This window comes from Anser cygnoides, chromosome 33 (genome assembly GCF_040182565.1).
Source record: "Anser cygnoides isolate HZ-2024a breed goose chromosome 33, Taihu_goose_T2T_genome, whole genome shotgun sequence".
In the NCBI taxonomy this organism is placed as follows: Eukaryota; Metazoa; Chordata; class Aves; order Anseriformes; family Anatidae; genus Anser; species Anser cygnoides.
The window spans coordinates 1,585,796-1,722,412 of NC_089905.1; the positions used below are offsets into that span (position 1 = coordinate 1,585,796).

The 136,617-nt window shown below is 60.8% G+C and overlaps 1 protein-coding gene and 2 long non-coding RNA genes across 17 annotated transcripts; 2 read left to right on the forward strand and 1 right to left on the reverse strand.

Moving 5' to 3' along the window:
• The first annotated feature begins 11,913 nt into the window (after positions 1-11,913).
• MEF2D (myocyte enhancer factor 2D) lies at positions 11,914-80,580 on the forward strand. Of its 15 annotated transcripts, none has more exons than XM_066986215.1 (13): positions 16,469-16,603; positions 20,328-20,427; positions 38,461-38,530; positions 51,638-51,928; positions 55,705-55,908; positions 60,725-60,862; positions 64,034-64,244; positions 66,296-66,352; positions 69,000-69,196; positions 69,349-69,369; positions 71,677-71,806; positions 74,044-74,281; positions 75,036-80,580. In XM_066986215.1, exons 4-13 carry the CDS (start codon positions 51,875-51,877, stop codon positions 75,361-75,363), a joined length of 1,578 nt encoding a protein of 525 aa, XP_066842316.1. In that variant the 5' UTR covers positions 16,469-16,603; positions 20,328-20,427; positions 38,461-38,530; positions 51,638-51,874; the 3' UTR covers positions 75,364-80,580. The 15 variants fall into 15 exon arrangements, with proteins under 15 accessions (XP_047910244.2, XP_066842316.1, XP_066842317.1 ...); XM_066986214.1 differs by lacking the exon at positions 16,469-16,603 and adding an exon at positions 17,540-17,645; XM_048054287.2 differs by lacking the exons at positions 16,469-16,603; positions 20,328-20,427 and adding an exon at positions 11,914-11,992.
• A 230-nt stretch (positions 80,581-80,810) lies between these two features.
• LOC136788163 (uncharacterized) lies at positions 80,811-82,952 on the reverse strand. Its single transcript, XR_010827119.1, has 3 exons — positions 82,682-82,952; positions 81,804-81,890; positions 80,811-81,157 (listed from the first exon to the last, which is right to left on the reverse strand). It is a non-coding gene; the product is annotated as an uncharacterized lncRNA (long non-coding RNA).
• A 3,186-nt stretch (positions 82,953-86,138) lies between these two features.
• On the forward strand, positions 86,139-110,224 carry LOC125181020 (uncharacterized). Its single transcript, XR_010827118.1, has 3 exons — positions 86,139-86,432; positions 107,543-107,640; positions 108,012-110,224. It is a non-coding gene; the product is annotated as an uncharacterized lncRNA (long non-coding RNA).
• Positions 110,225-136,617: the final 26,393 nt, after the last annotated feature.

The window sequence follows — 136,617 nt, forward strand, 5'->3', positions numbered from 1 at the left end:
ATTACATCTCCTAAAGACTATGATTATATCTCTGAAGGAATGAATTGGGATCAAGCTGCAGCGCTCTTCCCGTTTTAAAATAGGACCGGGCTGCGTTAACCCCTTGGGTGCTGCTCCCCTGCTGGGGAAGGGCTGGGGCCAAGATTTTTGCGTTTTTTTCCCCCCCCTTTTTCCCTTTTTCTTCCTCTGATGGCGGAGCCGATGCCTTCGCGCTTGCCACGGGTGGAGCGGTTTTGGGGACGGAGCGGGGAGCGCGACGCGGAAACCTGCGCCTAAAAATTCCCGCAGCGCCCACCTCGGGGCGGGCTGGAGGGGGGGCTTTGCTGGGGCCGGGGGGGGGGCCCCGGGGAGGGGGTCTCGCCCGATGTCCCCGTGCTTGAGAGGGTCGCGAAGGGTCCCCTGGCCGCGGCTTCCCACGGTGGCTCCGCCAGGTGGCAGCGCGGCCGCGGGGAAGCGGCTGCAGGCGCTGCGCGGCGCCGAGGGGCTCGGGCACAGCCCGGGCTGGGGGCGCTGGGACCCCCCCCCCCCCGGGTCCCCCCCTCCTGGCTCCGGGTCCCCCCGAGGCTGGGGGAGCGCTCCCGGCTCGGGCTGTGGCCGGAGGGGCTGAGACACGCGTGGGTTTGGAGGCGCGTGGGGCGCGAGCCGGTGGGTGCCGCGCGGCGCCCGCATGCGCTGGGGTGGCCGACGCAGGGGGAAATCGTCCCCTGCCCCCCCCCCCCCCCAAATCCCTCCTGGAGGGTGCACGTTTGGGGATGGGGACAGAGGGAAACGCTCGGGCTCTGCAGGGCCCCGTTCCACGCAGCCCCCCTCCATCCCCTCGCCGCCCTCCCAGCCCTCGGGTGCCAGGTTCGTGCTCTTGCGCCTTGCCTCGCTCGTTAATTGCCTCCGTAATTGCCTCTGCAAGTGCCCTGAGAGCTGGGTGGGCTTTAGAAAAAGAGGAGAAAGGGCACGAGAAAGGGCTACCAGGGGTATGCACGTGTCCATACGTTTGTATATGGGCGTCTGAGAGCGAGAACGGGACGTGGGATGTGCGTTCGGCATCTCAGAGGTAACGGCTGCCTCCCTGGGCACCAGGGCTCAGCCCTGCAGCCCCTGGCACGCGTTTGCAGGAGCTTGGTGACAGCTGCTGCGCGCAATCAGTGGGCACGGGTGACACCAGCCCCTCCGTGGGGCTGCCAGGGGCAGGGCTTCCCCAGCTGCGCCTGGATTTGGGGAGGTTAAAAACCAGGGAGGCGCAGGGGCCGGCTTCTTGCTGGGGGCTTACAAGCCGAAAAAGCTGAGTTGTTGTTGAACGAGGCTTGGGAAGGTGCTGCCGAGAGCCCCGACCCCGCCAGAGCAGGGGTTGGGTGTTGGGCAGGTTGGTTTGAGGGCAGCGCTCCCGGAGAGCGCGGGCTCGCACCCGCGTCACGTGCCAGCAGCACTAATCCTGCTCGGAAAGCCCGCGCTGCGCCCTCTAATCCCCCTAACGCGGCCGCGGGGCTCGGGCTGTGGCTCTGCCCTGCGGAGCCCGGGCTCTTTGCGCACCTGGGGCCCCTCCGTGGGTTCGTCCTGCCGTGTCCCCGTCCTTCACCTCCAGCCTCGAGGATGCTCGCACGCTCCCCGCCCTATCCAAAAGGGGGCTGAGTCCTGGGTCCCCAAAACCCCGCTGCTGGCTCGAGGCTGCCGCAGCGCATCCCAGCCCCGAGGTCCGGACGTCCCAGGAGAACGCCGCGACTGCTCCTGAGCTCTGGACATCCCCGAAAAATTCTGCAGCTGCCCCGGAGGAGGGATTCAGCCCGGCGCAGCCCCGATTGCTCGGCACGCGAGGATCCTGCCCGGGAGGGAGGTGAGCAGCTCCTCGAGCCTGCCCGCGTTGGGCTCGGGGCTTTGCCGGGCTCCTCTCCAGGAGGCGCTGGGGCTTTGCAGCGCGGCTCCCGCTGGGATGGCGCGGGCTTCGTGCGCCGCAGAATCATCTTGTTGTTCCCTTCCGATGGCAGCAGCTTCCTCGTGGGAGAGGGGGAAAAAGCACAAACCGAACCGGGGAGAAAATAAGAGGGGAATGTTTGCCGACTGTCTGCTGCGCGTTGTTGCTGTTTGTTGTGTTTCTGCCGTTGCTTTGGCAACCCCGGGGAGACGTGCCAGGCTGGAGCATCGCGGGTACCAGCGCCCTGCCGCAGGGAGCCGGGCTTTCGTAGGGTGAAGCAGCCCCTGCTGGGGATGGGGGCTTTGGGATTGTTTTTTTGGGGGCTGTCCCACGTGTCCAGCTCAGCTGCTGCCCTCCTGAGACGGGTTCTTGCTCTTGGCCCCGGTTTTCTCTGAGAGGGAGCCAGCTCTGGCACAAACCAGGGGAAAGCAGCTCCTGGGCCTGCCTGGCTGTCCTCATCCCTGGGGAGAGGATGCTCCCCGGGCTGTATTTGGGCTCGTCCCCCTAAAAAAACAGGGAGCAAAGGCGCTGCATTGCAGGGGTGGATGGGTTGGGGCGCAGCGCTGCGCCCGGCAGGCCGGGGCTTGGGGCAGTGCCACGTGCGGGTGCGCCTGGACCCGCTCAGCTCCTAAACCAGCCCCCTGTGGCCAAACGCAGCCTGGCTGTGCCGTTTCCTTCCTCCGGCACCTTCCTCTCCCTCTGCCTTGCGGGTGAAGGTGGAGGCCACCCCCGGGGGCTGCAGTGACCCAGGAACGGGTGCAGGAGGGTGGCGGCGCTCCCGGCTGCCTCCGGAGCCGTGCCAGCGCTGACATCCGTCAGAGCCTGAGCAGCGGAGCCCTGCGGCATCCCCCGGGCAGAGCAATCAGGGGGTGGGTGAAGGCTTCGCCCCTGGGGGCCAGCAGCAGCTCCTGGAGAGGCTCCAGAGCCTGGAGGTGCGTGGTTGTTAACTCTTCTGGGGATGCGGGCGCAGTCCCCGAGCCGGGCGCTTTGCTGGGTGCTCCTGCAGGCGGTGGGCTGGGGGCAGGTCCGGGGGCTCTGTCGCTTTCGATTCGAGCTTTGCGCGGGAAGTGCGAGCGTGGAAAAGCTGCAGCCTGTCGCCGGCGAGAGGTGCCAGTTTAATTATCTGATTTAATTGCCGCCTCGCCAAACGGTGCCGGTCTGAACTGAAAGCAGAGCAGCAGCTCCGGCCCGAGGAGGAATCCTGCCCTGCGCTGGAAGCTGACTCATTCTCCTCCCGGCCCCGGGGTCAGCGCTGGATTGCAAATAAAGGCATGAAATTCCCATTGCTCCGCTCTGGGAACGTGATCCCGGCCCCGCAGAGGGCAGGGACCCAGGACGGGCCGGTACCCGTGTGCTGCACCATAGGGGCAGGGGGCTTCGGTGGTACCTGGGTGGGGATAACACAGCACCGGGATGGAGGGCTTGTGCTCTGCACCCCAAAACCTCCCCGCGTGGGGCTGAGCAGGGGCAGGAGCCACCTCGTGCCCCTGAGCCAGGGCAGCCTTGGGGCCGTCCCCACCAGCTGCGGGCAGGGGAGGCTTTGGGGTGAGGGGGCAAAGGACGAGCCCTGGGGCTGGGAATGCTGCAGGGTGGGGATGGGGAGCGGTGGGCACGAGGCTGGGGGTGCGAGGGGAGGGTTGGAGGGAGCGGGGGCACAATCTGGGCATCTCTCCTGGCTGGTGCACGGGGTGGGCTCGCTCTCCGTTTGTGAAACTCCCAGCAGGGGAATCTCCCCCTGCAGCCCCAGCCCCGGGCTCCTTCCAGGCTGATGCTCGTGGATGTTTTTCGGGGATGTCAACTTCTCTGGCCTGAGTCAGCGGACGTGACTCACCGGGAGGGAAGCGAGGGCCGCGGCGAGCTGCGCTCCCTCCACGGGCAGCGCCGGGTCCGAGGGTGGCACCGCCTGGCAGGGGGAGAGCCCAGGGCAAAAACCCACGGGTTTGTGCTCCGATCTGGTGCCCCAAGGCGGGCAGAAAAGCTTGGCGGGGAGGGAGGCTGATCCCTGCCGGCACTGGGTTAGGGGAGCAGCCGAGCACGGGTGCCAAATCTTGGCCGGATTAGTTAAAGAGATCAAGCAGCCCGGGGATTAGGGAGTCAAGAGAGCCAAGCCACCTGCGGGGGTAAAAAAAACCGATCCGAGAGGATATGCTGGAGCTCCGGAGAGGTGTACAAGGCCCGGGCTTTGGAGCGATTAGATAAGTGAATCAGGGCCTCAGAGCGATTAGGGAAAGAAATCAGGTTTTACACCAATTAGGTAAAGTCCCCTGGTGATTAGATACGGTGGTGTCTGCAGAGAAAGGTCTCCGGTGGCTCTTGGGACAGATAGGGCTGAGAATCGATTAAAGGAGCATCCGAGGCTGAGAGCGGTTTGATAAGAAAACAAAACAGTGGATCAATTAACCCGGGGGAGAGGACGAGGCTGGGCGATAGCGGGAGCCGAGCGGAGCTGCTGGGCCTGGCTGAGAGGCAGGGAAGGGGACAAGAGGGGAACGGCCCCGGCTGCGCCCTCGGGGGGCTGCAGGGACGTGGGACACGGGGCATCGGGGGGGCTGCGGCACCTGATGGCCTCTTCCAGGCTGATGCTGGGGTGGGTACATCGCAGCCTGGCCCCAAAAGGAGCTTGGCGATGGTTGCGTGAGCCCCGTGGATGGCTCAGTGAAACGTCTTGGGGCTGCTGCTCCTCTCGCCGTGTCCTGCAGTCGCCCTTCAGAGGCGTTTTTTCAGCCAGGCTCTGCTCTGGGCTCGCCACACCTGGAGCAGGTTCAGTCTCTGGGAACGGCCCCAGGTCCCGTCCCAGATGCTCTGGGAGCCTTCAGATACGGGCGCCAGAAGAGCAAGCAATTAAATAACTCAGCAGAGCCTTGAAATAATTAGACCAAGGAGCGCAGCTTCGGCAGATGAGTTTAGTGAAGAAATGGGAGTGTTGGAGAGATGGAGATGAGAAGGGTGATCAGGTCTCGGCACAATTATCTAGAGAAAGTCTGCTCCAGACTGATTAGAGGAAGGGAGAAGAGCTTTCCAGGCAATTAGGTGAGGGAAATCAACGCTGGGCAGGAAGAAAATAGATGCTGGAGGAGATTGGGGTTGGGAGAGAGCAAGTTCTCTGCCCTGGCTTTAGAGGAGGGAGCTTGGTGGGGGCTTTTGGACGGGGATGAGCGGGGTCGGGGTGGGCGCAGCCGTGCCTGGGGGGGACCCGAGGAGCTGGGAGGGTGGCTGTCCCTTTGTCCATCCCTTTCCCAGCAGGAGCAAGCCGGGCAGTGGGAGGAACAACGTGCTGGAGGAGCTGGGGCACCGGGGGAGAGGTGGCAACGGCTGCCCAAGGTGCCCGCGAGCCCAAGGTGGTGCCGTGGGTCAGCGGCAGCAGGTGCTGAATCCTCTGGGAACGGAGGCATTTGCTATTTAATCAGCCTCGACTGCTGCCGGGTGAGGTTTCGCCGTTCTTTTCCTCTCCAAAGCTGGCCTGGGCTTGGATTTACCGAGGCTGGCTTCCCCCCGAAGCCAGGCTCCTTGCGCTTTTTGTCCTTCCTCGCCTTTTTGTTCCTGCAGGCAAGGAAAGGAAAGCGGGGAAGGGGGCACAGCATCACCCGGGCACACGATGCTGCCGCTGAACGGGAAGCTGCGGCTTGGCTGCCGGGTCAAATTTGTCAAATTTTGGCCCCAGAGCCTGCTGCCTGCATCTCCCCACCAGGAGCTGCCCCGTCGTGGTGGGGGGCATGCTGGAAAATACCCCCAGCACCCTTGCAATCCCAAACAGGCTTCTATTTGTGGTGGTTTTCCCCTGATTTGCACTTGTGAGCCTCTGCCCGAGCTCCCAGCGAGTGATGGAGAGCAGAGCAAGGCTGGGGACGTCTGGTGGACACTCGTGTCCCCTCCCCAGGCGCCGCAGCCCCGCTTTTAGCAGCGGGAGGGGAGCTCTGCCGTATCTCCTTCACCCTTTGGCCTCGCTGCCGAGATTGCCGGGGCGAGCCTGCTTTCTGCGGGGTGACAGCGTTATCTGGGACGCGAGCAGAGCCAGGCTCCGCTCCGGCCCCTGGTTCAGCAGCTGGCCCAGCAGGCGGCCGGGCAAATCTCTCCCCTGGGGCCCGATGTGCTTCTCCTCCCATCAGCGGGATGGGAACGGGGCGGCGCAGCGCGCTGCAAGCCGGCAAACCCCGGGGGAAGCGCACGGCTCGGTCCCTTGGGGGTCCCTTGGGGGGTCCTGTCCTCCTCCCCGTTACAAGAGGCTGCTTTTGCTCGAGCCCAAATGCGGATTTCGGTCTTCTCCCCTCCCGGTTCTGATGAAAAATGTATTTGGGGGAAACAGAAGTATTTAGACGCCTCCCTGACAGGCGGTGATGCTGGAAGGGTTCTGAGAGCTCAGCCGCGCTCCGGCACCCGCGCACGTGTGCGCTTACGAAACCTCAGCACAAAGAGTCGGGCTCGGGGACGCGCGTGTCCTCGGCCGCCTCGCTGCGGTGCGGGCAGGGCGGGGGGGGGCCCGTCGGTGCCCCCCGGTGCGAGAGCCCTTCCCGCAGCGCAGGGAGATGACAAAACGGGGTTGAGCTGCTTTTGGAGAAGCTCCTGCAATCTATTTTTTTTTGGGGGGGGATATGCTTTGCATTGTGCCTCGTCAGGGCTGGAAAGGGAGTGGGTGTTCACAGCTCATCCCCGCCACCCGTTTTCCCTTCTGCAGGGCTCGCAGCGGGGCCTGGGCACGGACGAGTGGGGCCGGATCCCCCCCCTGAAAGAGTTGGGGGGGGAAAAAAACCCATTTGGGGCCCCGCACCGCTGCAGGGAGCTCGGGGACGACGCCGTGCTCCTGCCCGGGGGTAAGCCCACACCCCCCTGCAGGCCGAGGAATCCCCAGCCCCGAAACTCGCCTCCCCACCCCATTTTTCTCCCGCTCACACCCTCGGGTTTTGGTCTCGGGGAGACGTCAGCCCAAGGCTGTCGCCGCACCCTGCACCGGGGAGGGGACGCTGGGGGACGTCCTGGGCCCCAGCAGCTCAGGATTCACCCCGCTGCTCTGCGTGGTTGTGCCGGGGCAGAGCCCCTCTCTGTGCCCGCAGGGATTTGTCCTCCTGCTGCGGGGGGACCCGGACCCACCGCTGTCCCTGGGGGGCTTGGGTGGCGTCTGCACGCCTGGGGCTGCGAGCGGGGGGGCTCAGCGCCCTTTCCCTCTCGGACTTGGGAAGGGGACCTCGAAGCCCGTTGGCCTCGAGATCGTGCGGAGAGATTTTTCCTGCTCCCGATCGCAGCGATTTTGATCCTCGCGGGTGTTTTTTGCCCCTTCCCAGCGCGGTGCTGGGGGGGGGGGGGGGGGAAGGTGGCTGCGCACCCAAGGGGCTTCGTGGCTGCCTGGGCGCTGCGGTGTCTCCGCTGCCCCGAATCGCAGGCGGGGTGCAGGGCCACGAGGTGTGCCCCCGCTTGGTGCCAAGAGGCACGTGAGCCCTTGCCAGACCCGCAAACCCCCGGGGGGGCTGGAGCTGCAGCCTGGCAGCAGAGCAGCGTCCGTGCGGCCCCGGCCGCCCTTGGTCCTGCTCGCCCCCGCTCTGCTCCCCAGCTGGTGATGCCTCGGCCCCGCGGGGGGCACAAAAGGGATGAGCTGGGGCAGCAAAATGCCTGGCTCCTTGGCTGACCCTCCCCGTTGGCAGGATCAGGCTCACGGGGAGCACGCGCATCCTCGGGGCGCGCAGGCAGCGAGGGCACTGGGGCAGTTTTTGCTCCCCGGGGCCGGGGGGAGCGGGGCGATGCTGGGGTTTTTCCACCTGTTGGTGCTGGTTTTTGGGGCCGGGGGCTCGCTGCCCCTCGCTGCAACCCCCCCCCCCCCCCCCCCAAGCATCCAGGCTCCCTCGTTAGCCTGACCCCTGATTACACTCGGCAGGCTCTGCATCGCTGCCGTTGCTCCGGCAACGTGTCGTCGCCACGGCAACCGTGACAACCTTATGTTCATTAATTTAAAAAGGTTCACGGTGTAACAAATGAAAGAGTTAGAAGCTTGTCAGGGTGTTAAGGAGCAGGGGCTGACAACTCGCGGTGCCGCCGAGCCCCCCCCCCCCCTCCTCCTCCGGCCCCCCAGGGTGCCTGCGGGGTTCGGAGCATCCCGGTGGTGGCACCCGGTGGCCTCGTGCTGAGGTCGGGTTTGGTGCTCGATCGGAGGGCGCGGGGCCGGGGTCACCCCAGCGTCCTTCCCCAGGGGGATTGGCAGCATTTCTCATCGCCTGCAGGCATTCGCACGCCACCTGTAGCACCTCGGCGTCCGTGGCGGTGACGCCGCTGTCGTTGCACCCGGCAGGGCTGAGGGCGAGCAGACCGAATGCGGGACGATTTACTGCGATTGATTTCCCCTTTCCTTAGGGAAAAACCACGGGCGGCATCACCGACACCCACCGCGGCGCCCCGTGCCCTCGGCTGGTGGAGTTAACGCCAGCAGCTGGGGTAAATCGGGGCTTTCCTTGAAGCCCCCGCACCGGGTTCCTGGCCGGGTCTGCGGAGGTGCCGCTGAGCCGGGGCTACCAACCCGTGCCGGGGGTTGCCCGTCGCGTGCCTGCCTCTTACTTCATTAAGGGTTATTTTGGCCGAAATCTCCGCAGCCGTCCAGTTGACCACAGCACTTTCATCTCCAAGAAAGGCCGTCCTCTCTTTGGCTTTTTGTAAGCGGAAACATGAAAGGAACCGCTTTAAAAAAAAAAAATAATAAAATCTGCCGTTGAGATTGCATGGGGTGAGCTGAGAATAAGGTCACTTTTCAGCAAGGGAAGTGCCGTTTTGGTTAAAAATAAAAAGGGGGAGTTGCAGGGCTGCATCCGTAGCTGGTGGAAGCCAGCAGTGGGGTTGTGCTGCCTTTGGCTGGCTTGGCCCTGGGGCTTCCCAGTGCCGAAACGGGGAGCGAGAGGGTTTGGAGGGTTCGTGTTGTGCCCGGGGAGCCTTGCATGGGTCCCTGAGCAGGTGGGGACGCTGCGGGACAACGCAGGGGGTGCGTGGCGTGTGTCGGGCTCTGCTCTGAAGGTCGGCACCCCGTGTCCATCCATCGGGGCTGAGCAAACCCCATCGGCAGCAGTGGAAAGAAGAATTTGGTGAGCACCCGCGGGTGCTCGTCTCATCTTCGAGAGCTCCTTCAAACCCTTTCTCAATAATTAAACAAGCAAAGCCTAAAAATAGTGCTGAGCTCTACTATATGTGGCAGGATAATTTAAGGGGAGAGCAGGGAACAAAATGTCCTCGCTGTCCTAACCTCCCCCTGGCACCGGCCCCTCGTGGTGACTCGATGGGAGCGGGGACCGTGCCGGTGGGGAGCTGGATACCCCGTGGGGCACCGGGGCTTTGGGGAGTTTTCTTCTGCAGAAGAGGCTCCGGCAGCACTTCTGGCGTCGTGCTGGGGCTGGGAAGGGCACGGCTGGGGGTCCCACGCTGCCGCAAGGAAGGGGCGCGCGTTTGGGCACCCATCCCAGCTCCAAGGCTTCTCCACCTGGGCACCCACAGGTGGTCCCCAAAAGAGGCTGGTGGCCCGGCCACCCGGCCCACGGTCACGTCTGCCTGGGAGTAGCATCCCCCGGTGTGGCAGCCTGAGCCTTCAATCCCCGCTCTCCCGAGCCCTTGCTTATCTTCAAAGCTCTCCAGCAGGCGAGCAGGTCTGCGGCGGAGCAGATAAGCGCGTGGCTGGGAGGTGATGCTCTGCTCCAGCCTCTGCTCGCGGGGAGAGGGCTGGGGGGAGGCAGGGGGCTGGGGGCTCAGCTCCTTGGGGTGCCGCACTGTCCCTCCAGGGAGGGTTTATGCTCACCTATCCCCTTGCGAGGAGCAAACTGGGCCAGAAGGAGCAAACTGGGGCTCGGTTTCAGCCACTGGGTGGCTGAATCGGGGGTCCCTGCAGCCAGGGACGTGGCTGGGTCCCAAAAGACGGGGGCGAAGGACGAGAGGGAGCACCCGAGCAGGGGCAGGGCAGGGCGAGAGATGCAACATGGCCGTTCAGAGAGCAAAATTAATTCCTCGGGCAGAAGGAGCTGGGGGGCAGCGCCGCTGGGCCGGGCGCCCTGCGAGCCCTCGGTAAGCCCTTCGGGAACGGGGCGCTGGGATCCCTGGCGAGAGCGAGCGGGGAAAGGGAGCAGGAAGGGACGCAGCACCAGGGCAGGATGAGGGCTCCTGTGCGGGGTACCCCGGGACCGTGGCCTCGAGGATCTCCCCGGCATCCTGTGGCCGTGAGCGGCTTGGCGCCCCGTTGCATAACTGGGAGAAGCGCCGGGTGGCCGCCGGCCAGCCCTTGGCATTAGCGCGGAGCCCAGGGCACCGGGAGGCGAGTGCGGATTACACGGGGAGGAGGCGATGGGATCAAGTGAGCAGCGGCGAGGGCAGCTGGGCTGGGGGGGCTCGTGCTGATTCTGGCCTCTTGCCCCCCTCCGTTTGTGCGAAATGGGGGCAAAGCGGGGCGGTGCAGGGCCCCCGGGTCCCTCTGTGCCCCCCAGTGCGGCGCAGGAGCGGGGCCGGGAGGCTGCTTCGAGCTGCGGCTGATAAGGACCTCGCCCAGGAGAGCTCGCGCAGGTTGGACTGGCTGGGTGATGGGAAGGAGCCGGGCCCTGTCATTAGGGCCGGGCGTGCAGGCAGGAATTGCAGGCTCCGGGGAGGGTCTGGGTCTCGTTGTAGGGGGTGTGGAGACCGCCGCGTGCGGCGACGGTGTCCTGGGTGCGGAAAGCCAGAGGCCCGACTCTGAGCCCGGCTTTCTGCAGGCTGCAGAGCTGCTCTGCGTCTCCAACTCTGATTCAGCAAGACATTAACGCATGCAACTTTGGGGAGTTCCTTGAAATTGGGCTGCTCCTGATCAGCAGCTACTCCCACACACCAAGGCTGCGCGCTCGCTCGGGGAGCCTGCTGGGGCCGTACGCTGCCGGCTGCTTCCCTCGCTCCGTGCGCCAGAAAAGGGAGAGCAGAGCTGCGATTTCGTGCCTGGGAAGGGAAAGGAGAGATCCAGCTAACGTGAATTTGCAAAGACGCCCCGTGGTTTTGGTTCCGAGATAGCTGTTTTCGCAGCCGTGTTCAGCCGATAAGCTGCGTGCTGGGCTTAACCCTCGGGGGTGCTAAAAGAGGCCTCTTGCCAAGAAATCCCGCAGCAGCGGGCGCTGGATCTCGCTGCGCCTGCAGGATCTGCCCCCGGCACCGCTCTCGTCCTGGGTGGAAACCTCTGGAGCAGCCCCGCCGGGGCTGAGCTCGCCCCAGGGGGAGTTCGGTGTCTGCAGCAGCCCTCGGGTGCCGCAAACGGGGGGCTGGCGTGGGGAGCACCCCACGTGTGCCCTCTGCGTGCCCTGGAAGGGGGCCTGGGGACGTGGCTGGGGCCAGCCCTGGGACAGGGGTGGCCTCGCTTCTGTCCCCTCTGGAGGTGTCCCCTGGGGGCCACTTGTGGGCAGAGCGCTGGGGGCCCTGACTCAGCTCCTCTGCCGGCCGCAGACGGTCTGCGGGAGCGGGCAGGACGCTGAGGGTGGCTGCCTTCGGCAGCTCACTGGTTTTGTCGCTTTTTCTCTGCTGGTGGCTCCCGTTTGAGGGCTCGCCGCGGTGGTTCCCGCTCCCCCATCCATCTGCGCATGAAACCAAAGCACTGGGCAGCTCTGGCTGCAAGCTGGGGCTCGGGTCCTCGCGGGGGGCGATGCATTGGGGGTGAGTTTGTGCCCTGGGAAAGTGCCTGGGGAGGCAAAAGCAGCCGGAGCTGCGGGGAGGGCAGCGCACGGGGGCAGCTTTGCACCAAAAGCTGGGGCTGAGCCAAGGATCTCTGTCCCAACGCCGGTGGCACGCGGCCGCCGTGCCGGGAGAGGGCAGCTGGGCACGCAGCGCCCGCTCCAGCTCCCGTGGGCTGAGGAGCCGGGCGAATCCCGTTTGAAGGCAAAAGGTTACGGCTGGGAAGGAAGCAATCATAAAGCAAACACCGCGGCGTTCTCCAACCGCACGCGGATTTGGTGCAATAAATAGAAGGGAAGAGCCAAAAATAGACGCGGGGTTGTAGGGCTGACACGGAGAGGAAGCGGAGCTGGGACGGGCTGGGGGGCTGCTCTCCCACCCACCCCGAAGCCCTGAGTCACGGGTGAGCCGACGTCCTTCGGTGTAAGACAATATCCCGGGGCAGAAACGGTGAGTGGGCCTCGGGGCGAGCACACGAGACCTCGCAAAGCTTCTTGCAACCCGTGGCCGAGTCCCCGCACGGCACCCCGCGTCCCAGCCCTTGCAAAGCTCCCCGCTCGTGCCCCCCCCCCCCCCCCCAGCCCCAGTCCCCAGGGGTGCGCAACCCTTGGGACCCAGCCGAGCCGCACCTTGGGTTCAGCACATGCGAAGCGCAGATGTAAAGGCAAAAGGACTGGCCGGGGGCCAAGCGGGGAGGGGAAAAAAAAAAAAAAGAAAAAAAATGTAAAAAAAAAAAAAAACCACCATGAATCTGGCTCCGGGTTTTGGAGCCAGGGCTGCGAGCTTGCACTTCGAGCGCAAACCGGCCTCCTGCGCTCCTGGCCCCTGCTCGGGGCTCGGTTTGGAGAGCGGCGGGGAGGAGAGAGGATGCGGGCGCAGACCTGGAAGCAAAATGTTTACACGCTCCCATGCAAGCCTTGCTACGGGGGGGAGAGCAGCCTCCTCGCGCCCCGTCCCGTGCGCTTTGCCCTGGGGAACCCCCTCCCAGCAGGGCTGCGGGGTACTGGGAGGGGAGGGGGGAGATGTGGGGCGCAGAGGGGTTTTGGGGGGGTGGCCCCCCTGCGGGGCACCCCGCTGCCGGGGCGCGCAGCTGGAGCCGTGGCGTGGCCCTGCCGCTTTAAACCTGCCTCTCCCACGTGCTGTCTGGTTGTGCTGGAGACGGTGACGCAGGCAGGACGTCAATGGAGGCTGTGGGAGAATTTAGCCTGGGAGAGGAAAGGGGGGGGGGCAGGGAGGGAGGGAGCGGGGCGGGCTGGGGGCCTGGGCAGGAGGCCCCTGGCACCAGCCAAGCGGGGCCCCCCAGCTCCCCCGAGCATCCCTTTGTGCGCCATCCCCCCCTCCCCGGACCCCCCTCTCCGGCAAACGCGGCCGCCCTCGGCTGCGGGGGGCAAATAATCCGCTCGGGCGCACCCCTGCTGGGGGGGGGCACGTGAAGGTGAAGGTGACGCTTCCTCCCTGCCCGCACGTCCCCGACCCGTTGTCACCGCACGTGTGCCACCCTCACCCTGCCGATCTGCGGGGCGGGCGCTGGCCGGGCACCGGGAGAGAGGTCGCTGCAAGGAGCGGGGCTGGATGTGCCCCCCGGGGATGGCGTTTGTGCCCCCCGGGGATGGCGTTTGTGCCCCCCGGGGATGGCGTTTGTGTCCCCCAGGGATGGTGTTTGTGTCTCCAAAATGGGCTGCGCCACCTGCGCCTCTCCGTCCTGAGCTGTGGGGCTGGTGGGATGCCAGCATCCCCTTCCCTTCTTTTAGGGTCTGTAGCATCCCGAGGGCTCCGGTGTTAATGGGGTCGAGCTGGCGGTGGCACGTCTGCGCAGCCGCAGATTTGGGTTTCCCACCGCGTCCACCCGCTCTTTGTAACCGCCAAAGCAGTGTCCCCAAAACCGGCATGGGAGCTCTGCTCCTGCTTGGTCTAGAGGAGGCTGAAATGGAGGCAAGGAGATATCGAGAGCTGCAGCCAGGGGAGCAGAGATCCCACAGCTCCTCCAAGCACGGGACTGGTGGCGTTGGCCTCTTGGCCCACTGGGTGGGTGCTGGATTTGCCCCGGGCTGGTGTGGTCCTGGTGCAAGTGAACGTCCCCCATGCGCTGTGTCCCGGTGCCAGTGGGGTTTTGCCGGCCCCAAAACAGCACCGGTCCCACGGGGGACAAGGAGGATCCTGGTTTCCTCGTCTCCATCCCAGCAGCAACCCCTGGAGCGAGACCGGGGCAAGCGAGCGGGGTGCTGGGGGCAGGCACACAGGGCCGGGTCCCCTGTGCAGCCCTGGCGGAGCCACCCGCGGGTGCCAGCGCTGGGAAGCCGTGTGTCCGCTGGTCCCGCTGGCTTTCCGTGCCACGCAGCCACCAGCAGAAGCTGCGTGCGGTGCGTGAAAGGAGCAAATGTTTTTCACGCTTCAGGATTTTGGGGTGTTTTTTCTTTTTTTTTTTTAATAGCCTGACTTGCAGAGGGTGTAGGTGGCTGCGTATCTTTGCAGACCCAGGAGTCCTCCTCCCTCCTACCCGCTGGCATAGGGCAAGGGAAAGCAATTTCCACTGTCAAGAGGCTGCGTACCAGCTGTACGAAACGATCAGCCTGGTGTGGGAAGGGAGTTACTCAGCATTCGGTTCCCAAGAGAAAAAAAAACGCAGCCCGAACCGACTTTCCAAAATACTTTGAGGTTCATAGTACTGTTCTCGTCTTCGCCTCATAAATATCCTGGGCTGGATGCTTCCCGCGTTTCCACCAGCATCTCATGGAGTGGCACTGGAGCTCGGCTGGTGCACATTATTATGACTATTTTTATTTTTTATTCCTTTGGATACGCGATCTCAGTTGATTGGAAAACAAACCCCAGAGAATCCTTGAGGAAAGGCTGCAAACAGCTCTTGGTGGGATGACTAATCCCATCTCTATCTAATCCAACAGGGCGCTAAAAATAGCGCTATTTCTAACAATAAATATAATAAAATAACTCACTGACAACAAACAGCCCCAAAAAGCCAAACACAGAGAAAAGTCCACTGGAAATGTGTATGGCGATGTGGGAAGGAGCCAGCAGGGAACTGTGTCACTGAGCCGGATGGGTGGGGACGGCACGGGTGCTCGTACCCGTCACCTTGATGGAGATTTCTGAGTCTTTGATTAGTTTGTCCCAAATTAAGGCAGCGTAAAGCTTCTTGTTGGCCATGGGGATGGCACAGAGCAGGGCCCCGATGTGCTGCTCGGTGCCTGAGCAAAGATTAGAGGTCGGCAGCTTCCTCGGGCTATTAACTCGCTAATTAATGGCTGGGTTTGCCCGGTGTAGGGCCACGCGCTGGCACAGGGGGCACGCACTGGTGCCGGTCCCGTCCCGCTGCAGCCCTGCCACCAGCCTGGTGTGCCCGATATCCCCAAGGGCCCCCCAGCCTGAGCCCCTTTTCCTGGCCGCGTTCACCCCTCGGTTCCTCGTCAGCCTCTCTCCCTGCCCGCCAGCCTCCCCGAGCCGCTCTCGCCACGTGCGTTGTATAATTCAACGCCTACTCTCCATGCACCGGGAGCCTCCTCCCGTGCCCAGCGCGTTGCAAAACGTCCCCGCACCGCACGCTCGTCCCCCTTGTCTGAGTCACCGGGGGCCTTTCCCTGCCTGGAACGGGATGGGGTGCGAGGAAGAGCCGGCTGGCAGGTGCTGGTCAGTGGGTACAGGTGGGAGGCCAAGCGCACCCGTTTTTTGTGGTGTTCCAGCTGGGTGCAACCCGATGGGGCTGGGACGTCCCCGTCACTGGTCCCTCGTGCAGGGAGAGCAGCCTCGCAGACCCTTCACGGTGTGGGTGACGGAGACGCAGCCACCACTGCTTCTGCATCCCCGTCCTCGGGGGCTTTGGGCTCCCATGGGACCCGTGCCAGCTCCATGCCTCCCGTTACAGGCGGGTGGGCTGCGAGCCTGCTGGTCGGGGGGCCATAAAACATTTCCCGTGGCGCTGCCGACCCCCAGCGCAAGCCTGCTTCCTCTGGGCACTCGATGAGCGGAGAAAAGTCCCATGCCAGCTCGATTTATATTTTCACAGAATCCTAGAGTCATTAGGGTTGGAAAAGCCCTCCAACCACCCCCCCTACCACCAATGTCACCCACTAAACCATGTCCCCAAGCACCACGTCCAACCTTTCCTCGAACACCCCCAGGGACGGAGACTCCACCACCTCCCTGGGCAATGCCTGACCGGCTCTTTCTGAGAAATGTCTCCTCATTTCCAACCCGAACCTCCCCTGGATTTTTGCGCGATCTCCATTCAAATCCTTCCGCTTCCAACAGGCGTTTCATTTTTGGACCAATTCTGACGACATAACGCTTCAGCAATTTAAAAACGTGTTCAGAAATGTTCCTTGTCCTTTAGGGTAGGGATATTACGATGGGGCTGGGCGCTGAACCGAGGCCTTCTGAGGGGCCGTGGGTCGTGCTATGAGGGGTCTGGGCACTGAACCGAGCCCCTCCGAGCGACCACCCCAGTACATACGGGGCTGCGGGTCATGCCTACGACAGGTCTGGGCACCGAACCGAGCCCAAGTGGCCACCCCAGCCAACACGGGGCTGCGGGTGGTACCCACAGTGGGGCTGAGCACCAAACCTTGCCCCTCCGAGTGCCCACCCCAGCACACACACGGGGCCGTGGGTCATACCCACGACGGTGCCGGACCCCAAACCGAGCCCCTCCGAGTGCCCGCTCCCCCACCCCACATCCCCATTTTCGTGCAGCTTTAGCAACCCCCCCCCCCACAACCCTCCCCCCCCGGCAGCCACCCCATCCCCACAACCCCAAACACCCCGCTGGAAACCGGGCCGTGGGGCAACAGAAACCCCCGGGAAGGGCCCAGAACCGCCCCCCCCCCCCGGGAAGGGGCCGGGGCTGCGGCGGGGACCCCCCCCGTGAGGGGAGAAGCGGAGCCGGGCCCAGGCCGGGGCCTGCGGCTCCCTCCCGGCCGCGGCCATTTGCTCCCGCCCCGCCCCGCCGCCGGGGCTGGGCCGGGCCCGGCCATGGTCGCTCCCCGCCGGCAGCGCCGCAGCCCCGGGAGGCGGCTCCGCCAGGCCCCGCTCCGCTCGGCGCTCGAGGTAGGGTCCCGCCGCCGCTCCGTTTACTTTTCAGACGTGTTTTTTCTTTTTTTTTTTTTTTAGGCGTTTTGTACGTCTTTTTTTTTTTTTTTTTTTTGCAACGGCTCCGCCGGGTTTTGGCGTTACTTCCGAGAAAGGCGGCCCCGTGCCGAGCAGCTGGAGAGTGGGGGGGGAGTTGGCAGCACCCTCCCAGTCCCCCTAAAACCCCCCTATCCCCCTAAACCCCCCCCAATACCCCTAAACTCCCCCCATCCCCCTACTCCCCAGTCCCCCTACCCCCCCAGTCTCCCTAAACCCTCCCTAACCCCCCCAAATTTCCCTAATCCCCCCATCCCCCTAACACCCCCTCAACCCCCATAAACCCACCCCAACCCCCGTAACCCCCCCAGTCCCCCTAAAACCCCCCAAAGTCCCCTAAACCCCCCCACCCCGATAAAACCCCTCCAATCCCCTAGACCCCTACCAATTCCCCCTAACCCCCCCAGTCCCCCTAAACCCCCCCAATCTCCTTAACCCCCCCCAATCCCCTAGACCCCCCCAATCCCCTAGAACCCCCCAATTCCCCTTAACCCCCCCCAGTCCCCCTAACCCCCCCCAGTCCCCCTAACCCCCCCCAGTCCCCCTAACCCCCCCAGTCCCCCTAACCCCCCCCAGTCCCCCTAACCACCCCCCACCCCCCCGATCTCCCTAACCCCCCCCATCCCCCTAACTCCTCCCTCCCCCCAACCCCCGTTTCCCCCCCCAACCCCCCTATACCCCCCCCAAACCCCCCCAAATCCTCCCCCTTCCCCCCCCCCACCCCCCAGCCCCTCGGTGCCGCCCCGAGGCGGCGGCGATGGGCGGCGGAGCCGAGCCGAGCCGAGCCGTGCCGGCGGGGGCGGAGAAGCAGCACATCCTTCCCCCCCCCCCCTTCTCTCCCCCCCCCAACACGCCGCCCCGTTCCCCCCCCCGCCGCTTCAAAACAAACCAAAATGGTGCAGAGGTGAAGGAGGGAGCGAGAGGGAGGAAGGGGAAGAGGTGGCGCTGAGCGGCGGGGGGCCAGGTGAGAGGCGCCGGGGGGGGGCTCGCCCCGCTATTTAGGGGGGGGGGGGGGGGGCTGCATGGCTTGGGGGGGGGGGGGGGGCGAGCTGGCAGCCCCCCTCAAAACCCTACCGCGACCCTACAGCCGCCCCCCCCCCCCCCCGGTTCCTTATGCGGGGCCGCAACGTTTGGGGGTGCTTCGGGGTAGGGGGGGGATCGGGGAAACGGGGGCGATGCTGAGGGTGTTGGGGGGGGGGGGGTCCGGGGGGGGGCCCGCTGCGGGGCTGTGAGTGGCAAGGGCAGCTTTTCGGAGGAGCCGGCGGTAAATGGAGCCGCGGAGCTTCCATTGCCTTGGCCGCTTGCCGGCCCGGAGCTGACAGCTGGGATTGTTTGTTCCTGCGGGGGGCCCGGGGGGGGCTCAGCACCGCCGCCGCTGCCATTTGCGGGGCCGCGGCTGGGGGGGGGGCACGAAGACCCCCCCCCCCCCCCAACCCTCTCCGCTCGCCTCTCGCCGCTGCCGGCTCCGCGGGTCCGGGGGGGGGGCTGGCGATGGAGGACGGGGCCTCCATCGGCCCTTCGGCCTCCCCTCGCCCTCCGCCGGGCTCCTTCCCAGCAGCTTGACCCCCCCCCCAGCTTTGTCGTCGCCTTTTTTTAATTTTCATTTTTATATTTTTTAATATTTATTATTCCATCCCCCCCCCCCCCCCGGCACACACCCGCAGCCTCCTTCCCCGTCCCAGAGCCCCCGGCCACGAATTGGGGTGTCCCCTCCTGCCCCCCCCCCACCATGACACCCCAGCAGCCCCCCAGGCCGGGCTGCCGCAAATCCCCCGGGCGAGCCGCCTGCCCCCTTCTCCCCCCCCCGTTTCCCGGGGGGGGGCCTGATCCTGCCCCTCCGAAACCTCTGAGGTTTTAGGGCACCCACGTGGGGTTTTAGGGCCGGCGGTGCTCCGCCGAGCTGGACCCGGGGTCGCCAGCCCCAAACCTCGCTGGGGACGGGGCCGTGCCTGCGGGCTGGGACCCCCGCGTCCCCCCCCCCCCCACCCCCCAGGCGAGGAGCAGCGGTTTTTGGGTGCAGGTAAGGTCGATTCTCGCTATTTTCTTTCCTTCCCCGGGCCGGTTCGGTGCCGGCAGCCTCAGCCCGGGGAGCGCACGAGCTCCGGCGGCCCCGGGGCAGCGCCGGTTGAGGGCGGCGGGCGGTGGGGAGCGCTGCCGGCGGGCTCCTGAAGGTCACGGACCTCTGGAAGGGCCCTCGCGGCTTTTCCTTTTTCCTCCCTCCTCCCCGTGCCCTTCAAATTCTGCAGTTGTCATGGCTTTGCCAGGCTGAGGCATCCGCACTTGTGCCGGGCTGGGAGCAGGTGGTTGGCGGCCCCGCGGGGGCCGCTGCTCGGGGACGGCGCCGCGCTCGGCCCCGCCGGGGCAAAAGCGGGCAGGGGGCTGCGGGGTTCGGGTTTTGGTGGCACGGGGCGGGCGGGGGGGGTCCTGCCGGGGAGGGATAAGAAGGGGTTTAACGGGGTCGAGGTGAGAGGCCTGGCCGCGAGAGGCTTGGCACCGCCGGGTGCTGCCTTTCGGCACGAGCCGCCCCGGGGCCACCCGCGCGTCCCCCTCGCTGCCCGCCTGCTCGGTCCGGCCGGGGGGCTTGGGGGGACCTCGGGGGGAGCGCCGGCTTTGTCACGGGGTGACCTTGGGCAAGTCCCTCGGCTTCCCTGCGGGGCCGTGCTGGGCCAGGCCGGGGTGGAGGGGGGGGCCGGTGCCCCCTCCCTGCTCGCACGGCGCTGGCCGCGGCGCTCGGTGGCGGGGTGGGGACGCGGCCGGTGCCGGGGTGGATTTTTTTCCCCCGGCTGCGCCGAGCGAAACGAGTGGGGCCTGATTCTCATTTCCCCCCCGGCCCTTTTAGCGCGACTCCGGCGACGTAAAGGAGCCTAAATATGGTCATAAACCGCATCCACTCCGAGGTCCCTCCGTGCTTCCAGGGCCGTGTAAAAGCGTCTTTGTGCACGGGGGAACAAAGCCCGAAGTGTCGAACGCGCGACCCGGTGGCCCCGGCCGCCCGGGAGGCCAGGTAGAGGCTGCGGCTCCTCGGCACGGCGAGGCCGACGCTCCCGGTCCTCGCTTGGGGCCCGCCAGGGTTTTGGCCGAAGGGGACGGCTCGGTGCCGGCTCCGCCGCAGGCATCCCCGCCTGGCCCTTTGCGTTTAGACCCCGAAACGTGTCAGGGGCAGCAATTTTCAAGGTTTTTTTTTTTTTTTTTTTTCCCCAAGCAGCCTCCGCCGGGAGCCGTGCGGCCGTGGCCGAGTCGCCGTGGCTGCCCCCTGTTTTGGGAGAGGAGGGATGTGCGTCGCCGGCGTCGCCCCTGTCCCCCAAATCCCCGTCCCCCAAAATCCCACCGGTGCACGTAGGTGCTGCGCGGCGCGGCCGTGGCGCCCGGGGTTTGGGAATGGAGCTGGCAGCGCCCCGTTAAATCCCCGGTGGGAGCCCGGGGGGGTGCGCACCCAGCTCATCCCAGCAAGGGCAGGGGCGAGCGGCCGCGGGCAGCGGCGTGGGCTGCCGCGTGGATGCTGGCTGAGCCTCGCCGTGCCGGACTTCCCCATCTGCAACCAGAGCTAAAAATATCCCCGTGCCTCGCCCCGTAGCCGTCCCATCTGTTCGGAGGGCGAGCTCCTCGGGCCGGGGACTCTTTCTTATTTTTTTTCTGGCTATTTTAGCGCTTCCTAGAGGCTGAGCTGCCCCGGAGTTCGGAGGTGAGCGGATTGCAGATGACAGTCCTTCCCCCCAGGAAGGCCGCGGCTGTAGCGACGAGCCGGGGTGAGTCGGAGCAGGGGCAGGGAGGAGCGGGGAGGACGAGGCACAGGCACGATCCCGCGCCCTCGGCCGCGAGCCGGGCACCCCGAGCCGCTCGTCCCCCCCGCGGCAGCAGGGACGAGGAGCCGGATCAGTCCCTGGCGCCGCCGCTTTTCCATCTGATGCTCCTCTCAAGGGGTTTTATTTATTTATCCCCCCCTTCCTCCTCCATCTTTTTCTTTCTTTTTTTTTCCTCTAATTAGAGAAGCTTTCAATAAAGAGCCGAAATTTGTTAATCATTTTGTTTGATCAGAGCTTAGGCAGTGCCGGAAGACCTCTAGCTTTTCCCTCTGCCTTGTTTGAGCAGCAGTTTGCTTTTGCTTTCAAGATGGATCTAGCCGTCTGCCTGCCAGCAGCTCTACCTTCGCCGAGCTGTCGCTTTTCATCTCGCACTCCACTTCTGTTTGCTTGCTTTTTTTTCTTTAATTTCTCCTTTCTCCTGCCCTCGCTCCTGGTGTCTCCCTGCTGTAGCTCCCCACCACTTGAGGAAAAAAAAAGGACGAGGGCTTGCATCGCTTAACCAAAAAAAGTGCCTGCGTGGAGCGAGGGCTTGTTAAATGCAGGGGAGATAGGTTCGGAGGGATTTATTCTGGGGGAGGGCCGGAGCTTTGCTTTCTCTTCAAAAAGCGGGGAGTGTCGAGAGAGTTTTCTGGGCAGCCCCGTCCCGTTTTTGCGCCCTTCCCGAGGGGGATGCGTGGCGGGGAGAGGCGCGCGCGGTGCCGGCCGTGGTGCAGAGGCAGCGGCGAGGCTGCTCCTTAACGCAGGAGGCACAGGGTGGCCCCAGAGCAGGTGAGTGCCTGAGCCCTTCGCCACCTGGGATGATTTTTTTGCAAGGGGGGGCTGCGTCCTGGCCCCCGGAGCTTGCAGGAAAACGTGACCCCCCCCTCCAGCAAGGGGGTGTCCCCCGGCGCCTCCAGCTCTGCTCCGACAGAAACGCTGCGGCCGCATCCTGCCCCCGCGTGCCCCAGCCTCGTCCCCTGCCTACCAGCGGGGATCCAAGCCCTGCGGCACGGTCCTGGGGGTGCGAGAGGAGGGGTCCCGTCCCCAAAACGCCCTGCGGCACGAGAGGTGCCTCGGCGCGAGCCGGTCGGGCCGGCCGGTGCTGCGTGGGGATGCGTCAGGCGGCGGCCACCACCCCGCGGGCACCGGGGCGCTGCGCGGTGAACTCGTGGCGGCGTGACGAGGACGAGCAGGGCACGGATCCGTTTGCGCAACGCCCGCTGAAACGCCGCTTCCCCCCCTCCTTTTTCCTCCGGCTCCTCCGTGCCTGCGCTCGGAGCATCGCCGCTCCGCGGGCTCGGCCGGCGCCGTGCGCTGGGCACCTGCCTTCCCAGCCCTCCTCGGTTTAATTAAACGGGGCTAATTGAAAGCCAGAGGTCCTCGCCGGCTGTGCCCCCGTGCCAGGGGGGCCTGTGGGGGGCTCGGGGGGACCCCGACGCCGAGGAAAGCCTGGCAGCGTGCCCCGGGCTGCTCTTGGGCATTGTGTGGCGCGGAATTGCAGCGCTCCCACCTCGCGCCTTGAGTCAGCGTTGTTTTGGGTTTGGGAAGGCGGTAATTAAATGACCTATTTAGGAGCAGGGAGGAAGAGAAGAGTCGGTTCTCTTTCCAGAACTTCAGTCAGCTCCCAGCCGGCGTCCTGGGCAAGGATCCTTTCCAGCAGGAGCAGCTGCCCGGCTGCCCCCTTCCAACGGGGCTGCTCGGGGAGCAGGGCGAGGGACGGCGTCCCACGCGGTGCCGGTGCCACGTCGGCACCTTTTGGAGGCACACGTGGCAAAGCCGCAGCTCCCGAACCTCCCCGCGTGCCAGCAGCAGTTGGTTTTGACACGGGTTTGAACCCGAGGGCAGGGGGCTGCCTCGTTCCCCGCTGGATGTAACGGGGGCAAACGTACGGCAGGAAATAGGGTGACGGTATAACAAGCTCCCCATCCCCTTGTGGGATTTTTTATTTTTATTTTTATTTTTTTTTCCAGTGGTTTTTGCCATATCGGCTGCCCCTTCCTGAGCGGCACGGGGTCCCATGGCACGGTTTGGCACGGCACGGTGCCGGGGTTGTCGCGGGATCGTGGGGCATTACCTGCCCGGGGCACACGGTACGGCTCAAAAGTGCCGCCGCTGGGGATAAGCAGGGGTTATAAATAGCCCTGGTTGAAACTTTTCATCTTCCTTTTTAAACGCGAGTGCCTTTTGGAACAGCGTGCCTCTTCTCCATCCTTTTGGAAGGTGTCCATTTTTATTTTTTTATTTTTTTTTTATTTTTAAGATGAAACGTTTTCGAAAGCGAGTTTTTCCTTTCCAATTATTGGAAGGCTTCAGGGGAAAAATTGCTAGGCGCCGTAGAAACAAATGCCCAGGAACTCGTCCCGTGTCGTGCAGGTGGGGAAGGGGTCGGGGCTTAAATTTGTTTTGATCGGTTTTCCTCCCAGCAGGAATCGATAATGCCAAGTGTTCCCCGGTCACTGAGGGTATCCCACCAAAGCCGTCAAAATCTGGGAGGGTGAAAAAGCAGGGCTTGCCGCAAACCTGCTGCGCTGAACTTGAGAAACGATGAAAAACGGGATGAATGGCTTCTGTTTGGTTAAAAAAAAAAAAAAAAGAAACATTTCTGTGTTTCTCTCTGGAATTTTTCAGTTGTAAAACCTGAAATCCTCCCCCACCCTGAGCAGTAACCTTGAGACACGGGGCCGTGGCAGAAGTTTCCACTGACAGGGAGGGGAAAAAAAAAAAAAAAAAAAAAGAAAAAGAAAAATGTGGACGAGTTATTTTGACCAGCTTGACTTTTTCTTTTTACGCTGCAGCCACCGAGAACATCCTGTCCTGTAATGGCGCTGATCCGGTGGTCTGCACCGAGCGCGGCGTCTTGGGACGGGGGACGAAACAAAACCCATTTGGGGCTGGGGCGAGGGGCTGCGGCAACAAATAACGAGGACCCGAGTCTGGTGTTTGGGGGCCTGGAGCTCAGGACCGAACCCCGGGGCTCAGGACCACTGCTCCTAGCAAGGGTCCCAGCGCAGGGCTCCGATTGCTGCGCCGCGGCACGGAGCCGGGCACGGATCCTGCCCCGGGAGCGTTTTGCGGGGCAGAGGAGGAGCGTGTGTCTGCGTAACCCTGGGGGAATCGGCGATGTTCTGCCCGCTGCCGTGCGTCGTGCCCGTCCTGCCTGCTGGTGGCTGCGAACTTTTTGACACCCGGGGCACCCTTTGGGTCCGTGTCGCCGCGTGAGCCGTGATCCCGGTGCCGGACAGCGGGTTCGAGCGGCTGAAATGGGGCGGGTTGTTAAAAATCCATCACTTGCACCTTCTTCCTTCCCAGGAGCGCGCCGAGGGCTCCCCGGGGAAGGTCCCTGCCCTTGAGAAAAGTCCGTGCTGGAGGCGAGCGTGCGCAGGTAGCGAGGAGACAAAGGCGAGGCGGCAGAGCCCAGGCACCTCGCGCTCCGCTCCGGTGTGCCGGCGAGGGGCACGGCGCTGTGCCGGGCTCCCCTCCAGTCACCTCCAGCTCGCGGGGTGCTCCTCGCCGACCCCAACCTCTGCTTTTGGGCACCAGCTCAGCTAGCAGCGAGCTGGAGGAGCCCCAGCTCCTGGGTTCGAGGCACCGATCAATCACGGAGCGGTCCCCAACCTTCCCTGCCTCGGCGCGGCCGCCCTTCCCACGCGCCCGCGACACGCCGCGGGGAAAACTAGCACCTCTCCGCTCGCTCGCTCCAAAATATCCCCAGCCCCGCGCGGAGCCGCTGCCAAGATCGCTCGCGGAGCCGTCGCTGCCTCTTGGCTTCGCAGAAATCCGCCGCCTCCCTCGGCGGTGGGGAGGCTGGGAGACGCGGAGCGCCGAGCCCCTGCGCTTTTTAAAATAGAAGCAGAACAAATGGTTGGAGCAGGATGCCGGTGGCGAAGGCAGCCAAGCCTCTTCCCGCGGCAGCTGGTGGCTGGTATGCTGCTTCTTGCTCCCTTCATCAATCCTCTCGATATAGCTGGCATTTTACTGCAGGGGGGAGAGAGGCATCTGTCTTCTGGGGCGGTGCCGGTGCCTCGGGGGCTTGGCGCGCTCCCCGCACACTCGCCTTGCGCCCGGGTTTGCGCGGCCGGGTTTTCAGCGGACCGTGGGGACGGCGAGGTCCCCGCACCGCCAGGGAGAAGGGCGTTGGGAGCAGCACGTGCGGTGCGGGCTCGCCGAGGGACTTGGTCCCGAAACAGCGACGTGCTGGGGCCCGGCCGCCAGCCCGTGTGGCCGCGGGTGAGCGCTGGGACGGGCGGCACCGTCCTCATCCTCCTGCGGGAGCTGCCTTCGCCTCCACCGGCTCGCCCTCGTGCCTCGGAGAGGTGCTCGGGGCGAGCAGCCCCGCGCCGTGCCCTGCGGGGACCGGGTTTGGTGCCTCAAGGACGAGGCTGGCTCCGGGAGCAAGGAGGAGAGGCCGAAGGGGCGAGGAGCGTTGACAGCCTCTCTGGTCCTCGCCGTCCCCGAGGCCAGGAGCGGCTGTGTATTTATCGAGCAGCATTTTGTGCGTCGCTGGGCGGCAAAGAGCGCTGCTCCGGCTGCGCTTGTGACTGGGAAGGTCGGGAGAGGCTCCCCGCGAGGGAGGACGTTCTTGCCTCGTCCTTTCCAGCAGCGAGGAGCAGGCCCGGCGAGCTCGGCATCCGCTCGCGTGACCTTCAGCGCCTTCTGCTTGGCAAGGGAGGAAGGCTGCTTTGCATGCGTTCTCGAGGCGATGCTACACATGTACAGAGCAAACGGGGGTCTTTTTGTGATGCAAATGCAGATTTGTTTTTAGCCTGGCTGAGATGAATACCTCCGGGGCTAAATACGGAGCTCGGGTCACTGCTCAAAGCAACCCCGGTGGCTCAGGGGCTGCCGGGTCAGCCGCGAGGGCTGGCGGCTTTGGGGTTTGGTTCCCGTTTGGGGACTGGAACAAAATGGTTCCTCCCGGAGGCCGTACGCCCCTTTCGGGGGCTCTGCCCCCATCCTGAGGCTGCGCACCAAGAGCAGGGTTTTTGCAGAGCGTCCCGTCACTGCTGCGCGCCACCAGCTGCCCTGCGCCCTGGCCACATTTCGGCCCCAACAGGCCGTGATTTTTAATCCAGGAGTGATTTTTTATCAACGTGTGGGACCCCCGGGTCTCCGTGCCCAGGACCTCGAGCCCCTCGCTGGGCGGCACCCGGCCACCCCAGCTCTGGCACGGGACCGGGGCCGGCTCCTGGGTGCCAGCACGGTGCCGGGTGCTGCGCACCAGAGCAGGGCGCCTCGTCCTCGCCTCCCCGCGTGGGCGAGCGCGGCGTGGGGCGCGCGGGGCGCGGCGTCCCCGGGGCTTTCGGGCTTCCTCTGGGACCCGCGAGCCCTCGCAGCGCAGGCAGCCCGCGGGTCATGGGCCGTTGGGCGGCGTTCGCGCGGAGCTGTTTGTGTGTCACCGTATTTTTATTTGTGAGCCTTTTCGGAAAGTTTGCATCACCGCCGGTGCCGCTTCAGTGCCCGGCGGTGGGGTTGGAAGGGGCGCGGGAGGGGAGATGGAAACGTGGTTTAAATCGGTTTGATTTTCCCATCCCTGCGTGGCAGCGGGGGCTTCAGGCTCCTGGCGTTTGGGTGCTGAAGCCCCCCTGGCACCAGCTCGGTTCCCGGCTGGTCGCAGGTCACCTCCCACCCTACAGCTCGCCGGCACCTGCCCAAGGGGTTGTTTGGGGCCCAAATCCCCAAGCTTGGAGCCGAGAGCACCCAGAGGTGTCTCCCGACCCCATAGAAGTGGGGAGCAGCTGCTGGGTTTGCCCTTGGGCGAGCTGGCGTCTCGAGTCCTGATGGGGATGGGATGGGATGGGATGGGATGCGATGGGATGGGATGCGATGGGATGGGATGCCACCCGTGACCCTGCTGCAAGGAGGCGGTGGCAAACGGAACCAGAAAGGCCCGGCCTCTCTTCCTGGCAAAACCCGGCTGCTTTTGGCACCCACTGGGTGCTGCAGCGCTGGACGGAGCTGGGGCTGCCCCAAAACAGGGCGTTGGGGCCTCGGGACCCCGCAGCCTGCTCTGCTCTGGGGAGCCTCCACCACCCTCCTGAGCCCTACGGGGTCGGCAGCTCCCCCGCTGCTGCCCCAACGGCACCCAAGGGTGGGCACCCTCCCGCCTGCGCCTGGACCTCTCCGCCTGCCCCTGCGGCAGGCTGCTTGCTTTTTCCCCTAAAAGCGTCCCCGGCGCAGCTCGTCCATATTTCAGCCTTCTTCTCCCCGCCGTTCTCGCGCTGAAGTCTATAATGCTGAAATTATAGCATCACCGCCGTTTCCCTGGCAACTCTCAGGGATGTATTTAAAAAAAAAAAAAGGACCAGAAGCCCTCCGAGGATTATGACTTCACCGAGGGATCAGGCTGGAGGGGAATCTGGGTCAGGCTTTTCTGCCAGCCTGTCCCCGGTAATTCCCGCCGCCGCCGCGGGGCAGAGCCGCCCTCGGCACCTTTGGGTGCCCCCGAGCACCGCGGGGTGGCCGTGACCCGGTCGGGGTGCCCTTGGCCGAGCTCCGTGGCCGTGCCGGAGCTGGAAAAAGGGGGACGTGGCGGCGACCCCATAGGGGGGACCCTCACGGAGGGAGCACAAACCTTCCCGTCCCGAAGCGCGCCGCGGCTGCAGGAACAGAGCCGCGCTCCCCGCCTCCCCACGGCTTGCGCATTGCAAGTTTTCTCTCTCATCCCCCAAAATAAACAGGACTTTTTTTTTTTTTTTTTCCCCCGTTTTTTTTTTTTTTCCTCCCTTTTTCCACACCCCCAGAGCCGCTGTTGCTGGTGGCAGGAAGCCCAGACTCCGTAGGAACTCAGCAATGCTGCAGATCCAAGCCCCGGCTGCCCTCTCGGTTTCGCAATCCTGGGGAAGGGTGGGGGGTGGGGGGGGGAGGAATAAAATGGGAGGGGATTTTATTTTTTTTTTTCTTTCTTTCTTTCTTTTTTTTTTTTTTTCTTTATTAGAGATTTATAGACTTTCCCACCAGTAGGGACAAGCAGCCTGGTGGAGCTGGGCGCCCAATTTCCTCAGTAAGTTTCCAACGCCGGGTTCGGTTCTCCGGCCGCGCGGCGGGCGGCGGCTTTGGGGCATCCTCGGGGGGCCGGGGTGGGGCGGGGGCATCGGGGCAGGGGGCTGCCGGCTTCTCCCCACCCCTTGAACCCCGCCGAGGCCCGGAGGGGATCGGCTCGGGTCAGCCCGAGCTGTCAAAATCGCCAAAATCGGATTGCCGGGTGCCTTCCCGCAGCGCGGGTGCCGTCGCCGCGTGGTGCCGAAGCCGCGGCGGGTGGGTTGCTTTTGGGGAGCGGCGGCGTCCGAGCGCCTCCTCGCCCTCCGCGGTGGCCGGGCGCAGGAGGGGGGTGCTGGCGGGGGTGTTCGGAGCGCTGTCACCGTCCCCAGGCCCCGTTTCGCCCAAGCGGGGCTGGCACGGGCAGGGCGCGAGGGCTGCGGGGCCGGATCCGGCCCGCGGGCAGGGCTCCCGCTGGGGAAAAATCCTCCCTCTTACTCAGAGGGTGGGATTGGAGCCCCGGCCGCTCGGGGCCGAGCATCCAGCGTGTAATGGGAGCGCTGGTTTTAACCGGTGGTCGCCGTGCTGTTTTTTTTTTTTTTTTTTTACTGCGTTTCGCATCTGGTTTTCTCGAACCGTTTCGGGCAGGGAGGGGACGGGGCCGCGTCGCCGCGAGATGCGATTAGATAAGGGCGAGGAGCCTGCGAGCAGAATCCCGGCCGGCTAATTATTTATACCTCCGCCTGCGTCACCAGTAAACAGCTGGAGCCGCTCCAAACATCTTCGTTTGATTTGTTTTGGTAGGCCCCGACGGGGATGTTTGTCCGATCCCCTGCCGGCCCTCCCCAGATCCCTCCTGGGCGCCTCGGTTCGGCGGCTCGCCCGCAATTTCGGGCTGGCTTCGAGAGGTGGCCCCGGCTGCCGGGACGCGGCCCCCCTTTTTTTTTTTTTTTTTTTTTTTTATTTCCACCCTTTTCCATTTCGGGGCATCGCCGCCGTTCGGGCACGTGCCCCAAAGCCCCGGCTCCTGGCTTGGATGGCGCGCGCGCACGCACGAGGCCGTCGGGCGGCCGCTTCTTGGGAGCCGAAAGTTTCTGGTGTTTGTGGTCGTAGGAGAAATGCGCCGGGCAAAACAAACAAAGAGCAACCCCCAGCGCGCTGCTGCTTTCTATTTTGGAAGCGCGGTGCCTTGCTTTCGGACGAGGCGGACTCCTGACCTTTGCGAGCGCGCGGTGCTGGCAGTCGCGCCGAGCTCTTTGAGGCGAGGGCTGACTCCTCGCTCCGTTTGCGCAGAGCCAAGAAATTAATATTAATAACTTTCCCTGAATGAGGGCTGAGTACCTGCTTCCCTGGGGCTCCTTGGAAGGCTCGGGGCTCGGGCGGATAACATCAGCAGTCATTACGGCCGGGGCCGGAGCATCGCGGCGCGCAGCTGGGATGCAGATGGAAGGGCTGGGTGTGGGAGGGGAGAGATCAAGGGAGCCACCGGCTCCGTTTTAGGGCGCCTTGGGCAGGGCTTTGCGACGCCACTCGCGATTTCGGTGCGCCGCCGTCCTTCTGCAGCCCCCCGTCCCCCTCTCGCGAGCCTCAGCCCCTAAAAGCCACCCCGAATCCGCAGCCCCTGGTGGAGGCCGCCTTTTGCAGGGGCTGAAATTTGGGGCTCGGAAGAACCCTCACCCATAAAACCCCCCAGCCGTCTCGCTGCTGCGCCCAGCCTTAATCTCTTTAAACTGCCTTTTGCTAATCCTTCATTAGGCTCTCGTGTGGAGCTCGTTATCCAGTTAGGGCTTCGAGCTGCTCGGGGCGTTATTTGGTGGAGCCGGGGTGGCACGGCTGGGGCCGAAAGCGCCCCTCCGGGATTTGGTGGGGGGGCGAGGAGGGACGCGAGTGGCACGGGGGCACCCCCTGTCCCCGTGTTCTCGCTGCGGGGCGTCATCGTGGCCGTCTCAATTCTTTGTCACCCCCTCCATCGCTCCCCGTGCCGTCGCGGTGCCGTGATGTGAAACGCGCCTGGAGTTTGGTTTGGTCGAGGCTGGGTGCTCCCGGGGGGGTGTTTCTGGGGGGCTGCAGCGGACCTGGGCTCAAAGGGAGAGGTGTGAGCGAGCTCGCCAGCGGTGCCACGGACGGCTCGCTGCTTCGGATGTGCCCCCAAGCCCTGCCCCTTGCTCCGAGCCTTAAATAGGGCATCGGGCAAGCGTGTGCCACAGGGCGGATTCCTTCCCCAGGGGGAGCAGCCGCCTTCCCGCGGGGAGTCTGGGGCCGGTGCCTGCTGCTCCGTCCCTGCTCCGTCCCTCCTCCCCGTGTCCCGTCCCCGAAATGCTCCGAGCTGGGGTCCGGGAGCTGCGCCGGGAGGGAGAAGAGCAGAGGGAGAAGAGCAGAGGTCCGCAGGCAGAGGGGCGGAAAGCGCGCCCGGGCGGATGATGGAGCGGGGCTGAGGAAGCTGCGATCTGCAAGGCACCGGGAGATGGTCTGCAGAGCGATTGCAGAAAGCAAAACAAAAACCACACACCCACACATTCCCACATGCGCATGCAAACAAGGAAGCGAGCATAAAAGGGATAAGCGAGCAGTCAGAGTTTAGGCTCAGTTTTATCTGGTTGAAAATGAAAAACCATTGCGGCGAGGGAGAGGGCTCCTGGCTTAATTTATTTATTTTTTTATTTCCCCCCCCGCCCCCCAAAAAAAAAACAACAAACATTTGGTGGGATTTCTTTCTCTCCCTGCTTCTCGTTTTGTCCTGGAGGTTGAGGAACGTGGCCCTGGAGAGGAGCTTCGGTGGCTGAAACGTCGCCGCCTCTGCCACCGCCTTCCTGCCCGACCTCTGCTGCTGGTGGATCCCGAGGGCACCGTGTCCACGCGTCCTCGTCCCCACCAGCCAAGCCGAGGTCCCTTGTCTCACCTCGACGGAAAGCAAAAAGCCCTAAAAATCACGAGAATAAGCCGGTGGTTCGGGCACGACGCCCGCCGTGGCGTTCCTTCGCCCGTTTTGCAGCTCGTGCTTGCGGGGCGCCGCGGGAGCGGCGAGAGGGGTCCGGCACCGCCCGGCTTAACGGGGTCTCCGCGGGGAACCCCAAACGCTGAAATTCCCGGCGTGCGGGTGATGGGATGGGCTTCGTGCGCCCGTGTGGCCGCCCGTGCCGCTGCGGTGCCCCTCGCCAGCCGATTTCCGCGGGGTCCCACGAGCGCCTCGCTCCCCCTTTTCCTGCGCTCTGCGTCGCGCTGGCTCCCTGCCACCGCGTGCTGCACGGTCCTGGAAAGAGGTCGCGGCTTTTCGGCGGTTCTTGGGAACGGAGCTGCCTCTGCAGCTGGGAAAGCAGCGCGGTTTCCAGGCCTATAAAGAAATAGGGCAAATGCAACCCGGCTGGGATTCGCGGGCAGCTTCGCCCCACCGCCGTGCTGGGGGCAGCGGATGGATGCCTCCGGGCGTCCGGGGTGAGATGCTGCCGGGTCCGGGGCTGGAAAAAGAAGGCAAATCCCATTCCTGGGTGTTTCTGATCCTTCGCACTCCTAAAACTTTCCATTTTCGTGCAGTCCCCGGGTGTTTCTGGGCCTTTGCACTCCTAAAACTTTCCATTTTCCTGCAGTTCCTGGGAGCTGCCTTTGCGGCGCGGTTTGCAGCCGGGTTAGGAGCAGGATCGCGTTTTTCTCCCACGAAGGAGGGAGCGGAGAGGGATGGGGGGGGGGGGGGGGTTCCTCCTCCCTCTGAGCCTTCCCGTGCCGAGCGGGGAAAACTCAAAGCGAGAAGAGTATTTTTAAAGTACAAAACTCCCTTCTTCATAAAACGGAGAGGCGGCAAGAGAGCAAAATCCCCTGCTGAAAAGTTTCCAGCCGCCCTGGTGTTGTGCCTCTAGCCTCGCACAGTAATTCTGAGAAAAAACTCGGGATAAATGCGAGCAGAGAGGGCCGGAGGGGAAGAGCGAGGGCTCAAGCCACGGGCCTGGCCGGGGCGGCGCGGCGCGTGCTGCAGCAGACGAACCCGCCTGCCCGTTCCAACGGGGAGATTAGCTACAAAAAAAAAATAAAAACCCCGAGATTACAAAGCAAACCGCTTTCCACTTGTTTTAATTGGCTCCTGGGCCGGGGAGCTTTTTCTCTCCCTCCCTTTTAAATCGGAAAGCTGTGATTTTCGCTTTAAATTACAGGACTTCGGAGCTGGGGCTTTAAGGGGGGAGAAAAAGCACCGAGGGTGCCGTGCTGTGAAGCCGAGCTTTGTGCCAGAGACCTTCCAGCTGTGACCAGAGGCCACAGAGGACGATTTTTGGGTGCCCAGTGCTGCCGTGGCCGAGCTCCCGCGGCTCTGGGGGCTGTGTTTGGGTGCCTGGAGGGGCCGAGGGGGGCAGCCGAGCCCCGTTTCCTACGGATCCGTGCTGCTGGGTTGGCTGGTTAACCAAATTACCCAGCGAGATCTTCTCTTTGCTCCGTAGGTGCCCACAAAAATCCCCCTTCTGCTTTCCCCTCGCGGCGGCGCGTGGCGGGGGCGGTGTGGGAGCCGGCGACGACGGCGCCGAGCGCGCCAGCGTTGCGCCGCACCTCGACGGCGAGCGGCGTCGTGATCCTGCCTTCAAAGAGAGGATTTCCAGCCCGGGGAAGAAGCAGGTGGAGGCCGGGAGCTGCCGTTGGGGTGGGCGTGGGATGGAGGTGCTGAAACCCCGGTGGGAATTCGTCCTCACCCCGTAGAGCGGACGCGGAGGCTCGCCGGCCCCGCCGTGCCCTGGGGAACCCGAGAGCCATTTGGGGGTTTGGACCCGCGGCGCGGGTACCCCTGGGGCTGGTTTCCTTCTCCGCTTGGGGGCAGCTGCTTGGCCCCCAGTTTTTCCTGGCTGGTTTTTGGATGCTCCCGCTATGTTTTGGGGGGACGAACAGGGTCAGGAGCGCGAGCCAGCGTTAGGTGCGCCCCTCCGAGGCATCCCGCGCCCGACCGCAGGCTCAATGAAGAATTTTTCCCTCCCGTGTGCGAGCAGGTTTAAAAACCCCTCTCGACTCCCAGCGTGGAGCCGAGCTGGGATTTTCCAGCCCGGGGGAGCGTGCGGGGGGTCCCCGCGCACGGCTCGTGCCCACCCTGCCTCCGTCCTCCCCCCGGTTTGCGAGGTGTCGGGGGACCACCGCAGGCGTTGGCCCCCTCCCAGCTCCCCCGCTGCGGCCGGAGGGTGCCGTACGCCCTGCCGTGTTTGTCGGGGCTCGGGCGAGCGTGTTTGTTTGGTTTCCATAGGGAGAGCAGGGCTGAGCCGCCCGGGGAGGCTGCGGCCGTGCAAAACCTCCCGGGGGGGCCGGCGGCTGCTGCTGCTGACTCAGGCGACAGCCGAATGCGGGCGGCGAGGGGTCCGGGCTCCTAATTATCCTCCTTTTTTCCCCCATCCTCCCTCCCGCCGCCGTCTCCGGTACGTGCCGGCACGCCGCCCCGGCCGGCCGCTCGCCCTGCCTCACCCGGTGGCCCTGGAGTTTGGACCCGATGAGCCGGGGCCGTGCCGAGCGGTGCTGGCGGGCGCGGGGTCACCCGGGGCTCGGCCCGTGCGTGGGGAAGGGCTGAGAGCTGGAAGGAGCCCGGCCCCAGTAGCCTGTGCCCCGCGGGTGCGTGCCGCGGTGTGGGGATGGTGCCTGGTGCGGGGATCCATGACCCGGGGGTGCGTGCCGCGGTGCACGGATGGGGCCCGGTGCCTGGATCCATGCCCCGTGGATGCGTCCCCTGGTGCGTGGATGGTGCCCAGTGCACGGATGGGGCCCTGGTGCGTGGATCTGTGATCCCCGTGGATGGTGCCCGGTGCGTGGATCCATGCCCTGGTACGTGGATCCGTGCCCTGTGGATGGTGCCCGGTGCATGGATGGTGCCCGGTGCGTGAATCCGTGCCCCGTGGATGCGTCCCCCGGTGCGTGGATACGTTTCCTGGCACCCTGGCTCGCTTGGGGGCATTTTGGACAGGGTCCTTTGCGCTGCCACCCGCCCGTCCCCGCGGTGCTGGCGCGGGCGCAGGACCACGCGGCACCTCCAGCACCACCGCGGCTCGCGGTGCAGCGAGCTCCCGGCTGGCCGGCGCCGTGTGAGCGGTCCCGGCACCTCTTCCCCCTCCCTCCCTCCCTCTTCCCGCAGAAAAAAAGCTCGGAGGCGATCGGAGGCATTGGGTGCGGGGTTTTAGGCCGGCGGGGAGCGGTCGCAGAGGGGCTGCGCAGGGGCAGGATGGCCAAGGGTGCCCCCGCTGCTGGGGACGTGCCTCGGAGCCGCCCGCGGGAGCTGGAGCTGGAAATGCGGAGGGGGCAGAGCGGTGCCGGGACTTTGCTGAGCCCCGTGGGCTCCTCCGCCAGCCCGGGCTGCCGGTACCTGGGTGACAAAATCAGTTCAGTAAAAAAAAAAATCAGTAAAAAATCAAAAACTGAAGCAGTGGCTGCTGCGATGGGACCTGGGCACCTGGCGCCCTTTTGCCTGTGCCGGTGTCTGGTGGAGCAGGTGCTGAGCTGGGGGGGGGAGGGGGGGCAGCAGCTTTTGGGGGGAGCGGCGTGCTTTCAGCTGCCGAAATCTGGAGGCTCTGATTTGTGGGGAGCCTTTCCGAGGCTTTTCGCCGGTCTTGCGGGTTAAACCCTGCAGGTGGAAGCCGCGTTTCCCCGCATCCCTCCCTCGGGCAGCCGAGGTCCTGGCGTGGGAGATGGGAAAACCCCAATCCCGACCCCCGAAACCTCTGCGGGGCGGCCTTCCCGGGGAGCTGCTCGGTGCTTTGGGAGCGAAGGGTGCGGGAAGGGGAAGGTGCCGCCCGTGACGGGGTGCGTGGGTGCCCAGGGGCCCCCCGGGATGGTGCCAGCAGGTGGCATCGTGGCCCGAGGCGGCGCGGGGCGAGGGCAGAGGCTGAGCACGTGGGGTACGGGGCGCCCCCATTTGGGTTTGTGCGCAGGAGCCCCCTCTCCCCTCCTCACCCTGGATGTCCTGATGTGGTTCGGGGCTGTTTCAGGCACTGGGGTGATGCTGTGGGGTGGGACAAAGAGGCTGCGGGGGGGGGGGGAGGTCGCGTTTCCAGCCCTGCTGTTCGCCTGTGGCCCGCCCCGTGCCTCAGTTTCCCTGCTCTGGGAGGACCGATGCCCCAGGACCACCCCGTGCGGGTCCCTGCCTGCAGCCTCGGCGGGTGCCCGGGGATGCCCTGGGGCGGTGTCGCCACCAGGAGGGCTTTCGGGGAGGGCTGGGCTAACGGGGCCACCCCAGGTGCAGCCCCCCCCCCGGGTACCGAGGGGCGTTCCTGCCCCAGCCAGCTGTGCGGGGCGCAGCCCAGCTGTGCCGGGGGGAGCAGGAGCAGGGTGAGCGCAGCGAGCCGCCGGGGAGCCCACCTCTCGTCCCACGTGTGTCGTCCCCCCCCCCCCCCCCCGGCATCCCCGTCCCGGCCACGGCACCCCGGGGTGCTCCGGGACCCATGCCGCTGCCTCTCGCCCCGCCGCCCCCGCCCGCCCGCGTCCATCCAGCTGCAGGTTTCGCTTCTGCATCTCCGCCGCCCAAGGGGGAACTCAGCTGGCGAGAGCGAAACTCGGCGGCTGCAACGGTCGCACGGGCGCACCGCCCCCCCCCGCCACCACCACCACCCCCCCCGGGCACCCCCTCCGCGTCCCCCGGCCGTGCCACGCGCTCGGCGACCTCCCCGGGAGCCCGGAGACGGCTCCGGGGTTCAGTGATCGCTTCCCGGAGCTGGAAGCTGCCCTGCTCCGTCCCTGAGCTGGGGGAGCACCGGGGGGAGGGCGCCTTCGGCACCGCGTGGAGGTGTCCTGGGCGCACCTGGGCCGTGGTTTGTCCCCATGCTGTCCCCGTTCCCGTCCCACCCAGCTGACGTCCTCGTGGCCCCGCAGGCCGTGTCCCTCGCGCCTTCTCCCTGCCGCTCTCCCATCCCCGTTCCCCTGCGGGCTCCTCGGGTTTAATTTCTTTTTTAATTTTTTTTTTTTTTAATTTCTTTCTTGCTGCGGGCTGGAGGCAGGGCGACGGCGCCCGAGGGGCTGGAGCAGTTTCGCGGGCCTGGAGAAATGGCAGAAGGTTCGGGGACGGCTCCGCGAGCCCCCGATGTGGGGAGGGGGGGGACGGCGAGTGGGATCGGCCGGCAGCCCAGGGGGAAGTTTGGGTTTGGAGCCCAAATGTTTGCGGCCCCGGCCCGTTGCTAGAGGAAACGTGAAAAAAGGGAAGGAGAGATTGCGGTCGGGCCGCTCTTCCCCTCCGCAATCTGCGCCTCCGTCTTGGCCCCTTGGCATGGAGAAGCCCCAAGGGGGGGGGCAAAAATGCCCCACGCCCCCCCCCCCCCCTTCCCACTGCCCCCCTGCCTTTCCCCCCCCAGTTCTCTGCCATCCCCGCGGTGGCACCGGGTGGCCCCGGGGACGCGGGCGCCCTGCGAGGTGCCGGCCGTGGCGGGGCTTTCCTGCGGCAGCGTGCGGCAGCGGCAGCTTAATTAGCTCGGGATTGATCTAACGACGGGGCTGGGGCCTCGTTTGTGGGATTTAGCGCCTTCCAGCCCCCTCCCTGCGCCGGGCGAGGAAGGTTGTCCCGGCCACCCTCCTCCAGCAGGCCCTCGGGGATAAGAGCTACGGCGCGAGGCTGCCGGGGCAGCGAGGCTCGTTTTGCCCCATTTCGCCTCGTTTTGCCCCATTTCGCCTCGTTTCGCCCCATTTCGCCTCGTTTCGCCTCGGGCTGCCTTCCAGCGGCGGCGCGGGACCGATCCTGCTGGGAGGCCGGGGTGGCAGCGCCGTGCCGCAGCCCTGTGCTCCTGCTGCCCGCGCCACGCGGGGCGAAACCGAAGCTCGGGCTTCCGAACAGGAACGTGTTTTTTTTTGTTTTGTTTTGTTTTTTGCCCGGTCAGCACTTCTGTGTGGCCGCACCAAAAGATCGCCTTCCCTTTCCCCCTTTTCCTCCCCTCGTTTCACTTCGAAAAGGGAATTCGCTGCCCTGTGCTGCCTCCGTCGCTCCCGTATGTTTGTTTTTGTGTTTGTTTTTTTTTCCAGCTTGACACACAATTCGGAACACCCAATACCTTTTTCCCCCAGGGGGGAAAAAAAAACTTTTTGCCACCGTTTGGGGACAGTGGCCGAGCGCCGGTGCTGCCGCCTGTGCTAGTGACACAGGTGCTGGCACACGGGCACGGCTCCGGGCTCCGGTGGGCGCACGCGGGGTCCCCGCGGGGGCTCGATGCGCTCTCCTCCTCGGTTCTTTTTGCAGGCAGGGGCCGGCCGGCAGCCGAAAGCGGCAGCGCAGAGCCCGATCCCCGCGTTCGCACGTCCTCCACCCAGCTCGCCGCCCGGAGCACGGGGCTCTGCAAGGCGGCGGCGCCTCGAGCCTCGCCGGGGGGCCGGGGGAAGGAGAAAACCCCTGGGAAGGGGGGGCTCGGTGCGCACGCCCGGGGCGGGATGGGGACGGGGACGCCTCGCAGCCCGGTGTCGGGGCTTGGGCGCAGCCGCCAGGGCGAGGGTGGTGCCGTGGTCCCGCTGGTGCCCCCCACCCACACCCTCCCGGTCTGTGGGTGACGCCTGGCTCTGCTGCGGTGACACCCGGCCGGGCGGCGAGCTTCGAGGGCGGCAGCGGCCCCGGGGCCCCCCCCGGGGCCGGCAGCTGAAATGAGGCGGAAAGGAGACGCGCGGGTCGAAAGGGCAGGGCGAAGCTCCCGCTGGTCGTCTGTCTGTCCGTCCTGCCGCCCGGCGTGGCAGGACACGGCTCTTTTTGGTAACAGAAAGCGAGGGGTGGCCCCCGGGGGTCGTGCTCGGCCCCCAGGTTGGTCGGGCCGGTAGCTCTTTCGATACAGCAGGTGCAGCAGGGGGAGAGGCTGAACTCGGCACCCCCGTCCCCGGTGCTCTCCCGTTGCAGAGGTGAAGGATCCAGACTCGTCCGTCTGTCCTGCGGCTGGCAATCCTGCGGCCGATCTGTCCGCAGGGCCCCGTCCTGCGTGGCGTGGGGACAAAGACGTGGCCGGGAGCTGCTGCGGGGTCTCCCCAGGACCCCTCCGTCCACATCCCTCCGTCCACAGCTCCCCCTTTATTTCTGGGGGGGGGGGGGGCCGGGGCGGGCTCAGCCCCGGTGCGAGCCGCGCACTCCTGGGTCCCTCTTTGTTGGGGCTGAATTTTGTAATGCCAGGAAATGAGCTGGCTGTGGGAGGGGGGAGGCGGCCGGGGAGAGGAAGGCTGGTTTTGTGGTCGAAGCGGAGGACGCGGACGCCGGAAAGCCGAGCACAATTCCTTGCTTGGTTCGCAGGCGCCGGGGGGGAGAGGCTGCAGCTCGGCTTGGGAGCGCAGGCGCGCGCGCTGCGCCACCGCGGCCCCACGCGCGCGCTTCGCCGTGCCTCAGTTTCCCCTTGTGGCGCTACCCCTTGCCCGCCACGGGCGGAGCTGCCGTCACCTGGAGGACGGCGGCGGCCGCACCGGGAAGCGAGCTGGTAAATGAGTGACCAGCAGCGGGCTGCGAGCCCTTTTCTGCCCCGCGTGGGTCGGCTCCGCGGCCGGCCTCTGAGTCACGAGTGGGATGAGCTTCGCCGCCGCGCTTCCTCCCGGGCCGCTTCGTTCGGTTCCCCGCCGGGGCCGCCTTTGGCCCAGCTCGCGCGCTTGCGTTCCCCGGGGTGGGGGGGGAAGCGTCCCGGGGCTGCAGGTCGGTGCCGTTCCTCGGCGGGCGCGCACGAGGCTTTGCAGGGAAACGGGGAAGTCGGTGCCGGAGCCCCGGCGCCGTGCCGCAGCGCCCTGCTCGCGCGGAGCGGCCGCTTGCCCCTGCCCTGGGTTAATGATCACTTGGATTTTATGGTTGCTTTCATTCCCGGGCTCTTCTCAGTTTCTTTTTTCCCCCCGCTGTCCTTACACTCATCTCTCTCGCCTTGCTCATGTCCCCCTTTTCCTTCGCCCGTGCCCCTTCCCACCTCCCGGCACCGACGCCTCCTCGGCTCAGGGCTTTCGGCTGCTTCCCCGGGGCTCCGCGCGGGCTGCCCCCGGTCCGGCTGCGGGGTCACCGCGGGAGGGGACCCCCCAGCCGTGCCGTGCCCTGCTCGCTGCCTCCCTCCCCTCAGCCTCACGGCCGTTCCCTTTTTTCTCTTGCAGCTTGACTGACGAGCGGTGGCCGCAGCTCCTCGGCTGGCAGGAGCCGAAGATGCAGGAGTCCGCGTAGCAGGTACGGGGGAGGGCGAAAAAACCTTTTCCTCCCAGATTTGCTTTCCACGGGACGAGCATCTTCCCCCCCACCCCGGCCCCGCGTTCGCCGGGAGCTCACGTCCCAGTTTTTTGCAGCGGGCACCCGAGGGGCTGAGCGCCGTGGCCGCGCTCCTTGGAGCAGCCGCTTGGGCACGCGGCGGCGTGGGTCGGGGCTGGCAGCGCCTCCGGCCCCCAGTGGCAGGGAATTTTGTGGGCAAGGCTGTCCCAGGGCAGTCGGCTGGACGAGAGCTGCGGGCAGAAGCCGCTGTTATTTTGTCCCCTCGCCTTCCCCAGAAATAAGGGCGGAGGGAGGGCGTTGCGGTGCGGCTCAGAAAGGGCTCGGTGTCTGCGCGCTCTCCCTTCCTGACCTTCTTTGCCTCTTTATTGCTGTTACGGTAAATGTTTGCATCTCCGCTGGCTGTAACGAGCTTGTGGCAGAGCCGAAGCCGCGTCCCTCGCTTGTGCGGAATCTTTGGTTTCGTGTAATGCATGTTCCCTATCTGCTCTTCCAATCAATAAAAGGAAAGATTTTAAAAATAATCTGAGCCCAGCTCCTGGAAGGAGGGGACTCTCTTCCCTCTGCTTAGCAAGCACTTTTGCTGGCTTGAGATGGCTTTTTAGCGCCGGAGGGGGGGCAGGTGAGCTGTTTGGAGGCTTGGGGCTGGGAGATGGGAAGAGCTTTGGCCATTTCCCTGCAAGGTCGGGGCCAAGGACTTCTCTCCTGCTGCCGTAAATCCGCGGGGTGAAGCGGTGGACGGGCCCCGCCGTATGGGGGCAGGCGAAGCGTCGGGCGATGCCCCCCCCCGTCCTGCCGCGTGTGACAGCGACGTGGCGAGCCTGGGGACACGGCGCGGGGCTGGGTGAGGACAGGGCTGGCTCCTGAGCACCGCGGTCCTGAGGCACCCCCTGCCCCGCTCAGGATGCCGGCGGGCAGCAGCGGGTTCTCCCTCTAAAAGCCTTCATTCGTCCCCAAATGCTGCTGGAGGCAGCGCACGCGGCTGGGCCGGTGTCTCTGCATGTTTTACGCCAGCACAAGCGCTCGGTTTGGGGGCCGGAGGTGCCGCCGGTGGTGCAGGCGCTGAGTTTGGAGCCGGGGAGGAGCAGCTCAGCAATCCCCGCGCCTCCACGGCCGGCGGCACGTCGAGCTCGCCTCTTGGCGAGGTGGCTTCCGAAAACACCTTTCGGGGGGCTGCTTTGAAACTCGTCCCCCCCCCGGCTCGCCGAGCGACAGGAGCAGAGCAATGGCACAGGCGCTATCGACCCAGCCTCGGAAGCGTGCGGCGACCAGCGCCGGGCGATTTTATCCCCTCGAAGCCACGTCCTCGCGTCCCGTGGCGCTCGGTGCCCGCGGTCGATAGGCATTATGTGTGCCTGGCTCCGGCCCCATTTGCGGCGCACCAGGAAAGCCTCGCTCTGCCCGAGCACGGCTGATGCAGGAGCTCTTCTAGGGACCGTGACCTTAAAGGAATCGACTCCTCCGTGTCCTGAAGACAGTTGTATCGCCGCTCAGGAAATCACGTGCCCGGTACCGCGTGCACGAGCTGCAGGGGCCGTGCCAGCCTGCCTCTCTCTCTCTCTCGATGGGATTTTGCAGCGAAAGGCTGATTTCCCTCTGACGGGGAAGAGACCTGAGGTTGCCGGGTCCGGCTCGGGCGTCGCGCCGCGTTCTTTTTATGAATTTCGGAGGTTTAGTTTTTGGTAGACGCCTGGGCTTGCGTCCGCTGGGATCCCACCGTGCCATAGCCACGAGCGGCCCCTCGCCCGGCGCGCTTGGCACGGGGCAGGGGGGCGCTGGGAAAGCCGTAGGGTCTCGCCACAATCCCCCCGGGTGCCCTTCTCGTCCCGCAGGAGAGGTGGAATTGGCAGGGCGATGCCTCCAGCCCCCCAGCCTGAGGTCTCCTTTCAGCTCCGGGGGCGCCGAGCGACGCCTCTCCGGGTGCCAGAACCCGCGGGCGTCCTGACGCCGGGGGGAAGGGGGGTGAAAAACATTTTTTGGGGGGGGAAATCCTCGTCTTTGGGGGCAGAGCCAGCCCTGCCGCACAAAACCACTGCCCTGGCCGCGTGGCTCCGGCCGGGGGCTGCGTCCCCTGCCCCGGCCCCCCCTGCCCCGCGCCCCGGCCCGCGCTTCCTCCCGGCCGCCAGCGCCCCGCGGACGTGGAAGGGCCGCAGCCAGGCTGTCTCCTGTAAGTACCGCTCACTCTTTCCACTGGAGAGTTAAAATTAGCAGCTGCTTTTTTTAAAACAGGCGTCGCTTTAAAAACCCTGCCAGCCCAACTGGGTTTCCTTTTATTGCCCCCCCCACCTCCTCCCCGAGCTCCTTTTTCTCTGGAGTTCTGTTGTTGTTGTCGTGGAGCGTGTGCTGCACTTTCCTCCTTTTTTTTTTTCTTTCCCTCCTCGCTTTTTTATTTTATTTTTTTTTTTTTTTCCCCTTTTTGTCCCTCTCCGTTAAGCGCGGGCGCAGGGTTTGGAGCCAAACAAACAGCTCGGGGCCCCCCCACCCCGATCACCTTACGGGATTTACAGCCCTTATCTCTCGTCAGCCTCCCCGCTGTGCCGGGGGGGGGGGGCTGCTTCCCCTACACCCCCGTTTGCTCTGGCACACAGCTGCAGCGTCCCGTTAGCCCCACGTAGCCACGACTTGGGGTGCATGGGGCTGTGGGGGGGTCCCATGTCGGAGAGATCAGCTGCACGGGGAGGGGGAAACTGAGGCACGGGGGGAGGACGCGGCTCGCTTATGGGATTGGGACGGGAGAGCCGGGAGTTCCCCAACAACTGCAGGAAAACGCGCTCAGAGCCCGGCTGCTTGGTTAACACGGGTAAAAACCCAGCCTGGGGGGGGCCACTTTTGCCCCCCACCCATCGTCACAGCGCCCCGGGGGGACGCTGAGCGATGGCACAGGACGGATCCGTCCTTGTCCCCTCTCCACGGGGCTCGGGCAGGAGGTGCCGGGGGGGGGGGGACCCCACTCACCCCAGGGGCTCGCAGGCGCCGTGGGGACCCCGGGGCCGGTGCTCGGCGGTGGCCGTGGCAGCCCGGATCTGCGAAAGCAAACAGGAAGCCGAGCGGGGAGCAGCCCACCCTATTTACTCGCCCGCGGCGCGCTTGTTTACCGGGGGTTCCCCCTGAGGTCGGTGCTGGGGTTTTTTAACACCTTCCTGCTCGGCGCTGCCCTGGGTCGGGGCCCCCCGGGGCGGGGAGGGGGCCTTTTTTTTGGGGGGGGACCCAAAATTTCCTTTCCTTCCAGCGGAGGCGGAGGCGCTGGGGGTAGGGGCTTGGCCCTGCGGGATGCAGGGATGCTTGAGGCCAGCTGGCGTGGCTTCTCCAGGGTTGTTTTTTGGGGGGGGGGGGGGCAGAAGGGAGGTGAAATGGGGTCCAAAAGGGGCCGGTGCTGGCGGTGCTGCGCCCAAATTTCCCCAGCTGCTGGGCGTGCAGGAGGAGTGGGGTGGTTTCGCCAGGGGTTTCGGCTGATGGTGCCGTCCGAGGGGGCTGAGGGTGACCAGCGGAGGTGGAGGGGTCTCAGCTGTGGGCTTGCCCCCCCCCAAAATAAGAAGTCTCGGAGGCGTCCGAGCCTGGGGATTTCCCGTGACCATCTCCTGGTGTGGGGACGCAGGGACCCCAGGGGTTTGGGGACGGACGCCTCTGCCCCTGCGCTTCTTCGGGGTTCCTCACGGCTTTGGGGCCGGGACTGCTCTGATCCTGGGTGGGCCTGGGTTAGAGCGAATCACCCCAGTAATACTTCTGCCAATACCAGTAGGAATTTTAAGATCCATTTCCGTGAAAATTTAGGTGCACAGCCTGTAGGAGGGAGGATTTTTTTAGGACAAGTTTTAGTTGTTTAGTTCTTTGAGTTCTTTAGCGCGCCGCCCTTGGAAGAGGATCTGGGGAAGGACCAAAACCAGCTCAGAGGCTTCTCTGTGGCCACTGAGAGCTTGGTGGCGACAGCCGTGGGGTGGGTGAGAAACGCCACGATTTGGGCTAAAACCCAACGTTTAGCCCGTGCTGGGGGGGCTCTGCGGGGTCTTCGCTCTGGGTTTGGCACCGTTTGGGGACGGGGTTTGTGGCCGCGGGTCCCATCCCTGATCTTCTCCTCTGGAAACCAAACCTGGGTCCCGCTACCTGCTCCAGGCCTGCTGGGAGAGTGCTTTCCTCCTCCTGCTCTACCCCTTTTTTTAATTTTTTTTTTTTAATTTTATTTTTAAATCCCCTTTCCTAAGCCAAAATTTTGGCTGAAATGCTTTAACTTCAACCCGCCAACTTGTTCCTCCTGAAAACCACGCGTTTTCTCCCCCCCCCCCCCCCCCATAATTTGGAAGCCTGCAGAGAAAAAAAAAAACGCCTTGTGGCCGCATTTTCTTTTTTTTTTTTCCCCTATTTTCCCTTTTCCGAGGACTTTCCCCCACTGGGACTGTCCTTCACCCACAACACTTGTGCAACCCCGAGGGCTCCCGGCTGCCTTCGGGTCCCGCGGGTGCCCCCGCCGGGTGCGGGAGCATCTCCGCGGCTTCCCCGCGTTTGGGGGACTTCGGGGGCGAGCTGGGCACGGGCACGGGGCCGGGCGGTGACTCAGGCTCCTGCTTTCTATTCCTGGCAGGGCCAGGAAACGCGTCGGGAGCGCGGGCGGCGTCGGGCTCACGGGGCCGTGACTGCGGCCCGCGTCCCCAGCGCCGCCGGGCCGGGCATCTCCTCGCGCTCGCCCCCGCGGCTCGCTGGGGTGGCCGAAACTGCAGGCCCCGCGGCGTGCTGAGGCTTTTCGTAGCCCGGCCGCCCATCCCTCGCGGAGTTTTGGGGTTATTTGCATTGTTTTGGGGGTTATTTGCATTTCCCGAACGCCCTCGGGGAGAGGCGTGATGTGACGTGGGCGTGCGCGTGAGCAAGTCACGGGGACACCCCAGCGAGGGATGGGGACGGGCGTTTTCGGGGCGCAAGCAGCCATGTAAACGTGCCAAAAACAAACCCAAAAGCTTTTCAAAACCCAAGGATTAGCTCCAGGGCCGTGGGACGCGGATGGGGTTAAAGCAGCTCCACGTTTGCCTTCCCCACTAATAGGAAACACACCGCAGCGGGGCTGGCTGGCGCAGCCGGCGGCTGCCCTCAGCGCGGGGACCCTGCAAGGCTCGGTTTGGTTTTGGCTTTCCAGTTTGGCCCGGCTCGGCCCCGGTCACCGCCTGCAGCAGGGCCAGCTGCGTGGGGCGGGGAGGACAGGTTCTGCGTCGGGAACGGGAACAGGAATGGGAATGGGAACGGGGCACTTGAGAGCGAGCGGCAGCAGCTGACGGCCAGCTGTCTCTGCGAGCTGGGGCCGGATCCTCACCCCCAGTGCCGCCGTCTTCGCCCTGAGGGGCGAGGGCCGCGCGTGGACCTTTTTTCCCTTTACTCCCCAAATAGCTCTGTCTGGTGGAAGGCTTCCACCGAGGGGCTGGGGAGCAGAGTTTGGGGCTGGAACCGGTCGGGGAGGCGAGCGGACGTGCCTCGGGCTGACTTGTGCCGTGAGAATGGGGTCTGGTGGCTGGGATGGAGGCGCAAACCCGGCCCTGGATGTTCCCAGTGCTGCTGCCCGAGTTCCCCCATCCCTTTTGGGGATGCTCCGGCGCGCTCTGCCCCACGGGCATCCAGCGCGGCAGCAAGCTCTGCGTTCCCATTGCGTTCCTGGATGGCACGGCGCAGCAACAGTAGCCGGGCCTCGTGGAGTTTCCCCTGGGTAAAACCCACCCTGGGGAGAGATTTGTCCTCGCTGCCGCGGGGGGAAAACCCGGCCCCACTCCTGGAGAGCCCCAGACTTTCCTTCTGGGCAGGTTTCGCCCTCCTCCCCCTGCAGAATCGCGGTGCGGAGCCGCGCTCCCGTGTCCTGGTCGAGGCGGGGGTCCGGAGGCAGGGGTGGTGCCCATCAGGCGTGTTGTATTTTGGGATTTTCGAGCCATCAGCATCCTTCCGACGGCCGTCGGAGCTCGCTGGGCTGCACCCAGGGGTGCACCCTCAGGAGCAGAGGTTTGGGTCCCTGCTGCACCCTTCTCGCGGCGGATGCCCGGCGCTTACCGTAACAGGCGCTGGCGCCGCGCGGCGCTGCTCCGCCTCAGCTCCCCCACCCCTCGTTTGTGCGGCACTGCACCGTTTCCCATTCGAGAGAGAAAACCTCAAAGCGAAACACCGAAGCGTCGCCACCGCCGGGTGCAGGGCCTGAGCTGCCCTGGGGGGAGCAGGGCTGGGTGACCCCAAAACTGCAGCCGCTTCATCCCCATCCATCCCCTTTCCTCCCCATCCATTCCTCCCCTTTCCTCCCCATTCCTCCCCTTTCCTCCGCATCCATTCCTTGCCTTTCCTCCCCACCCATCCCCTTTCCTCCCCATTCCTCCCCACGTCCTCAACCCAAACTCCCCACTCTTGCTCTGCTTTGGGATCCAGCCCTGCTTTTGCTCCCCCCCCCGGCACGGGGACGATTTGACAGCCTCCCGCTTTCCATCCGGGCTCGGAGCGCAGGATCCATCCCCTAACTCAGCTCCCTCTCCTTCTCTGCCTTTTTTTAATGAGTCAACCTCTCATCTGTCATATTAAACCTCCTCATTACCAGGTATCTAAATTTTGCTCTGACAATAGTGACAGGGGAAGCTGCGATATCATTGCCGCGGCGCATGGCTACGGGGAGCTGGCAGGTGGTTATTTCGTGCCCTGCAGGGAGCCGTGGGGGTGGGCGACGGAGCCGGATAATGGGCTCTCGCTTCCCTTCATTTAGAAAACTGTACTTAGTGCCGAGGGAAAATTACCCCGCTCCCCAGCGCCGGAGCTGGTGACGGATGGAGGACAGGAGGGAGGCGAAGCGGCCTCGCGATGGGACTCCGGCATCGCAGGTGACGGCGGGCGCGCGGGGTGGGCGCGGGACCCTCCCCGGCACCATCCGCGGCCCCGACAGCGCCCGGGAGGGCTGGGTGCCACCTCCGGGGGTGCCATCGTGTGGGTGCCACCGCGGGGATGCCACCACCGCAGGGATGCCACCGCCAAGGTCGTGCCGCTCAAGGTGACGGCTGTGGCGGCGGTGAAACCCGTCCCGTGCCCAAGGGCGCTTCGGAGGTCGCTTGGCAAAGCTCTGCCTGGCGCAACGCCTCCGCCCCGTGGTCCCCTGCCCTGTCCCCGTGGGGTGGCTCCTCGGGGGGCGTCCCGGTCCCGCGGGTGCTTCCTCCCAGCGGCTGCCTTCTCGCCTTTGCACAGCGCGAGCGTCCCTGGGTGGCTTCTGGCTTTTGGCCAGCGCTGAGCAGGACCGCGGGCGTACCGCTGACCTTGTCCGGGGGGCCCCCTCCCCGCTTCCTTCCCCCGTGTCCTTTCCATTTAAGCGGCGTGGGCAGCCGCGAGCCTCCGTCGGCTCCGGCCGTGCTGGTGGCATGGGGAGGGTGAGAAGGGGACCCCGGGGACGTGGTCGGCCGCGGGCCGTGAGGGCACCCCCAGCTCGCCGCGGCCCCTTCGCCTCGCGCCCGGTGTGACGCTGGCGCAGACGAGCGCAGGAGCTGCAGGGGAAGAGAAAGCGTGCCCCTGGTTAATGCTCTCCCCAAATCCTCTAAAGCCGCTCCCCCCGTGAACGCTGCTTCTCCAGCCTCGTTTAAGGGCTGTGCTTTTTTTTCCCCGGGCTCGGCCGCTGTTGGCACGGCCCGCGGTTTTGTTACAGCTCGGCGGAGCCGGCGGCGCGGTTGGCATCTGCTTTTCTCCAGAGAACGCCTGAATCTGGGTCAGGAATATATGTATCTTTTCAAATTCCTCGGGGGCCTGATTGAATCCAGCCTCGATTCCGCTCTCTGGAGCCTCCCGAGGTCTGTACCTGCAGCTGGTGGGACGGATCCTGCACCGGCAGCGGGGCCGTTTTTTGCCGAGCACCCCCCCCCCCCGGGAACCCGCCCGAGCTGGGCGCTCGCTGCTCCGGCTGCGCGCACCGGGCGCCGGGTGCGCGGGGGGGACCTGCCCGCCCGCCCGCTGCCAGGCTCCTTCACCGCATCGCGTCGGCTCTGCACCTGCTCCAAGAGCAGGATTTGGCCCCTGGGAGGGCTCGGGCGAGCCCTGCAGCTGTGCTTCCGAGCCAGGTTTGCTCCGGAGCCGCGTTTCGGCCGCCTTCCTCTCCCCTCCCCCTGCCTGCATCTGGAGGCTCGGCACAGGAACCCAGATAGCATCATCCTGAAACCAGAATAGAAGCTTTGGAGGAGACTCGAGCGTGTTTGTGTGGTTTTGATCTCGGTTTGGAGATAAAGAGGTGCTAAACAATGCTGAGCTGGTGAGTTAGCCCTTCGCATGGCGCGCGGCGGGGCTGGGGGCGCGCAGACACGCGGTGCCCGACGGAGCTGTGGCCGTGTCCTGCCCGGTGCCACCGTCCTGGGCGAACCCGCGCGGGGCGATGGCTCGCCGGGGAGGTGATGGCGAGCATGAAGCGGCGACGTTGCAGGAGGAGGAGGAGGAGGAGGAGGAGGAGCGGTGCCAGCTGAGCGCCAGCGCCGTGCGTTAGCGCTGGGGGCTTCTCGTCCCCCCTTCCCCGCGGGAGAAGGAAGCGGGGTCCCGCGGATCCCGAAGCCGGCAAGGAGGAAATGAAAAGTCCTTGGTGTCAGCGTAGAGGATATGTAAAAAACAACAATTAAGGCACAAAAGGCCGGCCCAGCCGTCAGCGAGAAAAGGAAACAGGAAGGCAAGAACTGCAGCTAAACAGTCAGGTTCAAGAGGTGACCTGAGCGCAATCCGTAGCCTTGGGAGGTGGAAGTGCAGCCCCGCGCCGCCGCCGCCGGTTCGTGCCGTGGTGAGACCGAGACGTGCGATGCTGGAGGCTTGGACACCTCGGTTGCGCTTTGCTGCTTCGTTTGCAGGTGCTTTTAGGGCTCTTTTGCCACGGGAGAGAGCCCGGGGGGGTGCCGCCAGGCTGCTCTCAGGGCACTGCGTCGCGTCTCCCGGACTTTTCCCGGGGGAAGCTGCGGGTTTGGCACCGGGGGGCCCCGCGCTGGTCCCCGCACAGCGCCGGCGCCTCCCTGCCCTGACCGGGGACGGATGCCCCGGCTCGAAGGATGCCAAGCAGGGATAAGCCCATCTTGGGGATAATTCCCCCAAATCCTCGTTAAAGGGTGGTTTTGTGCTGCGGGAGCGGGTGGTGCTGGAGTGGAAAAGGCGCTGGCTTTTGGCCGTTGTGGTTTTATTTCGGGGCGTGCTTCCCCGTGCCTGGCCCCTGCCACCGGCCGCGGCCGCTGGTGCCTCTACGTTGCGGCTTGCAGCGACTCTCCTTTCCTCGTGCCTCGCAGGAGGTGGGAAACAGCCTTTCTCCCTTTAATTTGGGATTCAATTTTGGATTTAATTTGGGGATTTTCTGCACCGCTGGCAGGCGTTCTCCCTCCCGTTCACCTCCTCCGCCAGCTGAGCAGTGCAGGGCCCTCCAGCCTCTTCCCAGGGGGGCGTTTTTCTTCTTTTCCTTCCTCTCCAAATTTCCTTCCAGATTTTGCTGTCACTTTTCACCCTGCTTCCACCACGGATTTCTGCCCTGGCGCCCCAGGGAGCGTGGATCTGTGAGCGCGCCGGGAAGGGCAAGGCCACGTAGAAGTACAGAGCGGGCAGCACTTGAAAGGAAAATAAGTTGTTGGTTTTTTTTTTTTTGGAAAGGATACGATTATTTGCCTTTGCCTTCCTATTCCGAGGGCTTTGGGGTTCGCTGTTTTGATCTTGCCTTTACAGCTGCACGGCCGGCGCTTGGTTTATTGGAGCTGACGTTGTGCTGAGCTCACAGTGCGGCTGACTTCGGCGAGGAGGCAACGAAAAGGGGATGCGATAAAAGCGCATCAAAAATAGCAAAACGGCCCCAAAAAGTGGGTGTGAGACCCTGAGCGCCCCCGCTCGCTCCTAGGGAAACGCGGGGCTCTTTGGTGGGGATGGAAAGGGGACGGCGCGAAGGACCCCGCTGCTCGTGCAGCGCCAAGGGAAAATCATTTAAAAATCGGTAAAATAGGCTGTAAATATGTATACAGGGTCAGGACTGCAGGAATAAAGACTCGGGGGAGATGGCAGCTCTCGCGCCTCCCCGGCTCCTGGGCTCAGCACCCCCAAACTCCTTGTTTTGTGCAAACACCTCCCAGCTGGGAGGCTTCTGCTCCTCTCCTTTCTTCCCCCATTTGCAAAATGCTAACTCTGCTCCCTCGCCCGTCTCTCCAATTTGAAGCAATTTGCTTGGAGCCGGGTATGAATTACTCAGCACAGAGTTAACCAGCACCTGCTCGCAGTTAATTGGCATGTGTGTTAATTGCCGTGACAGTCATGCTGGTGCGAGCGCGCGAGGGGGTGCCGGGTGGGAGGGATGCGGCCCCGTCCCAGCGCGGCTCGTGGGGGCAACGCCAAATTTCCCCCCGGGGTTTTGGGTCCCTCCGATCCTCGCAGCAATTCCCGGGTGCCCGTGATTTGCCGGGCTGAATTTTAGGGCTGTGGGGATTCTCCGGTGTCTTTTAAAGGCTGGGCTTTCCGCCCGGAGTGCCGTGGCTTGGGGACGGCAACGTCCCCTGGGCTTGGTGGGCACACGGGGTCGGTGCCTCCTCGTCCCGCGATGGAGCGAGCCTCGTTTCCTTAGAAAACCAGGCTGAGGAGCGAGGAGCTGCTGTCTCAGAAGGCCAAAAAGATGGTAGGGTCATCGGGGATATTACTCGGAATTAAAACGCCCGAGGCCCTGCGCGTTACAAGTTATCGAGGAGTTTGAAGTCTCTTTAAAAGTCCCGAGCCCTGGGTGCTCGGGAACGTGTGTCCCGGTGTTTGAGCCCCCCCTGAGCGTGCCGGAGGGTGGTGGGAGACCCCGGTGCTTTGGGGTGGCCGACTGGGGGCTGAAAGGATTTGCAGGGAAGGAGGGGGACCCGCCGGCGAGGTGTGCGGTGGGTGGGACCCGGCGCTCGCTCCGCGTTCCTTGTGCCTGCAGATGCTGCTCAGAAAGCGGAGCCTGTGGTCGGGCTTTCTGAAACAGCCACCTGGCCAGGAAGCTTGAAAGAATACCTGGGTTTAAAAATACCTCGGGGGGAAAAAGAAACCCCGCAACGCCCTAAAACCCCACCAGGAACATGGAGAGAAAAGGGGTGAGTTTAAAAACCTCCCCATGGGTGAGCTTGGAGAGCAGCAAGCGCCGCTGTGCTGCTCTCAATCCCTTCCCTTCGCCCATCGGAGCCCCGAATTTGGCGTTTTCCTCCTCGGTGCTGGCTCCGGATCCTCTCCCCTGGGGACGAGCAGGAGGAGCAGCGTCCTCGGGGCGGCGTGGGCGAGCACAGGGCCGGGACGCGCCGTCCCCATCCGGCCGGGGCAGGCTCCAAGGAATGCGGTCTGGTGGTTGAGAAAGGTGATTTGCGTCGGGACACCTGGGTTTTATTTGCGGCTCGGGGAGGGGAGCGTGGTTTTGGTGAGAGAAGCACGAGCAAGGCTCGGGGCAGGGCTGGGCTTCGCTCCTCTCGGCCCCGGCTTCGTGAGCGCCGCGGAGCTCTTGGCTGCGACAGCATCCTGTGAAGGAGTCCCGCAGACGAGTAACGTTAAAATATGTTTCCTTTCACTCGCTTTAAATTTACGGCCCGTTGTTCTGCAGTGTTTATTGTTGCTGCTGGAGAGTTCCTCTCTGGTTTGGATAGCAAACCCGCCGTCGTTTTGGAGGGTTTCTCCGTCCAAGCGCTGCGGCAGAAGGAAAGAATTAGCGGCCTGCCCCGGGTCCGGATGCGGAGCTGTTGCTGCTTCGTCCTGCCGCTGGCGGTGCCGAGGCTGGGGAAGGTGCCTGTTCTCAGCCAGCTGAAGGAAACGGCTCCGAAGGGAGAAGCTGCAAAGAAAACTTTGCAGAAAGCTCCTCCTGCTCTTCCCCAGGTCCTCGCGCCGGCCCCTCGCCTCCCCACGGTGCTGGGTGCGCGGTGCGCAGCCCGGGTACCGCGCGCGCGCTCGGAGAGGCGATGGCACCCCTGACACCGGGCCTTTCTCAGCCTCTGGCGTCCAGAGAAACCGGTGCCCGAAGTGGGAAGGATTCAAGCAGCAAACGGGCGATTTGTCCTCGTCCCGTTGGGGTTTGGAGGAAAAGGGGCTTTGGTCGTCCTCTGCCTCCCCGAGCAGTCGGGCTCCTGAGCGCTCGCCTGCTCCAGGCAGCGAACGGTGGGGAAAATCTTCTCCCTCCCCTGCCTGGTGCTCAGATCCGTGCCGACACCGCTCAGCGCGAGGCACGATGAATAATTGCACCAAAAAAAAAAAAAAGGCGAGTGACTCACAGGCCTCCACGAACCCCGAAAAACAAGCGCGGGAGCGTCGGGGCTGCTTTGGGGTCGCGGCAGTGCCCGGCGAGGAGGCAAAGGATGGGGCAAAAATCCCCGTGGGGCCCGGGGCGGGGGCCGCGGGGTGGGACGGGGGCAGGGAGGAGGCTTTGGGATCGTGCCTCCCGGAGCCAAACCGAGAGCGTTTGGGGCTGCCAAGCGGAGGCAGATACGGGGCTATTTTGGGACTGGCTTTTCCCTCCGTCCGGGCCTTGGCACGGGGCATCGTGGCGTCAAAGCGCGACGTTAGCGCTGCCCCTTGGCTTTGCCAAGTCCACCCGTGCCGCCCCTCCGCGTCCCGGTGTTTCACCAAAGGGGTCGGGCTCGGGGCCGCCTCGGCTCCCCCCCCTCCACCTTCCTTCCCCCCTGCCCCCGGGAAGGAGGTTCCCGTGCCCCGGTTACGCGTTATTTTGTTTAAAGTAATCGAATAAAAACAGCTGAAAATGCCAAATTGAAGCTTAACGCGGGAATCGGAGCCGTATGGAAATGGCCCGAGCTAATCACCCGCCGCTCCGCCGCTTACGGCTTTATTAAGAGGGAAAAAAAAGATCCCAGAGGATCGCAGAGGGACGGCGCTGTGCCCCCCCAGTGCCTCCGTGCCCCCCCCGGTTCCCTGCCCTCTCTCGGTGCTCCGGCTCCGTCCCTGGGGGTTTCCAAGACCAGATGGGACAAACGCGACGTCCCCGACCCCGTGCGATGGATCGGAGACCTGCCAAGGTCCCTCGTCCCCAAACTGGGCCCTGGTGCTTGGGGGGGGGGGGTCCTGGGGGGCCACAGCCTGGGCGCGGACGGGTTTGGGTCTCACTCCCTTCTCTCTCCCTCCCCGCAGGTTTCTGACGGCTCAGCCCCGCCGGACCCGGCCGCGCAGGAGGGTGCCATGAACTGAGAGCGCAGCGCCCCGCGGCTCGTCGCTCTTTGATTCGAGTTGATTTCTTTTTTCCCGTCCGTTTTTCATCGCCTCCCCCACCCCCCCCAACGCTTTTTCATGAAAGCCTTTTAAAAAGGGGGCTCCTCTTCGCCTCCCCTGAGCCGAGTCGCCCCGCTGCGGTGAGGATTTCCCGAGAAGATGGGGAGAAAAAAGATCCAGATCCAGCGGATCACGGACGAGCGCAACCGGCAGGTGGGTGCCCCCCTCCCCAAAACCCTTTTTTCACATATTTCCAGGGTCCCATTTCTAGAATCCCCATTTCCACCCCCTTGGGGCCAACCTGTGCTTTTTTCTCCTAACCCATAAGGTAAAGAGACGGGCGGAGCTCGGCACCTGGGGCTGGATTCAGGCCGTTTGCAACAGTTGCCCAAAAACGGGGCAGATAGCCCCATTTTCTTGGGCCGGCCGCAGCCGCGTCCTGGAGCCGCTCGTGCCATTTCCATCTAAGTGCTTTTCCAGAAAAGCGTCTTCTCCGCTTAGCTGCTGCTTTTCTATTTTTTTTTTCTCCTTGCAGAAAATATATTTCGTTTGACATTTTCCATGAGGTTTTTCCAACAAAAAACAGCCACAACAAGTCTCCATTTTTCTGAACGCTAACAACCCAAACAATTTTTATTTTTATTTTTTTTTCGCTTGAAAACTTCTAGCTGCCCGGGGATCTTTTTTTTTTTTTTCTTGTCGTGCCAGACTTGTGCTGGGCTGAAGCCAAGCCGCTGCCACGCGTCCTTGCGTGTGCATGCGTGAAAAACACGGGCGTGTATCTCAGAGTGAAAAAAACCCACAGTTTTTCCCTCGTTTTTTCTCTTTGCTGAGCCTGACGGGTGGAGTGGCAGCGCTTTCCTGGAGCAGCTTTGCCCTGGGATGGATCCATCGGTGTTTTTCCCCGTAGCTGTGAGACTTCCAGCTGCAGGTGCCGCAGCGTGTCCCGCTCCGCTTCTTTCCTGCTGCTTTTTATTTTTTTTTTCGAAGGAAAACCCCAAAATCGTGGGCCCGGTGTGCGTTCCTAGCGCGTGAAAGGTGGCAAGCGGCAAAATCCGCGGAGCCGTTTTGTTGCTCCGCAGCTAAACGAGAGAAAACCGCGGGGTCGCTTTACGTGGTGGTGCTGGGGGGGCAGGACAGGGCTGAAATGGTTTCGGTAAGGTCCCAAACGCTCGCGGCGCTGCTCGGTTCCGCACCGCGCAGGGGCGCGAGGGGCTGCTGCAGGGATGCGCCGGCGCTGCCCGGCGTTGGGTGCGCGCAGCCGCTTACCGGCGCCCCGTGGGAGGCCGAAACGAAGGGCGAACGTTTGGTCACCCCGGGGCTTGGTGGCACAGCCCGGCACTGCTGTAGAAGCCGTCGGGAAGGGGAAGAGGCGGCTCTGTGCCAGCAGCCGAGGCGGTGGCGGGCGTTTGCGGGGCGGCGCGGAGCCTCCGGCGGTGCCGCGGCATTGGCCCCGCGGGGAAGCGGCTTCGCGGGCTCAGGTCGCCGGGCTCACCAACGCCCCCGTCTCGCCTCATCTCGTTTGTTCCCCTCCTTCTCCTGCTGCTGCAGGTGGGGGATGTCTGTGCCGGCGCTTTGTGCGCGGCTGCTCGGCGAAGCCGGCTTAAAACCAGGGTGAGGGCAGGCACGGGGAAGGGCTCGCTCTCGGTGCTGCGCTCCGGGGTTCGCGGAGCCCGAGGCTGCTGGATTACGCATGGGGTTTCGTGCTGCTGCCCTGCAGCCAGCTCAAATGGAGGCCCCGTGGTCACAGCCTGCATCGCCCGGCCGGATCCTGCAGCCTGGCAAGGAGAGGGCTGCAGAGGGGGAATATTGCGGCGGCACCCGCGTCCCCGCCGGGGCTGCTGCTGCCTCGGGTCTATCAGCAGCCATCCACGAGCCCGTGCGGAGGAGACCGGGATTACAGCAGAAGCCAAAGCCCAGGGAGGAAAGCGAGTAAGAGTCACTAATGTCATTAGGGGAATTACTGGAGAGGATTTGCCACGACAGATCAGACCATCAGCCCTTCAGGGCCGGGCTGCTGACTCTGGCAGCGGCCAATATGGTTTGCACCAGGGGAAAGGCAAAAAGCCGCTGGTGGCGCGGGGCTGTGCGGGGCAGTAATTCCTTCCTGACCCCTTCGGTGATCGGCTTACGCCCCGAAGCATGAGATTTGATTACCCTCTTAGCCTTAGAAGGTTAATTCTTGGAGATGAGGCTTGCACCCGTGTGCGCCCCGGCCCCCGGCTCGGCTCGGCCGGGTTTGGGGTTTCTCTCCCCGGTCCCTGGTGGATGTGCGGGGCGGTGGTGCCGGGGACGGTGGCGCGATGGGGCTGGTTAAAGGGCAAATCTGAGCTTTCCTCTGCGGGGCACCGAGACGGGGGGGTGCTCCTGAGCCCTGTCCCCCACCTGTAGGGGAAACATCCCCTCGTCTGCAGAGCCACGGGGGTTTATTCGGTGCTTTGGGTCCTGCTGGTGGCTGCTCATTATGCGGGTTCATTCTGACCCCCAGAGCAGGAGGGGGGTTCCCCACGGGTGTTCGGAGCCCCTTGGCCCTTGAGCGTCTCGCCGCGCGGCGAGGCCGGGCTCGCACGGACGCCGGCCACGTGAGCGCACGCTCGGAGCCACTGGAGCACCGGGGCGAGCGGGCGCACGTGGCGGGGAGCAGCGGGTGAGGCGATTAGAGCTGAATCTCGTTAATGCTTAATCATCCCCGGGAGATGGCAGGGGGGTGGTGGGCAGCTCCCCGCGCCGGGGCTCCCCGGGCTGTGCCATCGCCGGCTGGGCGAGACGCGCTCCATCCATTTGCGCCGGGGTGGACGGGGAAGCTCGGGCGGCCTCGGGCTCAGCTCTTTTACTCCCCCAAGCAGAGGCTGGTGGAAGCAAAATCCTCATCCACGCTCGTCCCGCTGTGCTTCGAGCTGAAGCTGTTGGGCTCTGAGGCCGTAATGGGGTCGAGCCCTCCCGTGCCCGCGGGCGGCGATCCCCGGCCGTGCCCCGGCTGCTGCCTCACCCGCAAGGGCAGCGCTCGGAGCGGCGCGGGAGCCTCCCTGCCTCTTTGTTCCTTTTTGTTCCTGCTTTCTTCTTCTTGCTCAGGGAGCTTTGGCCAAGCATCGCGCCTTTCTCCAGCAGTTTGTCGCTGGAGGGTTCACAGGGGGGGTGTTCAGCGTTTGCTTGAGGGCACCCGGAGCATCTGCGTGTGAACCAGCCCCAACCCGGCCAGCGGGGTCCTGGTGGGGCTGGGTTTGGGCTGTGAATTGCTTGGGTTTGGAGCTTGTGCCCAGCTCCCCGCAGCTGTGGCCACCTCGTTCCTGGCCCCCCGCCTTCTCCTGCATGAGGTGCAGGGGTTTGGGGGCTGTCGAGGTGTTAGGGGGCACCTCGTTGGAAGCAGGGGCAGGATAGGGCCGCGGCGACCCTGCTGGCCGGGCAGGCGGTGCGGGAGATGCCCCGGCAATGTCACCAGCAGGGCAGGGAGGTGGCAGCAGGAGCCAAGCTGCAGAGTGGGACACGCAGAGGGGCCAACCCCAAGGCCCAAAGCTTTGTTCCCGGCGCTCCTTTTCTGTGCCGGGGGGCACTTGGCCCAAGCTCCGCTGCTCCCGGGGTCCGGTGCCATCCGAGCGGCTGCGGCGAGCGAGGAAGAGCTCTGTGCTGCATGAACGTTGGGCTGGAAAAAAAAAAAAAAAAAAGAAAAAAACCCAACAACCCTCAGCCCCCGGACAGATGGTAGCTCTGCTGGGGATTTTGCTGAAATTTCTTTTCTCTTGATTTGGCAATATGCGATTTCCAATGCTGATAATCATCTCTGTGCTTGTGAAGTGTCTGCCTCGCGCCGAGCCCAAAATAGGCATCGGCACGAATCCGTTGGGCCGCGTGAGCGTGCGGAAGAGGGAGGTGAGAGGGGAGAGCTTGGGGCTGTGGTCCCCGTGGGGGGCCGAGGACAGGAGGTGTCCCTCTGCCCTTCCCTTTGGTTTCGCCCCCGGTGCTCATCCCGAATCCTCTCCGCTTGCTTCCAGGTGACCTTCACCAAGCGCAAATTCGGCTTGATGAAGAAAGCCTACGAGCTGAGCGTCCTGTGCGACTGCGAGATCGCCTTGATCATCTTCAACCACTCCAACAAGCTGTTCCAGTACGCCAGCACCGACATGGACAAGGTGCTGCTCAAGTACACCGAGTACAACGAGCCCCACGAGAGCCGGACCAACGCGGACATCATCGAGGTGAGGCCGGGGCCGGGGCCGGGAGGAGGCTGGGGCCGGGAGGGGGACGCGCAGACGCCCGGTGCCGGGCTGATTTTGGGCCTTTTTGGTTGAGCATGCGCAAATCCTCACTTCTGGGTGGCGGAGTTGGAAGCCACCCGGAGCTGGGGGCTGTTTTAGGGCTGCGAAAGCGAGGTGTGCTTTTGGGATTTGCTTTGTGGGATCTGCCCATGGCGCAGGCGAACCCGGGGTGGTTTCGGAGGCACCTCCCGGGGCTGCGGCACTGGGCGCGTGGCTGCAGCCGGCGCTGTTCCCCCGAAGCTGCTCCAGGTGCTCACGGTGGGGTTGCAGGACACCAGGACCTGCCTCACCGAATGATTCGGGCTGGGGGGGACCTTTGGGTGCCTCTGGTCCCACCCCCGCTCAGGGGTGTTCACCGGGCGCCCCGCAGAGCGGCGATGGCACGAGGGCGCCACGCGCTCCTCGCTCCTCGGTGGCGAGCCGCGTGTGGGCAGCTCCCGTTTACGCCTGGGCAAATTCAGACAAACGCAAGGGGCCGGCCGGGTAATCATTGACATTACAGGCGGGCAGGCATCAACACCCGCCGAGCCATCAGGCACTTGGGGCGGGCGAGCAGCAGCAGATCAGAGCGGTGCCGTGGGGGGCGCGGGCGCTCCCCGGCACGGAGCCGCTCGGACCTCGCGCGGCGAGGCCCCGAAGCGCTGCGGGGATCGTCCTCCCCCGCCGCTCGGACCTGTCACTGCTGCCTTTGAATCTCTCCGGTGCAATTCAGCAGCCTCAGGCTTTGATTTCGTGAAGGGAAAAAAAAAAAAAAAAAAAAAATCCCACAGCCTAGCTCACGAATCGGAATTTTTATTATTTTTTTTCTCGCACCTCCCCGAAACGTCTCGTTTCTGAGCCGTCCTCTGCGCCAGCAGCAGCACCTGCCCGCCCCGTGGACCTTTGGAGACCTCCCTGCTCGCGCTCGCTTGAGCCTTAAATTGTTCAAAATGCCTTTTCTGGACCCTTTTTGAGGCGCACAGCCCCGTCCCCAGGCAGGGAAGCGCCCTGAGCACCACGCGGTGGTTTTACAGCCGCGGTTCCTCGCCCAGCCTCTCCAGGATGCTCATACTGGAGCTCGCAGCGTCGAACAGATTTGTCTTGGCCTAAAAATACCGTAAACATTTTGGGCAGCATTCTCTGTTCCCTTATGGTCCAAGATGCAAACACTCCCAAGCCGACAAGTTACACGCAGTCCTTGGCACCCAAAGAAATTCTGTGTTTGCACCACATGAAACGATGAATCTGCATCCAAAGCTGGAGAGAGGAGCGTCGGGAGGGGAAGGATCCGGGTGGATGGCGGGGAGGAGAGCCCCAGCTCGGCACGCAGAGCTGCTGTCACCCGCTCCCGAGCGCGGGGAGATCCTGCTCGGGCAGGTTTGAAGCTGCTCGAGCATCCGTCCTCGTCCCTTGGAGCAGGGCTGGGGCCGCTCCAGGGTTTTCCTGCTCCGAAGCTGACTGCGAGGGGCTGAGCAGCAGAGATTCGGCTGGGCGGAGGTGGCCGTGACACCCGTGCCCCGTCCCCCCGGGAGGGCCGCAGCCCCCAGCAGCATCTCGGGTGTTTGAGGGTGGCCGTGGGGCCGTTGGCAGCCCGGGGAGAAGCCCCTCGAGTTGGTTTTCCCGGTGCAAGGGGAGCGAGCGCGGGCTCGTGACGGAGGGGATCTGGGCTTTTCCTTCGCACCAGCGCTTGGAACAAGGCGAGGATTTCACCTTGCTCCCCTTGAAAGAGAAAGAAGGAGAGCGAGCAGCTGAGCACCCTCGGAGCAAAAAGCCTCCGGATGGGAAGGTCCCGAAATGAAAGAGCTCGGCGAGGGGCGGCGCTCCCTGGGGACGCGTTTACCCCCGTGCGTCGGGAGGGCTTTCAGCCCCTCCGCTCTGCGCCCGGCCAAGTCCTGGCTGCGGCAAGCTTTTAAGTCTGAGAAAATCTCCCTGCCTGCACGGGGGGGGGGCTCCTTAATCGGTTGGGGGACAGCTGAGGCCCCCGGGCAGGCACGCTGGGTGCCACGTGCGCGCCCGGCCGGGGATCGCGCCGGCTTTGCTCTCGCTGTCGCTCCTCGTTTCCCGCAGCCCCGCTGACGTGCCAGCTCCCGACGGACGGGGCAGAGCTGCGGGGGGACCGGGGCTCTCCAGCTCTTAAAGTCAGGCTGCAAATCCCCTGCTTTCCCCGAGCGTCCCAGGGGAGCTGCATCTTCCCTAATTCCCCTTCCCAGGGCTGTGCTCGCGTGGGTTCAGAGCCGCGGCCCCGTCCCGGTCCCCCTCCAGCCTTCCGCGAAGCCGGGGACAGTCTGGATCCCGGTCGCCCTCCTTTAGGGGAAGGATCCTGCATCCTGGTCGAGCGTCGTTTCCTCTCCATGCTCCGGGTTTCCTGCTGCTCTCTCACCCTCCTTAGGTTTAAATCCCCTCCTGGATGAGGCAGGAAACCTAGGAAAGGGCTTTTTTTGGGGGGGGATGTGACCTTCTTGCCCTGGTTTCATGCTTCGAAAAATTCCCGATGCGAAGGTGTTCGTCTTCGATGGGCTTGAAATGAGAAGTGGGCGTTTTCCACTGGATGCAGCCCGGTGAAATAAAGGTTTCCTTTCTCTTCACGCCTTCTGCTTTTCCCCCTAGCAGCAGACCGAACCCGGTGGGGCTCGCAGGTTAATTACAGCAGGACTAATTGCATGAAGTGGCCGGGGAGAGGGAAGGGGCCGTGGCACCGCTCCGGCGAGGCGACAGCAGCCGTAATTCTGCACTTTCTGCTCCGCTTGGGCAATAAATCCTGGGAGTTTGGGGCAGATTCGGTGCAGCTGGGCATCGCCTAAAGCCTCCTGCCCCGCTTCTGGGCTGCGGGGTTTAGAAAGGAGGAGAGAGGGGGGGTCCCGCTCGGCTGCGACCTCCTGCAGGGTAGCAGGAGCTGACCCCGATGGGGGCTTCGACCGCGGTTGGAGGGGATCTCCAGGGGGGCAAGGGGGTTTCCCTGCTGTTTTGTGAACAGAGAGGAGAGAGGTGGGAGAGCCGCGAGGGGGGCACAGCCCTTATTAGACACCGGAGAGTCTCCCCAGCACGGCTCCCGCCGCACACATCTGGAGGAAACCCGGCTTCATCGCTTCCACGGCTCACGGAACGGCGTTTTCCACTTTGCCTCTGGAAGAGAGAGAAGGAGGAAAAACTCTTTGCAGAGCAAGGAGAGGGGCTCAACTTTCCGTCTCCCAGCCGCAGCAGCGAAACAAAAGGTTTTGGAAAAGAAACGCGCAAAAAAAAAAAAAGCACTTTCCAAAAAAAAAAAAAAGGCGAACCCGTCCCTTCCTTGCTGCGGGAGCGCGGGGCTGTTTCTGGCCCGTTCTGAAAACAAACAAGGGCACGCACAAAAATAGCAAAATAACTGGGAAAAATCCTCGGGAACCTACAAGAAAAAAAAAAAAAACAAAAAAAAGCCTCGGGAACCTCCCCTTCGGTGCAGCCCTCGGGGTCAAGCCCCAGCTCCGTGGGTGACGCCGATGAGATTCGCTCCCAGCCGTGCCAGTAAAGGGCATTTCCACCACGTCTGCCCCTGCCCGCCCTTCCCTGGGGAAAGGGCAACAAATGGCACGATTCTGTAGGATTTCGGGGTACGACAGCGCCGAACGGGGCTTCGGATGCCGCCGCGGCGCTAGGGCGAGGACGCGGCCAAGTCCCGGGTGTGAAAACGCCGGGCACGAGGGAGGCACGAAGAAATGGGGCCGCTTTTTCGAGATACTGTGTCCAAATCCGCTCGTTTTCGTTGCTGTTGGGGCTGAATTCCCCGTGCCGTCGGGCGAGCAGGCCGGTCGGGGAAGTGCCTCGGCTGGGTGATGGAGAAAGCGTCGAGGCACGGCTGCAACGCGGGGGGTTCGGCTGGAGATTCGCAGAGTTTTCAGGGGCTGCAGCAAAAAAAAAGCGACTTTTGGGCAAACCACGCTGCCCTTACGGCCCCAAGGTAGACGGAGAGCCGCTCCAGGATGTTTTGGCCCCGAAACAGAGCTGTTTATTGCTGTTTAGGAAGACAAGAGGAGAATTGTCAAGGCCTTTTTTTTTTTTTTTTTTTTTTTTTTTTTTCCCCTGCTGGATTTGGCATGAAAAGGGACCAAGACTTCCAGGAAATTCTGTAGCTTTGACTTTCAAAAAAAAAAATAATAAAAAAAAAAAAAATTGGCAAGCGGCGGTTCCATAATAACGCCTAATTGCCTTTGGTATTTTGAAAATAAAATGATTAAATGTGCCTGCGTAACGCAATCTGCAGATCGGCTCCTGAGCACGACGGAGGGGTTTTTGGTCCAAAGCCTGCCCGGGGTCTTCGTGCCCACCCCGCGTGAAATGGACGGACCCCGAAGCCGCTGCACGGTGCTGGGGTGATCGGGGCCTGGGCCTGCTTTTTACGTTTTTTTTGTTTTTTTTTTTTTGGTTTTGGTTTTGGTTTCCTACGTGTAATAACGGTTTTTGTGTTTCTAGCAGGAGAGCGCGTCCCGTCCTTTAGGGTTTATTTCCCCTCCTTGTCGCTGCGGTGACCCCGGGTGACAAAAACGCATCCGAGCTGGTGCGGGGCCGAACTCAGCACCAGCGCAGTCAGGAAAAATAGGGAAAAAAAAGACAAAACATGAAATCCGGGAAGTTTCTCTCCATCCATCCACCAAAACCCCCTTAGGACCGACCCGGCGCTGACCCTTTCTAATGCCACCGCGCGCCGGGGGGGCGTTTTGGGGGGGGGACGCCACCCGTCCCCGAGGGCTGCCCGTTGCCCCCAGCAGTCCCGGATCTCAAAGTGTCCCGGTTGTGTTTGCAGACGTTAAGAAAGAAAGGTTTTAACGGCTGTGACAGCCCGGAGCCCGACGGAGATGACTCGATAGACCAGAGCCCCTTGATGGAGGATAAATACCGTAAAGGCAGCGAGGATCTGGATATCCTGTTCAAGCGATACGGTGTAAGTACCTGCCCCGTGGCCGGAAAGCCTTCATTATCTGTTCTTTTTGTTTTGTTTTTCTTCTGTTCGATTCCCCCCCCCCGCCCCCCGACCTCGTCCCCGCTCCCTCCCCGACACCCCCGTGTCCCCCCACCCCACCCCGCACGTCACAGGCGCTGAACAAGAAGCACAGGGAGTGCGAGAGCCCGGAAGGGGACGAAGTGTTTGCGTTGACCCCGCAGACGGAGGAGAAATATAAAAAGATTGATGAGGAGTTTGATAAAATGATGCAGAGTTACCGGCTCGCAGTGAGTAGCTGGTGGCCTGCAGCCCCCCCCCCCGACCCCTTCCCCGGCCGCCTCCAGGTGACGGGGGACTTGCATGGCTTTGCTTCGGAGCCGTGCTGTGCCGTGGGAGCCGATGCACCAGGGCCCCGAATGCACCCGAAAGGGCAGGAAATAGGGGAGAAAAAGGGGGAAAGTGGCTCCTAGGGGTGGGGCACCGGGGACCCTCGGGGTCCCTCCGGTTTCCCAGCTGGAGGAGTGGGAGCAGCCCCTGGGGGCCCTGTCCCAGCCAGCTCCAGCACCCCCAGGGTGACTCAAATACCCCAAATGGCCCCAAATACCAGCCTCCTTTTGGCCCCGAAAAGGGGTTTTCCCTGCCTCCTGCCCCCCGAGATCCCCCCAAGCCGGCAGGGAGCAGACGGGGTCAGCCCGGTTTGGGCGATTCCGCCTTAATTCCCCCCAAATCCATCAAGCCCTCGGGGCAGCTGGCGGCCGTGGCAGGAATCCAGGCAGGTTTTAGCCCCGTGATCCCAGGCCCGTCAGCGGGGTGGCATCGGGACAGCGCTGGAAGGGATTTGTGTCAGGAGGCAGGGGTGGGAGGGGGCGAGCGTGTCAAATTAGTCGTTAGGGCAAGGCAGCGAGGGCTTGGAGCAGGGGGGATTAGCCCCGAGCCGCTGCAGCCGTAATCAGCGCCGCCGAGAGCACGACGGAGGCGAATTTTCAAGGGCTTGGCTGCAGCGTTCGAAAACTTCACGCCCCCTCCCCAGAAAAAAAAAAGGAAAAAAAAAAAAAAAAGAAACACGAGAACCCGATATCTGCCCTTCTGCGCTTCTCGCAAGCCCACGCAAGTGAAAATTCGGGCTTTTCTCGAGATTCGGGGCTTGTGAAATCCACCTCCCTTGCTTTTGCTGACTCAGCTGCCAAAGCGCGAGGCGTTTTCGCCCCGGTGCCGCTCGCCCGGCGGCGACGACGGCGACGAGGTTCCCAGCCCTTGCTGGGGCTTGAGCGGGGTGGGGGGGGGCGCAGCCCCGGCCCCCCGGCTCCCTGCGGACCCCAGGGGAGCTCCCCGTGCCCGCCGCGGTTCGGCGGGTGGCATTCGGGCGCCGGGGATCGACGGCAGGGCATCGGGCTCCCCGACTAAACCCCCTCGCGCGGCAGGGACGGAGCGGTGCCGGCGGTTGAAGCCGACGCTTCTCCTTTTTAACTGGCTGCGGTGGTTTTGTGCGTGTGCGTGTGTGTGACGAGAACTAACCGGGGGCGCTAACAGCAGCCTTGCTCGCTCAAGAAGCCTCTGCGTTTCCGCAGCGCGTTTGCGAAGGCTTTCGGTGAGAGCAGAACCGGTCGAGGCTTGGCTCACGTGTGCATCTTCTCCCCCAGATTTCGGCCAGAGACGCGCGCCGCGCGCCCCCGGGTCCCGGCTGCGCCCCCCACCCCGGGGTGCTGGCACCTTGGGGACCTGGCACCGGGTGCGGAGGTGCCGGGGGCCGGAGGCGGGTTAAGGCCAGGCGCCGCTCTCCGGCCCCAGCCCTCCCGGCTCTGCCCACGGCGTCGCCGAGGCCGCGCCGCGTTAGCTCGTCCTTCCCCTTCCCGGGGACACGCCGCGCACCCCCGCGCTCGCGGTGATTTCTTACACAACGCCGCCGCTTCAGCGTTCACACGCCCAACAAAACCTGCTTCCCCTGCCTCTCTCCACCCCCCCCTCTTTTTTTTTTTTTTTTTTTTTTCCTTTTTCTCATCTGCGCTGAGCACGGGGAGGGCTCGGCGTCAGGGCTGGGAGGGGATGAGCCCGGTGCCCCGGAGCCTCCTGGAGCCGTGGGGCAGCGCGGGCTGGCAGCAGCCGCAGGATCTGTGAAGGGCAGGATGCCCTTGAGCGGGCGGGAGGGTTTCCAGCAGCCAGCTGGGCGAGCACCTTCCCTTCTCCCCTCCTCTCCTCTCCCCCTAAAGGAATTCACCCGCTCGGGGCACAGCGACGGGGGATGCTCCGCTCCCCCTGCCCTTCCCCGCAGCCGGGGGCCCCGCGGCGATGCCCGGCGGCACCGGGGTGCTGTGCCGCGCCAGCCCCCGGCAAATTGAAGTGGGACTTTAGCAAAGCCTCTGCTAAAGCCTCTAAGCAGGTGCCTGCTCCTGTTAATGAAGAGCAAATCAGTGACATAAGAGAGGCTGATGGGATAAGCACGGCGAGCCTGGCTCCCGCGGGGACGCTGGTAGGTGAAACTGGGCCTCGACCCGCGGCCGAGGATAGGGCTTGAGCCGTGCTCCTGCTGCCCCGGGTCGCCTCCTCCTCCTGCCCTGCAGCTCCTGGTGGTGGCAGGACAGACCCCCGGTGTCACCCGGAGGGGACGAGGGGACGCCAGCCTGCACCGGGGGCTCGGCGCCGAGCGGAGCCTGCCCGAGCTGCGGGGTGTCCGTGGGGCAGCGGTGCTGGCTTAGGGGGCTCGTCCCAAACCTACGGATGGGGAACGGCCTCGTGAGGTCCCCCCGTCCTCTGCGGTGGGACAAAAGGAGGTGCCGGCGCCCCTCGGGGCACCCCAGGGCGCTGCTCCCCCCTGTGATGCTTTGAGTCACGTCCTGCTGGGGCTGCTCTGGAAACACATGGCCAGGCACCAGGGGTAAATAAATAAATAGATGTGGCCTCAAAGAGAGGCAAAGTGGCTGGTGGCGAAGCTCGGCTGTGTCCGAGCGGACCCCCGGCTGCTTTCCCTGGGGGGTCCAGGCTCCTGTGCTGGGGTCCCCCAGTCGCCGGGACGGACGGCAGCAGCATGCGGCAGCAGCGAGGGGGCTCGGGGTGACCAAAGCGGCCCCCGCTTCAGCCGCAGGACGTCGCCGCCTCTCCCGAGGCAGGATCCGGCCCCTTTCTCGGCCGCCGCCTGCCCGACGGCCCCCCCTTTACCTCCCGCTCTCTCTTCAGTCCGCAGTGCCCGCGCCGAACTTCGCCATGCCGGTGACGGTTCCCGTGACCAACCAGAGCACGCTGCAGTTCAGCAACCCGGGGAGCTCGCTGGTCACCCAGTCCCTCGTCACCTCGTCGCTCACCGACCCCCGGCTCCTCTCGCCGCAGCAGCCGGCGCTGCAGAGGAACACCGTGTCCCCGGGGCTGCCGCAGCGGCCGGCCAGCGCAGGTGAGCGGCACGGCGGGCACCCCGCGATATGGGACACCCTAAAATCCTCCTCCTGGGGGTCCCGGTGACCGTCCCCCCCCCGCCCTCGCCCGGGTGTGCTTTTCCAGAGCAGGATGTTTCGGAGCCAGGCGGAGCCGAGTCACCCTGTGCCAGTCCCGGCTCAGAGGTGGCAGCCGGCGTCCCCTGTGCCGGCGGTGCTGGGGGACACGGGACCGCTGCGTAAAAAGGGTTTTTCTGGCTGCAGTCGGTCCCTGAGCTGTCACTGACACCGATCTGCCGAGGAGGGCAGGCTGGGGAGAGGCTCGTGTCACCCACGTCCCCTGCAGCTTGGAGGGGGGGGGGGAACACGGGGCTGGGGACGTGTGACCGCAGCCCGGCTCTCCCGCGGTGCGGTCATAAATAATAATAGCGTGCAGAAAGCCCCCGCCTGCTATTTTGGATGTGGCAGACGGTCCGAGCCGGTCGCACGGGCTGCAAGCGGCAGAGGCGAGGGCGTGGGAAGGGGGACAGGGGGTGCCCCCAGAAACCTCTGGAGGGGGCGGGGGGTGGGATTTCAGCTGGACACGATAGGAGCCGCGGTTCGGAGGTGGCTCATTCGCTTTCTGCTCCTTCTGCGCAGTCCCAGGGACGGCTGAAAGCTCTTGGAGCTGAGGAGCAGCCCCCGGATTTGGGGGAAGGCTCTTGGTGCTCCGGGGCTGCTCCCAAAGGGCAGCAGCTCCCCCCAGGACGGGGCAGAGGCTGAGCCCCGTGCCCAGGCCACCTGCAGGCATCGCCCCTGCCCTGCTGCCGGCCTCCGCAGGAAAAAAAGAGGCTTCGTTGCGAGGCAGAGCCCGCTCGACGCTCGCAGTTTCCATCCAGCTCACGAAGCGTTGGTTTCGGGGGGGGATAATTTGGTGGTTGGGAGCGCAGAGGTGTTCCAAGTCCAACCATCTGCGTTTCATTCACTCGCTGCCTGGGACACGGAAGAAATCCTGTTTATAGGAGCCAGGCCTTCGCATGTTAGAAGAGCTATTTCTTTTCTCTCTCTCTCTCTTTTTTTTTTTTTTTTTTTAGCAATGCGCTCGAGAGGGGCGCAGAGCGCCGCGGTATTGTTTCCAAAGTGAAGGCAGCGCTGGCTCCGTGTCCCTGCGCTCACTGCTGCCGCCTGCACGGGGACATCACGGGCACAGGGCGATGGCCAGGGGAGGTTTTGGGGGCTGGGATGGGGTCAGCATCGCTGGGCCTGCTCTCAACCCCCGGGGCTCCGCTGTGCCGGTGAGGGTCGGGGGCGCACGGGGTCCTGCCTCTCCGAGCCGGGCTTCGGAGCTGCCGGGCACGGTTTGCGCCCCCATCCCCTAAGGCAGCGCCGTGCTTGCCGTGCCTCTGGGCTCATCGTGCCCTTCACCACGCCGTAATTTATTTTGGGGACCACCACAGCCCACGGTCCCACTTTCACGCAGAGGGCGAAGGCGCTTGGCGGCACGGCGGCCCCCCCCCAGCACTTCTGCTTTCGGGGGCTTGCTGCAACCCTCAGCCCCTGCTCTGGCAGCAGGTTCCCGGCTCCTCTTTCCCCATGTAGGGGCGAGGAGCGAGGTGGGTCTGGTGTTTTGGGGAAGGAAAAGGGCCCCGGCCTGCTTTTCCCAGCGCTTTCCAAGCGCTCGCCTTCGTGCAGCGGGGCCGCGGGGCCGGTTTCCGTGCGGTGCGAGCGTTACGGGGCAGGTTGTGTTTCACGCCGTGCTGCCGGGGCTCGCTTCCCCGCAGCACGGGCCCCGCGTCCCTCAGGAGGGCTCGGAACAAAATAGCCGCAGTGTTTTCCGAGCTGCGCGCGCTTCGGACCGGGCCCCCCGTGCCGCCTGGCTGCTGCCCAAAGGAAACGGATCTGCCTGGATATTGTTTCCAAACCCGATCACCAGGAATGCTGCTCGCTTTCGCCGGCGACTTTTCTCCCCGGGAATGCGCCGCCGCTGATTTCCATCTGCCTTCCTCCCTCGCGTTCCCCCTCTTCCTCCTCCCTGCTCCCCGCGTTCCCGAGCTGCCGCTGACCCCCCCCCCCCTTTCCGATGCCTTTGCAGGGGCGATGCTCGGCGGAGACCTGAACACCACGAACGGAGCCTGCCCGAGCCCCGTGGGTAAGTGCGGGGCAGCGCCCCAGGCTCTGTTTGCGGCCCCGTGCCTCAGTTTCCCCACAAATCCTACAGGGACAAGGATTTCCCTAGTGCCATTCAGAGCAGCTGGGGGAGGATGGAGAAGCGCCGGGGAGGATTTGGTGGCTCTTGGTCCCACCGGCAGGGGGGTTTTGCCCGCGATGCCCCGAGCCGGCACGTTTCCTGGTGGCGTTTCGGCACGGATCCAGGGGGTTCGGCATGTTCGGGGGCTCCTTGGTTTTGGGATTGCCGCAAAGCACGGGGCTGGCCGTGGGCAGCCACATGGCGGGGATTTGGGCAGCTTGGCATTTAGCTCCCCGAGCCAAAACCCGCTCCTCCCCTGACCCCGGGTGAGTCACTTAACACCTGATTCCTCCTCGCGCCTGGGCCCTGTAAAGGAACTTTACAGCAAGGAAAAAAGCTCATTAAGGCCCCTTTCCACTGCGAGAGCCCCGGCGCTAACGAGGCTCAGACCTTGTGGCTTAGCTCCCCGGCTATAAAATGAGCTAATAATGCCTCCTGCCTCCGCTGGCTGAGCAGCGAGGGCTTCGGGGCCGGCACCGGGACTGGCGCTTGCGTGGGCGCAGCCGGCACCCGGCGATGGCTCCTGCAGCTCCACGGGACGGGTGCTGACCCCCCCGGGGGGAGCGGGGAAGGTGACCCCACACCCAGCACCCCAACTGTCCCGTTTTGCCGTGGCGTTGCCGGCCGCCAGCACGCCGCAGGAGCACGGGGTTCGCCGTTCCCCCGGTTAAAACCCAACTGGGACCTGGATCCCGCTGCTCCGGCGGCGCCCCCGGCCCTGCAACCGCCCTGCGCCGGGGATGGCGGGGTGGGGGGGGGGCCTCTGCGGCTCCGTCGCGCCCCCCCGGCCCCCCGAGGCCGCCCGCCGCCCCCACGTCAGCTGTCGCGAGCAGCCGCGGCGGCGCGGAGCTTGGCAGGGCCGGTGAATGTCAGCATTGACGTCAGCGCAGCATTCCCCGCGTGCCGACGGGCGCGAGGAGAGGGCTCGGTGGCCCCGGGGGCTCCCCGAGCCAGCCGACGGAGCCCGGGTGGGTTTTGGGGTACCCAGGGCATCTCCTCCCCCCTTCCCCCCTCCTCCTCCTCCTCCTCCTCCTCCTCCTCCTCCTCCTCCTCGGCTCTGCACCACCGTCACCTGCTGCCTCTGAGTCATCGGCCGCCGTGCCTCTGGCCCCGATCCCGCAGCGATGCGGGCGGCATCCCCGGATCCAGCGCCCCCGGTGCCTCGGGGAGGGGGGGGCGAGCACCCTGCCCACCCCCGGCCTCGCCGCAACGGGGACGCGGGGGCAGCAGCAAGGGGCCTCGCCGCGATTTGGACTTTTTTTTTTTTTCTTTTCCATTTTTGCATTTTTGACCTGTTCTTTTCCATTTTTGCATATATATTTTTTTTTTACTCCTTTTTCTTTTCCACTTCGGCGTTTTTGACTTTTCTTTCTTTTCCATTTCTGCATTTCCCCCCCCCCCCCCACTCCCATGGCGGTCACACCGGCGGGGCAGGGGGCTCTCTCCCGGGCAGACCGCCCCGAGCGCTGCACGCAGGGGGGGTTGCAGCGTCCCCCCAAGCTGCAGTCGCCGTGGGAGCTGCGCACGCAGCGGTGGCAGCGCCACCTTAGCAAGGAGAATTTTGCTTTTTAACGCTTCTGGGTTGGGGGGGCAGGAGGGGGGGGCTCTGCCTCCACCTCCGGGCTTTGGCACGGCTCCGGGCCGCTGCCACCGGCGGTGAGGATGCGCCGCGGGTGGTGAAGGTCACCCGGGAAATGTCACCGGCATCAGAGCCGGGGGCTTTGCACGCTGGTGGTGAGCAGCTCCCGGTGCACCGAGGCGATGCTTGGGACCCCATGTGCTGCTTCGGGGCCGGGGGCCGGTCCCCTCCCTCGGGCAGGGACGCTGCTGCAGGCGTTGCCAGCGTGCCGGGGCAACGCCGCTGCCACCAGGCGCCTGCTGAAACGCAGATGTAGCAGTGCCATGGTGGATGTGATTAATAATGCAATCAGCGACCTATTTTTCCCGGTCTAACGTGCAATGAATATGAGGGCTGAATCCTGGTGATTGCTAAACGCCTTTCTATCTTTGGGGCCTATTCATAAAAAAAAAAAAAAAACCCTCATCAGAACAGTAATCTGATCCAATTTATTCCTTTCCTGATGTTCATCAAATCTTTTCCTTTTTAAATTTTTTTCTTCCTTTCCTTTCTTCTTTTTTTTTTTTTTTTTTCCCCTCTCCTCTTTGCACATAAAATCCTTAAGTGGAGCAGCGGGAGGAGGAGGAGGAGGAGGGATGCTCAGATCTTCAAAGGGGCAGCAGGATCAGGGAACCGGCTCCTCTGCTCCGCCACAGCCCCTTTTCGTTGCTCCGGTCCCAAAAAGGGGCCTGAAAAGTGAACGTAAGAGTAATTACCCCCCCCTCGCCAGGGCCCTGGTGCCCTGCTGGAGCAGTGCGAGGAGTCATCGCCCCGAGAGTTACCGCTGGTTATTGTGGCGATGTCCTGCAGGCCAGGAGCTGCCCGGCCACGGGGGGCTCGTGGCCACTTTGCCGTGCACACACGGGGGGGACCTTGGGGCATCGCCGCGGCCGCGCTCTCACCTCCTTCTCGTGCCCGCTTTCCCCGCAGGCAACGGCTACGTGAGCGCCCGCGCCTCGCCGGGTCTCCTCCCCGTCTCCAACGGCAGCACCTTGGGCAAAATCATCCCGGCCAAGTCCCCGCCGCCGCCGCCGCCCGCGCACGGCGCCCAGCTGGCCGCCAACAGCCGCAAGCCGGACCTGCGCGTGATCACCTCGCAGAGCGGCAAGGGGCTCATGCACCATTTGGTGAGCCTGGGGGGGGGGGGGGGCTCCGTGGGGCTGGGGGTCCCGTGCCGGGCACCGGGGGTTGGGCTTTGCCGCGGGGGGCGCGCGGCGGCGGGCACGGGCAGCGGGGTTAACGGTGCCTCTCGGTTTTCTCCCCGTTCCTGCGCGGGCAGACGGAGGACCACTTGGCTCTGGTGAGTTGCCTGCTGAGTGCGCATCGTGGCGGGGCGGGACGTGGGCTGCTCGTCCCCGTTGTCCCCGCATCCTGCCCCGGCTCTCCGCTGGGAAAGCCACCGGCATGGGCACCGCTGCCCCCCCCTCGTCCCGAGAAAAAAGTCCCTTTTTTAGGGAAAGCAGAAGGGAGATCTGAATCGCAGGCTAGGACGTGAGCGCAAACCCTGCTGGCCTCCCCCAGGGGCTCAGCCAGGTCCCCGTGTGCCACCCCTGACCTTCACCGGGACCACCACAGCTCGTGGCATGGGGAGACCTGGCCCGATGTCCCCCCCAGGAGAGACGGGGGGCATCCTCCCGTGGGGAGGGTGTTATTTAAAGCCCGAGCGAATCCTCCAACCCCCCTTTGTGCGCAGGGGCCGTTCTCCCTGTTATTTTTGTGGCAGTTTTCCCTTTTTTTTTTTTTTCCTGCCAGCAAAGTGAACGCCACCTTGCTGGTGGCCGTGATTCACTCAGCTCCGTTGCTATTCCGGTGCAGGGCAGATGGGCGGCAGGGCAGCGCAGCGAGGAGAGGGCGAGAGCCGCAGCGGGACGCAGCTCCCGTGGCCAGGGAAAAGCTCTCCAAAAGCCCGGCAGCGAGCCGGTGCCTCTGCAGCCTGCGAGGAGACGCTCCTGGCCAGGGCGAGGACCGAGCAGGGCTTTGGCGGATGAATTCTGCTGCTCCCCGTGCCCTCAGACCTCCTGCCTTCCCCTCCCTGGCAGCACCGTGCCTCAGTTTCCCCAGAAAACACGTCCTAAACCTCCTGCCCCTGCACGGGATCTGCCCCGCTGTCCCCAGCGGGGTGCTGCGGGTGACCTCTGGCTCCTCGGGGGCCTTTTTGGGGGGGGCTTTGGAGAGGTGCCCCCCGTGCCCCTGCAGGGTCTGCTCCCCACGAGCATGGCGGTCGCACCTTTGGGGCATGCCTGCATGGTTTGGGGGAAGCTTTGGGGGGGCTCGCAGCGCTTTGCAACCTGCCTGGCACCTGGGGTGGGGAGCTTGCACGCCTCGGCACCTCTTCCCTGCATGCGTCGGGATCAAAGCTCGGGGGGGGGGGCGCTCCCCGCAGCGCAGCCGGGGCTGGCACCCCCGGGTGGAGGGCCTGGGGGCTGGGGGTCGCATCCTGCTCGCTCTTGCCATGCATGGGACGGGGCTGAGCCCACCGCCACGGCGTTTCCCTGCAGCATCCCTGCCCCACAGGTCAGCGGCGAGCGCGCGTGCCAGCGGGATGCACGCCAGGACAAACCTTCCCCCGACGGCCCCGGGGCTTTAGCAATTAGCACCCTGCTAATCGCCTTCCCTGCGTGGCTGCAGCACCCAGCACCCTGCGAGGGCAGCGTTCAGCCCAGGAGGGCCCTGGGAGGCTGCAAACCGGTGCCCGGCCCCGTGCCCAGCCCCAAAACGCCGCGGGAGCCCCGGGGTCCCCGCGCCGGTGCCCGCCGTGCCGCGGGGGACGCGGTGGCCTCATGCCGGGCGCGGTGGGAGCCGGGCACCGCCCCGGTCTTACCAGGGTGACATGCGCCGGGGTGCTGCAGCTTAGAGGCAAGCCTCTTGAGTCCGGTTTAAATCAGATCAAGCAGAAGCAGCGCAGATTATCTGCCTTGTAAACAGGGCTGAATCCGACCCGCCGAGCCGCCCACGTAGCTGCCTCTCGAACCCCGGGGGGAGGCCGGCGCGCGCCCCTCTAAGGGCAGGATTTTTCCGCGGCGGCCCCGCTGACGCCCGAGCCCCCCCAAACCCCACGAGGGCACCAGCCCCACGATGCCGCCGAGCGCGGGGTTTTTTGGGTGCGAGGAGGCCGGATCGCCTTCCGAACCCGGTGCCGCAGCTCGCGTCGGAGGCCGAGGAGGAGGAGGAGGAGGAGGCGTCAGCCCCGCGCGGCGTCAGCCAGCGCTGATTTTGTTCCGCGCCTTTCTCCCAGCACAGCCATCGCATGCATCCTCTGGAAAATAGTGCCTGTTCCTTTTCCTTTTTTTTTTTTTTTATCACATCGGAAGGGAGCTGGGAGGACGGGTGCCTTACGGAGGCCGTTGCGGCGGCGGAGGCTGCGCCCTCCCAGCCCTGAGCAGAGAAATGCCCTGATGCCCACCCAAACACCCCCAAACCTCCCAAGGCTCCTAAAAGTCCCTACCCGGTGGGCTTTGTGCTGCGAGGAGGAACCCCCAGAGCGTTTGCTTAGCCCCGGGACCTGCCTGGGGGGCAGCTTGGGGGGGGGGGGTGTGTGGATTTTTTGGGGTGGGACAGCAGGGTGCAGCGCAACGCCTTGTGACAACCTCTCCCTTCGCTTCCCCAGCAGAACACGCAGCGGTTAGGTGTCTCCCAGGCGACCCACTCTTTAACCACGCCGGTGGTTTCGGTGGCCACCCCGAGCCTGCTGACGCAGGGGCTGCCTTTCTCGGCCATGCCCACCGCCTACAACACAGGTAAGGAGGGGGGGGCTCCGTGACCGCTCGCCCAGCTCCCTGCTGCCAGGCGTGGTGAGCTCCGGGAGCTTCACGGCATTAAAAGCGAGGGGAAGGTCGTTATATAAATATAGTGGGACCTGGCTGTTATAGCCAGAAGCGCTGTAAGGGCACGCTTCTGGTGCTGCAGCCCATTGCAGGGTGCTGGCAGCGCGCGGAGGTGCTGTTAAGCGGCTGCTAATTGCAGCTACGCCCTGCTCAAGGCGAGCTGGGGGCGATGTTGTAACAGGGGCTTAACGAAAATGAGCGTCGGGGACCCAAAAGTTGGGGAAGAATGCAAACCGTCCTGCTCGCAGGCGGAGATGGGGCTGGTGGGGCACGAGCCCAAGCGGAGGGCTTGTCAAACCTCCCGGAGGCTTCAGGGCTTTCCTGCCCGACTCCTTCTGGCGTTTGCGCCGAGAAAAGTTTGCAAAAAAATGTCGAAAGCTGCTGGGCTGGAAGAACCCGGGCTAGGCGTGCTGGGAACTCCCTGCCGTAATTAGTAGGTGTTGCCCAGGAGATGTTTGTGCGTGGCGGGGAGGCTCCTCTCCTCCCGTGGAAGTCGTCCTCGGCCCCCAGCAAGCCTGCCTATTGCCAAAATCCCCAAAATAGGCTTTAATTGGGCCCCGCGCTGCCGCCAGCCCACGTGGCTTGGGGCCGAAGGTCAGCTCCTGGGATTCCTTTTCCTCCTGAGATGAGCCACGGGTGGAGAAGCGATTCCCACCCGGGCGCCTGGGGTGTCCGTGGCCGGGGTGTTTGGTGGAGGCGCTGCGGGGGCTTGGATCGCCGCGGGGTCCTCGCCAGAGCCCCAACCCCGTGCCCCGGCTGTTGCCCCTCGTTTCTCCCAACCTGCCGACTCGCCGGGAAGTCTCCGTTTGGGGCCGCGGAGATGACCTGGACCTTCCCGGGGCCCCTTCTGGCGACGGCACCGCAGCCGGCTGGTGCCGAACCCAGCGGCTCGGGGCTGCTGGAGGGACCGGGGGGGAGCCGGGAGCTCCCCGACCTGACGGGCTGGTGCCGGGGTGAGAAAAAACCCCGTGTGGGGCAGGAACGTGGTGCGGGGAGGGTGCGCAGGGCGTGCCGCCCACCAGCCTGCCGGCCCTGGCAGCGGTTCAGCGCCTTCGCAGCCACCTCTCCGTGCGCCGCCGCTGCCACCGGCGGGTTCGGGCGGGGGCGGCTGAAACCACAGGCACCCGAAATGACAGAGGGGAGAGGGAGGAGCGGGGTCGGGGTCGGGCTCGCTCGGCGGCCGAGCATCTGCGGGTGGCCGTATCAGATGCAGACGTGGCTCCGAGGACGGAGCCGGTCGCGGCTTTGGACGGCTCCTGGATAAGCAGCTCCCTCCTCGGCGCTGCAGCAGCGGGAGAGTTGCCACCACTCCCTGCAGCCCCATTTTCTGCCTTGCAGCCTGGTGGCCTCCCTTCATCCCAATGTCCTCCCTTCATCCCAACGTCCTCCCTGCATCTTATCCCTTCATCCCAGCATCCTCCCTGCATCCCAGCGGCCTCCCTGCATCATCCCCTGAATCCCATCCTCCCTGCATCCCAGTGTCCTCCCTGCATCCCAGTTTTCTTCCCTGCATCCCCGTGCCCTCCTTACATCCCAGCAGCCTCCCTTCATCCCAGTGTCCTCCCCACAATCCGGCAGCCTCCCTGCATCCCAGTTTTCTTCCCTGCATCCCAGCAGCCTCCCTGCATCCCCATTTTCTTCCTTGCATCCCGGTGTCCTCCCTGCACCCCAGAGCCTCCCTTCCATCCCAGCGCCCTCCCTGCACCCCGATTTGCCTCCCCCCACCCCAGCAGCCTCCCCCGGCCTCAGCTCGTGCCTCCCTACCGGCGGCCGGGCAGCGCCATCTGCTGATGCGCAGCGAGGGGCCGGGGGTGCGCAGAGCCGAGGGGTGCCCCCCCCCCCCACCCCCCCCACCCCCTCCTTTTGGCTCCTGCTGCCCATGCCCGGTGCTGCCTGGGCCGGGGGGGGGGCACAGGGGGGTGCCCTCGGGCCCTCCAGCCCCATGTGCCGGCGAAGCTGCCGATTCCTTGGACCGGCCGCCGTGCTTTCGGGGGGCTGCAGCGGGCGGTGGGAGCTGCATGGGGGGCTCCTGGGGGGGGGGGCTCGTGCCTCGGAGCTGGGAGGGAGGTGCCCCGTGGCCAGCGCTGCTGCGAAACTTGGTGACGGCCGTGCTGCTGCTCACATCGGCGTTGCTGCTCCTTCCCTTGCAGATTATCAGCTGACGAGCGCTGAGTTGTCCTCGCTGCCCGCGTTCAGCTCACCCGGGGGCTTGTCCCTTGGCAACATCTCTGCCTGGCAGCAGCAGCAGCAGCAGCAGCAGCAGCAGCAGCAGCAGCAGCAGCAGCAGCAGCAACAACAACAACAACAGCAGCAGCAGCAGCAGCAGCAGCAGCAGCAGCAGCAGCAGCAGCAGCAGCACCTTGTTCCCGTCTCGCTAGGGAACTTAATGTAAGTGGCACGGGTACCGTGGGCGGCTCACTTCGTGCTGCAAAGGGGGAAAAAAAAAAACAAAACCACATCCAAAGGGAAATGGGAGCCTGTGGCAGGATGAGGTGACTGCGAAGAGCGGTCCCGCTAGTGCAGGAGGAGTAACTCCTAGTGCTGGCGGTGAATCGCTCGAATTCCAAAGTCCCGTGCGGTTCCCTCGTGGAGCAGGTGTGCAGAAATGGATGTGCTCACAGCCAGGAGCAAAGCAGCCACCCGCCTGGAGCTTTTTCAGGGTGTTTCAGTCAAAACCAAGGTCTAAGCAGCTCGCCCTTGGTCGCACAAAGGCTGTGAGGCAGGGATTGAAGAGAGAGGGGCTCAGCGGCGGCCCCAAAGCCCGCTCAGGAGGAAGAAGCCGGCACTTGGCTCTCCCCCCGGGGTGCCCGAGTCCCACGCGGGCACGGCAGCACCTCTCTCCTCCGCGTGTCCAGGGTCCGGAGGTGGGATCGGGGCTGGAACGCGGGGTGCTGGTGGTGAAGGGCTTGGGCAGGGTCTAATCCTGGCTCGGCAGCGTCACGGCCCGTTCCTCCGCGATGCGCGGGTTAGGAGCTCAGTGGATTGGAGGGCGAAGTGCCAGCGACGAGATGAATAACGAGAGCCTTCCCGTTATCTCCTCCTCACCTCTTTCTCCACCTCCTCCCTCCCTCCCCTCCTCCTCCTCCTCCTCCTCCTCCTCCTCCCCCTCCTCCTCGCACGCCCCCCGCCCTCGGACGCCCAGACAAGGGAGCCACTTGTCCCACACCACCACTTTGACTGTCAACACCAACCCCAACATCAGCATCAAGTCGGAGCCCGTCTCGCCCAACCGGGAACGAAACACTGCCACCCCGCTCAGCACCTTCCCCCACCAGCCCCGGCACGAGCCCACCGGCCGCTCGCCCGTCGACAGCCTCAGCAGCAACACCAGCTCCTACGAGGGCAGCGAGCGGGACGATCCCGCCCGCGCCGATTTCGGCTCCTCCCTGGGGCTCCTGCGCCCCAGCAGCGAGCCCGAGGGGGAGAGCCCCTCGGTGAAGCGCATGCGGTTGGATACCTGGGTCACATAACGGGGTCCCCGCCGTCCCTCTTTTTTTCTGGGGGGGGGGGGGGGAAAGGGGGGGGAGGCTCCGCCGGCTCGCAGCGGGGAAGGGGAGGGCGTGGGGGGGATTGGGGGGAGGGCTACGGGGCGAAACGGGTTAGGGGTTGGGGTGGGGTTGGGGGGATTATCATAAACTGCCTGAGAAATAGCTTTAGGATTTTGTAGGCATTCATTCTAGCACAGCGGGCGGCGCGCACGGCGAGGCCGGCTGCGGGCGGCGAGGATGGGGATGGGGATGGGGGGGGGGGAGGGTGCGGCAAAAATCGGATGGCTGCGTCCGTGCCGGAAGGAGAGGTCCCCAGCGGGGCTCATCCCTGTGGGGACAGTGGGGACGAGGGGTCCCGGGGTTGGGACATCCCCGGAGCAGAGCTTTTTCGGGGGGCAAGGGGCAATGGGGCGCGTGCTGGCAGGCGCTGAGCATCCCCGGAATGCCTCGTGCTGCCCCGAGAGCCCGGGGCAGGGAGAGGAGGCTCGGCCGTGCGAAATCGGGCTGAAATCCTCCCCAAAAAGAGGCTGCCCAAGGGCCGCGTCCTCCGCCGGTCCCCAGGTAGCGGCGGGCAGGAGCGGGGTTCCTGCCGGGATGGAGCGCAGCGCGCGCGTCCTTCGCCACGGGAAGGCGTCGGGGGCACGAGAGGCAGATTTTTTTTTTTAAGGCTTAATCCTGACTTTTGGGTTGAAACTTAGCGACAGAGAGCATCTTTTCCTGCAGATAAGGGAACTGTGTCCGGCCGCAGTCACGTTAAACCTGCCCTGACCTCTCCTGGCCGCGTTCTGCGGGGTGCAGGCGGAGCCCGGCCGTGGTGGCGCTGGTTTTGAAGAAATTGCGGTTTTTACCAAACAAAAGGCGCAAATGCATTTCAAATGCGTTCCCATCCCACGTGGGTCAAAGCTTTAAATTAGAGGAATAGGAGCAGATAGCGTTTATTTAGGGGATGCAGCTGAAATAACGCCCTTGGGATTTCGCCCGAAGGCCTCGGAAGGCGGGGGTGAGCCACGCGGAAAATCTGCTGCAGCCTCAGCCGCGTGATCCAGGGGCAGGAAAAAGGGCACGAGGGAGACGGGGGAAGTTGTGGTGCTGCCGGCTGCTCCGGCGGGTCCCCTGGGTGCCGCAGCCTTTTGGGCTTTCCCCTGCAGGCTCTCTGCTCTGGGATACCGTCCCCATCCCCGTCCCCGTCCCCGTCCCTGTTCCCGGCGGGGGATGACCTTGGGGACATCCCTCACGCCGGCAGCGCTCCCCCTCCGCTGAAGGTCGCGGTTGCAAAACGGCACAAAACCTGCCCAAACGCCTCCCCGCCAGCCGCAGCTGGTGGCAGAGGCTGCCCTGGGGCCTGCGTTGTGGGGAGAGGAGCGAAAATTCCCGGTGGGATTCACCCCCCACCCACCCCCCCAGCTCTTGCTCCTCCCGGAGACCTCCGCAGAGCGTGGGGTTTCCAGCCCAGCCTGCTGAAACGGGGAGCGTTGCGTGAAAACGTGCTTGGGTGATGTCAAAGGAGAAGCCAATTGGTGTTTTTCTAAAGTTTTTCCACCCCTTTTATTTTATTTTATTTTTTTTTCCCCCGATGTGATTTCCCCAAAGTGTCTTAATTGGAAAAAGCAACAGGAAGAAAGTAAACGATTGGGATGGAATGAACGTGGGCAACTTAAAGCGAGTAGTTTGAGGCGAGGAGACAGAACGTCCTCCAGAAATCAGGTGGAAAGGAATGGCTAGGAGAAACGATGGCCGGGGAGGGAGCACGGGGTGCTCCTCCTGTCCCTGCGCGAGCCGCCAGCTGGGAAAAGCAGCACGAAAACTTCCCCAGCCCGGCCCCGCCGCTTCTCACCCCAAAATCCCCGCGCAGGGCAATGCCACGCGCCACCGGCTCACCCAGGGACGTGCAGGGCGGAGATTTCCTAACGAAAAGCTTTGAAATATCAAACCGTCTCCACATTATTTTTTTTTTTTGTTCTTTTTGGTGAAAAATTCTCGCTTTCCTCTCCCGATCCAGCACGGCGCTCCCGAGGGACTCGGGCGGGCGATGGGAGCCCCCGCAGGCTCCCGGCAGGTTTTGTGCGGTTCTGCTGCAGCACCTCTCTCCCCGCGCCCCAAGCCTTGCCCAGCGCTTACTGGGGCGTACTGGGAGGCTTCGCGTCGCGAGCTGGGGGGGGGGCGGACGTGCCTCTGTCCGTCCGTCTGTCCGGGAGGCAGGAGCCCCCCCCCCCCCCCGCGCGCTCCCCACCGCTTTCCGTCACCGTCCGGCTCTGCCCCGCGGAGCCGCACCGCAGCTCTTTGCACGGCCTTGCTTTGGAAATTAGGCGGGATTGACGACGACGTCTCATCGGCATCATTTTGTTTTCTTTTCCTTCTTCACCGTCCTGCGAGGAAAACCAAACCACAACCAAACGTTTTCCGCCCCGCCGGGGGTGGGGGGGGGGGGCGTGCGGCCGTGCGGGGGGGGGCGACGAAACATTTCTGCTCATGGACTTCACGCCCCGGCTCCCGCGCTCACACCTCTACCTTGAAGCTGAGAGCCTGGAAAAAGAGGAAAAAACAAACAAACAAAAAGAAACACAACAAAAGAAAACACAAAAACCCACAAACGGAACAAAACAAACCCAGAAAAACGCACTCGGACGCGGATCCACCTGGAGGGGCGAGCCGTGCCGTGCCGTGCCGAGCCGTGCCGAGCCGTGCCGAGCCGTGCCGACGTGTGCCGAGCCGTGCCGAGCCGTGCTGAGCCGTGCCGACGTGTGCCGAGCCGTGCCGAGCCGTGCCAAGCGGATCCGCAGCAGCGTGGCCCCGGGACTCGACGACCCCCGGCTCGTGCCACGGGCAAGTACGGCTCGTGGGCGAAATGATTTTGGGGTTGGTTTGTCGGGGGTCTCTCCGTTCCTTTCATCGGGGGCTTGGGGTATTATTTTTTTTTCGTCCGGGCCATCATCCTTCCTTTCCCCACAGACTGTAGAGTCCAGTAAACTCCTCCTAATTTTCAAAAGACACCAAGAAGAACGACAATCTAAGAAACCAACACCCTCCTTTGTGCTTCTATAAATATGTTTCTGATCTTATAATTTTATTTCTCGTGCTCATCTGTACTGTTGACAGTTACAATTGTGTATAATTTTTTTTTTTTTTTAATTTGGAATTTTTGCGTTGTATAGGGTTTAGTTTTAAAATATATATATATATATTTTCCATTTTTTAAAAAGGGGTGTTGCAAAAAAAATTGCACGATTTAAATGACAATAGTTAAAATGCTGCAGTTTTTAGAGATGTGGAAGCAAAATGGAGCTTATTTATTCTCAAAGGCTATAAAGGTGTAAAATGCATGAAGAAAAAAAAAAAAAACATTTACAAAAAAAAAAAAGACAAAAAAAGTGTAACCTGAACAAAGTGTAGCGTTAAAAATTTTAAACGACGACAACAATGACAACAACAACAAAAAAAAAAAGAGAAAAAACAGCTAATATATTGTGTTTGGGCTAGTTTGCTTTTGTTTTTAATTGTTCCTTTTTTGGAGAATGAAATACAATTGTGTATATTTTCATATAAGAAGTATGCACTGATATGTTTCAAAAATGATATATTACTTTCTAAAAGTGTGGTTACTTACCAAAGCCTGTTTCTGATCTTTACCTTCTCGAACCCTCCGTGGATCCCTCGAGCGCGCACCGCCGGGGGGCTCGACGCCGCGGGCCGGACCCAGAGGTAACCCGGCGCAAGACCCCGGTGCCGGCTTCCTCCTCCTCCTCCTCCTCCTCCTCCTTCTCCTCCTCTTCTTTCTCCTTGGGGGCTCCGTGCAGGTGGGGATGGGCTCGGGACCCCCCCGTGCTGGCTGATTTGGGGGATGCTGGCCTTTCCCCGATCCCACCGGGGCTTTGGGGGGGGTCCCCGGGTGCGCGGTTCCCCTCGGGGTGCCCGGGACGGGGGGGGCAGTGGGTGATGCGACGAGTGGGGTTTGCCCTCAGATGGGCGTCCTGTGCAGAGAGGGGCTCACGAAAAATAACCCGGGTGTAGGGTATTTAGGGAAAAACCCGGGTGTAGGGTATGGAGGGGCACCCAAAATACGCGGGGGGCTGATGGGGGCTCGCCCCCGCGGGGGCTGCAGGGTGCTCGGCTGGCGGAGGGACGGGGTGGCCCCTGCTAATGGGGTGCTGGTGCTGGCTGTGCGAGGGGCACCCCAAACCTCCGGGCAGGGGTCTCCGTGTCCCCCCCATCGCCCCCGGTGCTCAGGGCGGGGATTCGAGGTCGCCCCCGGTGGGTGGAAGCGTTGGAAGCAGAGCTGGTCGCAAAAAGGGTGCGCGTGGTCCTCAAAGGGGGGCGAGGAGGAGGGGGATGCTTTCTCCCCTTCCTCACTTTCCGCCCTTCAAATTCTCACCTAACCAGGGAAAACGCAGAATTACAACAACAAAAAATCCTTAAAAACTCCACCTCCTGCCCTTTTTTTGCACCAGTTTGCCCGGCGGAGCATCGTGCTGCGGTGCCCGCGGCATCGCGGTGGCATGTGCTGCCCCCCCTGCCTGTCCCCTCCGGCTGAGGGTGACACTCGGGGTCCTCCGGGGACCTCAAGCACCCAAAGTGACAAAAACCCATCCCCGTCCCCTCTCCCTGCCCACAGTGCCAGTGGGCTTCAGCCAAAGGTTTGCTCGGTTCCCATCTTGGCATCGCTTTTACTCTGTCCTTTCTTCTCCTCCCCTTGCTTCACTTTTTTTTCCTTTTCACTTTTTTTTTTTTCCTTTTCACTTTTTTCCTTTTCATTTTTTTCCCTTTCACCTTTTTTTTCCTTTTCACTTTTTTCCCTTTCACCTTTTTTTTCCTTTTCACTTTTTTCCTTTTCACTTTTTTCCTTTTTTTTTTTTTTCCTTTTCACTTTTTTTTTCATTTTTAACCCCCCAAGCCCCTCCGGGCCCCCAAACGAGCATCGTGTGCTCACTACCTCCATCCCCCTTCCCCTGCCCGAAGCCAGAAGCCATGCTCGGGATGCAGGAGGGCCGCTCCTCCCTTCGTGTTCCCCGTCCTTCTCCCCTCCTCTCTCTCTGATCTCTCTCTCGTAGGATTTTACCTGGCTACTGTAACTGTAAATAGCGAGTTTCGATATGTTAGCAATGGTAACAGTACAGAAAACTGGTTTTTGTTGTATTGATATGAAATGAGATTATATTTTTGTCAGAGTATATTGTAATAATACTGACTTTGGACATGGCCGAACTGTACAGCTGTTTCTTGTTTTACCCCTGGCTCTTCCCCAGTCCTGCTTTGCCCAGCCCGGACCCCCCAGGATGTGGCCAAATGGGGCCGATGGGGGTGGGGGGCAAGCCCAGGACCCCCCGATTTGGGTTCTAATGTGGAGAGACCCCGGGCTCGGAGAGGCCGAGGGGACCCCGCCACCGAACCCCAAGGGAATTTTTCAGCCCTGTTTTCTAAGAGCGATGCCTTTTGTAAAACCTCGAGCCAGAAGAGGGTGGCGTGGCGGGGGCAGCCTGGGGGGGCTTTTTTTGGGGGGGAAGGGGTCCTGGGATTGGGGATTCTGCAGTGTCCCCTGCCAAGTGCCCAGGGCGCAAGGACAGCGGCGATGTCCTGCGGCTCTGCCCAAGCAATTTGCAGAAAAATAGGATGCTGAAATCGCAGGGGGCATCGCGGCTGCGCCGTGGCCCCCCCGTGTCCCTCCGGTCACCTGCGGTGGCTTTAGTGGCGGGTCCTGCTTCTTACCCCATCCCCGTCGCCGTCCCCCGTGTCCTGTAGCTCAAGTAGGTGGTAGCATACTCTGGGGTGCCCGCAGCAACCTCTGTAAGATAGAATAGACCCTTTAAATGATGCACTAAGAGAAAAAAAAATAAAAATCCCCCCCCCCAAAAGTGTAGATATGCAGTGGGCAGTCAGAGCTCCTGCACAGCCCAGCCTGGCTGCGCTGATCCCAGGCGGCTCCGCTCCTCGCCCCCCCCCAGGATGCTGCACAGGTAGAAGCGAACCAGGACGTGCACTCCCCCCTCCTCGTAGTTTTATTTATTGTTCCAAGAAGCAATTTAAAAAAGAAAAGAAAAGAAAAAAAAAAAGATAAACTGTGTATCTATAAATATATATATATATATTTTTAACCTTTTTTCCCCTCCGATGCTCCTCCAGCTGTGTGTGTGCGTGTGTGTGTGTGCGAGTCGAGGGGTTCTGTGGCAGCCGGGGGGGGCAGACGCGCGACGTCGCTTTTGCCCTGGGGAAGGGGCACAGGGTGGGGGGACCGGGGGTCCCGCCACCACGCGCAGGTTTTTTTGGGGGTCAAAGCAGGGAGAGGGAGGGTTCATGCCAAGAACTTGCGAGCGTTGCACCGGGATCTTTGACCAATTCCATCTTCCTTTGAGCGTTTGCACCCTCGGGTCCCGCCTGGCCGAGGGGCTCCCGAGCCCCGGGGGCGCCCCCGTCCCCGTCCCCGTCCGCACCTCTGACAATCAGTGGCTCCTTCCTGGGGACCGCAGCACGTGGCTGAGACGTCCGTTTTGGTTTTTCGATATTCCTTTTTTTTTGTGCTGTATGGTGATGCGTTATTGTATATTCCACAATAAGAAAAGGGAAAAAAAAGAAAAGAAAAAGAAAAAAAAAAAAGGGATAAAAAAATGCTAATAATAATAATTATCATGAGAAATTCTTATGAGTTTTGTTTGGAAACTCTTTCACTATATTTGTTGTAAAGAGGTTTACTATTAAAAAGGAAAAAAAATACACGTTTCTGATAACTTTCTGTGCCTCTGGCTCTTCATTCCCCTCCCTCCTCACCCCCTCGTGCCGTGGGGCGGTTGTTGTCTCACCCAGCCCCGGTGGCCTGAGGCACCCTTGGGTGCGTTGGCACAGGCTGGCCCAGACGCCGTGGCGGGGCAGCGGGACACATTTGGGGACGCCGAGCTGGGGACAGTGCCCCCCGGGACAGCCGCTTCTGGCCCCCCTCGCAGCCCTGTCCCTCCCTGTGGGCTCCGTTCCCCAGCCTCACCATGGCGTGGTGGTGGAGGCAGCGCAGGAGGCCCGCAGGGACAGCGGTCCCCATGGCCACCCACGTTCCGCCACCCTCTGGCACCACATTTCCCACCCAAATCACTTCCCCGATGGCTGATGAGACCCGCTGCAGCGGGTTTATGGGGCACGCTCAACCCACCCCACCTGCAGGAGGTTAGATAAACGGCCTCCCGGCCTCCACCTGGAGGTGGGCTCCGGTGTGGGCATGGGGCTGCAGGTAAGTGGGTGTATTTCTTGGGGCCAAGCTGTGGGGTCCCACAAACACCCGTGGGGCTCGTGGTGTGGGCATCGGGGGCAAGCGGCACCGCACCTGGAGGCTATGGGGTGGGAGGAGGCACGGGCCTCCGATGTCCTCCTCGTCCCAAACATGGCTGGAGGGGTCCCTAAGTCGCAGGGCCCCCATACCACGGGGGGTGTGTCCATGTCGTGGGGGTCCTCACATCGTGGGGGTCCTCACGTCGTGGGGGTCTTGGGGTCTTCATGTCATGGAGTCCTCACGTCGTGGGGTCTTCACAACGTGGGGGTCTTGTGGTCTTCACATCATGGGGCCTTCATGCCACGGGGGGTCTTTATGTCGTGGGGTCTTCACGTTGTGGGGTTTTCACTTCATGGGGGGGTCTTCACGTCTTCGGGGCCTTCACATCGTGGGGTCTTCACCCCCTGGGCCTCCCCTGCCCACGAGGCCCGGGTTTTGGGGTCGAGGCCAGGCCGGGCCGCCAGATGGCGGCAGAGCTCCGTCCTCAGCCCGGCCCCGCATGGCCGCGGGATGGCGCCGTGGCCGTGGAGCAGGCCCCGGGAGCCAGGGTGGGCGCTGGGGACGTTTGGGACCCCCCCCCCGAAAAGGAGTTTGGGCCTCCCTGCTGGGGGAGGCCGGCGGGCTCCCGGCGTTGGGCGCGAATTCTGTGAAAGTAAATAATAATAAAAAAAGGCGAACGGCCTGGGCCCTGTGTTGGCCGCCATCACGCGCCGACCCACAGCCGTCCTTCGGCCCAGGTGGCCTCAAAGCGTGGTGGCGGCCTCCTGGAGGCTTCGGGGGGCACAAGGGCTGGTACAAGGCCCTAAAAGACCCCCAAAATTTCCAATACAAATGTTAAGGTTGTGAACCACCACTTCATCAAAATCACTTTCCTACAAGGCCTGACTCCCTGTTGCGGGAGCCCGTCCCCCCTGCAGCAAGCGCACGCTTGGGGTGTAAATAAGGAGGTTTCATCAAAAGAAACTTGCAAAAACGGAGCGATAATCGTGTTTGTATTGCGGCTGTTCGTGCTGGAGGGGCTTCGGCACCGGCAGGTGCTGGGAAGCATCTCTGCTCTCCGGGGACAGCCGCAGGGAGAAGGGAAGAAGAAAGAGAAAACCGTTTGCCCCTCGTCATTCCGCTGGCAGCCTGGGCTTGTCCCCCAATACACTGCTAAGATTTGGCAAGCAAGGAGGCTGGAAAAAAAAACCTTGGTGCTTCCCTGCGTGTGGGGTGACCCCTGGGCAAGGCATCCTCCAGCGATTTCCCCGTGTAAACTGATGGCTCCTTGCAGCCGGAGCCGCTCGGTGCACGGCAGAGCCAGCCGCCGGGCTCAGAGGCTCGGGCTTAGCTCCAGAGAGCCAACGGGGTGAAAAGAAAACCCCAAGGAAAGCTCCCGCGTGCCCTGAGAGCCGTCCGCACACTCCAGGCACTCCCTGCCTGTTTTACAGACCCCCCCATCCTCAAACTTTGAAGGAGATCTTTTAAACAACAGCAACAAGCTCATGTGCCCGGTATAAATCTTTAATCAGAACATGCTTTCCCCCTCGGAGCCCGCACCGCTGTGTACAATCGGAACGCAAATCAAAAGAAAGCGAAGTGAATTATTCATTGGGAATCTTTCCGCGCCCGACACGGCGAGGCTCGGAGGCAGAGGCCGGGGCTGCACTGCGGTCTCGGGGCTCTTCGTCCTCTCCCCTGCACCGGGAGCTGAATCCCCACGAGAAAGGGGTCGTGGAATCGGACCCCCGTGTCCCTCCCCAGCTCCCCCCATAGCCCTCGTGCCCCCCCTGCTCGTTGTGAAACAACGCTTCCAGCGCCGGCGTCGCGTCGCGGGGCTCCTCCTGTGTTTTGCTGCTAACATGACACAGAGGCGTCGAAGGATCTAAACATTTAGGCAGAGTTGCCAAAGCTGCGCGGAGAACGGCACCGAGCGCGCTTCTGGAGGGGGGAGGATTATTATCAGTATTGTCGTCGGCATTATTATTATTATTTGAGGGATGCTCGGGCCTATGTATTGATAAATCTCTGACACGGCGCATTGTTCTCACTCTTCAGTGGAAGGAAAAACCTTTTCTTGTGGGTTTTTTATTTTATTTTATTTTTTTATTTCACAGTCACGCTCCATGGCACAAACTGTAAAAATACATTTTTAAATGGCAAAAACAGACAGGTCGAGACCTTTCTGTTAACAATCCTCCACCCCATCCTTGAAATCTAAAGTAGTGAAGGATTTTGCGGAAAATAATGGATCATTTTCCCATTTACCCATGATTCAAGGATTAATAACTAATCCCATCAAAGGACATCTGCTTAGATTGTTCCTTGTCAGTGAAAGTAAATAGAGCCTTTTAGTCTTTAGACCTAAACTCCTCTGAGGTTATTATGCCGAGGGAACCTCCTACAAGCGGTCGCTTTCTCTTTCGCTCCTGCTGTGCCTAACCCTGGAGGGAGAAAGCAAACTTTGGTAGTCCTGGACATAAAGGTTATGTGCTGGAAGGGGGGAGACCTTTAGGAGAGGCCGGTAAGCCGAGACCCTGCCCTGGCCTCCGCGGGGCGATGGCAGGAGGCTGCAGCCTCCTTGTCCTGCCTCCGTGCACGACTCCCGGGTGCTGCTGCGGTGCCCTGGCTGAAAACATCTCCCTGGTCCAAGCTCCGCTGTTTTGGTGACGCTTGGGATCGGATCTCTTGGGATCAGAGGAAGGGAAAATGGGAAACTGCTTGGGTCTGAGTCCAAAATCCCTTGGGGCAGCAGAAAAAGCACACGGGAGCAGGGCCAAGGCAGAGCCCAGCTCCATCGGCACCCGGGGGCCGCCGACCCCCTGACTGGGCAGCGGTACGGCCCGCCTGTGTCACCGCAGGGAGAAGCAGGGGGACGGTACGAGTCTTGTGCCCCCAAGACCCAGGAAATAATGAACTTCCCGATAAATCACCAGCTGTGGTCGTGTGGTGTGGTCCGGCACCAGGCAGGCTCCGGATGCTTTGCAGAAAGCAGATTTTGGGGGACAATTGGGCAGAGCCTTTCCCCAAAGAGCTCAGGACGAACCCTCCTAAGCAAAAATGTGACTAAATTACCCCAAATAATTGCCCAGGAGCTGCTTTTCACACGGAGGGGGCAGCGGGACCCCGGAGGATGATGCTGAGGGCACCTGGGGCCAGGGCCAAACACCGGGCGAGGGATGCGCGCATATCATTTGTTGTAGGCATTTCAGAACATCTAAAATTAGATATTAAGGTTTCTTTTTTTTATTATTTTTGTCCCCTGCCAGAACATGGCTGTGTCTCATCCACAAACACCAGCTGTGGGTTTTGCTCTTGCTTCAGAAAGGCTTCCTCAGAGACGCAGACAAAAAGGAACGCTGCTCCACCCTCTCCCTCGTGCACGAAATCGGGGAGGAATCACAAGATTACAGCCCCAAACCCCGCTCTGGGGGAACTTTTCACAACCCGGGTGGAAAGCAGCCCCGTGGACCCCGCGCCCCCGTAATCCAGACCCTGCTCCAAGCCCCGGCTGAGGGAACAATTGCAGGCAAAGCCAGTGGGAGTTCAAAAGGAGCAATACTGAATTAAACGATGGCAATTTCCCTTATTTTCCGCCGCTTAAAGGTGCACGCTGGGAATGTTTAAATATCCTTGTTATCCCCTTCAATACCTAGAGAACATTTTTTTAACGAGCAGGGCTGTAATCAGGCCGCGTTCGTGCCAGGCATCTCTTACTAACAAACGCCATTCTCCAAAAGAGCTGTCCAGAGCCCATCCAGAGCCCTTTGAAGCAGAAGAAAAGGCACCTGCTGGACTGAGCGCTGCGGGCAGCTGTGCGAGCCGGGTAGGTGCCGGGGGACACTTCGCCCAATTTCACCGAGACAAAACAGAGCCCCCCCCTTCAGTGCGGAAAGGGAGATTTTGTTTATTTAACTATATATTTTTGGGGGGGTTACTGCGCATTTGGGGATGAACTGATGAGGACAGCGTCACACCTCGGGTGAGGATTGCCTGGTGTAAATGGATTTGTTTCCAGGCTCCAGCCCCTTTCCCCTGCGGAGCTCCCTGGCAGCGTGGGCGCTTTGGAGGCATCTAGCCGCGGCTTGGCCTTTGGGAGAACAGTTAAAATCTCCGTCTCGGGCAGGAAACCCGTGCTGTGGAGAGGCAGGAAGAAGGCAGGAGGCTTCCCAGCCTGGATCTGGCTGGGGGATGAGGATTTGCCCCGGTACCCGTGGGTGCCTGGGCTACGGTGGAGCCGGGCACGCGGTACCGGAGGCTGCCCGTGTGCAGCGCAGCCCCGCAGGCCTGGGGATGGCTCTGGAGCATCTTTTGTTGCGATTTTCTTTGTCTGGTGCGTGCTGAAACGGGGGCATCGCGTGGCCCAGGCGGAGCAAAAAATGCCCGGTGAATGAAAATGCCAAGTGCAAAACGCTGTGCGGGTGCTTACCAGCGAGACAAAGGCTTTTCCCTGGGCATCGCCCAAAAGAAGTCCCCCAAAATCAGTTTAGCCATTGACCTGCTCACACACCCGCACCCCAATTTTAGATGTGCTTGGGGCCATAAAGAGGATTTCGAACAAAACCTGGGCGTGCTGGGCTGGGTGAGAATCTGTGTGCGCTGTCAGAGGAGGCAGCGGTTGTTGCACGGCCGTGGTTTATAGGCAATAAGCGCACGCGGCGTGTCTGGAGTCACATGTGTTGGTGCACATCTCGGTGCAAACACTTAAAAAGCCAAAAAAAATCTTCTCTGGACCATCTGTGGCGTTTCTTCCGGAGCTCAAACATCTCCCAAATGGAGCCTCTCCGAGCTGGCAGGCAAAAACGAGGGAATTTCCCTCAAAAACCCCACCACGCGCTTCGCCCGTCTGCGTGCTCCCCGCGTGTGCCCGCGCTCCCCAGCTGGACGTGGCTGCTGGGCGCACGCCTGCAGCTCCGTGCAAACCCCCCCGCGCCTTGCACGCTCACCGCCTGCGTGTGCTGCGCGCCCGGCGTGCCCAGGGCTTCGCTGCGGGATCGCTGCGGGATTCCCGCACCAGCTCTGGCACCGCACGCATCCTGCGTACAGGGCGCGTCCCTATGGGGTGTGAGCGCACCCCAAAGGTTTTGGGGCAGCTCTGGGTGTTGGTGCTGCTGGATTCGCACCCTGCTGGCATCACAGCCCCCTGCTGAGCGTGGCCTGATGCGGGCTGGGGGGCTCGGACCCCTCGCAAGCCCCCCGAGCCCCCCCTGGCACAACGCCTGCACCGTGCCACGCACACGAGCCCAGCGCCGGGCGCGTTTTGGGGCAGAATCAAGGCATTGCGTTGCTGTGGTGGTTTGTAATTATTATTATTGTTATTATTATTATTTACATTCCCTAAAAAAGGATTTTTTAAGCCGGGTGCGGGTCAAAGGACCCCGGGGGCTCCCCAGCGGCCCCCAGTGCGCGCAAACACCGCGGGGATGGGGAAGGCACAGGGGGTCCCCCTGTCCCTCGCCCCCCCGGGACACCAATTGCGCAAAACTGCGGCTTTCGGGGGTGAAACACGCCTCGAGCACCTGCGATTATTGATCCCCCCTCCTGCACGGCAGCCCGGAGGCTGCCTGGCTTCGAAATTTGCCTGGTTTGGGAATTTTTTCTCCCTTCGAAATTCGCCTTCCTGCGAAATTTGTCTGCCTTCGGGATTTGTCTGCCTTCCTGCGAAATTTGTCTGCCTTCGGGATTTCCCTTCCTCCTGAATTTGCCTTCCTCCTGAATTTGCCTCCCTTCACAAGCTTGCTAGAAAAAAAAAATAAAGTTTAAAACGCCCGTTTTCCTTAAATAACGCCCCCTCCACCCCCCCCATCCCCAAGTGCCCGGACTGAGAACCGCCGACGCCTTAAAAAATAAACGCGAGCCTCGGTGGGCGCAAAACTCGGCTGTGGGCTGCGCTGCTTCCCGAGGTGGTGCCGAGCAGGCTGGGGGGTGCCTTATTTCGGTGCCCCCCCCCCGGCCCCTGCTCCTGCAAAGCACCGCGGAGCTTTGCCCCCCCCCCCCCCCCGGAGCTGGGCGCCCGCCGGAGCGCAGCGCCCGCAGCCGAGCCTGGTCCGGAGGCGAAAAGTCGCCGATTTCTGTAATTTCCACTTAAATTTCCACCGGGGGTCGAAAGAGCGATTTTTTTTCGCTCGGGGGGAACCGAGAGGATTTGTGTTTATTTATTTTTTTTTTTGGTTTATTTTCTCCTTTTCAGACGGTGTTTGGGAACTCGCCGGCGGTTTGCAGAAACTAGCGGGAATTAACCCCAAACAGAAACGCGAAACAAATCCAAATAGGAGATAAGGCGAAAGGGGGGGAGGAAAAGTCCCTCCGCCCGTCGCCTCCCGAGCTGTTTTCCAATTTGGGGCCATTCACGGTAAATAAATGAATGGGTAAAAAAAAAAAAAAGGAAAAAAAGGGAAAAAAAAATCCTGGTGGCTGAGGAATTAATGAGGGATGGGGCAGAGGAATGCGGAGAGCAGCGACCCGCACGGGGCTGGGAAAAGCGGCTCAGCTGCCGGGCTGCAAATTCAGGAGCTTGAAAGGGCTTTTCCCAATTAAAAAAAAAAAAAAAAAGAAGTGCCCCCCCCCCCCCGGGCCCACCCCCAGGACCCCCTGCAATTACCTCGTTCCCCGCGGGGCCGAGCCGGGCTGCGGGGCTGTTGCTCGCCGGAAGAAAATTTTGGGGTTGTTTTAAGGGAAAGCCGTGAAAAATCGCGCCCGGAGGGGGAAGGGATCGGTTGCGGGTTTGGTCGCGTCGTCGGGGTTTTGGGGGTGTTGCAAAAGAAATAAAAAATGCTGCGGGCGAAGCGAAAGGGGAAAAAAAAAAAAATCCCAAATAGGGAGGAAAATTGGAGTCCGGCTTGGAAGGGGGATTTTTTTTCTGCGGAATAAGCCAAGTTTCGGGTTTGTGGAGGGGGGGGGGGGGGGGACAGAAGGCGTTTGGGAAAGAGAGGGGGGAGAGCGTGGAGCTGGGGAAACTTGGGGAAATGCCTCGGTGCCGGTGCCCCCTGCCCTGGGTGGGCACCGGGGAGGAAATCCTCCGGCTTTGCTCAGGAAATGCCGGGGGGGATTTTGCTGCTAATCTGTGCTTATCGAGAAAAAAAAAATATATGATAATAATAAAAATAAAGAAATGGGAAACCCAGCCGGCGGTGCTTCTAAAATCGCAGGTAACTCTCTATCGCGATAGGGAACCCGCGGTCGATCGTGTGCGCCGGGAAATCCCAGGTTTGGTTGATTTGCTTTTATTTTTCAGGGAGAAATCCGTATTTTCCGAGGTTGGTCGTGCCCGGGCCGGAGCCGCCCGGGTCCCCCGGCATCCTGGCACCCGGCGTTTCGCTAATTACCAGGCGCTTTCCCCAATTAGCGGCCGTTTTCCCCGGGCTGCCGCCGCCGGGAGCGAGCCGGGGCCGTGCCGCCCGTCCTGCATTTGGCTTTTTGGGGGCCCCAGCGAGCTCTTTGTGCCCTAGAAGCCCCCCCAAAAAGTCCCCTGAGCTCCCCCCGCCCTGTTCGGCCCCGAACCGGGGCGCGTTCGCTCGGAAACGCTCCCCGCATCTCAGCCCCGCCGCTGCGCCTAGGGCTTACCATATTTGCATATATGCTAATGAGCCCCTAATTGCCAGGCTGCGGCGCTTCGCCGATCGATTTCCAGAAATCCAGAGGTGAAGGGAGCTCGGAAATAGCGCAGCTCCCTTCCCCCCCTCGCAGCACCCCCCCCGGCCCCCCGGCCGGAGCCGTCCCCGCGTTTCGCAGCGCAACTTTTGCACCTGGAGCCACGGCTGCGCCGCGGGGAGGCTGCGGGGAAGCTGCGGGGAGGTTGCGGGGAAGGCTGCGGGGAAGGCTCCGCGCCCGCTCCTCCGGATCCCCGCGCCCGGCTCCGGCCCCGCTCCTCCGCCGACGGATCCGGCCCCGGCCCCGGCCCCGGCGCGGGGGCTGCGGAGGTGGGGGGGGGGGGTGGGGGGGGGGGGGGAGCCCGCGGCGGGCAGGGAGGGAGGGCTGTGGGGCAGGGATGGGGGGATGTGGGGCAGGGGGTAGAGGGATTTGGGGCAGGGTTATGGGGCAGGGGTGTGGGGCAGGGATAGAGGGATTTGGGGCCGGGATAGAGGGCCGTGGGGGAGGGATACGGGGCAGGGCTGTGGGGCAGGGGTAGAGGGATTTGGGGCAGGGTTATGGGGCAGGGCTGTGGGGCAGGGGTAGAAGGATGCGCGGCAGAAATGTGGGGCAGGGACGCAGGGATGTGGGGCAGGGACGCAGGGATGTGGGGCAGGCTTGTGGGGCAGGGAGGGTGGGATATAGGGCAGGGATGCGTGGATATTGGGTAGGGATATAGGGCAGGGATGCGTGCAGGGATGCAGAGCGGGGATACAGGGATAGAGGGCAGGGATATGGGTCAAGGAGGCAGGGAGAGAGGGCAGGGATGCAGGGATATAGGGTAGGGATATAGCGCAGGGACACAGGGATATAGGGTAGGGATATAGGGCAGGGATGGACGCAAGGATACAGGGCAGGGATACAGGGATAGAGAGAAGGGATAGAGGGCAGGGACGGAAGGATATAGGGCAGGGAGGCAGGGCAAGGATGCAAGGTTATAGGGCACAGATGGATGCAGGGATGCAGTGCAGGGATAGAGGGATATAGGGCAGGAATATGGGGCAGGGATAGAGGGATGTGGGGCAGGGACAGAGGGATAGAGGGCAGGGATGGATGCAGAGATACAGGGCAGGGATGCAGGGATATAGGAAAGGGATACAGGGATACAGGGCAGAGATACAGGGATATAGGGCAGGAAGGGATGCAGGGCAGGGATACAGGGATATAGGACAGGGATGCGGGGATATAGGGCAGGCATATGGGGTTATAGGGCAGGGATATAGGGCAGGGATCCGGGATACCGGGCAGGGAGGGATGCAGGTGAGCAGGGCAGCACAGGCAGCCCCAGCCCCAGCAGCAGCAGCCCTCGGCCCCACGTCCCGCCCCACGCAAACCTCCCCGCGGGGACAAACCTCGGGGACAGCCCCGGGGGAAGGGGGCGGCCGAGACCCCCCCCTCCCACCCCCCAACCGTCCCCGTCCCCCCCCCCCCAAGCAGCGCGCCCCCCCCGGGAGCGTGTGCGCGCTGCGCTCGCCCGGCCCGGAGCCGGCCAAACAATGTGAGAGCCTCGGCGGAACAAAAGCCCGGGGGCTTGGGTTGCTGAACACGTCTGAGGCCAGATGAGCCGCTCAATTTATCGGACTCGGTGAGAAAATCATAATAAAAAAAGAGAGAGAAAGAAAAAAAAAAAAAAAAAAAAAGAGAAAAAAAAAATCGGGGGGAAGCCGGCGGAGGCGCTGGAGGAATTCGGCTCTCGAAGCGCCTTTATCAGGGGCTGGGGGCGGGGGCCTGGGGGTGTCCTGATAGCGGGGGGGGGGGGGGGGTGTCCGGATCCCAAAATATTCACGGTTGGGGTCACAGGGATGGGCCCCCCCCCCCTCCCCAGGCCGGGCTGACCTCGGCGCTCCCCCCAGCCCTGCTCCGGCGGGGGGCTTGGGGTTTTCTCTCTCCCCCCCCCCCCCCGTAACCCCCCTGATCCCAAGAGCCCGCTGTCGGCACGCCCCGCTCCCCCAAATATTTGGGGCGGGGGGGGCCTGAAGTCGGGCCCAGGATACCCTGGGCGGGGGGGGGCACATCTGGCCAGATGTGAGGGCAGCACAGCTGCCCAGATGTGAGCCCTCCCCGGAGCCGGCGGGGCCAGCAGAACCCCCCCGCCCGGCTTCTTCACCCCAGCGCACGGAAGGGCCCTTTAATTTTCATTTTAATTTCATTTTAATTCATTTCTTTTTTTCCTATCCCCCCACCCCCCCAAAGACCCGCGCCCCGCAACCCGTCCTTAATTCGCCTCCAAGGAAGGAGCCGGGCAAAGAGGGGAAGGTGCAGAGCTCCGCCAGCCCCCGGATTTGGGCTTTTTCTGCGATTTTCTGCAATTCTCGGTGCGATTTTTAAAGCTGGACCCCCCCCCCCGCCCCCCCCCCCCCCCCCCCAGCAGCCGCTCATTGTATTTGGGTTTTGTTCTGCCTTCGGGGCGCGGAAAGCGACTTTTTGTAGGGAGGCAGCAAAGCATGGAGCGGGGTTTGCATTTAGCTACGGCAAAACCCAAGCCGGGGGGGCATCCTCTGCAAATCCCGACCCCCCCCCCCCCCGCGAAGGGAGGGATAAGAAAATAATTTAAAATCAAATCCAAATCCAAATCAAATCGCAAGGTCATGGGGAAAACCCTTCCGAGCGGCCAAGTTTGGTCGCGGTGCGGCTCGGGGTAAATTGCAGAAATATCGTTGGTTTTCTTTTTTTTTCTTTTTTTTTTTTTTCTCGACGGTTTTTTAAAAAATTCTATAATTCCGGGAGGGTGTCGATTTATCAATTTAGCTCGATTTGCAATGAAAAAATCGAAAGAAAATCGCGGCCGTGTGCGGGAAACCGGGCGGGGATGCGCGGAGCCGCGCGGTGGTTGCGCCCTTTGCTCGGTCCCCGCAGGATCCGGGAAGTGAAAGTAGGGGGGAAAAAAAAAGCTGTAAAATGCTCAAATAAAAAGGAAATGCCCCAAATCAAAGGTGTCCTTGGCCCCCAGGGTCATCCCTGGTCCCCGTCGCTGGGGGCCGGCCCAGTGGGCTCCGGGTTTCCCAGTTTGGGGAACTGGGAGAGGGCCCCGGTGGGGAGGATGCGGCCCGGGGAAGGAGGGAAAATTGATGGAAACAGCCCCAAATTCGGCTGCTTTTAGGCTGGGGTTAAAAAAAAAAAAAAAAAAGATAATAATAATAATAGTAATCCAAGGCCGAGGGGAATTTTAAGGGAAAAAAGGAAAAAAAAATCGCAGCCGCTCCAGTTCTGTTTGAGGGATCCTGGGGTGGTTTTGGTGCTGACGGGGAATAAAAGGGCGGCGGGGAGGGGGAAAAAAGAGGCTGTGGGGTTAAGAGTGGGGAAATAATGCAGGTTTTGGTGCCCCCCCCGGGGAGCTGGGACCCCTGGGGGACGATGGGGGGCTGTTGGGGCTGGGGGGGGGTCAGGCTTGGGGGGTTTGGGCTTGGGGATTTTGGGGTTGGAGGTTTTGGGGTTGGGTTTGGGGGCGCTTGGGGGGGCTTGAGGGGGTTTGGGGTTGGGGATTTTGGGTCTGGGGGGTTGGGGTTGGGGGTTGGGGGGGTCGTGATGGGGGGGTGGGGGGGCAATGGGGAGTGATGGGGGGGCTATGGGGGAATGGGGAGGGGGTGCCGGGGGTGGGGGCTGCGGTCCCGGCGTGTGCTGAGCGCTCCCGCCCCCCCCCCCCCCGTCCCGTAGTCCCCCCCCCGGCCCCGTAGTCCCCCCCCCGCCCATTGATAGGCGCTGCAGAGGGGTGGGAACCGGGGCCGGTGACGTCAGGCGGGGCCCAGCCAATGGGGGGCGGCGGCGAGGGCCGGGAGTGGGGAAAGCATGAATGAAAAGTGCCGCGCGCCGCTCCCCCCGGCGCACAGCCTGCGGGCGGCCGCCGGAACCGGGCCGAGCCGTGCCAGAGCCGGGCCAAACCGTGCCGAGCCGGGCCAAGCCGTTCTGAGCCGTTACGAGCCGGGCCAAGCTGTGCCAGAGCCGTTCCGAGCCGGGCCAAGCCGTGCCAAGCCGTTCCGAGCCGTGTCGGGTCGGGCCAAGCCATGCCGTGCCGAGCCGAGCTGAGCCGGGTCGAGCCGTGGCCGTGGCCGGAGGATGCTGCCGTGGCCCTGGGATGCGGCCCCGGCCGTGCCGAGCCGTGCCGAGCCCGTAGGACGTGGCCGTGCCGAGCCGTGCGAATTGGCCTCCCGCGGAGCAAGGAGGGCTGCAGGTGAAATAACCGGGGCTGGGCGGGGACGGGGGGGGACAAGGATGGAGAGGTGGAGAGGAGGATGGAGAGAGGGATGGAGGGAAGGAGAGATGCAGGGAAGGATGGAGAGAGGGATGGAGGGAAGGAGAGATGGAGGGAAGGAGGGAAGGATGGGGGGAGGATGGAAGGAAGGATGGATGCGTTGAGGGATGGAGAGGAGGATGGGAGGATGGAAGGGAGGATGGGGGATGGACGGATGGATGGATGGAGGGGAGACCCGTCCGCAGGTGGAGGCAGAAGGGAGGACGCCCTCCGGGCTCCCCGAGGAAGGCGGAGGCTGCCGTGCCTCCCCGGAGGACGGAGGCTGCCCGGGGGAGGCAGGGTGGAGGCGCGGAGCTCGGCCGGGAAGGAGCCGCCTGCGGGTGTCCCCCCCCCCTTCCCCATAAACCTCCCCCCGGGGGGCAGCAGAGCCCCTGAGGAGGGAGGAGGAAGAGGGATGAAGGCTCGGGGGGCTGCGGGGAGCGGCGCGGAGCCGTGTGAGCAGGGCTCGCTGCCTCCCCCTCGTCCTCCCTTCCCAGCCTTCCATCATTTCCTCCGCCTTTTCCGCCCCTCTCCATCCCTCCCGTCCCCCCACACCTTGGCTGAACCCGAGGCATCGCAAGTTATCATTTATTTTTAACCTGCGGGTTATGATTGATTTTTTTTGGCAGTCGTCTTGTTCAGCGAGGGTTCAATGCGTTCCCGGGGGGGGGGGAAAGGAAACGTCCTTCTGGTCCCCTATGTGAAGTTGGGGGCACAAATTCTGTTCGCTTTGCTCATTGCTGCGCTGAGCCCTTCAATTCGAGGGGGCTCGGGGTTAGTAAAAAAAAAAAAAAAAAGCAAACCGTGGGCTCGATTTTCAGCACCTGCAGAGCACCATTTGGCTTGCAAATGGACCAGCTTTAAGCTGGCTGCGGGAAACGGGCAGCTCCTGGGTGCTGATTCCCCAAATTCTGCCCAAAATCACGTTTTCGAGGGCCTGATCCTGCTCATCCCACTGGTGCTGAGGGCAGCTTGGCACTGGGTCGAGGACCCTGACGCGTCTGTGCTGTTCCAGATCGCACTGCTAATATTTGCCTCTCTTTTTATTCGTTTCCTCCCTCGTTCCTTCCTCCCAAGCCCCTGGAGAAGAGGAGGCTGGCTTTTTTTCCTGCTGATGCTGTAGACTTCAGGGGTTGGTTGTTATCTTTGGTTATCTAGCTGTATGAGTGGTGTCAATTCTTCATAAAGCTAGATAACCGAAAGTAAAAATAACCCCAGTACACGCCTGAGGAGGATGTGGAGAAGAAAGGAAATTCATCAAAAGGAAGAGGAGGAAAAGGAGAGGAAAAAAAAAAAAGAAATGGAAAAGAAAGAAGAGAAAGGAAACGAGAGGCGAAAAAAAAAAAAAGCATGGGGAAAAAAAAAAGACAACTTTTTGGGACTGGAATTAAAACCCGAGGTAGGATTTTTTTTTTTTTAATTTTTAAGCACCTAATTTCCTCCTTATGGTTTTAAGGAAGAGTTCAGTGATGCTGTGCATGCGAGGGGAAAAAAAAAAAAACGCCTGCCTTGAGTCAGCCGAGGCTGCGGCCGCTCTCCCCTCGGCCGCTGCCCGTGATTGAATTAACGAAGTAAAACTTCCCCAGGTCAGGAATTGGCGAAGTGCAGGACCCAGGCTGCACACCGAGGATGAACTTTCCTCCCGTAAGCAGCCCCACGGCAGCCCAGAGCCCGTAAATCGATGCAGGTTACTGCCGTGGATTATCTGGGCAATAACGCAGCGCCGGAGCACGCTTTATTAATGGTTGTTTTGCAAACACAAACGCTGGATTCATCCCTTTTTTTTTTTTCCTTTCTCTCTGTTAAACGTGTAATTTCGTTCCCTGGCAGATACAACTTGGTATCAGGGCTAGAAAGACCGAGGTGGTGATTTGGAAAATGGGATCTTGCAGTTTTCTTTGTTTTTCTTTCCCAGTACCTCTCGATCCAAGCACTGGCTTTCTCCTTTTAACCCTTTGTCTATGAGCGTTTCCCTGAATGGATTTAAGGTTCCAAGATCAGGGATTTACAAAATATATATTTATAACTTGGGTATGAAACCGTATGAGGCTAATCAGGGAACCTGATTTTATTTAATTTATCCTCTCCGACTGCAAATTCACGCTGGCCATCACCCCCTGCACTGGATTTTCTGCCATCCTTTTCCTTGTGGAATCAGATTATTTTATTTTATTTTACCTGCTCTCTTTTAGAAGGGAATTTTAGGTCAAAGACGTGGGCCGGGTGCTTCTTGCCTGCTTTTAATGGTCAAGCTGGTTGGCTTAGAGGCTGCCGTGAAATACGGCAGCCTGTTTGGAGAGGTGTCGCGATGGTGCTTGGAACACAAAGGTCTTGTGATGGATTCAGTTATTTGTTAAATATAACCTTGGAATGGTGATTCCAAGGGAAAAAATCATAATAAAAATCCATATGGGTGGCAGCACCTGAAGTGAGGTGGGGAAGGAGTATTTATGGCATTGCAACCTCACAAAAATTGTGGGAGATGGAGAAAAAGAGCTGGCCTCTGACCCGTGCTGGACCTGCTCTTGTGCAGGATCTTTTATTTATTTAAAAAAAAAAAAAAAAGGAAAAGGCAAAAGGAACTGTCCCTGGGGCAGGGAAAGGCTCTAGTTCTGGGTGCAGTGTGAAGGACTTGTCCTGCTCCTGGGGTTATTTTAAATTAATAAATGAGGTTATTTCCCTTGGCCGTGGAACTTGGAATGGGGGAATTCTCCGGGGGTCTGGCGGGGTCTTGGGCACCACGCATTAGGCTCGAGCATCTTTTGGGGGACAGAGCCCTGGCCCCGGTGCAGCGGGACGTCACCGTGCCTCGGTCCCTCCTAGTCTTGTGGCCACCGGTGCCACCGTTCCCCGTGACGCTCGGATGCCAGCACCAAGCGCGGCCACGTCTCTCACCCCCAAATCCTCGGGTGGCAACGCTGGGCGGCTCCTGGCGCGGGGATGAGGCGCTTTTATGGCTGGGCGAGCGGCGGCGAGCTGCCACGTGCCACCCACCATTGGCCGGTGCCTTCATCCCGGGGGGGGGATGGCGCTTTTTGGCCAATCCGGGGCTGGAAGCGGTGCCGTGCGCTCGCCTTTCGGGTTTCTGCTGTGGCCAATTGTGCGCGGGGGACACGCCGGAGGCCGCAGCCTGGCGGTGTCACTTGCTTGGGGATAACAAAAGGCATGGGCAGAAATTGGGGCTCATGGCCTGGGACGAGGGCAGAGCTGGGTGGGGAATTGGGCACCCCGCAGCCTGGGTGCCGTCCTGGAGCAGGATGGATCTGGGGGCGCACTGGGCAGGAGGTGCTGGTGCTGTTTGGTGGCAGGGGGCACCCAGGGTCCTGCGCCCCTGTTGGAGAGAGCCCAGCAAACGTTCCCATCCCCGTGGGGGTGTGAAGTCCCCAAAAATGGGGTCCTTTTCCTTCCACCCCATCTCTTTAGTGGCCAGAGACCCCAGCAGAGGGGCAGGAACGTCCCCCAGCTCCGTGACCGCGCTGCTCTCCATCTCGGCGGCGATTTTTTAACATTTTGGCTGAATCGTGGCAGGCGAGCGCTTCCAGCCCGGGACTGGAAGTCCAGGAGGCCTTCGGGAGCTGGGGCAGGCTGCAAGCAGCTGTTTGGGGCATTTCTTTTTTTTTTTTTTTTTTTCCCCTTTTCTCCCCAGTTTGCTCCCGGGGCGCAGCAGCTCTAGGAAAGCCCCGCGTGTTGGCGTGACGTTGATCTAAATTGCAGCTTACATGTGGCCGTTTAAGCTTGCTTGGACACTCTGATGTGACTGGTTAACACTCAGCACTGTCTGCTCTCCTCTCCCTCGTGTCTGCGTAACTGCTGGGAACGTTCAGAGGAGACGTTCGTGCGGGTTCTGTGCTCCTGTATTGCGAGCTGCGCTCTCCACGTCCTTTTTTCTGCTTGAAGCAGTGTGGTTGGAGCCAAAAAAAAAAAAAAAAGGCAAATGCCATCCAAACTTTTCAATGGGCGAGTCATTAAGAAGAGCCGAGCTGTACAAATAGAGCTGCTGAAAATTCATCATTCCGCTCGGTGCATCGTTTTCACCTTGAAATAGCCGAGGAGAGCTGCTCCCCTGCCCGCAGTGTGAGGGGTGTGAGGACGTGGGGATCGGGCGATGTCAGGAGGAGGGGGAAGGATGGTTTGGGCCGGGTGTCCCTGTCCTGGCCTTCCTCTGCCTCCTCCTCCTCCTTCTTCCCCAGCCCATTTGCTGCAGGGACCCCTCTGAACCCTCAGCCCCATCGGTGCCATGGGGGTCACGGCGATCCGCTGGCACCAACCCCTCCTTTGGGAGGGCTAAAACAAATATATGGGATAGGTAACGGCAAATTCTCAGCCCAAAAATGTTAAATCCAAAAAAAAAGGGGGGGATTTGTGTTGGAGGACAGCAGGCGTTCTCTGACTGAAGGAATTTTCTGCTGGCCTCGTTCGCGACGTGAAGGTGGGAACAAAGGGAGGCCCCGGTGGCCGGAGGCTTTCGGGTCTCCGGCCTCTCCCTTGCACTCGTGCTATGGGATGTTGAAAGGGGCAATCACAAAGAAGTTGTGCATGTATGGGTGTAGAAATGTAGGTATGAACAGATTATTTTTTTTTTTTTTTTTCCCCACCCCGAGCGGTCGCAGCCTGGCATTGGATGCAGGATGGGCTTTGGCTTTCAGGTCCCTGCCTCAGCCCATTCCCAGCACGGTGCCCCCAAAGTGCCGGGGATTTGGGGCATTTTGGGGCCACCTGAGGCTGCACCTCACTGCTCTGGGTCTGTGCTGGGGGCAGGAGCGAGGTTCCCTGCCGCCGGTACCCGGGGAGGTCAGGAAGGCTCACTGAAGCCTCCGGACTGAGGCTGGGAGGCGAGGGCACCTTTGTGCCACCAGCAGCCACCCCTCTCCAAACAATCTGGGCTTCAAACCACCCCCCCTTCCCCCCCCCCCCCCCGCCCCCAAGTGGTTTCAAGGGAGTGATTTTTTTTTTCTTATTTTTTTTTCTGCCAGGATTATGATAAACCAGGCATGCTAAGCTGCTGAGGGAATCGGATCAGGCCCCGCTTTCATTCTGGGGCTGTGTGGGAACGGCTGGGGCCCTGCCCCGGATTCGCTGTGCCTCGGGGGTCCCCGTCCCATTCCCAGATTTGGGTCTCGCCCCCGATGCCCCCACGACGGGGCTTGCTTTGGGATGCTCGCTGCTGGTTTTTGCACCACGGAGCAAAAAAAATAAAGGGTGAGAGGCTTTCTCTGAGCCCCCCCTTTCAGGGTGCGAACGTGGCACAGGGCATCCAACAAATGGGACCGGACGGGTCCCCCGCATCCAGCCCCGGGGGGACAGCTGGTGGCATTTTCCCCCGGGGGCAGTGGGGAGGAAAATGCTGAGCTGGGCGCCCGTGGGGCTGCTGGGCGCAGCCAGGAAGGTGGCTGGGATGCTCTGAGGGTGATCAGATGTGAAAGCAGAGCTGCGGTGCTCACAGCCTCGCCGCGGGAGGGCTGTGACAGCGCTGCCGCCGACAGCGTGGCCCTAAAAATAGTCCTGGGGCAGCGTTCTGGCTCGTCCTGTAGGGTTTTTAGGGACGGAGATAGGAAAGGACATGTGCGTGCGAGTCCCTGCTCGCTGCCTTCATCCACTGCTGGAAGACGTAAGGGGAGTGGGGACGGCTGGGGGCTTCAGGGCAGGCAGGATCTGGCCATCTGCAGAGCTGTGGTGGTCGTGGTTGGTTTTGCAGGAAAAGCTGGGAAATCCTGGTTCCTGAATTACAGGGCAGGAGGTCTCGGGGCGCTGGATCCGCTCCTGGTCTCGTGCTGGTGTCACCGGGGGATTTCCCCCACTGCAGCAAGGGCCAGACTCGGAGCTGCAGTCTGAAACCCTACAGCTAAGCCGTGTAATCCCAGCAGCTGCAGGCCTGAGCTCCGGCTAGGTGTAAAAAAAAAAAACATTTTAATTCTGCTTTTAGGGATTCCTGTCCTGCAGGGACAGGGGGGCAGTGGCAGGGCACCGCGGTGCGGAGAGGAGCCGCCGCCTCGGGCGTGTTTTAACCGCTCAGCGTCACGCCATCAGTTCTTGGGGCTGGGGCAGGTGGAGCTGCAAAACGTGGGATTTGGGGGAAAAAATCCTACCCTGGGGATGATGGGGAGGGGGTGGCCTGGGGCTCGTGCAGGGCGCACAGCGCCTTCCCTGGAGGGACGTCACTGGTGTTGGCACAGCCGTGCCAGGCTCGATGTGACCTCCATGGCGGGCGTCTGCTGAGGTGGCCAACCCAGAACATGTCTCTTTTTGGGGAGAAAAATGTAATATCTGTCCAAGAAGCCGTTTTTTCCCCTTCTGAAAGGCAGTGTGTGAGCAATGGGGAGGGGAGTGAGGGACCCTGGGTCCGTGTCGCTTGTCGCTGTCTGTCCCCTTGGGGAGGAGGGAGAGATGTCCTTGAGGTGCTTGTTCCTTCTGGCTGTAAATATCCGATGTTTTGGGCAAGATTGAAGCATTCAGCTTCTGTGGTGTTCTGCAGGAGAGACCCCTTGTAGGGATTCCTGGGCCGAGCAGGGCAGGAGCACACTGGGGCCAAGCTGCCTTCCCCTGGCCCCAGTAGGCGCCAGCTGCTGGGGAGGAAAGTGCTCGAAACCCCACAATTATGGGATAATTAATTCCGAGCGAGCTTCTCGGCTTGCCAGCCCAAGCTGGAGAGTTTGTGTCCCCTCCCCAAAAAGTGCCTGGGCTGGTTTTGGCTGTCCTCGCACCCCACAGGGCTCGGGGCTGAGCAGGAGGGGTGGAGAGCCCCAAATTTATTATTGCTTTTGGGTTTCCCTCTGTGCCCCTGCTCCCTGGAAAGGGAATCATGCCTTTGGATGGAGCTGGGTGTGTGGAGTTACTGGGAAAGGTTCAGGGAGCTGTTAAAGGGTTTTGGGCACCTGATTCCTGCAGGACCTGGGCTGGATGCTGCGGGTGGGTGCCGCAGCAGGCGGGTGGCCCCGGGCCACCGATTTTTGTGGACGGAGTCTGTTCTCTGCAGGATTTGCTCCTTTCCTCCTGTTTGCTTTGTTTTGAGCAACAAAAGGCCTTCCGAAAACTTGTTCTACCTTTTTAGGAAAAAAAAAAAAATTAAGTTATTTTTATCTCGAAACCACCCTTTTCTGGAGCTGCTTTGCGCACGGCCTCGGCTCTCCGCTCCAAAGCCAGCTGCGGTTTCAGGAGGCACCCGGGGCACGAGGCTCTCTGCTGGGGTCGAGGCTCTCCCAGGCTTCTCCCTACCCCGGTGCCGGGCCGGCGGTGAGCGGGTTGCCATGGAAAACCAGGATTATTCCTCCTGTGCCCGTGCAGAAGGGGGCCGGGGCTGTCGTTTTTAGCGTGCGCGGTGCCGTTCTCCGCCGGCGCGGGAGCCGCAGCCTTCGCGGCCTCCTTCCCCTGCAGCCTCCTTCCCCTCCTCCTGCAGCCCCAGCCCCTCGGTCGGGCTCTTATCTCCAATAATCCCCCGGTAAGAGGGCTTTCTGCTTGTTATGACACCCAGTGAAAGCGTGGGAGAAAGATCCTTTCTTCGCCCTTGTCCTCCGCAGCCAGCCTCTAGCCTGAATGGGAGGCTTTTTTGTGCCTCTGTGTGCCTGACTAATTGAGCTGAAGGACTTGCGTCTGGAAGGGCTTGAAAGGGACTTTTGTTGCCGCTGCGGAGTTTGTGGAAGGCGAATGAGCCCTGCTTTCTTAGGGGACGCGGGTCCTGGGCAAATTTGACTCTCGAGTGCTCACGCCTCCGAGGTCTTTGGGAAAAATTAGAAAAAGGGTGGTGGGCCTGCTTTTTTTTTTTTTCTTGACAACTATGCCCCAGCCGCTGAAAAAATGGAGTCTGGCCCCAGAACGCTTCGTGAGCCGGCTTTAAAAAAGGGCCGGGTGAGATGAGAAAATCTGGATTTAAAAAAAAAACTGCGTTGGCTGCCTCTGTCTCCTGCTTTTTTAAGGCCCAGCGCTCGAAACACAAATCCCCCCGCTCCCCGTGATCCACGGAGAAATTGTGGTGCGGTTGCCTGATGGCACCTCCACCTCCTGTTTTTGCCCCACAAACTGAAAATTCCTCTTTTCTTCTCGCTCTTGATGGGAGCGGTGACAAATTGGGGTTCTCGCTGAAAAGCCTTTATTTAAGGCACGGGGTTGTCCCATGAGCCTGGTCCAAGCGCGGGATGCTTGTGGCCGCTGAGGGCTCAGCGTTCCCACCTCTCTCTCCATGCGCGATGCTTTCTGCTCGCCCCTGCTCATTTTTTCAGGGCCATCTTGTCTGGGAGGGGGTTTCCAGCAGAAAGTGGTTGGGGGCTCAAGGCTGCAGGGCTGGCTTTGTATGGGGCCGGCTCTGTATGGGGCCGTTGGTGGAATCGGGAATGGATGCTCAGCCAGGTGGCCAAGGTGGATTCAGCGCGTGGCCCATCTTGCCCCGTGAATATTTCCCTGGACCTTTTTGAGGGCTTGCTGGGAACTACCAGGAATAAATATTCTGACCCCAAACTGGCAGGCAAAGGGCGAGGCCCGGTGCCCTATCCAAAACCACCGCTGCGCCTCGTGCGCGCAGCCTTTCCTCTCCCCCTCCTTGCTAACTTCCGCAAGGAATGATTTCTTTAGACTTCTCAACGTAAAAAATCCCCTCTCCTCTTTTTTTTTTCCCCTTCCCTTTGTCATTTTTCCTTTTTCTCCTCCTCCTTCTTCCCAGCATGGAGCCTCTGAGTTAGGGATCGCTGTCGGAGCTGCGGGGCTCCGTCCCACCCCCTGCGTGGATAAACGCTCGGTGCCTGAGCTTCCCCAGTGGGGTTCGGATGCAGAGTGGCTGAAAACATTTGGGAAGTTGGATTTTGGGCACGGTGGGGCTGTGAGGGCCGTGGGTGTTGGCAGCTCCTCTGTCCTCCATCCCCAGAATGCTTCCTTGTGGCCTCTGGGCTGCAGAAATGCCGCCTCCTCCCACGGCCAACGATGCTTGAGGTGTGCGCGGGGGTCAGAGCAGGCTCTTAAATAGAGTTGGTAAGGGATGGGAAGGGAAAGAGAGAACCCCCTTTTATTTTTTAACTTAAAAAATAATAATTTTGATGAATTTGGTGCCTAACACTTTTCCACACGGCTCCACGAGGGAGGTTTTCCATGTCAAACCATTTTTGGTTTGAAACCCACGGACTCGCCTTCCTTTCCGGCAGCCTCCACGCGGTCCCGCAGCGGCACCAGGTGACACCAGGTATTTGCCAAGTGACCCCCCCGTTACCACCCTGCCCAAACGCCAATTTCCGTGCTGTTTGTGTGCTCGTAAGGAAGAATCAGAGAAGTTTGCTTTCTCAGCACCGCGGGATGAGAATGATGCTGCATCTTGGTCATTAGCAATAAGCAGCTGTCGGCGCCAGCCTTGCTGGGCATGGGGCGCACGCTGGCGCACCCACCGACCTTCACTTGGTCCTCCCTGCTTTCATCTAATTAAACAAAAAAATTAATCTGATAACTATTGTAAAATCAAATCAAAAAATCCACCAACTTCAGGAATCGGGTGTGCTTGGAAATCTGAGGCTCGGAGTTGAGCAGCTGGAGGGTGCCCTCCTGGCAAGGCTGGTGGGTCTCAAGCCAGGGGACAAATAAAGAAATCCACGTTGCTGATTTATTTGCTTTTATTCCCCTCTCATCTTTTTTTTTTTTTTTTTTTTTGGTAGGGAGGGGGCTGACTCACTATTATTTATTTTAGACACTTGAGGCTGGCAGAAGTGCTGTATATTTTTAGTTTGTGGAGAGGCCTTAGCTGAACAGGTTGGGATCAGGTGGAAAAAATGAAGTGTCTTTTTTTCTCTAACCAGCCAGTAATTTGGGGTATTCTGCATTTTGGAACACACCAGATCATAAAAAACAACTGATTTATGGCCATATTTTTAGCCATTCCCTAAAATTTTGAGAATTCTTTGCCCTAGTACAGATAATTGCTCCTTCCCACAGCAGCTCCTAGCTTAAATAATGAGCCTTCGAGCAGATGGGGAGGAAACAATACAAATTTGGCCATCGGAAGGAGATGTAGAAAATAAACAACAAGGTGGTTTTAGCTCAGGTGAGGCATAACATAATTATTGTTAATCGATAACAGCACAGCCATGGAATATTCAGAATTATGCTGCGCATAAGGCACAGGGCTCGGGTTCTTGTGTTGGAGCATCCTAGGGCAGATCGTGGCCGTGGGTGCCTGGTAGCTCATCTAGCACAGTGGGAAAGGACGTATTTTTTTTTTTCCCCTTGATGAAAGGAGGGGAAAAATAAATAAATAAAAAGGAAAACGTGGGGTTTTGGTGGTTATTTTCCTGCCAGGAGAGGCTGGGACAGTGGCTCTGCACTGTCCTGGTGCGCAGGTTGCCAAACCTTGGTGGTTGCCATCGCCGATGCATCACTGGGATTTTATATTTGGTTCATAGCGGCCTGTTTTTTCCTCCTTTTTTCTCCTTTTTTTTTTTTTTAATACCTTTTGCACCCCCCCCCCCCCCCCCTCAAATTCTGCGTTTCAGCCTGCTTTGTCTCATCTCCTGCTGGCGTTGTTTAACGAAGGGGCAGCCGCTCCCACGCCAATGGGGTTGGGGCTGTTGTTGTTGTTTTCCTGGTGCTTTGTTCCCCCCTGGCGCCCTCCCCGTGCCCCTCGTCCCTCGCCCCCATGCTCGGGGGGGGACTGGGGGGACCCCAGCAAGGGTGCGGGGCCGGGGTGCCTGGGGAGGGACGGAGCAAACACAAAGCCCAAGCACCACGACACGGGCTCTTGTTGTGGTGGTTGTGTGCGAAAGAGTTAAGCCATTAGAAATTCCGAGCCCTTCTTCCGATAGTTAAACCTGATTTGCATGCATTTGCATAATGAATGTCATTTGCATTCTTGGAGGTTGGCTACTTCTGTGGGAAAAGTCAAAGCGGGATTGCGGGGAGGGCGAAGGGGGGTCGGTGAAGAAAGACGGGAAGATTTCCCCGCGCCCCACGCGCATCCCTGCCCCCTCTGTGTTTTCCCCCATCCTCACCCAAACGCTGTGATTCTTCCCCCCTCCCCCCCCCCCCTTTTTTTTTTAATTTTCCCCCCATTTTCCCCCCCTCGATGCCTTCCTGCCTCTCCCTTCGACGCACAAAAGCCAAGGGCGGATGGGCCGTGTCGAGGCGAGCGCATCCTTCCCTCTCCCCCTCCTTTAATTTCCCCCCCTCTAATTCCAGCTTGGCTCCTGTTCCCGGCGCCCTTGCCCGCGCTGGGGGGGCCGCGGCCCCTCTCCCTCCCCTTCCCCGCGGGTGCATGCGTGCTGGAAACGGTAGCAGAAAGGGAAAAAGGTGCGAGCCACCATTTTAGGCAGCCGACACGTAAAATGGCCGATGCTCTCTCCCCGCTCAGCGCCATGCGGCACCGCGGGCACGGGGGGACGCATCCTGCCCTCGGTCCCCTGTGCTCGCCATGGGGGCACGGGGCTCAGCGTGCCTCCGTCCTGGCCTCAGCCACCCAAATTTTTCCTTTTCCCACCGGCGATGGACTCGGCGTTGCGGCCACCGAGCGCCACCGGCATCACCCGCGCCCTAAAACACCCCAATTTTATTTCACTCTCGATCCCTGCGGTAGGGATGGTGCTGAAGCAGGTGCCCAGTCCTTTCTACAAGGGATTTTGTAATTATCGTTAAAAAGTGCTCCATGCCACGCAGGGGTATTGGGGGTTTGGTTCATGCACCGAATTTTCTTGTAGTGGCTCCAGCTGACGTTGAATTTTCAACGTGTCACGATAATATTAGGGAAGCAGCTGCTCGATTATTATTTTTATTTTTTTTCCCCCATTTTTTGGATTAGAAAAATCCAACAGACTTAATTATCGCTGAGAACATTTTTTGGCTGTTTAGGGGAGGAAAAAAATCGATGCCAAACACAAGTGGGGTCATCCCTGCCCTTGCCTAGGGCTGGTTCGTGGCACCGAAAGCGGGACAGGAGAAGGGAAAATCACTGGGTCTGGCACAACCCGGCCACGTGTGAACTGATCGGTTTTTACTCTGGCACTTGAGGTATTTTGGGGTGTTTTATCTACAGACCCCACATGAGAGGCTTGTGATTTTTAGGTGATGAAATTTGTGCTCTGTAAGGCTGGGCTTGCTTTTCTTTTTTCGTTTCTCCCCATCCCCCTGTTGCCATGAGAAACTCAAAAGTCTAAATACGCGGAGCGAGCTTAACCCTGGCACGAGGGGAATTTTCACGGCAAACCGAAACAACCAGAAATTTATGGTTTCAAGAAAAATAAATCTTTTTTTTTTTTTCCCCCTCCCCAGTGGAAAAACCACCGATGGCTCGGCGTGCCCGGCCCAGCGTGTGCAGGAATGGGAGCCCCGTCCCTAACGCCCGCAAAAATGCACTAAGGCTCTTAGCTGCTCAGCTGATTTCCCCCTGCCTTAGTGTATTTTTCCGTGCTGGGGGATGTTTTTTTGTTCCCTTTTTCTCGTTTTTTCTCATTCCTGGGACCTGGGCTTGGGTTGGGGCTGAGGCTGGGCATCATCTGTGTCTCGGGGTCGCCTCCATCCCCGGCCGGTCTCGTCCTTTCCACCAGTTGGCTTCTCCCCGGTTTAACCAGCAGAAAGAGGATCTTTCTTGGCCCCAAATGCCTTTCTCTATTAAATGTGCCCCATAAATTCTGCTCAGGATGTCTAAATCCATGTGTAGCCTGTGAAGAGCCACGGATAAAGCAGAGTTTTCACGAAAATATACAAAACGAGTTAATATCTAAAGCCACAATGAATCCGTAAGGGTGATGTGGGGCAGCACGAGGGCTGTGGCCACCCCGGTTTTGGGGGCATCATGTGGCTGAGCCTCGGAGCTGCCCAGCATTCCCGTGTCTGGATGAACCCCTTGGCTTTGGGTTTTTCAGCATCCCTGGGCACGGAGGGAAGCCTGGGGCTCGCAGCTCCCCAGAAGGCTGATGGAAAAATGTGTTTTGTTTTGTTTTGTTTTTTTTTTCCACTGGGATTTACAGCCGTAGGTCCAGCCTTGTAATTCCTGTGCCCCTGAGGCTGGGAGGGACAGGGGGTGCTGAACGAGTTCGCACCCAGCTCGGGGCAGAAGCACCGGGGTTGGGGCTGACGTTCATCCCATTCCCATCCCTTTTTCCCCCCTCTCTCCCTGCCAGGGAGCGGCGTGGCTTCCCCCGGCGCGATGCTCTGCTCGTGTTGTGGCCGGCACATCGTGGCACGTAGCTCCCGGTGAGAGTTCACGGGGAATTTCCTGGTAAGTGAATTTATTTCTCAAGGTTTTCTCCGCACACCGAGGGCCGAGCAGGCTCCGGCACGGGCTGGGCTTCCCCACGGCAGGAGCTTGGGGATGGGTGCAGGCGACGCTGGCTGCGGGGATCAGGGGGGGCAGCGCCTCACTCATCATCCAGGATGCCTCCCCGGCTCCTCGCACACCCTTGGGTTTGGCTCCTAAAACCTCTCGAAGCTGTTTCGTTAACTTGCAATCCTCCAAGCCTGCCAGCGGCGTCCTTCCCACCTGTAGGAACAAAGGGCTCCTGCAATGATATTTTCTTTTATTTTTGTGTTTTATATGTGAAATCCGTGGAGGTAATAAAGGTGTTTCTGTTTCTTTTGTTTCTATCCCAGGTCGTCTCGCTACCGCATGAACCCGGGAGTGGGGAAAAACCCACCCTGCAAACCCAGGAGAGCCTGGCCCTGAGAGCCACCAGCCCCGTCTCAGGGGGTCACGGCCACCGGAAGCCCTCGCAGTGGCCGATCCCACGTGAACCTTCCTCCTCCTCCTTCTTCTCCTCCTCCTCCTGCCTGCAGCCACTGGCTGGAGCAGCGCAGAGCACGCCTGGTGCCAGCACCGCGGCCACGGGGACACCGGGGACTGCCCTGGGGACAGGCAAGGACACCACTGAGCATCCCTGTGCCGGGCAGCACCAAGCCTCGTGGGTGAGCCTGGGGGGCGCGGGGGGCACCTCGGGGAGCGCAGGTGGAGGTGATGGGCAGGGGACCGGGCTGGGGAGGGGACCGATGGCCAGGGCCAGCGCGGTTGTGACCGAGGCGCAGCTGAAGCGGGTGCTTTGCCCGTGGTCAAGGCTGAATCACAAACTGCGCATTGTTTCCGAGGGGGTTCGGCACATTTCACCGCCCCCCCCCCCCCTTCCCCTTTCCTCTCCTCTCGCCCTCGCACAAAGATGTCATTGTGCCGGGGGCTGGGTGATGGCAGCGTTGTTATTTGGTCCAAAAAAAAAAAAAAAAGTAAAAAGAAAAGAAAGAAGTGGGGAGGGGGGGACCCAACAAGGTGAAGAGGTTTAAATCAGCTTAGCCCAAATGCCAATTAAAAACCAAAGAGGATTAGGCTTGTGATCAGCAGAATAGACAGTCATTGTGCCCGGGCTAGGGTCCCCCCTCCAGGTCCGGCGGTGGTGGGATGCGGTGGCGCAGGGGCCAGCCCGCAAGCCGCTGGGTTCCTGGGGTGAAGGCCACCTTTTTGCCTTTTTTTTGAACATATTCGAGCACTCTTGGCTTGAGTTTGGCCGAGCAAGGAGAGCTTTTGGTCTCCCTGCCAAGGGAAGGTCTTCCCCAGAATCGGTGCTGGGCTGGCTTGGGCCTCAGCGTGCTCTGCCCTGGCCGTGGGACCACGAGGGCAGCACCCAGACCTCCCGGTGCTGCATTGCCCTCAGTTCTGGGGAGCGGGGTAGGAGACACCAGGAGCATCATGTGGGCTGTCCTACAGCTCGTGGGCAGCCAAAGAGTCACAGAATCACCGGGGCTGGAAGCGAACTTGAAGATCAGCAAGCGCAACCGCCAACCTCCTGCGTCCCAGCGCTGCGCCACGGCCCTTGGCACCACCAGAAGACCTCGTGCATCTCTGCCTGGAGAAGACGTCTCGGTGCTTTTCACGTGGCTCAGGCCTCCTTTGCTGTCCTCCTTCGCCATCCTCCAGCTCTCTGCAGCGAGGTTTGAGCTCCTGGGAGGTGCCTGTGGGGGAACCACAGTGCTTGTGGCGTCCTGGGCTGGGGCGAGGAGGTTTGGGGTGCTGAGCCCCGCAGCCCTCCCAGCTCCGAGCAGCTCTCCCGTACCACTGGAAGCCCAGGAACTGAAAGTGCTTCGTTCCCAGTCCCACTGACCCCATCCTGTAAGGCAAGCTCGGGCACCCAGGGCAGCCCTAGCGCGGCACCGGGCGCATCGGGGCCGAGGTGCCTCCGTGCAGCACAAAGAGGGTCAGGAAGCGCCACCGCGCACAGGCTTTGAGGCTTCTTTGCGCTTTCAGGGAGGAAAGGAGCCAAGCAGGGAGTCCTCTGATGCTGGTGGGTGCAGACTGAGCCCCTTCTCCTTCGGCCTGATGCTGCTGGCAGCTCGGGGGGCTTGGGGAGCGCCCCGCGTCCCATGGGGAGCTGCGTGCGTCCACCCCCAGCCCTCGCCAGGCAGAAGCTGGTTTGGAGAAGCCATGCAGAGGCACCGAGCCATCAGCAATAAATGCAAAATGCTCTGGCCCTTGAGCTGCAGAGAGGAAATGGGAGGGGGAAAAAAAGGCCTTTTTTTCCAAAGGGAGAGCCTTCTGCAGCAGGAGCTGGTCCCGGTGTCGGGGTCGAGCCTGGGGCCTGGGCAGCGGGCGCTCAGGGAGCGTTTTGGGGCAGGAAGCGGGGCTGCTGCGGGGCGAAGGATCCGTGCTGCAGGTGGGGACAGGGCTGAGGCTTTCTCCCCGAGCACGGCGCCCATGGGTGCCACAGCATCCCTCCTCCACCGCCCTGCCCACGGCGCCCAGCGAGCGCGGGGACTTTGGGAACGGGGAGCGAGGGAGCGTCAGCATCCGTCCCCCTTTTGTCGCCGCCGTGTAATTTATGATATGAGAGGGGGGCCATTGTCTGGACCCATCCTGTATTTTTCCGAGGGCTTTGCCTCTCTTCCCAGCCCCCCGCTGTGCCGCTGCTACTGTACCGTTGCCATGGGACGTGCTCCCCGCGCCGCGGCAATGCGGGGCAGCGCTGGGGAGGGCAGAGCGCCACGGCCGGACCCATCTGGAGCCCCGCAGCCCCGCTGCCGGCAGCACCCGCGGGCGGCCCCGCTGACGTGCCGAGGGCCTGGGAATGGGGCTTTCGGCCCCTCCAAGTTCACGGCCACCGGAGGCATTCAGCTGCCAGGGGGACAGCGGGATCCGGGGCGTTTGGCTCCATTCTCCCTTCCCCTCCGCCTTTCAGCGGCGGCGGTGTCCTCGGCGCATACAGATCCCCCCGTCCCTTTCTCCTCCTGACAAGTGCGCACATAAATAAATTACCCCCACCGGGCGAGTGTGGAACAATCTGTCCCCTAAATTCTATTCATCGCCAGACAGGACCCATTATTCCCCCGATTAAAGCCGCTGGAGTAGCTTGCAAGGGTTACAGTTACTCTGTCAAACTGTAAATAAGACACTAAAAATAAAGGGCGCTGCTGAGAGAGGGAGAGAGAGGGGGAAAAGGGAAGCCAGACTAATGCCTGCTGCTAGGGAAACCGAATGAATCCCTAATGATGCCTGTGTACAAACTGCAAATAATGAAGGAAAAGTGACAAACGGACCTCGGCCGGGCTGCGGCGAGCCGCCGGCTGTGGGGGACTCTGCGCCCGCCTCGCCATCCCCATCACCCCTAAGGGAGCGAAATGGGAGCAGGACCTTTGGGTGCCCAGCCCTCGCGGGGCGTTAAAGCCTTTACTTCGCTGGCAGCAAGGTTTTCTTGCTGATGAGTTTATTTTCCAGGTGCGTTGAGCGCAGCGGATCCCCTGAACCAAGGGATGGTGACACTGCTTGAGCCCATTTTGGGGTGGTGCAGGGGCACATCCATCGGCCCTGGCCTTGGGGTGGCACATGGAGAAGCAGCCCTGGGTTTGGGAGCCCTGCATGGGGCTGGCTGTGCTCGTGCCAGCGACGGGTTGTGGTGAAGGAGGCCTCCAGCCCCAGGTGGACAAAACTCAATTCCCCTCCCACTTGCCAGCCATGATGGCGGGGACGTTCCCCTCGCGGCGCATCCTTCCTCGCCTCCTCGTGTACCTTGGAGATGACGAGGGGAGGAAAAACCCACCCGTGGTACACTCACCTGGGGGCTTTCTGGGTTCTGCTTGGGCAGGGGGGTGAGGGTTTAACCCGGGGTCCGTCTCAGCCCATTCCCTTCCCTGCCATGGCTACCTGCCTCGCCGGCCTCCGCTGGCTCGCTGGGTGGAGGCCGTGCCTCCAACGGGGAACCTGGAGCACAGAAAGTGCTGGTGGGGACTGGAGGAAATGCCTCTGGGTGGGAAATGTAGCTCTCGTCCTCCAGCAAATGCCAGGCTGGGAATCCAGCCTTCTGCACAGCGCTGGGGCAGGGTTTTTCTGCAAAAAAAACGCCAGGAACGGGCACGAGGAGCAGCATGAGATGCTGATACTGCGCTCCCACCGGCAGCATGACGGTGAGATGTGTGGTGGTGAGGGCACCCAAGGGTCATGCTGGTGGGTGTCCTGCCCCAGCGTGAGCCCCCACAGCACCCAGAGCCCCCCGCAGCACCCAGAGCCCCCCGGAGTTTGCATCTTGGGGCTCCCAGCCTGGTTTGCACAAAAGCTCAGCCACCTCGGGAGGGATGGCTCTGACCAGCACAGTTTCCCACCTAGGCCAAGCCTGGGCTTAGCAGCTTGCCTCCCTCTCTCTTAGGAAAAATAAACCACCCTTTTCTCCCCCAGTTCCTGGCTGTGAAGCCTCATGACTCCGCAGCAGCATTCCTGGGACATTCCCGAGGCGAGCTGGTATGTGCAGAATTTCAGAGCGTGGCAGTGCCACGTCCCCCAGTGCTCAATAGACACCGGAATGGAGCCACAAAAACCCCAAAATCTTGGCTATCGTAGCTGCTGCTCCTAACAGAGACCTCGAGCCAGGTGGGTGAGCACTGGTGGGGCTGGAGGAAGAGGTTGCTGCTGCCCATCCCCAAATTTACCGATTTAGTTGGAGAAGGTGGTGAGGAATTTGGAAAGCCAACGCCAACTGGAGCAAAACCAAAGCTGCGTCCTCCAGGTACTGCCACCATGGAAGCTGCCCGAAACCTTTAGGAGGATGAGGGGCAGGCACCGAGGGATGCAGAGACCCCAGTGTCAGCCTCAGAGTGGGTTTGGCTCTGTGGGGTTTGCTCCCTGGCCAGGGACGGGTTCTCCTGGGGCTTCGGTTGAGGCGCGCTCGGTGTTCGGCTCCCCTTGAGACTGCACCCACAAGGGCAAGACTTAATAAAAATGAACTTATTTGGATTTCCCCGTTTGAATCTCTTGGGTCGCAGTTTTCGAGCTTTTCTCCCAGTCCGTTACAACATGATTGCTGCTATTTTATTTTACATTTTTCCTCCTCCATGTGAGCGACCTGGCAGCCGGAGCTGGAGCTTTCCCGTGGTGGTTTAGGCGAAGCCCATCCCGGCCACGTGCCAAACGCGTTTGCCCTGCATGTGGCACCTCTCCAGGTCCTTTACATTACCTTACCCCGTGCCATTTCCGAGACCCTGTGCCTCCCTGCCGCTCTCTTTCCCCACGTGCTCTCCCCCAGAATATCCGAGGGCGTTATTTTCGGTCCGTGGCCACAATCTCGCCCAGGGAGAGCTGGTGGCGGCCGCACCCTTCCCTGCCCAAGGACTCAGATGCAGTGAACGCCTTCCCTTGGGTTTCTTTCCAAATTCCTGATCCCGCAGGCGTTTGCTAGCACAAAGCCCACACGCCTGTGCTAATACCCAGGTAGCTTGCATGGCAAAAGCACTCTGTTGTGTTGGTTGCTTTTTTTTTTTTTTTTAAATGATTATTTTTAATTTTCATTATATTCGCCTTTTAAAGCGCGCGTGTAAATGCTTCCCCGCAGGCTCAAGCGAGGGCTGTTAAGGGCTTCGTCTGAATAAATAAGTGCAGGGGGATGGGAGGAACATCTCCACCACCCCCTGCAAGCCCCAGCGATGGCACCAGCGGGCCGGCGAGCGGGCGAAGGGGCTCGCCGCTCCCTAGTCCATAAAGTCGAGTAATTAAGTATTACTAGTTTCTGATGACTTCAAACAGAGTGACTCCAGGAAATAAGCCCCTTCTTTATAATTAGCGGGATTTCCTCTGCATCAAACGGGGAGATTGATTCTTTAATCTGCTCACATGCTTTTGATTTGGTCGTTCAGCCGCTTGTACCAACTGCTTCCACTCCCTGCCTTTGCCGATAAAACCTTGCAAAGGAGATTTCGGGAAGGCATGACCCGAGCTGAGGTCTCGGATTTTCTTTGTGTGGGGCTGTTTTTGGGTATTCTCACGTTTGCCAGTGACGCTGATAAAAACTAGCCGTGGGTTTTCAGCATCCACCCGTGTTTAGGTCAAGGGATGGGCTTGGGTCAAGGTGGTTTTGGTCAAGGGATGCTTGGTGGGTTTGGGGTTTGGTCCCTTGGCTCTGCGGGATGTCCGAGCCCCGTACACTCGATGGGACGGGGTCTGCGGTGCTCAGCCAGGTGCAGGATCAGGCCCCGGCACCTCCTTGCCCCTCGCCAGCTTCCCCTAGTCTGCAGCGGTGCCAAACACAGATCACATAATTAGGGAGCCGGCGAACTGTACAATTATGCAAATAATGCTCGAAATCACCGTTTTCAGCAGAAATGCCTGAAAATCGAGCCAGGAGCTCCGTGATACCTTGGGTGAATCGGGTGCTGCGGGGCCGGTGCCTGGCCCCACGGTGCTCAGCGGGGCTGGGGAGGAAACCGAGCTGGGGGGACCAAAAAAAAATGAAAACAGCTTAACCAGCAGCTCCGATGTTTACGGTGGTTTTCTTTTTCTTTTGATTTCAGGTGAAGAACACAAGGCTGGAAGGAAAAAAAAAATAAAAAAGAAGAAAAGAAAGGAAAAAAAGTCTCCAAACCCAGGAAATCTGTGTTAATTGCTTATGAATGTCTCTGTCTAAAAAATTACCGAATTGATGTTGTCGTGCTTTTTTTTTGACAGCCTGTCTGTTACATTTTTTTTTAAAATATTCATGCACTGAAATCTAATTACTAGGCAAATTTAATGATAATGAAATGAAGGCACTTTAGCAGAAAGCACAGGGCCTTGTTAATGTTTTCTCAGCCTCTGTCTTTTTCTTATTTTTAAAATATTTTTTTTTTTACAACTGCCTTTCTTGCATTTAAAAAAAAAAAAAAAAAGATTGCCGAAAATAAAACTTGGATTTCAGCAAATGTTTGTGGTGGCTCTGTTTGTGACGACGGGGAATTTGCGAGGTGATCAAAGGTGTTTTGGAAAAAAAAAAAAAAGAAAAAGAAAAAAAAAAACACAAATGAGCCTACCTAATCAGATGAAATATTATTTATTGGGGGGGGGGAGGCAAGATCGTGCCTGGGGGGGCCTTAACGAAGGTGAGGACCTCAACACCCTGCCTCCTCCTGGCCCTCCCTGGGTGTCTCGCACGTGGGGACCCCCCCGCACCCCAGGGTGCCCCCAGCTGGGTGATGGGTCTGAGGGACCCCCACGTGGACCCAGGAGCAGCCGGGGGGCTGCTCTGTGTCAGGCTGGGCTGGGGGGGCTCTGCTTTCCCCCTGCCTCCCCCCGAGCCCTGCAGGATGCGGCCGTGGCGCTCAGGTTGGTCTCTGGGGGTTTTTTTTTTTGGGGTGTGCTTTGGAGAAGGGCTGGGTTCTCGTTGGTGGTGGTCTTAAAGGATTTTTCTGTGGCTGTGGGTGAGCCCGGTCACCTCTGTGGGGTCTGCTCCTCCGGAGGACCCTCGGGAATTGGCTTTTTACAGGTTAGAGCCCCCCCGGATTGAAGGTAGGAAGGGGCGCGCAGGGTGGTGGAGGCAAGGGACTGGGGCAAAGCCTCGGGAGCAGCTCCTGGCCCCCCCGTGAATCCCCTCTGTGGCTGTTCCCTGCCGGTGGGGAGCCCCGAGAGCCCATCTGGCCCCACCTCTGACCTGTTTGGGATGGGATCAGCTTTTTCCTGGAGGTGCCCGATCCTTTTTGGGGCCATGGGTGCTCTGTACGCCCCTGCTCTGCTCGCCTCCCGCAGTAAAGTCTTGCCCAGCTGTAGGGACGAGCAGAAGACCGGGAGAGCCTCCTGCCTGCTCCTAAACCTGCTGCTCACAGCTGTGGGGTCTGGATTTCCAGCCCCGAATGTGGCACGCGCCCTGCTTGCACCTGAGGGCTTTGCGACGCCATCCCCCCAGCGGTGCCCATCCCCACGGCGCTGCTCCTGCATCCCAGGAGGAACGGTGGCAGGAGGGGTTGTGGGGCTCTGCCCAGGGGTCTCCGCCTCGAGGACCCCACAGGTGCACCCAGCAGAGGCTTTTCCATCCCCTTTCGGTGCTCCTCCACCCGTGCCTCTGGTCTGCTTGGTGCTGCTACGTGGTTGTTCCCTGCCCTTTGGCTCGTCTCTCGCCACCCCAAGCCATTCGATGCTCAGCCCTGTGCCCAGGAGCCCTTTCCGAGAGGTCTCGGGCACGTTTCCCCAGCTCGCACGTTTGCACGCACCCGTGTTTGCTTCCCAGGGCTCTTGGAGCTGCATTTATCCTGCCAAAATGACAGTTTTCTATTAGAGAGCCGCAGCCTGGCATGATGATTATAATTGTCGCTAATTTCTTTCTTTTGCAATCAGGTTTGCACCTTGACACATTGGCATAAAATGAGGCAGGTTCCCCCCACCCCCCCCCGGGGCAGGGCTGGCTCTCCAAGTGCTGGTGGAGCCCAGATTTCCTTGGGGGGAGCCGGGACGATGCCCAATTTGTGCTTGGGGCTTTCCCACTGCAGCAGGAAAAGGGGCAGGAAGGGCAGCGGTGGGAGGGCTGGGAGAGGCAGCGGGGCTCGCCAGGGCTGCTGCGCTGCCGCCGGGGTCATGAGAGGAGAATTTGGCCCTCCTATTTATTTATTTTTTAGCTTAAGCCTCCAAAGAGTGTGCCGCAGAGGTTCCCAGGGGGTATCGGTTGGCACAAGTCCAGTGATGGCCTCAAAAATATCCCCCCCCCCCTCCCCGAAACAGAAATAACTCGGCAAAACAAAGCGGCGGGTTGTTCAGCCAACTAAAATTACCGGCACGTCAAATAAAATATGTACAGCATTAAAATAAAATTTGCATCGCAATAATGCTTTATTAAGCACATTAGGAGATTAAAAGAATCAACCCATTTGTTCCCATTCACGTTGCGTCGGGATTTGCATTTCTTTTTCCCCCCTCCCCAACCTCCAGCGAGCCCCTCTCCCCGTGCACGTTTGGCTCCCCGGGTGCGTTTGGCTCCCCGGGTGCGTTTGGCTCCCCGGGTGCGTTTGGCTCCCCGGGTGCGTTTGGCGAGGCGTTTTTCTCAAGGGACCTCGAGGAGCCCTCCCCAAAGAAGGGGGCTCTGTGTGTGTGTGCGTGTGCGCGCGCGGGGACGCGGAGGGGTTTTGAAATCAAAGCACTTGACTCGGCCGTGTGTTTGTCTGCATGAGTGTGCGGCAGAGGAGGGGTGGAGCGCAGAAGAAAAGATTTGTCTGCTCCCATTTCAGCTAAAATGGTTAATTAAGACAATAGAGGCTATATAACAATCGGGGCCGGGCGGTGAATGGTTGTCTAGACTCTATAGTTCAGCCGCAACTTCTCCGTCGGAATTTTAACTTGGCCGGGCTCGTTTCCCCTCCCCTCTTTCCCCGCCTCTCAGCTCACGTCCATAAGTTCCCTTTTCTCCTTTGTTTGTTTTTTTTTTTTTTTTTTTTTTTTTTTGTCCTTAAACAATCCGTCTTTTGAGGGATCGGGGGCCGGATTGACAGCTCTGCCTGGCCGAGGTCTTGTGCTCGCCGCGGCGCTGCCTTCCCAGCGCCCAAGCGGGAGCCGCTTTGTTGGCCGCGCCGCGCTGCTCCCCGCCGGGCCTGATCCTGGCGCAGGGCGAGGGCATGGGACCGGCTCTGGGGGCTCAGGGAGAGGGGCGTAAATGGGAATTTGTTTGGTTTTAGTGCTGGAAGGGGTTTAGGGGGCGACTGATGCTCTGTGTTTTGGGGTCCTGGCGTGGAGAGGCGCACCCGGGGTTACCCAAGGGCTCCTGCGATTTGGGTTGCTCTGAGCCGGGACTGATCCTGCTCTCGGTGCCTCCATGGGTGAGGCTGGGCAGTGCGAAGCCCGGTGCTGCCAGTGCGGCTGCCTCGGTGCTGCAGGGACCTCCTGATCTGCAGGAAGCGGGTTCATGGATGATGCAGAGAGCGGCACTGGCCCCGTACCCGCCGCGTGCCCGCAGGGGTCACAGCTCCTCCCCGGGCTGCTGGAGGCCCAAAACCTCCCAGCTTGGAGCAAAGCAGAGGGAGGTGGTCAGGTGGTGGCGGAGGCATCGAGCAGCACCCAAAATTTACCCTCCCACCACCTTCAGCCTGCCCTTTGGGAACCGCTTTGGCAAAAAAACATGAAGCCCCAAAGCAAGGCTGGGGCTCGGTAAATCAACCTAAAATCCAGCCTCCAGAGGAAGCCGGGGCTGTTGCTGGAGCGATTCCCCCAAAGCCCAGGGCTGTTCCCCATAGCCGGGGGTCCTGCAGCCCCCAGGGATCCCCCAGCTCAGGGTGTCAGACCTCTCCTCCCCTCCGGCGGGGGTCTGGTTGGCTTCGGAGGCCGCCCCGGGCGCGGTAACGGCAGGCACAGCGGGAGGGAACTTCTCGGAGGAGGACGCGGGGATGCAGCCGCACGCTTGAAATATGGGCGAGATTATTCCGAGTGCATACATGCAAATGAGGCCCGTCTGTAGACAGGAGAGACAAAAGGTCATTAGCTTCCCATGTAGAGCCCTTCGTGCGGGGCCTAATTTACTGTCTTCCTCACCCCTTCCTACAGATCTCGCATTTTGAGGCGCGGAACGGGGAGATTTTGGCAGGTTTGATAGGTGTTGGACAACTTGGGCTTTATTGGATGGTGTGGGATGCGCAGCGAGAGGCAGGGGCGTGCAAGAGCTCGGCTCCTCCGAGGCAGATGGGAACAGGGAACGGACCCCAGCCCAGCTGGGGAACTGGAACACACCGCAGGGCCTCCTGGAATGCAAAATCCCCCAGGATTTTCCCCAAAAGCAGTGCCTAGAAGCAGTCTGCCCACCCCAAAGCTCTTGCAAACTTCCTCCATCCCCCCGATGCCACTGGGTTTTTTAGGTGGAGCAAGGGGCGATGGCAAGTCCCGCGGAGCAGGATGCGGCCGCTGGTCCTGAGGGAGCTGGGGGCACCCCTGGGGCTCGGGGCAGCCCCGCTGGCCCCCAGCCCCATCCCTTTGGGCACATCCCTGTTGTCACAGAAACACGGGGCCGAGCCTCATGTGCATCCAGACATGAGGGCAAGCTCTAAAACCCCACGTTTTGGGAAGGCTCAGACGTTTCGGGGTCTCCTGAAGCCCCTTACCGTCAGCGAGAGCCAGATACGTCCTGCTTTGCAGCCCCCAGCCTGTCTCTCTTTTGGGGCTGCTTCCTGAGGTTTGGGCACCGAAGGAGTGAGAGCAGGTGGCATTTCCCCACGGGTCCTAATTTTGGCTGCTCTGCTCCCCACCGAAGTGCAGGGATGGGAAGGGAGCGGGGCCACCCCGTGCACCGAGCCGGGTGTCTGGATGGAAAAGGGGCGAGGGTGCCCACGGTGGGGGGGGGGGGTCCCTGTGCGGCGTCCCCTGGGCGTGGGGCCGTGGGTGCTGTCCCCGGCGCGGCTCGTCCAGCCCTGCTGCCTCCCCCAGCCCGGGATTGAGAGTTTATTCACGCACTAATCAAAGTGACATGATGGTCGTGGCAGACTAAAGCCATTCACTCCCCGAGCCGGCGGGGTCGGGAGGTCGCCCAAGTTCGCAAGAATGGGGCTTTTGTCATGCAGATGGGCCCAGAGCGGCCAGATGAGCGTGGCAGGGTCCCCGCCACCACCGTGGCATCGCGTGGGACCGGTGGGACGGGGGGCACGGGTGGGGGCACCGCCGGCTGCTCGCGGGGCGGCTTTGGAGGCTCCGGGTGCTGGAGGTGCTGCGGTGTGAGGACGTGGTTTGCCCGGGCTGTGGGGTGCAGGGTGCTCGGCTCCGGTGTAGGACTGGCACGCACCCTGCCCCGCGTCCCCCCCTTCCTGTGCATGGGTTGGGAATGGGATGGTTTTGGGTCCCTCTTCCCGGTGCTGTTTCAGCCTGGCCCTGCTGCAGGGCTCAGGGGTTTGCGTGGGGTTATGTGGATCCCAAATCCCCCCCTGAGACCCCTGGGGTGTCTGTGGGGAACAACCAAGCTGCTGGGGGTGAGCAAACCCCGGCACCGCGCTCCCGAGGGGATCCTACAGCCCGGGATGTGCTGCACGCAGCAGGGAGAGGGAAAGCAAGGAGGGATGGGGTGCGTGGGGTTCGCTCCCGAGCCGAGGGTCGCCCTTTTCCTCGACCCTTTGAGCAAGGACATGTCCCAGCCGCTGTGCTCCTCTGCTCCGGCGAAATTCAACCCAACTCCACCTCGTGCAAGGTGTGGGGATCGTTCGGTGGCTTTACGGACGTGCTGACCCTCGTGCACCCCTAAAAGCACCTGGCTATTTTTTTATTTTTTTATTATTTTATTTTTTACAGCTGGCTTTTGAACAAAGGGAGAGTTTCTGCGAGGGTATTTCTGAGCAAAGTGAGCTGATGGCACACCACAGAAGGGCTTGGCTTTGTTTCTTTTACTGTTGGTACAGGTAAAATAAAAGGTGTAAAAATTATATTGGTAAAAGGGTTCTTAAAACTGAGGAAATACTTTCAGGCAGCTGTGCTCTGTCACCTCTGTGGATGTCAGAGAAGGACAAGTTCAGTTTAGGTTTGAGGACTCTGCTGTGGGGGGGAACTTTATAAAAATAATGGTCAATAATTCTGGGCAAAAGTGATCCCTTTTTGTTTAAATGGGGAGGAAATTTCCAACGAAATGAAATCTTCCAGGGGATTAAAACTTCAGAAAAACATATCGCCGACCACGAGCAAATTCCGAAAGAAACAAGGTGAAAACAGAGGTTTAATCCCCAAATCCTGTGTGTGTTTTTTTTTTCGTCAAGCCCAACTGGGCTTTTGACCCGGAGAGGGGTGCGCGTGCCCTGAGCATCGCTCGGCCCTGGGCGCCTGGGATCTGCTCCTGATAGAGACGCAGGGCCGGTGGCAGGGCATGAAATCTGCCTGAAGGCACCTCCCAGCCCGCGCCTCCCCTGTGTCCCCGACACCGATTTGCCCCCCGGCACCCTCTGGGGCTGCCTGGGGCAGGCGACACCGTGGGGAGGTTTTGGGGCCGCATCCCTGCTCCGGCTGCCCAGCGGGTTTGGGGTGAAGCGGGTTTGTGCCTCTTCAAACCGTGCCTTGGGGTGTCTCTTATTTGGGTTTGGGTGTGATCTGCGGTATATTTGCTGCTGTAAATTTCTGGGAATTTAAGCAGGAAAAAATTTCTGTAAAAAGCTGGGAATTTCCCATTCAACCCAGCCCTGTAAGGAAAGGGACATGTGCGACCAGATGTGCCTTTGCCACGGGAAAAGCCCAGCTCGGGGTGCTCGATGTGCTCGGGTTGGAGCTGTTTGCAGCGATGGGCAGGAACAGGGTGGGTGCAGGGAAGGTTTTACCACCTACTTTTCCCATATCTGCATTTTCGTGCTCTGAGAAACCTTTTCTTTGGTGATTGGGAAGGTGGCGAAGGGCTGGTGGGACGCAGGCAGGTTTCCTTCGGGGCTGCGACCGCGAGTGCAAAATGAGCCCAGCGACCATCTCCCCCGGACAGAGAAAGCAGCGGCAGAAGCACAAAGGGGTGGGCTTTCTCTCTTTTTTTTTTTTTTTTTCTGGGGGAATACAATGTGATGAATTCAGTACGAGGGCCAGCGCCACCCTTTAATATACTTTCAGCTAAACAGGGGTTTCTATGGCAGCCGGGAGAACCAGGCGAGCCCTGAAAAGATGTTTGTGCAGCGCTTTGCCAATGGCATCCGTGGCGAGGGGCACCGGTGCCAGACGGGCAGCGCTGTGCAGCCGCTCATCAGGCACCGACAGCCTCCCGGTGTCCCCCCCCGAGCATTTTTTGGGGGTTTAATGCCCTCAGACAAAGGGGGATGCGGCTGGCATCGCCCCCATCCCGATGCCCGCACAATCGCGGTGGATGCGGCTCTGCCGGGGGCAGGTGGATGGAGGAGGAGCAGGGCATGGGGTCCCTCCATCCCTGTCCCGTTTTGTTTCCCACGGTAGGAAGCGTTTGTCCAAAAAAATAGAAAAGATTGGGGATTTTTTTTTCCCTGGTTGTGCTGCTTTGGGTACCGATGGCGTGGGGAGTGGGGTCTCCTTCCTCGTGCCCATCGTTTCCCCAGAGCCTCGCTGTAGGAAGGGGACGGTGGCACCGCGCACGGGGGGACCTTGGTGGCAGGGACGGGCTGCGGGGGTCCCTATTGCCCCTCCTGCAGCATTTCACAGCACCCCCTTCCTCCAGCATCACGGGTCACTGCTCTGCCTCATCCACGAGCTCTTTGCAGCGTTTCCCCTTCATTTTTTTTATGGAGGGGCTTCAAATCTGCTTTCCCCCCACCAAAGCCACCCAATCCCCGGACCACAGGTCTGGGTCTCGTCGTTGTCCCCAGAGACCCCAATGTTGGGGTGCCCCTGGGCGGGGGCTGCAGGGAGGGAAGGGTCAGTTCCCCCTTGGCACCCTCACCCCGTGCCGCCCCCGGCGCTGGCTGCAACAAGTGGTCCCAGATGGCCCCTTCCCCTCCCCGTGGGACCTTCTCGTGCGTGGCTTCTCCAAAATCTCCCCCAAAACTGTTCTCCAATTCCTTCCCCATGGGTGTTTCCATCCCTCATCTTTTTCCTTGTGGAGAAAGCATTTTGAATGAGGTTTTTCCTGAGCAGGGTTCCTACAGATTTGAGGCTGATCTCATTAAGGCAGCCGGAAGGGGAACTGCATGTTTTAAATTCATGGGCAATACTTGAGGTTTTTCTTTCCTTCTCCTTCCCCCCTTTCTTCCACTTCTAAGAAAGAATAAGAGCAGAAACTTCAATGTTTTTCTCAGAGTGAAATTGCAAAGTAAATTACTTCAGACTCGATAATGTGGAATATTGAAATGAAAAGTGATTTTTTTTTTTTTAAACAGGCTCAGCGTTCCTCGAAAAGCCCAGAGCGAAATGTGTTGATCTCATTTCAGTGCTTCTCCCCCCCTCCATTTCTCATTCAAAACAAACTCTGGGTAGAAACGGACTGTGCTTCTGCATGGCATCTTTGCTGAACGATGCTTTTGATGAATTGTCGTTTTCCACCAGAAAATCGTCCGGCCAGCTCCACGCACTAAGCCGGGTGTCGGTGATTTCCCTGAATGCCGTGATTTGTGCACAAATAGAGACGAGAGCTTTCCTTGCACCCCTCGGCCAGCCCAGCCAAACCCCAGAGACACCAGCAAGCACCAAAACACCACTGGGGCAGCTCTGGTGCTTGGCCAGGTTTGGAATTCCCACCTATTTCCACTCCTGCCCCCCCCCCCCCCAATCTCCTCCCCATCTGCCCAAAGCAGCCGGGGGTGCTCGGCGTGCCCAGGGGTGCAGGGTGCGGGTGTCTTGAAGGGAATGGGACTTGTGCATCTCCCCCCTGCACCCAGAGAGGTTTTGGGAAGGCGAAGCAGCTCCAGGCTCAGGGAAGGCGGTTCCTGGAGGTTTTGCTCCATTCCTGGCGGGTAAATGGGGGCCTTGTGCTGCTTGTGGGGTTGTTGCCAAGCACTTGGCTCAGCACAGGGAAGGGAAAGGGTTTTTCTTTACAAGCAGAATTATTATTATTATTATTTTTTCCCCCAGAAAAATCAGGTGGGGAGCAGCTCCATCTCCCCCTGCCCTAATATTGGAGCCCTTTGGCTGAGGTTTGCCACCTCAACGTGGGTTTTATTGGAAAGAAGGGGAGAGAAGACCAGTGGCAGTGGCTTTGCCCTGCCGAGGCGGAGGGTGGTGGGCGCTCACCCTGTGCTAGACACCAGCGAGTCCCCCGGCCCCATGGGGACCCCAGGAGCTGAAACCACCCGGGGAGCTGTGCTGGCAGCTCTGGGTGTGTTTTGGGGACCGGGAGGTGATGGAGCAGCTGGGATCATCGCGGAGGAGAGCAGCTCCAGGAGCCTCCAACGCTGCTGGAACCTCAGAGTGGACCCAGCCCCGTGCTGGGGGGAGCTGCAAAAAGCTGGAAAATGGGTGAAAAGCGAACGCCAGCTCTGCAGGGTGCTGGGGCAGGCTGGTGGGGACAAGCGAGCCCAGCTTGGATGTGGGGCCGTGGGGCAGGGATGCTTGGAGCAGAGTCAGGGGTGTGCAATAGGCAGGGGCAGGATCCTGCCCTTCATTTTGTAATGGAGCGTGGACAGTTCTTAAACTTTCGTCAAATAAAAATCAACAGCTTCTTGTATTTGAACAGAAATAACCCTCTATCAGTAAGCCAGATTTTCTTGTCATGAAATATCCATACAGTCAGTGAGCATTCAACAAAAACACTGAAAAAAAAAAAAAGCATGCAAGAATATGCTAAAAATATTTTGACCACATCTGAATTTAGCCAATTGCTTTGCAGTTCCCCGTGCTCTATAGGTAGGATAATAAAAATGTCATATTTTTAGATAACACGTGAGATGAAACATTAATAAATGAAGTTGAGCATCATGGAGTTCAGCCAGTCTCGAGGCTTAAAATTGTGGCACGGAGCAGCGATGCCTTGTCGTGATAATCCTGACACGCGGATCTGCGGCATGAGCTGCTGCTGTCTGCATGGCTGTAATATCAAACGAGCCCCTCGTAAATACACCACCGCGGCGTAAATGAGGAAAAACATTTATTAGGGCAAAAATGACCCATCTCCCTAAATGAAAACAAATCCCTTCTTGACTGTGCTGGCATTTTTAAAAGGGAATATTTGTCAGAGAGGCTCGACGCTGTATTAATGCAGGGAGCTGGGGGGGGGTGGGATTGTGGCGGTTCAGCTGTGAAGAGACAGTTTATTTTCCATTTATTTTCTGGACGTTAATGGCAATAAAATGCGGGGCACCCCCGCTAATGGGCTGGGAGACAAAGGGCCATTGTGCAGCAGCAGGTACGGCAAGTTGGGGTGGGAAGGGCAGCCGGGGCCGCGCACCTCCGCTGCTCTGGCCGCTGGTTCTTGTGCTCTTCGCTGGGTTTTGGGGGGCATTTTCTGGATGCTGCAATCCCTGGGATTGCTCGCAGTGAGCAGGCAGTGGGAAGAAGCCCCATGACAAATCCCAAAGGGGTTTCTCTATTTTTACTCTTTTTTTTGTGTGTGTATGCGTGTACATGGCTGTGCCACACACCCCGCGCCCGCTCCTTTTCTCTCCCAAACCTGTTCTGGGCGAGCGCTTTGTTAATTGGAACAATCTTATTTAAAGGAAGATGAATTAAAAAAAAAAAATAATAATCATCATCATCAGCCGCAGCCAGCTGCCCCCACCAGCCCCCCCATAAATGTCATTGCTGGCGCTGCCTGGCAGCTGCTGCCCTCCTTTCCCCGCGGCGCGTGCCAGGGCGGCAGCTTTCTGCTGGCACCGGGAAGCACCCCGGTGGGTTCTAGGGGAAGAAAACAGCTCAGCGGGGGTCCCATGGGGGTGACTGCACCCCTTTTAGGGTTTTCCTGGAGCTTGTAGTAAGGGCTGCCCTGCTGCAGGGCTGGGGTGCGGGGAAGGGATGGCTGAGCCAGGCTGGTGGCATCGAGGGAAGGGGGATGCCCTGGGGATCCCGCTGGTCCCCAGTGGTGGCGCCTGGCTCTGAGGTTGGTTTGGGGGCTGGCAGAGCATCCTGGGGGGACACTGGGTCCCCTCTCTCTGGGGGCAACCCCATGCTCCTGCCTGGAGGTGGAGGAGCAGAAGGAGGGTGGATATGGGCTGACCTTGGGTTTTGGGGTCTCCAAAACCATGCGGAGCGAGCGCAGGGACCTTCGTGCCCATTTCCCCCCGTTCCAGCCCCTGGGCAGGGGGTGCTCAGTAGGTCCCATCCAGGGCAGATCACCAGGAATAGGTGAGGTTCATGCCCATGCCCACGCACGTTGCCTCTCTCAAGGATTTGGGGTCACTGCCATGGTGCCTGTCCCCCTCTCCTCGGCCCTGGGCAGCCAGCGGCTCCCACCCGGCCTGTTTGCAGAAGTTTAATAGGATTAGCGATCTTAGAAGCCCTTGTGTGCTAAATCCCATAACCACCGCTGGAACCGGAGCGCTAAGGGGGGAAAAGCCCACGCGGAGAAGGCTGAACTGATCCCAATTGCAGCGAAATTTCAGGTTAGGCACCACGCTGCTCGGAGCTGTGTTTGGTGGGAATTGTCTCGGGAAGGCGATGCCTTACATAAAGGTTGAATTAAAGTTATCGGGATCGGGAAGGAACGAAAAGCCCGGAGAATGTTATCAGAAATTGTTTATGTATCATTAAAGGATATGTACGTACGACTTTATCATCTTCCAAACGATAATGTGCTTTATTTTCTTTCTAATGGGGGATTAGGAAGGAACGATGTATGGCATACATAAAACAAGGGATAGCGGGGAAACAGCCCTGTCTGCTATACAAGGGAACAATAACATGTGGTGGAGGGGGTTCAGAGGTAGGGGATTCTCCTCCTGAAACTCCCTTCGTTAGCCCAGGCATCTCAGCAGGGGCTGCAGAGGGGAACCCTCGTTTGCCACGAGCTCAGAACCGCGCTCGCTGCGCAGGTTTTAAGGGGGGAAAGAAAAAAGGTTCAGACTGAGCCAGGCAGTGTGTGCGCCTGAGTCTGCTTTTGGTGGTGTTTTATTTTACTTTTTTTTTTTTTTTTCTAGGGAAAAATGTGGTTCCTGCACCAAAAGCACATCATTTCCCCCCCACGCACCCCCAGCCTCAGCTCAGAGCAACATTTGAAAGCCAATTGTGCTTTATTAGGTTAAAGTTCCAACCTCTTGGAGAAAATATTAAAAGGCATATTTAAATTGCTAGAAATGTTGAAGATATGTCCTTTCTGGTGCTCCCCAGACCCTCACAGGCTTCTCAGTTCTGGTGCCACCTTATTCTGAGAACATAAATCGCTGCACAAAATTTATATGGGATCTGAGAATTTTCCACTGCAAAATTACCCTGCCACAACCCCCTTCCCGGTGCTGGGAAGTCCCTGGTATTGCAGGCACCTTGAATTTTATTTTATTTTTTCCCCTAAAGCCCGTAGTGGTGATGATAGAAGCCAGTTTAAGACTGGAGCAGGGAAGAATGCCTTTTTGGGTACGGGAGCGTTGTGTTAAACACCACTCTTATATACATTAATGCTCCTTTCTGATGCTGGGGTGGAAGGATGGGATTTGGGGGACGGTTTGGGGGGTTCTGCATCACCACTGGGGTGCAAGGATGATTTAAGGGGAAAGAACTGAGGATTCTGCGGGCATGCTGGCTCCTTCCCAAGCCTGAGCGGCCCAAAAATTGGATGTCGTTGTCCCATGGCCCAACCCAGCACCTCGTCCCTTTGCCAGGGCCTGATGCTCGGGCTGGGGACGTGGTGCCGGGGTCCGTGTCCCCCCGGGACCCTTCCTCAAGAGGCTGCTCCGTGGGATCAACGTCCACCCAGGCAGTCACCGAGGGGCCTCGTGTGACACTGATGTCCCTGCCCAAGTAGCCGTGAGCCGGATAGATGGCACAAAGCAACTCAGCCCCGGCGCTTGACGGAGCTTTTTGGGGTGCCGGGACCCAAAAAGAGAGGATCCTGCCCTCCTTTTTGCATGAATTTATGCAAACGGCCCTCTGCCTTCGGAGGATGCACCCACTGGCAGCATAAGCGAGCCTGCCTGCACGAGGCCACCTCTTCTTGCTTCTCCTGGGGTGAGGTTTCTGGGGAGAAATCACCTCGTTTTGCGATTTGTACCAGAAAAATGCAAAAAGGAGGGTCCTGGCTCCTGCCCGTGGCACCTGGGGAAACAGCAGTAATCATTAACAGCAATTAATATATTTATGAAGATATTTTCCATACTGGAACACCTTAATTTTTTTGCTTAAACCTGAATTAAAGTATCTGTACGTGACAAAAGGCAGGAGGCTGGGGCAGATACGGAGTGCTAAAGGCTGTCAGGCCACGAGTGAGCTTTTAGGAGCACATCCACGAGGCAAAACAATTGCACTTGCCCCAGCGCTGGATTTCTGCTGTGCGGGAATAACTTCTCATCAAATTCAAAAATATATTTGGGTGACATCAAACGTGTTAATTAGGGGGCTGTTTACGTTAAGTGTAATCAAATGGTGACTGAATATGCCAGTGGGGGGGAAAAAGGCAAAATTCAAGTTGAAAAAAAAAATGAAAAATTAACTTGCAGCGCTTTCTGACAGAACTGTGCTGTAAATTAGAAAAGAAAGAAAGAAAAAGAAAAAAAAAAACCTACAATATTTCATGTGCTATAAATGTAGGGATCGTGTTTAGGCACGAAAATAATACATCCAAAATTAAAGCCAGTAATGTTAGCGATAGAGCATCAGGTGGAAAGCTTCAAACTGCCCAACTCCTGCCCTGTTTTCTGGGCTTTGCGGGGTTTCTGTGACGCTGTTCCTCGGCAGCCCGGCGGTGTGTTCAGAGGTTTTGTGCATTTCTTCGGCTCCGGGTTTTCCTGGGGGCTGCGGGACCCCCGCAGCAGCGCCGTGGGTGCTTTGGGTGCTTTGGGTGCTTCCCGAGCAGCTGATGCTCCTGTGCTGATGTCCCTTGGCCGTGGGGCTGTGGAACCGGCTAAAATCCGTATGTTTGACTTTTTTAAAAATTTAAAAAATAAAAAATGTTCTCGTTTGTCATCCCCCCGGCCATTCAAGCCTTCCTTTTGTTCCGCGGTGTGCTTTTTCTCGCTGTCCCCCTTCCACACGCACACTTTTCTCTGCCCACAAGTGATGGGGAGGATGGAGGGGCTGGGGAGGGGGCTTTGGGGTGAGCCAGCCCTGGCCGGGGGGACCCAGCGGGACCCTCCCCGCTGGGATTTTTGCCTCTCCTCGCCAGGGGCTGCCCCCAAACCAGCCCCTTCCCAGGCGCGGCACAATGCAAAGCAAACAAAAACCCCCGCGCTCGCTTTGGCTATTTGCAATTTATTTACGATTAGCCCCAAATTTAACAAAGATGACAGATTTGGGAGGGGGGGGGGGGAAGCAATTCAATTAATTTGTAATCTTACGTTTCATTAGAAAAATGCAAGAATAATGATCGCATCCAGCAGGCAGGGGGGAAAAAAAAAATCATAAACGGAGATTTCCCCCTCCCAAATCAGATTATAAAATAAGCTTTTTTTAATTAAATTAGTTGATGCGCAGTTGATCAGAGTAACCCCAGATTACGAGCGAAGTAAACAGAACTAACAACCGACTGGAAATGACAAAGGACACGAAGTTAACTCTTTTCCCCCTTTTTTCGGTGCAGCCTCCGGGTGCCTGCCGGGGGTGGGGGGGTCCCGGCCGGGGGCAGAGCCGGGGGGGGGGGGGCCGCTGTGGGGTGCGGGGGGGCCCCGGCTGGCACCAGGCGACCCCGGAGCAAAAATTCGTTTGCAAACAGCGCTCTGCCGGCAGCAGAAAGGTCCGCGCTTAACCCGCAGGCACCGAATTGCTTTAACCCGGCTTTAAGCAAAAAAAAAAAAAAAAAAAAAATTGCAGAAAAGGGGCACTTGTGCGTGTGCACGGGGGGAGCCCCGAAATGCCTCCCCCAGCCCGAGCACCTCGGGTTTAAAAAATAAATAACTAACAAGTCGGAGCCCGGCTCTTCTCGCTCCGTCCCGGCTGGGCTCTGCTGTCCCTTGCTTTTGCAGTTAAAACAGTAACGATAATAAAAATAAAAATCGGTTAGATTTCTTCTCTGCCCATTTATTTTTTTTCTAGGAAAAAAGGTCCCCGTTTGATCCCGTGGGGGGTTGCGCCCCCCTCCAGCCGCCCCCGCCGGGCGGGCGAGGGCGTGGGAATGTTCCCCAAATCCCCCGAATTTCCCCCATTCCCTCCCCGCCAAACTTCAGCTTCGTTTTCTGCCGTTTCTCCCCTCATTTCTCCCGCCTAACAAGTCGGCAAAAACTCTTCGCATGAACTCGGTTTATCTTCCTTTCCTCTCAAACTCGTTCAAGTCGATTTATTGTCTCCTTGCAACCCGCCAGGGGAAGTTTGGGGCAATATCGCGCTTTTCTGGGTCTGGTATCAGCTCTGTGAGGGAGAAAGTGTGAAATTTCGCCTGCCGCACGCTCAGACAAAGCCGTCTTGTTCCCCGGGATTTGTCGGGTCAAGCAAGATCCCGTGTAAGCCCCTTCCTAAATGTAATTCTCCCACCTTGTCCCTCAAATTAGCAAACGAAAAAATACTTTTTTTTGCTCAGGGCAGATACCGCAGCGAGCATTTGCCCCCAGAAGTTTGAAAAGGGGATTTTTAGCTACGTTATTATTACTGCCACGAGAAGAACCGGTTGTTAATTTGTAGAATGAGCAGCATTCAAGAAATGTTTGAGCATGCTAAAATGTCATCATTTTATTATAAATTATTGTGATAAAAGAGTGTATTTTTAATTAGAATTTAAAATGCCCAGATGAAAAAAAAAATCTTAATAAGGCTTTTACAGGGTCCTAAGCTGGTGGGAACCAATTTAGCCCCATTGTGTAGCATCATCCTAGGGTATTTCCTATTATTCTTAGGAATTTGGATAGACTCTTTATTGTGAACTAAATATTTTCCTAGTGTTCTTGTTTTTCTCTTAGAAAAAAAACGTGTCAAAATAAGAGAGTGTTTTCAGACACTTTCAGTGCATAGACAGGAAGATAAAATCCCAGGTGTGCGGCTGATGGAGAGTTTCTAAACTTGGGACAATCACACTCAAAACTAGTTTTGATTGAAAAACAATCCTCGAGCCTGTCAGGTACAAAAGCTTAATCAGTTCCGAAGCTGGTGGAAATTTTCAGGATGCGATTAAAGCGAAAGGATAGCGAGCGCGGTGAGTTTTCACTTTTTAAAGATAAAACAGTTTCTTTTCATCCCCCCCTGCTCGGAGGCATTCAGAGCCCGTGTAGCAAAGCCATTGCTGCTCCAGGAGTTCCCTGGCGCAGCGAAGCCGTTTACATTGCAAACATTTTTGTTTCTCGTTATGGCAAGGAGGAGGAGTGGGGGGGAAATAAATGGGTTTTGAGAAAGATCCTTAGAAAAAATGTAAGCTGTTCTTGGGACTCGGCTGGGTCCTTGCCTGTGGTTTCAGGACCCTCCAGGTGGAAACAGCTGCCTACAACAAGAAAAGGCATGTTTTAGTGCAGCCCCCCCGATCACCGTGGTTGATTTTGGAAGGGGCAAGCGTCTGCTTTTGTAGGCAGGGCAAGGCGAAGGTCACCTCTGCTGCAGGTGGAGCTCTCTGCCCTCTCCTCTGCAGGCATTTTAGCCAAATTTCAGGCCACGCTGAGGTTCTTTTGCAGAGAGTTGGTTTTCACCATTGCAATGGATACAAAATAAAAGCTTTGGGCAGGTTTGTGGCTGAAAATGCGTTTTGTGTGGCACAAAGGGGCCCCCGTGCCAGCTGCGGCCAGGGGACCACAGCAACCCTGCTATTGCCACTGCTTGCTGAAATCTCCCTGGCTAGGTGCAAGAGCACCCACTTTGCACAAAAGCGAGGCTGAAGGATCATTTATGTATCATTATAATAACTATTATTTATTATTGTTAAATCTGGAAGGCAGAGGTGTCCTTAAAAGCCACCCTGCTACCTCAGTCCCCCACCCTTGCGCGTGGTACCAGCGACCAGCATTGTGTACCGCTCTCCAGCTCTGCTCGGCCTTTTGTCAGCCCCCTTTTCTGTGTCAATCAGATGGCTTTTGTCAGGTCCCAGACATGTTGTGTCCACACGCACACAAATATCCCCGCGCAGAGCGTGGGGAGCATGGTGCACATTCAGATCATGCACTGCACCCTCCCGTGCACGAACACACACACACACGGGCGCACACGCATGCTAAAGAGCCGCCAGCATCGCTCCCTCCCTGTTCTTGGGGGGATTTGGGGTTTGGGGACAATGGGAAGCAGCGAGGGTGCTGCTCGAGGCGATGTGGCAGGTGTCCGTGCATCCTCGGGGGCCGTCTGTCCCCCTGGATGGAGCCAGGGGTTGCTGGCACCTCTCTCCCTCACTTGACTTTCCTCCCTCGTTGTTTTTTATGTTGCTTTGAGCTGCTTTTTTTTTTTTTTTCAGTTTTTCCCCATGTTTCTTGAACACGGGGTGATGTTCAATCAAGTCAGGGTGGGTGCGTCGAGGTGTTCCTAGAAAATATATATTTTACAGTGCTGTTTTTGTCATTTTGTGTGTAATTAGTGATGGCAGCGAGCTCAAAGAAAACAGAATTTGTGTTCAGGGCAACATCCCACATCTCTTCCCACCCAGACCCCCGGGCTCCACTCTCTCAGCTGCCCCAAACCCCCAGTTTCACAGGCACTTTTGGGACCTTAGCTTGATGAAATTCAGGGAAATCTGGGGCTAAATCCTATCGCTTTTGGATGCTCTGTGGTGTGGGGCAAGGCTGCGAACCTTCCTGGAGGTGCCAGCTCCATTCCTCAGCTGCTAAAATGGATCAGTTTTGGAGCTGGCCCCTCATAGCACGGTCCCAACCGGCTGGAGTTGAGCCTTTTGCCCCAGCCTCCATGGTGCGGCCATAACCCCAGGCCAGCCAAGGCCCGGGGCGGCCATAACAACCACCTAGCAACCGCTCATGTCTTGACGGTGCCCGCAGGTCCTGATGGCACCCGCAGGCCCCCGTGGCGTCCGGGACCTGGCAGAGGACACAAGGGACGAGGAGGAGGCAGGAGGACGGCATGAGAGCGGGCTCCGAAACCCGCAGCAGCCGCCGCCCTCCCAGGGCATCCACAAAATGGCGGCAGGGGCTCCCAAATGGCGGCGGGGCCCCGGCGGGGAAGATGCCGGCGCTGTGCCAGGGCTGCTCCGGAGGGCACAATGACTGGCACATAACGGCCCCTCGCCGCGGCCGCCCCTCAGCCGCGGCGGTGCCAGCTGTAGCCCCCCTCCCTCCGCCTTGGCACGGGCAGGCGGCCCCGCCATGGCCGCCTCTGAGGAGGATTAAGGCCGCAGTTGTGTCTCCCTCTTTCTTTCCCCCTCAGTGGCTGAGAACAGGAAACGTGAACCTATCTGAGACTAATTGACTTGCAAATTAATCGTTTGTCCCTGTGCCTGATAATTAGTGCTAACGATTTTTACACCCCCCCCCCCTTTTTGCCTCTCCTCCTCTTTATTTTAAAGGGGGCCGTTTTCCCTTTCTTCTTCTTCCCCCTCTCCTTTTCCATCCCCCCCCTGCCCCGCTTCTTCCCCAGCTGCCCCCCGCCGTGGGGTGGGGATGGCAGGGGGTTCGGGGGGCGATGGGGCCCGGTGGGGCGGCCGCGCCAGCACCCACAGCTGCTGGTTCACTTCCCACGACTCGGTGCCAGCCCCGCGTCTGCCCGCCAAGGACAATGAGCGGGGGGCCGGAGAGGGGGGCTTGGGGCTTTGGGGGGGCTGCAAACGAGCTGGGAGACGGGCGGTGGGGCTGCCGGGGACGTGGCGCCGCTTTGGATGCGGCTGTAGACCAGCACATGCTTCCCAACTTCCCAAATAAATGGGGAAGGGGCGTTAGAAAATATAAAGAATTGCATCAGTTCGAGAGGAAGATGCGGGAGGAGGGGGAGTATGTTGTTCCCCAGCCTTCCCTCTTCCCCTGCCTTTATTCAGGGGAGGTGGTACAACTCTTTTTGCACGTCGGGAGGTGTTGATCCTCAAGGACCACAGCAATGCTCTGGTTTCATGGAACCACGAGGAGCGGCTGGTGGGGCTTTGTTCAAAAGCCACACCTGGACCAGGAGTGCTGCAGGGCATGGGCGATGCCACTGCTGGAGCCTGCGGTTAGGAGGGGATACAGGAAGAAAAGCGGTTTTTGTGGTCGTTTTTGTGGTCCACAGTGCAATGACTCCTCTTGGCGCTGTCTCGTGCCTGAGCCTGGGAGCAGCATCTGCTTAGGGCTGCAGGGAGAGACATGCTCCAGTTCGCTGGTGATATTTCAATGGAAAATGCAGTTTTGCTGGAATCGACACATTTTACAGGACTGCTTTTCTTGTCAGCAACAAAACAACCCTGCTAATATATTGTTCTAATTCTTTTATCGAGGACTGGTAACACGAAATGCCACGAAGTACCTTCATTTTGACTGTTTCATTCTGATAAACTTTTGCTGTGTATTGTACCTCTAGTCAGACTGCACTATCTAAATCACTGGGAATTCTGTACGTTGTCTTCTGATGCAATTCAAACCAAAATGCCCTGCTGCCTCTACACGGGCATTCTTGAGAAATCCCACATGCCAAATTTCATTTTCTTCTCCCTGTCATTTGGGAGGAAGAGATATTTTCTGGGAGTGCAGGGGGCTCCCCTTTCCCCGCTGCTGGACAGGGTCTGTGCCCTCCCCGCTGCTGGCTGCAGCTGAGAGCCCCGTGCCCACCTTCCCCCCGCTCTCCTCCAGCCACATATTCCTCTGCTGCCCCACCGTAGATAATTAAAGGGATCCTTTTCCTTGCAGCTTGCCTCCCCAAGTGCTTCTGGTGCCTGACACGATTTGTCAGCTCTACCCCTGCTGTAATCCTATTTTTGCCACCCCCTCCCTGCCCTGCTTTGTGTCCAGGGCTCTCTTCCCCTCTCGTCTTGCAGCTCCTGCTGCTCAGCTGTTCCCTCTCTGGCCAGTCCCTTCCCTGGGAGCTTGCAGTCTATCAACCCGAGTGCAGCTCTTAAACTCGGCGCTTATCAACTCGGCGTGTTTGGTTTGACCAGAGTTAATTGCACACAAGCCCCAGCCGTCGGCACACAGGGGCTCTTTGTTCCTGCAAGAATCGCCTGCCCTGCAGGGTCGTGGTGGCCACGACCTGCCATCCCCGAGGGTCACTCCACCAACGTGCACTGTCGATTCAATCGGGCACCGTGGCGGAGGGTGGGATGGTGCAGGTTGCTGCGGTGAGAAAGCCGAAACAGGGAGAGGGACAGCCAGGAGCGGGCATCGGAGCCTTTGGGGTCATGTTCATTGAAGTAATGCAATGATTAGCGACGACCATCGAGCTTTATGGCTGGGGAGAGAGGGTGACAAAGAAGTTCAGGGTGGATTAACCCCCGTCAGACCTGTACAAGAGGTCTCCCAGATTAAGTTGAAGTTCAGTGGTCTGTGAAGGCTCCCCTTTCACCGGGGTGCTTTGCCGGAGCAGCTGTGGGCTTGGAGATTGCTCTGCAGCCCTTGGTTGTGGACCAGGCTGTTGTAGCATCTCAGTTCCCCGCTCCTGCTCACCAGGTTCAATTCCCCTTAACTAACACCTCTGTGTCTTCAGGGACCTGTGTCCCCACATGGTTTTCCTGGGGGGCTTTTCAAGCTGCTCGGAAGCATCCAGTGAACTCTTATTGGTCTTGTGTGTTTCCTCCAACAGGCTCTGCGTTGTGTTCTCATCAGTACGGTGCTAACAACATGGGGACCATCGCTGTAAAGCACATGGCAAGCCTTGGCAGCCAGGGCCCAGGGCTCCTGGGTGGCACTTGGCGCTGCTCAGAGCCAACAAAGCTGGTCAAGGATGAGACACTTTGCTCTCCTGCCATCCCTTGGGGCTGAGGTGCCTGACGGTGGCTGCTGGGAGGTTCCAATGCAACCAGCACTGATACTGGTGGAGGGCTGGAGGCACCAGCCCTGAGGTCTTGGTGCCCCTGGGCCAGCAGAGCCCTCCATGGGGACCCTTCCTGACCTTCCCCACCCAGCCAGGTCCTCCTCTGCTGCTGCTGGGGAAGGAAACCTCATTAACAGCCGCTGGGCTCCACCTGAGCGAGCTCCAGAGAAGGGTCAGGCTCATTTCGGAGGGCACAGGGGCTGGTGGCTGGCAGCAGCGGTGGGGATGAGGCCCTTGTGAGCATTTCCTCGGCCCTTGTGAGCATTTTCTCGGCCCTTGTGAGCGTTGCCTCGGCCAGAGCCATGGCTCAGGCAGGTGGGAACAGCCCCGGAGCGGCGCGGGCTGGCGAGACGCTGCCTCGAGGCGGTTTCCCAATCCCGCACACCTGGTACTCCGTCAATGCAGCCACTTGGCTAAATGTGGGTCATTGTAGGAGGGTGCAGCCACTCGAGCAAACAAGCCTCAATTGCCCACTGATTGGGGTGGCTGAGAGCACCATCGCTGAAATTTCTGAGGGGGGAGGCATTAATAATCCCCATTCTGTCTCTGCAGCCCTTGCCCCCTTGTTACTTCCCTCTTTGTGTCTTAATTTGGCCCATTATTATTATTTTATAAAAGGGCCCTTTCTCCACCCCCTCCCTCTTGAAGACACTCCTTAGACCGATGGGAAAATGGCAAGGAATAATTATGAAAAACATCAGTGGAGAGAGGGCCATCTGAGAGGGATTAAAGGATTACAATTAAAACTCATTTTAGGGAGGTGATGTGACATTAGCGTTTTCATTCTTCCCCCCCCCACCCCCCTTCCCCAAACACCCTCTGGGCTATCTGGGTCTAAGTTGATTAAATGACAAACTCCAGCTCAGAGGGAAACAACAACAAATTAAAAAGAGAGTAAAATGAAAAACAACAACCCCAAAAAAATGATTTGCGAAATTAAAGTGAAATTGAGGTCACTGAGAATTACGGAAAGTCCTGGCAGCAGCTGGAAACGGGGTGGACAAAGCACCTGCTGCTAATAGCGGGTTCCTTGTGGTGGGAGCATCTCCCCTCTGCCTGGTCCAGCGGGCAGGGGGAGGTCTGCGAGGGGCTCCCCTAGGAGCTGGGCTGCAGAAACGCCTTGCAGGGTTGCATCGTGTTCGTCCACCCTCTGCTCCACGATGTCTCGTCCCCAGGAAGGGGACACGGGGCTTGGCTGTGGGACCCTGCGCTCGTGGTGCTCTTTCTCCATCAGCCCAGGGCAGCTGCAGCCTTGCAGCGGGGAGCACGGCCTGGGAGATGCGAGCGTGCAAAATGCTGCCGGGGCCGCGGAGCCCTCGTTTCTGCCTGGGTGCATTCCCTCCTGCCATCGCTGCCTGGCACGTTTTTCTCTGCTCTGGCTGCTCGGACTCGCACTTTGCAGCTCCTACTAGTGGCTGGAGCCAGCCAGACCCTGCCTCCTTGCTCGGGTGGGCTTCGTGCCGGCTGCGGCACGGTTCCGACCCCCGGAAAGAAGCAGAGCGGAGGGCGACGAGACCTTCCCTCTCCTCCTCGCCCATGGGGTTCCTGCCCCTTCCTCCTCCTGACGGTGCTCCTGAGAGCAGGAACTGCTCATCGTGTGTTGGTTCAGTGCTGCCATAAATCAGGGGTGGTGGGAACGCTTGGGCAGGCTGCCGGGGAGCTGGCGTTTCCCCGTGCTGG

Bases quoted from the DNA above. Each gene is read 5' to 3' on its own strand.
- MEF2D (XM_048054287.2), top strand. From the start codon at position 51,875: ATGGGGAGAAAAAAGATCCAGATCCAGCGGATCACGGACGAGCGCAAC. The intron at 64,245-66,295 runs GTGAGCGGCACG...ATGCCTTTGCAG, and splicing joins GCAGCGGCCGGCCAGCGCAG to GGGCGATGCTCGGCGGAGAC. The intron at 69,370-71,676 runs GTGAGTTGCCTG...TCGCTTCCCCAG, and splicing joins CGGAGGACCACTTGGCTCTG to CAGAACACGCAGCGGTTAGG.